We start from the raw sequence: 125,237 nt of genomic DNA, 5'->3' as shown, positions 1-125,237 counted from the left end.
GCTGTGTGTGGGTCAGGATCTTCCCACACCAGCACCTTCACTAGGACACACTGTGGGTTGCAGCAGGGAAACAGAAAGCCTCCAACCCTGCTAAGAAGCATGGCTACGAGGAAGAGCATTTTGGTTTTCAGCATTTCCTTTCCTGCTCTGACACCAGCCTTTTCATTTCCAAATATCCAGGCACCCATTTTTTCATTTGCAACCTGGATTGCCAAAAAATCAGCCCCTGGCCTTGGCACTCAGTGGCGGGATGTCAGGCTGTAGGGACTTGCTTTGCAGATGAGCTCCATCCTAGGAGATGTGTTATTAGTATCCCTATTTGTGGTCAGCCAAGTGGCCCCAGTCCGATGGTGAGCATAGGTGGTGCCCAGCTCCTCACCCAGGCACCCAGGTGCGATTTAATCGGGGTACAGAAAACTGCCAGCACAGAGCAACGCACAGAGGTCAGTGAAATCTTGTATTTCGTCTTTTAGGTTTCCCATCTATGTTGGAGACAATTCATGATTCTGCTAAGGCCACCACTGAAAGTCTTCTCCATCATCACAGGTCCAAAGCATGGTCTATAGGATAGCCAAAACTGGCCTTGGGGTCTGGCTGCCAACAGGTTTGGGCTTTAGGAGGTCAGGGAAGAAGTGATTACCAGCACTGGGCACTTCCACCACCTCTGTCCCCTGCATGCCCACAGGACGTCCATAAAACATCTCCCCAGCCCCTGGGTGCAGGTGCACCAGTCCAAAGCACCAGCGTTTCTCCAGACATTTTGAACCCAGCCAGCTCTCAGACACTTCGCAGCACTCCCTCTTTCCTGATGACATTCATTCCATTGGTGGGTTATTTATGGAGAAGAATCCAGCGTTACTATCAAATATTTCCCTTGTTCAAACAAAGAAGGGAAAGGGCTCATGGCCAGAAAAAAACTCTTGAGGAGAGTTTTAAAGAAGATGTATTTCTTCATGTCCCAATCAGGCTGTTTTTTTGACTTTTCCAAAGCACAGATAAACCTCATGGGCTACCCAACACCTATCCTCATTTTGAAGAGGAAGGGCAGAAGGGGAGGAATGTTGCTATTTTAATTTCCTCTATGATATTAATCTGATTTATTTCAAACTTTTAAATTAAAGTTTTCAATTCAACCCACGGATTTTGCAAGGAGTCAGCCGGGAAGTTTTGTAGGCAATGTTTTCATGGCCTGTGAGTGCCTCTGCTCCTGTACATCCCTCAGTAGTCAATAATTAATTAATAAAGCTGACTCTCCCCAGCACTGGCTACAGGGTCTACTGCCAGGCCCTTGGCTGCCACCTGCTATTGCCACCTGTTGTCCCCAGTCCCGAGGTGTGACACGGGACCAGGATTTGCAGCAGGGTCACACGCCTTTCTGTGAGGCAGGTAGATGTTTACAGCCAAGAGCCGTGTCTCTCTGTAGAGATGCTGTCACCGCCCGAGTCTCACTTGGCCAGACCTGGAGTGGGGGCTGCATCCAGCCCTCGGTTATGAAGCCATCGTTACAGTGACCTTCCGCTTCCCCGATTGCTCCCTAAATTTAAACAAGAGATCGGAATGACTTCAAGGTGCCCCAGGAGAACAGCACTTGTCAGTGTTGTGGGTGCCTGCTCTGGTAGGGCTGGCTCGTGAGCGGCCCTGAGGGCTCTTTGCTGGGTCTGGGGGAAGCACCGTGGCTGCTCCGGGTGAGCCTCGTGCTGCCTGACGCTGCCGTGGGCACGGCAGGCAGCGGGGAGGGTGCAGCGCCTTTGCAATCTGTCGTTTGATGCTCTTTTTTTTTTTTTTTTTTTTGCATGCTAGAAATAACTAAGCTAGAAATGGTGTTGAGGTTCCCTCTTGGCTGCCTTTGTCTTGTCCAGCCGTACCACTTATCTCAGCTCCATTTCTGCTGCCGTTATTGACAGTTTCATCCTCCAAGTACCTCTAAAGCTTCCACTTCATTTCCTTCTAATCCCCTCCTTACAAGCTACCTGTGTGGTGCCTCCCGACCTCCTCCCGCATTCATTAAGCAAACCTGAGTTACAACAATCCTTTTACAATAAGCACGTGTTTATTTCCCCCCAGTCTCCTACTTGCCCTCCCTGCTCTCCATCTTTGCCATTTTAAGTTTTCTGTCTCGGAGGCTGCAAGCTGGCCCAAGCTCTTCTTGGCTCTTACTAGTTCTGTGCCGTTTGTGCTTGGCCTTTCACAGTAGTTGCTATGCAGAACTGATATAAAAATAATAAAGAATTTTTTTCTTGCCCACCCTTAAGGGAAAGCACACATATGGTCTAAAATTGCGTTGTGCCAGCAGAAAAAAGCACATCCCTTGTGGGCGGATTCACTGCTGAATATTCCCCATGGGTCTGGGTGGCTCCGTAAGTGGCAGGTGGGAGGATGGACGTGGTGGATGGCCTGAGAGCGTGCCCCTGGTGAAACGGGACAAGGGGAGGATCTAGTTCTCCGGCTGCTGAACTGAAAACTTTACACCACTCCTAGGAATACACTGATTGATCCTTGAGTCTAGGCCGGTGGGTAAAGAGGTCATTTGACATTGCTCCAGGCAGGAAGAACATGTAATATTCGCAGTGTGCAATTTTGCATGCTCTGGCTCTGGGTTTTTACGTTAAACTCGATACCTGTGACATCCAACACATCGCTGGGATTTGCACTTTCTGAGCTGGGGCCGAGGGGCCATTAGGACAAACCCTGCAGGATGCACTGGCAGCACAGAAAGAGGGACCCACACTTCCCAGTGGATGGTAGTTTGAGCCTCTTCTCACTTCCAAATACTTTGCGTCCCTCCCCCCAGCTGGCCCGTTAACTGATTTTGTAGCAAATAACCTCCCGATCCCCCTGGATTTTGAAGCGTTAGTTCAGGACCAGCTTCCCAAGGCACTCACAGCTATGAAACTGTGTGTCCTTGGGACTCTGCATAAATGTTTGCTGTTCAGGTGCCTCATTTTCCTCTTTCAGCCCGCCAGGTCTTGTGCCTCGGTGAGCTGGCTGCAGAAAATAAAGCCTAGAGGAAGAGAAAGGCAGTGGCTTTATGAGGAGAAATGTCCTGGGAGGTTTCCAGCCATTGTCCCACAAGATGACGGAGCACACGGAAATGATGCCCAGGGGTTCGGAGGGACAGGGGCTCAGTTTCACCCTCCCCAGGGCTGTCCCTTCAGCAATACCTTATTTTGGTTTGCCAAAGCTTTCCGAGCTTGGACTCGTCACACAGTCTGTACAAAGAGGAGATCCCAGCGTACGTGCAGACAAGTTAGTTCCCTTGGATTTTGTGGCTAAATCGAGCTTTGCAATAGCTGGGGCTGGTGTTAAGGTGGGGAAATCCATCAGGACACTGCCGATACTTTACTCCAGTGATGGTAGCAGCAAAATAATAGTGAAAAATTACCCACTGTCCTTCAAAGAGGCTCACCAGTTGTTCTAAATAAAAGCCTGGATGAAAGTTTAATTTTAAAAATGAATTAAATCTTAGAAAAAGTGTTGTGTGCTAAAGGAGTCATGCCCAGACCTGGTGTTACTGCTCCCCTGTAGCCAGGAGAAGGGGTCAGTGCCCAGAGGAAGGTTGCAGGAGGCTGCTGGGGGGGGCTGGGGGGCACAAGGACGCTGCTCTTGGCCCTACTGCCATGCTGCAGTGGGCAGGGGCAAGCAGGTCCTGGCCGCAGTGCCAGCAATGGTGGGGACCGGCTGGGGAAGGGACCACGTGGCTCAGAGGTGACGGCGCTTCACCGGAGGAGCTCCACTTTGGGAGGAACCTTGGGAGCAGCTGGTGCCACCAGCCACTGGCTCTGCCAGGTTAGTGTGGGAGCAACGCATCGAGAGACAAGTCATGAGTCTCACAGTGTAATTATGGTTGCCTAATGGTTTCCTTAATTTCTCACCAGCAGCTGCCTGCAACACCTCCACACCCTGCGGCAGGGCTTGCTGTACCTCTGCGGGCCACTGGCAGGCAGGTTTTGACCCCCGGGGCTGCTGCAGGAGAGTTTCCTGGCACATCCCAAGAACACGAAAAGCACAGCAGTGCTTGGATGCAGTTTAGCTCACCTTTACTTGCTTGACATCCTAATATTCAAACACAAATAGACCGGCCTTGCTGCTACTCAGAGCACCTGATGTTGTAAGGGGAGGGCAAAACCAGAGGGGATCTGCTGGGTCATTTAGTCCAACTATTCTGAGCAGCTGCATCACATAATCTCTTTCACAAATTTCCCAGCCTCCCGGCAGCCCCCATCAGTTAATACCCATTTGTTCATGTGCCAACGTTATCTGTGGTTTAAAAGCTATTCTCTCTCACCAGTATTTCTCTACAGCTTCCTCCTCGCCTTCCTCTGCCCCCTCTCACTGTAACTAAGGAGGAGGATCGTGCATCCTCCCAGGTTGATCCCACCTGGCATCCTCCGCCTCCGCCCCAGCTGTGGCTGATCATTGCAGCGGCACCGTGGGCAAGTCACAGCACCCTGGCTCCTGGTCTGCTGCCCGCAGCCATGCCGCCTGGGCGGCTTCTGATTTCTTCCCAATAGACTGAGATCCTCGTGTCTTATGCCAATCGTGTCACAGCAAAACTCACTGCTGTCGGTTCTGACCCTCCTTTTGTGTGGGTCCTGGCTCTGCCGAGGGCAGGGTGATGTCTCTAGCCCCTCAATTCCCCTTAGCCCACACATTACCCACTTTGCAGCTCATTTACTAATCCTCACCTGTTCTGGCTCCACAAACGTTTTGCATGGTGCTGTCAGATATGCGTTTGAAGAAGAGATTTGATCTGTTGCATTGCCTGGTCTAGAAAAGTCTCTGGTTGTAAAGGAAAAAATCAGGCACTTTTAACCCTTTCCCCTTTCTCTCCAAGCCTTTGTTGTTTTCTCCAGGACCCCAGATGCCATAGGATCCCCCCAAAAGCAAATTGTTTGCAGAGTAAAACCAAATAAAATGCCCTCAAACCAATGTGCAGGGCAGGAGAGAGTGACTGTGGGTCCCTGGAAGTGTTGGCCAGGCAGCACGTGCCGTGCTTAAATCAGCAGCTGACCGTGGGTAACATCTTCAGCAGGAACACGTTTGCTCCATGCTGTTGACTTGCTGCCCTGCGTTGGGTATTTCCCTTCCCGGGTGCTCCTATGGCCCCCTTCGTCCAGGGATCACAAAACACTCTACAGACCTGTGAGTGCTGACCCTCAGCAAGCTGGACTCAGAGAAGAATGCAAATTGTTTGCTCTACATTTCAGACTGCCGAACTCGGTGGCTGATAACTTGGTCCACACCAGCCAGTTTAAATGCTTGGCTGCGATGAGACACTGACGTGATTTTCTCATCACCTGCCCCAGCTGCCAGACCGCTTTGCCATGAGCATCACTTTGACGATGCTTAAAGATGCTGTTTGCAAAGGCACCCCTCTAAATCTGTCCAGAAATGCTCTCAGCACCTGCAGGAAGGCAATCCAGAGATCCTGCTTCAAGCCCACCCCTGTTTATTTGTATTACATTGAGAAAACACTCCAGCCTGCAGTGGGATGGCCCCATCCCTCCGAGTGCTCACAGCCTCCAGGGAATGGAGAAAAAAAAGATTTTTTGGGGTGCTCAGGATTAATAGGATTCATTGTCTTCAAAACACTTGGGGTGATTCAGCGTTGGAGGCTGAGGGATGTAGACAAGGAGGCGCTGTGGGTTGAAGGGGGTGAAGCAGGATGGGGACAGCAAACCCCTCCTGGGGATGGTGCGGGAGGCTGGCGGTGGGACGGGACTGCACAGGCTTGCTGCCAGGAGCTCAGGCACGTGGCCACTGAAGAAGACACCACAGAAAACCAGGGTTGATTTGATGGTCAACCAAACCGAAGCAGTAAATCACACGGTAGCTTACAGGACACGGTCACCTGGCACTGCTGCCAGTAGGAACAGTCCGCAGGGGCTGCAACGGCTGGAAAGCTGCTGGAGAAAGGCAGAGACAGGGGCTGTGGGGTGGAGGCAGAGTCCCGTGGCCACTGGTGGGCTGACCCAGCACCACACAGGACGGGTGTCACGGGCCACTTAGGCTGAAGCCAGACCAGCGAAAACTCACTGGATCCAGGCGTCACCCCTGCCCACTCCCTGCCAAACCCTGCCCTGCGTGGGTTTCACCCGGCCGGGCAGCCAGACACGGCGGAGGTTAGAGCGAAGACATAAATAAAAAGGTTAATATTTTCCACCCGTCTCTCCCAGTTGCCATGCAGATTGCAGCTGTTTCTCCCCAGTCACGTTGGCCGCAATACTCGTTGGGTTGGTATTTAATTGCCTCTCCCTAACGACGCATTAGGCAGGGTGTAATTTGCCGGAGCTGGTCAAACAATACAGATAAACCCGGTTCGCACACAAAGGCAGCGGAGCGGGGAAACTTCGCCATCTGATTCTGCTCCCCTTTGGAGCTGGTGGCTCCAGACATGGGTGGGATGCGAAGCGACGGACGTCTTGGACGTCTTGGCCTTCGGGAGGAGGAAGGAAAATGTCAAATTACAGGAGGCACCTACTCGCGCTGTGGTGAGCAGGGGTGAAGCCATACGTGTCCCCAGCGGCACCGGGGCTGGGCTGCCGTGTACCAGCTCAGGGGCTGGCCACGTGTTGTTACAGCTCAGTACACCCCTTTTCTTGGGCTTTCTTTCCTTTTTCCTGAATTTCAGTTGTAAAGATATTTTAAGACTTCTCTCTGCGATTTTTTTTTAAGCTTAGCAGTGTCAGCACGTATGTGGGAGATGGCAACTTCACTCTTGCTTGGGAATCACCCAGCTGGTGATCAAAACCCAACAGGTCTTTTAACTTCAGAGGCAGAGGGCTGCCATAACACCAATGTGGGCCCTCACTGCTTCTTAGGACCTTGGCTTCAGCAGAAGTAGGTAAAAAAGAAACAAAAAGGGGAACGCTTCACCCCACAGCCACAGCTTCTCACCCTGGCTCTGCAGCACCGGGATGCTCAGAGCCTCTCTGCCCTCCCCGGCTCCCCTTGCATGCCAGGCTCTGGCTGGGGGAGGGAGATTTCACCCAGATGCTGTGAATAAATGAGACAGAGAGAGTTAAAAATTAGCCTGCTCTTGCAATGCAAGCGCAGAAAAAGCAAAACACGCCCTCCCCTGTACTGGCCCTGGCACAGACCTGCATTTATGACCGTGTCTAATACAGCCATGTTTTATCAGAAAAGATAGAAACGGGCGATCCCCAATACTGATAGACGGAGAAGGGCAGTTACACAGATCACGGGTGGATTTTAGTGTTCCTTAAATATTTACACAAACTACGCTGTTAGTCACTTTTAAAGGACTGCAGATTTCCAGCATGCAGTGAGCTTTAAAATGCTCAGAAATGAAGTATTGCCATTAAAATTAATTGGGGAATCACCCGGTTTTGGACACCCCAAGTATTTTTAGGAAGGCAAGTGTGCGATCCTGCCTGTGCAGCAGTGACTCCTGTGGGTCCGCCACTTTGTGCGTGGGTCTGCAGGAGCCCAGCTGCTCTGCGTCTCCCTGCAGAGGGAAGACTTGTTTGGGATGGCACCAGGCTCCCGCATCCCATTCCTGGACCACTCAGCATCCTCCTCCCGTTGCTAAAAAGCCACATGCACACAATGAAACCGGCTGCTTTGTCACCACGTTGCACATTAATGCCCACACACACAACGCAGGGTCATTTATGGGTAACTGTGAGATAACCCTGTCCTGGCGCCCGGCATCCTGGCACCTGGTACCCGGTGTGTGCCCAGGCGTGGGGGCTGCCTCCGACGCCTGTTCAGGCACAAGCTGGGAGGAAGCAAACAAGCGACACATAAAAAAAGGGCTGTTTGTTTGAAGGTTGCTGGAACAGGAGGAAATCAAGGGTGCGTCAAAATGGAAAAGCACAAAGCCAGCAGGGAAATGGTTTATTTATAAACTTTTAGAAGACAGCCGTGAACAATGGGGTGGGTGTTTGTTTTTTATCCCACACAGAAATGGAAAAGGGGTCTGGGTTCGTCTGCTGCCAGTGCAGTGGGGCAGGCTTGCTGGGGGTCCGTGGGGTCTCCAGGATGCGGCTCCACCACCTGTCCAGAGCCATATCCTTGGCAGGGGGGTACCAGATTCTTGCTGCCTTCTGCCAAAGCTCTCCCACAACAAAAGCTCTGCGTTGTTGGTGGTAAAGAGCTGCACAGCACCCGCGGTGCACGTTCCCTCCCTGGGGCGGAAGGGAGCACCCACTGGCAGGCAGGCATTAGGGTAGGTCCCTGTCCCTGTGCAGCAGCAGCCCTGAGCATGTTTCAGAGCAGGTGATGCAACAGCAAACCTTGCTCCTGCTCATAGGGTGTCCGAGAGCTGTTTGTAACTTACTACATGTCCTCATTTCTAAAGATGTTTTTCTTGTATAGAGGGAGTGTACAGGTGAGCCATGGCCGGTGGCAAGTCGCACCCCGGTGTTGTTTCCCGAGCGTGGGAGTGGAGGCAGGAGCGGGCAGAGTTCGGCAGCGCTGCCGGAGCAGCTCTCGTTCACTCCTCCCAGATAAGGGGCCCTTTGCCTCTCCGTACATCCTCTGCCATGTTTTGAAATGAGCCCAGGAGACGTGGCCAGCCAGCCTGCATGGCAGCAGGCTCTCCCATGCAAAGTTTAAGCCATGGCGTATGGCAAATTAAAGAACACCCACCAAGCTCCAGTGAATGAATTTGATGAGCATCTCAGTCCTGTCTCACCTTTCCTCCCTAGTCAGAAGAAACATCAATATCTTTTCCAATCAAAATGTTTTTTTGGAAAAACGGCTTCCCCAGCTATTTAAGCTGGGGATGTCCCTCCCCACCCCCCTTGCTGCTGCTCAGCCCTGGGACAGGAGCCAAAGCGGGCACCAAAGCTGTGCCCTCTGCCCTGGCCCCGTGGGGACATGGGCTGGTGGCGCTGGGCCTGGACCTGGTGAAGGGTTCAAGTGCTCCGCTGCCTTGTCTATAGGGACAAAAGGAGCATGGCTGGGACCCAGCAGATCAGTCAACCAGGTGTCTAAGGCCACGTGGGTAAAGCTGGGTGTATGGGTAAGAGCCCTGCAGAATGAGGCCCAAGCAAAGAAAGTTTGTGATGGCAACTCCCTGCTGCCCAGGGCAATTGTATACACATATGAAAAATAAAACTATGTAACAGGGAAATCCTTCCACAGACTCTTCCTGCCCTAGAAATGTTCTTTTTTTAAAAAAAAAAATGACATTTGCACAAACATTTTTTTTCCCCAGGAGAGATAGCTGAGGAATACAGCAGTCCCGGAAAAGATGACATGAAAATGGAAATGACAAAAATGTTTTTGCTGAGAACTTTGGAATCTCCAGTGCATGCATACAGGTATATACGTATATACCCACCCAGCCCCACAAACTCACACTCTCATTTTCCCTATCCGTGTTTAATGGTCCCCCTGACAACTGCAGCTGCACAAACCTGGGTAACGCAGAACGTTAACGGGACCAGCAAGGTAACTCACAGGCTCAGACACTGCACCAACGGGGGAGCACTGGGACAAAAGGAGCCATCAGGAACGTGACATTTTCCCTGCTGCCTGGCAAGCGCAGCACTGAGCATCACCATACCCTGGCTCTCTGATGAGGCTACCAGCCGATGGAGAGGAGCATCCTTCCCGGCTGCTGGAGCTGGAGCGCAGGAATGGCCATCCCAGCCCCTGCCTACAGCCCTGGCAGCACTTCAGTTACACAGGGGCTAAGCAGGGCTGTTGTTCCTTTAGGGCTGGGGGAGTTACAACCTCTAATCCTAAAATCAGTCCACAATCACATCTATCAAATTAGAGGCAGCTGCTAAAAATGGCACACAGGGACACGCACCCGTGTTCCTTGAAGAGCCCGGCTAGCTTCACGCAGCAAAAGCTGTTTAATCTGTGTGCTGGGCACAGGCTGACATGGGGGAATGCTCCCTGCATGCCACTTTCTCCTTATGGGAATATGCTCCTTTTAATCTCAGTTTTCCAGATATTAAGCCATTTGTGGGTTACAGAAACTTGGGCACTATGGCAGGCAGAGCAGCCTCTGTGTTTCACCTGGCAGAGAAAGAGTTTGCTGCTGACCCATGGATCTGAAGAACTTACCCTTGCAAAACCTAGCTATAAACAGGTTAGATCTGGCTGCCTCCGCCTGCCTGTGCCCCAAAGCAGCTGAGAAAGGAGGGATCCTCCCACAGCACCTCAGTTCTGGCTTCAGAGACCATGTCAGCCAAGAGACGACGGTGATGGCAGCACAGCAGCTCCTGCTCTAATACTTCTCCAGCTGTCCTGCTGCAGCCTGGGGTGTCCAGGGCTGCACCATGCACACCGGCAGGTCCACGTGCTGGCAGCTTAGCGTGATGCCCAGCTGGCAGCTGCACGGTGTACAAGGCTCAGCCATCCCCGACAGCCCTATTGCAGGTCTCAGACTTCTGTTCAAAGTTAACCAGTCCCACTAAGAACCACTTTTTCTCTCTCAAAAAGTGCCAGAGCTGTGATCATTATGCAGGGATAATTTGCAGCCTCTCCTTCAAGCACCTGCTTGGGCAGGGAGAGGCTCCCGGTGAGGAGCACCAGCTCCCTGCCCAGCCGAGCGGAAGGAGGGCTCGGAGCCACCTCCCACAGCATCCCCTCACTTCATTAGGGACGAAAGTCAGAGCACTAAAGATGCTCAAGAGCACAAATTTGTATTAAAACATAAAAGTGTTTCGTGATCTTGCTGCTGCAAAGAGCCGCCTAATGTGTTGACTCATAGCGATGGGACTGCGTGAGCCCGTGTCCCGGCGCAGGCCTGGCGTGCCTTTGCGTCACGTACGTGTCACAGGTTTCCCCAGCACCCTCCACCTGGGGAGCAGGGCGCTGGCGAGGCAGGTGCTGTGGTGTGTGCGGCACGGGTGGCATTGGCACGGGTGGCATTGACACGGGTGGCATTGGCACGGGTGCCGCGGGAGCACGGCACTGAGCACCCCTGCCCCCAGGTGCCGCTTTGGTTCTTTCTTGTACTACTGATCTTTCAAAGTAAATTTTTTTTTTCCTGAGTGTCCAGGAAATCAGTGGTGTTGGCAGCCTCGACTAGATCTAAACGAGAACAGGGACCATGTTTTGGGGTGGCAGTGGTGCTCTGTTTTGGGGGCAGCAGCTGGGGCGTGCCAGGACTGAGTCCTCATCTTGCAGGGGGTTAATGCAGTGTGTGTGGCTTGCCAATTCCCCCCCATTCCCCAAAGGCTCACACTGAGCCCCAGCGAGCCCTGCCATGCCGATGTGGGGTTCAGGGGGCTGGAGGTACCATCTGGGAGCCTGGCCCCGCCAGGGGAGCCCCTGACCTACTCACGTGAACCCTCTGCAGGCTGAAGGCTCAGATGAGATTATTTTCACATAGACAGAGGTGCTGGTCCCCTGTGTATAACATCTCTCCAGCCAAACTGGATGCTTCTCACTACCCTGTGCAGCATGCAACAGTGCGCAGGGCGCAGTGTTGACAGCAGCACCCACGTACGTTACATTGGAGGAAAAGGCTGAAACGAAAAGAGAGCTTTTGCGTCCGCACATCGCTTTCAAGCCAAAAATGCCCCATGTAAGAAAATCATCAAGAATATTTCCCCTTGACACCCCTTGTTCACACAAAGCTCGTTTTAAATGAAGGGATGTGACACGGTTATTTCTCAAAGTGTTCCCAAAAGGCTCAGCAGCCCCCAGCAAGCAGCTGGCACCACAGGCATCCTCGCTAGACTGCAGGCAGGAGGGTGCTGGAGGGATGGTCCAGGTAACACCAACACAGCGCCTTCATCCTCACCCTGAGGAGGCAGCTGGGTCACCTCTAGTACCACCAAGCAACTGGGAGGCAGACATCAAGCCAAATGATTTGGAAGTCAGCCCAAAATAGCTGGTTATAAGAAAATCACTCCAATACCCAGATATTCTCCTATCACACAGACCCTGGCAGAGAGAAGCCTGCCCGATGTGCCTCTTCCAGGTCATTTGTGAAGCTGGACCCATTAAATAAATCTAGGAAGGACCAGCTGCGCCAGCTGGAGGTGAATGATCGGATGGAGGTGACGTACCAGCCAGGAGATCAATGCTTAAATGGATGCAGTTACTTATTAGATGTAAACACTGATGAATAAATCTAAATAAACTCTAATTATTTATACAGCATATTCCTAATGCTGGTTGAATGTTGACTCTTGCCAACTTTAAAATAAAACTGAAGACAGGGTAAATGATTTAATGCCTCTGTAGATATAATTAGCATATGTAATATGTATATACAAATATACATAATATATATAATTATAGGTGTTGGTGTTTAAGAGAGTAGTCTAGCCAGACTGAAAGAGTAAGTACTGAAAATTTTGCTACTGCCTGCTAGAGAGGGAAGGATGCTTAAACGCACTGGAATAAGAAATTGGTAGTTGGTGTTTGGGGAGGGGAGTTATTGCCCCATGTTCCCCGTCTGCTCAGCAGATTCGACAGCCAACTTCTCCACCTCGTCCATCTATCTAAAGAACTGGGGCTGGAAGTGTCCAACATCCAGGGGCAAATACACAGCTGTGTATAAGCTGCAGCTGTTGCAGTGTATTCGCACCACCTTCCGCAGGTCATTTTTGGCACCCAGTGGAGATGTAACTCCAGAAACCATGAGGCTTTGGTCCTCCGGAGCACCCGCCTGGGCCCATGCCTGCACTCCCACAACACCCAGGTGATAGAGTCCAGGCTGTGTTTGTCCTCCCCACTCTGCCGGGCTCCTGCCTGGCCCACAGGTCCCTCGGCATGGGTTGCTTGTGCTGCAGACCCCAGAGGCACCCTCAGATGAGCAAGCTGTGCTGAGAAAGGTGTACTGCCTCTTCTGCCTTCCCTTCTCCATCCCAAACACCTCGCAGGTGGCGCACAAGAAACAGCAAGGTAAACATCTTCCATTCATGACCCATCTAGGCTTTGGGCAAGGCAAGAGTTAGTCCTTGTGCCTGCTTGTGTTGACAGGGAGATGCCATGCGATTGCTTGTGCGGCTGACGGATGTGCAACCGCACATATTACGTGCGTTGATTCTCCAGTTTTCTCAAGGCACTGGCTGCAATTTCTCTTCGCTCAAGTTTGATGTTTGGACTTTGGTGTCCAAGGGAGGGGGTTTCATGCCCAGGGAGCCTGCAGGCGGCACCTCAGCACACAGAGGGGCACAGTGGTGGCCCGCAGCATGCAGGCAATGGTGAGCAGCAAGGCAAGTCCGTCCTGCTGCCTCAGGTTAGAGCTAGGTTTCTTTACAAAAAAGCAAGCTACCTTCACAGGCAGGCACAGCTTGGGACTGCATTTATACAAGTTTAATGAAGTTTTGAAAGTTTGCAGAAACTCCATTGTTCAGCTGTTAGGACAGAGGGAAGAGGAATGAGGTGATGTCCCACCAGCTGCTTTACTGCACCACGTGGCTATCGGTGCAGGGACTCAAAGCGTCCCCAAGCCTTAGTGTGTTGTGCCAAGCACGGGCTTGTGAGACCTGCTGGGGCAGGTCCCTGCATTGCCACGAACATTTGGAAACCTTTAACATGAAGGCATGTTCATTAAGGGTCAGCTAGCTGCTCTCAACACCTTGGATACAGAAAATCAGCCATCCACAGCAACCTCCCTTTTCCCATCCCCACGGGGGCATGGAGGAGAGGGAAGAGACTTGATTGCCGGGATGTTCACGGGGAAACTCAATCCCTACAAGGTCCTTAGGCACAACCACTGGTTGCCACGCTGCTGGGTTTTGGGGGCTGCTTTTCCCTCTGCAGCTCAGGGGGTATTTGGCTTTTGATGCATGAAGCCAAGGGCTGAACAAGCAACTTGCTCTTCTGCAGCTCTCTCTGGCATCAGCAAATGTGCTCAGCCCTTCGAGAAAAATCGGGCCATTAATTCAAGCACCTCATTTTAGGTGATGTTTGAACTTCCTGTACCTCTGGGAAGAGAGGGATGAGTGTTGCGCCTGGCAAGGAGGTCAGAGAGCAGCCAGCAGCTGATGTGCCTAAGGTCAAAACCAGCACCAGCTGCTGGGGCTGGGAGCAGAAGGCTCCCATTCTGAGCTCTGCCAAGACAATGCCGCCACTCCAGAGCATTTCAGTTATTCCTTACAGAACTTAACTACTCACTGTCCTGATAACCCAGAGCACAAGTTTTGTTTTTGCAAACACCATCTGCAAATGAAGAAATTGCAAAAGCTGCCACAGCATCTAGAGACACGCAGCCATACCAAGCTGCTGCTGCAAATGCAAAAGGAAAAGCGCCTGGACACTGTGACACTGAAGTAGGTGAGACAGAAAGGTACAGGATCCTTCGCACCGGTGGATACTGGTTATCTCCCCTGGAGAGAGAGGGAGCCCTGGGAAGGGCCTTCAGCTGCCCCTCACCCCTATGAGGGCTGGGCAAGGAGAACAGCTGGCCAGGATGAAACCTCTCGAATCAGTCGCTCCTCGCATCCCTCCGGCATCCCACCTGGGACTGGCACCAAACACTCCCTCCAAACACAGGGAGGGAAGGACACAAAGCCAGGAGGTGTCCCCTTCCCCGCATGGCGATGGCAGCCCTGTGCCAGTTAGAGCAAGTATTTCCAGGTGAGGTGCCCAGCCCCAGCACCGGCAGCCGAAGCTGGCACGTTCGCTTTCCCCAGTCCCAAAGCCCTCCAAAACAAAAGCTCCCCCCTGAGTTCAGGAAAACATCACTCAGCAAAGACTCTGGCCATTTCTGAGGTCAAATTGAAGTGCAAGAGTAGGTTTGAGCTCCTAAAAATGAGACTGAAGGAAAAGCTTCACTGCCTGGAGAGGCCAGGGCTGAGCCCAGCTCTCCACTCTGTGGTGCAAACACCCCGGCTCCGGTGTGCTGGCAGAGGATGCTCAGGATCCGGCCCTGAGCACGCTGGTATTTGAATCACAAAACCCCCCACAGAAACTCCGGCAGCATCTTAATGATGAAAAAATGAAGCGGAGTCAGTCTGAAGAGACACTTGTGGGGGAAGCACCAGCCCCACGCAACTGCGGTGGGAAGCTTTTGTGTACACGCCAGCCGCCAGATCAGCCCTAATTGATTTTTCTCCCCCTTTTGCCTTGTTGATTTGCAGCCATTCTCACACAGCTGTAAAGGACAAGGTGTTTTTCACTTAACTTCTTCGGTTGGAGAAGACAGGAGGGAAAAAACCGGAGAGATCAAACAGCAGAGAGCAGCCCCACAGCATCGGTGCTGGGGGGCCCCTGCAGGCAGGCGGGTGCCCTGCCGGCTCCGGCAGCAGGATTTGGCCCAAGTTTCCATCGCTCTGAACTGTGGGGATGCCGTCAGAGCTGACACGCGTCTCCTGGAGCCCAGGCAGCTGCGCACAGCTGGCAGAGCGGGCTGGGCAGCAGGGCAGGCAATGAACCTCAGCCCCACATTTGCTGGCTGCTGGACTTTATTCTCTTCCTCTTCATTCAATAAATCTAACCTTAAAGTGAAAGAACAGTCAGGGGCTGCTGGCAGCAAAGGGACATGCGTGGGGAGGAGTGGAGCTGGCTTCAGACTGAGCTGAGCTGCAGCTGCCGAGGCCGCTTTGGGCACACGCGGGAATCAGCCGCCCTCCAGGGTGGCCAGACAGATGCCATGCCAAGAGAGGTGCAGCCTCTGCTCCCCTGGGCTGGACCCCCAGCGCAGGGCTCCCCTGGGCTGGCCAGAGCTTCAGTGGGGGAGAGAGGAGGAGAGCTGCGCGTGGGGGCAAAAGGCACCTGCGCCCACTGACGCTGGCGAGCGGGCACCACCTCTGGGCCACGCGTCTTTGCAGGCTGTGGCAGTGACCCTGCACACTTACCCCGTGGCAGGGTTGGACCCTGCACGAAAATCACCCTGGGACTCTGCCAGGATAACGCCACGTGTTTTCCCTTTGGCCTCAGCACTAGGCCTGCTGCATGGCACAGCTTGGTTTAAAGGTTAAAGCTGAGGACCAACATGGGATGGATGCACTAATGTCACACTTAAGCATAAGATCTTAGAAGGGAAAACATCTGCATCTGTTTCATGTGAGCTCAAGCCTTTGGTTTTCTCTCTACAAGTTTGTTCCAGTGCAAATGCTGACCAGGAATAGGAAAGAGAAACTGGATAAGTCAGGCAAGACAGACAGAGGAGGAAGTTCTGCTAAACACATGCTCCAGATGCTTCCAGCCATCATTTTTCCCTTATGTGCTTCATTTACAGGCAGATCTCAAGTAAGACACACTGGCACCACCTTCTACTCTTCTGAAGTCAAATGTGTCTTTTTTTCCCTTAGAGACAGTTCAGAGCATCTGTCCCTTTGACCACCATATATAAGGGATGCCTTATAATAGTATATAACGTCTGTATCTATAAAACATAATATATGCCTATGTCTATCCTCCCTCCTCATTTTCTTCCCCTTTCTCTTGATTTTCCATGCACAACAGTTAACAGCACAAACAGCAAAGTGTTTCCCTTTTCAAGTTTGAGTAATGCAGAAAAGTAAGTTTAACAAACCAAAACGAAGGTCCAACTTGCCCAATATCCTGTTTCCCACAAAGAGAGAGGGAAGACGCGTGGAGAAAAGCACAAAACCAGGGTGAGCATGCAGCGATGCTTCCTGAGACCTTGCCCTCAACCTCCAACAACCTGCAGGTCAGAGACAGAGTGAGACCAAGATGCCAAGCACGCCCTTGGCAAAAAAAAAAAAAAATAATAAAATGAAGAGCAAGGAGACACAAGCAGGCTAGCAGTAGCAAAGCACGCTGTTCCCTTTTAAAGAGTTAAAAAAATTTAGAATTACCCTCCAAAACCGGTGTGGTTTAACTTCCGAAGCAGCAGGTTTCTCTAATATTTTAAAATAACTTTTCTCACTGCAGGTCTTCCTAGAGGCACAGCTGCCATGACTTCGGGTTCTCCATTCAGGCACCCCCAGCTTACCCGAGGGGGGCATCAGCAGGGCTGTGCCCCAGCCCCGAGACACCTGAAGCTCTGCTGCTTCTCAGCCCCGTCCCGCCCTGCCCCACGCACCTTCTTCCAGGGTCTCCTGTCACTTCTGTCCCCGCCACCCAGAAATGCCAAGAGCCCTCTGGCCCGTGGGAAGGGTTGCTAGAGAAAATATTGAATGTAAGGATGTTCTTCTGCTCAGTGGAGGGAGTTCACGAGTGCAAAAAAACCCAAATGTTCTCAGCTTGCTGCAAAATCATGAGGGCACTGAGGGGAGCGGAGGAGTCTTGCCTCCTGGACAGCGCCCGCTCCATTGCTGGATTTTGAAATGAATCAATATAGAAAACAAGTCCGACAGCCAGATGTCTGCTTTCATCTGGCTGCACTGGAACTGGAATAAAGCCCACAAAATCCCCACCAAAACACTTTCTTTGAAAGCTCTTTGTTAATGGCTTTCTAGCTGCAGGGAACGCAGGCAGCAAGAGTGGAAGCCTGATGATGCCATCTAAAGGCCGCTTGAATTTTCACCTTTCTAAGGCTGTGTTTGACTCAGACTCTCAACCACAATTTCAGAGTGTGAGCTTGTCTTTGCCCTCCATTTCTCATCAGGTTTTGTTTTGTTTGCTTATATGAGCTGATCAAACTTGACCGAAGCTTTCCATGCTGTGCACTGGTCCAAGTAAAAACTGCTGGGGTGTGTTTGCCCGTACTGCCAGCACCTGTGAGATGTAAAGCTCACGTAACCAAATACTTCCAAAGGACAAGGCTGTAGGAAAAGACAAGTTTCTCCCCGTGACATTCTGGCAATCTTTCCTCTCAGAAACCTAAACCGCTGCTGGCTTCGCAACTGAGATTAGAAATTGTGGCAAAGGGCTGAGCAATCTTTGCATCAGGGGTGGGCTTTCCACTGTGCCTCTAAGAGCCTGTGCAAGTTTGGCCAGTCTGCAAGTCTCTAAACACGGGAGTTTATACAGGCTCTGTAAAAGCATATATACAGCTAAAATGTCAGAAGCACCCACCTCCAGCCAGCGCCCTCCCAGCCTTCCTCGCTGGGCTGCTCGCGCTGTTTGGGCCATACGCACGGCAATGCCCAGAGACAGGCTGCGCTCCAGGCGCCTGCATGCACACTGCCAGGCAGCTTCTAATTAGTGCTTTTCAATGAGTCCTTCACCTCATTTAACATGCTGGATCCCTGAAAGAATAAACACCAACCCACGCAGCAACCCTGTGGGTGCGGGGATGCATTTCCCCACCAGTTTGCGGGAAGGGAGAGGAGGAACATCAGCGCTCACTTCAGAAGTTTCCATCAGACCCACGTGCCCAGCCTGGGACACAGTGGCCCTTTCTCCCTGTCCTTGGCTACTCAACAGTACATGTGAGAAGTTTCCACAGGGTAAAACTGAAAACAGTTTTGCAAAGTGGACATCTGGAAAATAGAAAACCCTCATCTACTGAGCAGCAGAGAAAACAGCAATGTGTGCGATGTGCTCAACAGCGTACAATAGCTCAATTGGCGAGGCAGGAAAATACTGGTCAAAATGGCCTATTACAGCCTCCAGCACAACATTCTGTCTCCTTGTAGCATCTCAAGTCTGATCTAAATAAAGTATACCTCTCTCTGCAATTTCTGCAAATCAAGTAACATCTGGTTTGCTGTGTAACACTCACCTACAGAACAGGCGAGAGTCTGTAAAAGCAGTGGAGACGTGACCACTCGGACCACAACACAGATTTCAGTATGGCCATACATAGACAAAAGCAGGGTAGAAAGATGCACAACTTCATAAATCCTTTGGTTTGCTTTATAAGGGTCTTGGGCGGTAGCTTGTGTGTAATTCCTCATAGCATACACCGCTGCTGCTTATCTGTATTACCCCTTCTTGGGTTAAGCATCCTAATGGTAATAATTACTTCCTATCAGGTCAACGATCCGTTCTGAAGCTTGTCCTTCCAAGTCCTCCTACTTCCCAAGACTTAAGCCTTAACATACGTTACGCCTGTTGTGAAAATCTACTTTATTTCCGTGCTTTGGCTTGCAGAATCTCAGATCCTTCTTGTAACACTGTAAGTGAAAGAGTAAGACGTAAGTGGAAATGAAGGGTCTGTTGCAGTTCGTAGACTCTTGGGAATAAAGAGAATTTGAAGAAGAAAACTACAGACGCACTTAGCTTCAGAGTGTAAGCTCCTCCGTGTTGATACAGTATCTACTTTCACGTTAGTGCAGCACTAAGCAGACTGTAGATGCTCTGGGAGACAAACAATCGTAGAGAGAGTTTTTTGAAACTTGGTGAAGATTTATTTAAAATGTTAAATCAAAATTATCCTCCCACATGGGGACCGAGTTCATGAAACTGTCACCAGACCTAGAGGGCTGGATTTTGACGTTCTTATAAACAGAAACAAAGCGCTGATTTGCGGAAGGACAATGAAAACAAACATTTGTCAAAGTCCTTAAGGACATTTCACGGAGTTGATACAGCTATGAAAACATAACACTACAACTTCTGCTGCCTTAGAGACTCTGAGGTATACCATATGCTGGCAGGGCATGACACTGATGTTTTCAAATAACTTTGCATTAAAAGCCTGCCCTACAAAAAATCCCTTTGTTTTCATTAATAAACCAACGACCAACAAAAAAAATGGTAATTTCCACAAGTTATTTCCCTGCTCTGTACTTACACAGCACTTAAACCACCCGAGTCCTCTGTCTCAGGCCGTCATACACAACCCCATGCTGCAGAGCAGAAGATACAGACCGGGAAGATGGGAAAGCATGCCTCGGGAGAGGAAAGCTGCAGCACGAACTCAACGAGGGCTCAAAAAAACTGCCTGACAATGCTGGTTTTTACCATGGGCCTGTCCTTTCTCATCTCTAGGATCTACGACAAAGAAAACAACTGTTCTCTAATAAGATCAGACTTTTCTTGCACAGCTTTCAGAACAAGCACAGGCAAGAAGCCATCTTCAGAATAAATTCTTGAGAAGCAATGTGCGTAATCAAAGCATCTTTTCTAAAAGTGAGAGATGTAAGAGCACTGTATACAAACAAAAGGCCGCTATACAAAATCCATCTATTTAAAATACTGTTTATTTGTGATTTAACATTAATTAGCATTACATCTATGAGCAATTGCAGATAACATTTATATATTTTCCACAGGACACAAGAGTTGGCTGGCTCATTCTTTATGCCAAAGCAAGTAAATAGAGGCATTAGCAAAAGGTGCAAATAGTTCACGGTTGCATTTTAAAAAATATTTATGCACATTGCATTCATTTAGATATATTTTTAAAAAAGTTATGAAAAGCGTAGTTCACAGGTTACTGTTTCTACATATGTTGTAATACAACACAAACAATGTAGAACACAAAAAACAAAGTAAGCAACTGAAAGTTTCCACTATGATTAAAAACACTGATTCCAGTATTTAGTGATAGCTAGAAAATTGTTTCCAGGATCCATTCCAACATTGCATTATCACACTTACACAGTCAAAGCTAACCAGCCCCCAAACATGCTATAATCAACATTTTTGCATGCCAAACCACTCTCCAGCCATATTTAACAATTATATATTGATAATATTTCAACCGGCAATTTGGGAATCACATGGATCTTTAAAATGTACTTCCTATCGCGATGACTGATTTACAGACAATTTGACACAGCGAAGAAAACCCTATGTTAATTTCTATGTTTAGTTTGTATTTACAATACAGTAAAAGTACTAAAATGACAATATCAGTAAAAATGAGTAAGTGACAGTACCAACCTTACCCATGGCACTAGGCTCTGATTTGCTCTGGGTTCATCCAAAGGACAACACAGATTCACGAGACCCTTTTACAATTCAAATGAAAGTGAAGAAAAACCCAAAGTGTTGCACTCTGTATGAATCCATACAAATTATTTAAAACGTCTAATATGGAAATGTCACTTTGCTGATTTAATAAAAATATCCCACAATCCATATCATATATGTAAAAAAAATAATCACCAAACTTTTACTTTCTTTGTCTCCTCCTGTTTTCTTACTATTTCACTTTCCCTTTTAACAGTTTTGTTTCCTTCATTTGGTTATGTTAAGAGATTATTTTTCTTCATTCATTAGCAATACCATGAGAGAAAAAAACACAACCCACAAGTAATTTTTAAACATGAATCCAGTTCAATTTTATATGCTTTTATCCTTTGATTTCTAAGTCCCTGGATTCCTGAATTATATTTAAGTATACTCTAAACCAAGCATTCTTAAATACACTCTACTATTAAATGCTTGGTTCACATGCTTATAATACCTTTATACTGAATGGTATACAAACATTTGAACATATAAAATCATCTTTTTGTTTTGCCAGTTAAACTAAATTATCAATGTTAAGTGTATAAAATCCCCCTTCTCGAAAAATAAGGGTTTTCCCTCCCCAACTGATAGAATAAAAAAGAAGTCTTCAAAAATTATATTTCACTAAAATGAAATATTTGGCAAAAAAGTTATTGAAGAATGGAATTCTTTAAACATTTTGTATAATTCCAAATAAACTTTCTCTTACACAGTTTTCCCCCTAATATTATGTGCCAGTGTATAATATTTCTATATGATCTAATCTTAAAAAAGATTTAAAGGTGTGCTGTTAATATATACCCACTCAAACAGGGGTGTGGAAACATAAAATATATGGTCGAAATCGCAATACAAAAATGTATGATCTGGTTACCGAATGAGACAGCAGTTTTAAAAAGTCATATGATTATTCAACAGTAACTTTAATAAAGACTTTAACTGTACTGAAAATTTTAAGGTCTGCAAAATACTGCAAGCAGAACTTGCTGCTGCATACTGTGATGGTATTTGATCTTGCTTGCTATGATGGCAATTGAGCACCTGCCAGTGTAGTTCTACAAGAAACTAATGAATGTTTCCAACCCTCACAGCAATTTTGGACACAGTTAAGTGAGAGGTGAATTAATTTTCAATTAAACATGAAAGCTTTTTTTTTTTTTTTTTGTTCGTTTGGTTGGGTTTTTTTAAAGCAAAACCTCTTCCAGTTCCTTTTTGTTTAGGCTAAAAGTCCAGTTACCGCACACCCCTAACACTACGCTGTTAATGGTCAACTTAAACATTTAAAATGTGCAATGTCTCCTCATAACAGAACTGCACTTATGCTTCTACTTTCTCCTTCTTTTTGCTCTTTTTCAGGAAAGATGGGGTGCGGAATTTCTTCTTCTTCTTTGATGGGGATTTGGAAGGTGACCCTTCAGGAGACAGGGTCTCTTCTATCTTTTCAGAGCTTTTAATTGTAATCTCTACGCTCTCCACAGTACTAGTGGTTAACTGACTGACCCTCTTGGTGAGATCTTCTTCCACGTCATGTGCATCTTCCTTGCCATTCACCACCACAACTGGCAACTCCACAGATATTAGGTTGGCATTCTGGGTGTAGAGATCTTCATGATTTTCTGAAAGAACAGACCACTTTGAAATTATTTATATATGCTATCATGCAAAGAAAAAAGCACCGAAACAGTCTGCGGGTTTGGACTGTGAACCAAAGAATGAATCCTGAAGTGCTTAGATGTGTTTTTTTCCCCCCTCTTCATCTACACTCTTACTTTTGCAAGCAGACAATACTGTGCAAATGTTATTAAAGGAAAACGGGCTGAAGAAGCTCTTCCAGGTACATATACAGCTCAAGCTGTACACAGTATATACAAACACAGTCTACAGAGCATACACATGTACAGTCTCAAGCACATTCAGAATTACGCTTTACTGCAAGAGACTAATTTGTGAAAATGCAGCTATTCCATACAGAAGTCTTTGGAGAACTAGCCTTTCAAAATGCCTTCTCAGACTTTGCTAGAAAAGTCTTAAACACTTTCAGTAAAATAAAAATACACTATCTATTTCCTCCACCTTATTAATATCTAAATTTCAGTATGCCCTGTGTTGTTCTTTGTGAGAATCAGGTGTTAGAAAAAAATGGGAAACCAGTGTTCTGGACAGATTCCCACCCAGACCTGGTAAAAGAGGGCTCTTTTTGGCTCAGATGACTTCATGCAAGTGTAAGAATGCAGCAGAAGACTGGATGACTCAGATTATCAGAGTCATTGTACAGAAATTGCATGGAATACCTTCTAATTTTTCTGGGACATTTTGCGGGGATTGAGTTTGTGACTGAATTTGTGACACAGATGAACCGTCATCTGAGAATAATTCCTGTTCAGCATCTGCAGGACAAGATTTGAATTAGTAGCCATGCACAAGTAAAAAATCAAGCAAGAATGTCAGTGCTAGTGCTACAAGATTTACAGCTCTGCTAGCATTGCGTTGCTCATGCTGACATCAGGAAATTACAATACACAGTAAACTCTATAGAATTAGGTATTTACACATTTTATCTGCTAACAGTCATTATATATTAGTTCTTTAATAGCAAGCATTAAAAAGGGTGGCAGGGTTGCATTCCAAGTAGCATGCCCCATGGTGGTATCTAGCCATGGATCACACAGTTTGCTGTTATGGTAAGCTATTATGCTACGCCCTGGATGTGATATATAGCAAAATTGTTCTATTACACATTAGTGAGGAAGAATGTACAGTAAGTGTTATTGGTGAAAAAAATACTAAAAAATCAACCCTGAATTAGTAATTCCCTGTGGAACAGCAGTATTGGAAGAAGATGTAAAAATACATGAGTCTTGCACATTGGGAGTATAGAAGAAAATTAAAGAGGCCAACAACAAACACCTCTGTAAACTTTTGCTCAGCTGGGCACAGACCTGAGCAAACTTTGATATCAGCTTTGAAGAGGAGGTTGGACTAAGATGACCTTCATGGGCTCTTTCAACACAAGTTATTCTAGGATACTATAATGACTTTTTGTCAGAAAAGTGAGTTTTTGTCAACCCCGTTTCTGTGCAAACCTTCCATTGCTTTAATTTTAGCACAAACCAGGGTAAAAAAACCCTCCAACAAACAAACAAAAACAAACTAAATATTCTACTCTCTCAAAGAATGATTAGTTCTAAAGTAGTTGCCAACAGTACATGCTAATAATTAACATATATACGTTTTTAACAGTACATGTTTTCAAACTAAAAGTGAGAACATTATTAAAGTGTAACCCCCAACATTTAAAAATGCAACACTGACCTTCCAACCCTTGCTGCTTGCGCTCAATTGTTCTCTTGTACTCTTCCAGTTCCTTTTCTGTGAGATGGCTGAACGGGTTGGGTGGTGCCGGTGGCGCGTGCTCATCATCTTCAAATTGCATTGGCTGGAAAAGAGAAAACCACAACATTTAAGAGTTAAAAAAAAAAAAAAAGAAAAAGCAGCAAGCAAGACATACATGTTTAATGTCCAAAGTTTGGTGACACCAGGTTGGCAGGGAACACAGAAAACCACAGATGCATTCAGAGGAGAATTACCCCATTTAGAGGCATTCACATAGTGATGAATACTGACTACTGAGCTGTAAATCACCATCCTTTTGCAGCAGCACAATCATTATTTGAGAGGGTTTTTTTGTATCAAGGGGCAGCTTCAGAATACAGACCTGTCTCAAGAGCTTACACTTCAGGGACTAATACACTTCTCAGAGAAGTGAAAGTCCTTTAACAACAGGATTCAAAAATAAGGTTTCCTACGTTTTCTGCAAATGCCCCAAGTTCTAGGAATTTCTTTTTGTAGGAAAGTAACTGTGCTCACGCTCCAGTTTAGGAATCTAACTGGAAGAGCCATAGGAGGGATGGATCTTACAACAACAAAATTAAAATAACTCTCATGTTGAAAGAAAACGTGTTTGGAAAATACCCTTTTTGCCTGAAATAAATTAGCAAATTCAGTGTTATCTCAAAAGAATACTGGAAACCAAAATGAGGAAATACGTGTACTATCCCATGGATGGCTGGAAACTCTTAGAACTACAGAATTCCAATTACAATTCATCACAGTTTGTTAGATAAAGTTATTAGGAATATCTGTATTGTTTGGAAGTAAGTATATTCTATTCAAGAAAAGATTAGCGTGGACAGGTAAGAAACAGGAAACCTCCCTCCCTCTCTCCCAAGAAGAATCTTGTTTCTAATGAAAGTTGCCTTCTACATGGTCACATCCCACCTCTTAAATTCAGTTATTTCTGGGCCTCAATGGTTTCCTTTAGTAGTGGCTCCACACATTGATGAAAAGATTATTTTTGGCACCATGCACTGCAAAGTTCATCCTCTCTAGCTTCAGTGATCTTAGACAGGGGTCCTACTCCATTAATACGAATGGCAGGCAAACTTACCACGCATATCTCCATTTAAAACTAACATTTTAAACCTCTGAAATCAAACATGAATAAAATGTATCACATGTCCAAAATCTGGCATTAACATAATCAGTTCTAACAAAGCATTTAAAAAGAAAATGGCCCAAACTGATGTTTGAAATACAGACAGCCAAATAACCCAAATATGTACATCAATTAATTATGTCCTACTCACCGGGCTCGGCTTTTTATCCACAACAATCCCAGCGAGCAGCTGAGACTGTGGTCCTGCTGTCTTTAGGTCATATCGGTTTTGCTCCCTTATCTATATAGAGAAAATAAACCAGATTAGAATCAGGTATTTATCTTTAACAGATCCTGTGCCCATCGGCTTTGCAAAGCCGGTAGCACAGGCAGTAGTGAATGGCTGGAGGATCAAGCTGTATGCTGCCGCACTTGAAAATTAAGAACTCTCTTTCTACCTCTGAGTACGCTGCATATGCTGTTCAGCCCTCTGAGTACTCCCAAATATCCACCCTCGTCCCAGCCCCTGACCTTCATGCAAGCCACTATTTAGAAATAAGCTTCAAGGAACAGTATGTCTCTGAACCGGTCCTCTCCAGCCCATAAATCATAGAATCATTTAGGCTGGAAAAGACCTTTGAGATCATCTAATTCAACTGTGAACCCAGGACTCCCAAGTCCATCACTAAACCATGCCTCTGAGCACCACGTCTACGCATGTTTTGGACACCTCCAGGGATGGTGATTCCACCAACCCCCTGGACAGCCTGTTCCAATGCTTGACCACCCTTTCTGTGAAGAAATTTCACCCAATATCCAATGACACGTGTTAAGCTAGTGGAGAGATCTCTGTGGTCACAAAGGTTGGTAAAGTTTTTCTTTCCGTGAATAGCTCACTATTTTCCACAAACCAACAGTCCTAGCTTCACATTGTCAGTGAGTAAGAGATTGACTGATCAGATATAAATACAAATAAAGATCATATAAAAAATGTATACAGCAGAAAAATAAGAATAAACTGTCTAATAAGACAGCAACATGCATGGATCATTGTCTGGGACTTGTATTACTAATCTTTAAATGATTAGAAGGAGCCTTTCCAGTTCTAAGGAAGGGAGTTGCTCCTTTCTAACTCCAGTTCAGTCCCCACGGATGCTGATACAATGCTTTCCAAGAAAGAAAAAGAAAAAAAGTAATCAAACGGAAAGTGTCCTGAATATCTGTTAATACAGTTATACCTCGGGTGGAGTATTTGGTCAGTCTGATAGTCAGCGTCTTATGTGCTGGAAGGGAAAAGCAGTGAGATATTTGTGTTTACAGAGAGGTCCAACAATAATCTCTCTCTTTTTTTTTTACTGCCACTAGGAAGTGGATTGGACCATAGAAACTCCAGCTTAATAAGGGCTAGGCAAATTAATACGAAACAGAGTGAGATTACAGCCCGAGATCGACTCATGCTGTAGATGACACACAGCAATTCAGTTCATCTTGACACCTAATTATCCACTAAAAATAATGCTAAATTGCAGAAACTACCACTTCTAATCTATCATTTCCACAGTTAATACTCATCCTTCATCAAACTACTGCATTCAAAATGTATATATATAGTGTACGTATCTACAGATTTCACATGTATCATACATTTAAATACATGGGGTTTAGTGAAAAATCACATACAATGTAAAAAACTTCTCAGCAAAATCAGAACATTTGAAAATGTTATGTTACTGCTGTATTGAATCATTACTTGAACATATAATTTTATTTGGAAATGTTACCATTTTAATTTCATTACACTTCTTTTACCTTATTTCTCTTTTCCAATACTTCATTTGGGTTTGTATTTAGAGGAACAAATTGGTTTGGATCTTCAATTTTGATTGGCGTTCCTCCACTAGTCTTGGAGGAGTCATCAGCTTTCATCCACTTAAAGGGAAAAAAACCAAAAAACAAAAAGCTAAAAATTCCAGCATGATGGAGAGGAACAATTCTCAGCGTTGCCCTACTGTTAAAGAAGAGATATAAGGAAAGGACTTTCTGACTTTATTGTCAATTCCACATGACACCCACAAAATAATCTGACTTCTTACAGGTTTGAGTGTTTGCCCAAGAGGATTTAAGTTGCCTTGAACATGTATCATCGAGACTACTTTTTTGTAAACACTGAAATACATTCCTGAGGAATGCAGTACCGTGTACTAATGAAGTTATATTTAGAAAGGATCACCCGTCCTAGTAACTCGCAGATACATCCACCAGCTCCAGATACTTTGTTCACCAACCAAAGCAACCAACTTTCACCGCTGCTAACCACACATTTTGTCTATAGGTTTTTTTTCTTTAAATCAGTTACTGAGGGTGTTTCTCCCAAATTAAGTTTCAAAACTCGCTAGCCTGCCAGCAGGAGGAGCTGATGCTTTTACAGTTGTACTATGCAACTGGGAGTAGCCTGATGGCAAATAACATGCTTCTCTGCTCCTTAATCCCGCAAGAGCCACACTCCTCAGACTGGAAACACAGTGGAAGCTTCTTGGTGAGCTGAAGGAGGAGAAATCTCGGTCATCATTGTAACTAGTAGTATGAACAGACCCTTCAAAGTCTGTTTTCAGTAGGCTCACAAACAGTAAAGGGGCAGTTAGAGATGAATTAGAGATTGTGCCTCCCCCATCTAGAGAAGAGAACAACCACTGGGTGATTTAAAACCTCACTATGGTGGATAATTAATAGCACAAAAAGATGTAATAGAAAAACTTTTCCACTTCAGGAATCAGAAGAGCTAGTAACAAAAGGGAAATCATTGTTCAATTTTGTCACAAACACTTACTCTTCCAAACAGTTAACCCCCACTCCCCTTTCCCAGAGGCGGCCCTTAGGACTAAGGGCATTTGGTCTCCCCAGAGTCTCTTTGTCTGCTTTTATTTGGTTGATAAACTTACTTGCTATTCTTGTTAAAGATTTCTTCATACAAACTGTGCGTAATTTACTTTCAAGTAGTGCAAAAACTAAGTAACTGCCTAAAATATCTACCTACCGTAATCTTAGTCCTGGGACTGGTTTCCCCGTTCCAGGACTCCTCAGGCACATTAACTTTCAAGTATGTGTTTGGCGAGTTCAGCCATCTTGTCTTTTCCCTCTGTTGCCTCTGCGCCAGGAATTTCAGGGGGGAAAGCGGGACTGTATCATCTTCAAAGGAAAAGGCAGTCACAGTGGCTGGGATCTCAACGTCACTCTTATGTCTGGGTTTTTCTCTGACTAATGGTTGCCTATAGGCATAGCCAGTTCTGTATCCCTATGGAGGAGGGGAAAAAAAAAATTTTTTAAAATAAAAGTAATAGATAAAATCAGGAAAAGGTATCCAAAGAAGTCATGGGAGTTTTGTGCTGCCCTATACGCATTGAACAGGTCCACTGAGCTCTTCAGAGAATGGGCTAGTGTTGCTGTCCATCATTCATTCATACTGTTAACCGTCAAGAGACCCATTTAAAATACAGGACGGTAGCAGCTGGACAGGACCTCGCTCACCCTTCACCCTCCTGCCACCTTCCTTCAGTGTGTGAACACCAAATGACTCCCTGCCCAGGCTATGACCTAGGTAGGGTTCATGATGACGTTTATCTGTCTTGGGCAACGGCACAGCCTAGTTCACAACAATCCCCCACTCCTCACTCTATTTGTACTGAAGGCTGTTGCATAATTCATTATGCAGAGAAACAGGCATTTCAAACAAATAATAAACTATAATCTTACCTCCTAATATTAGAGTTAATAACAAAATACAGAGGGAATCTGCCATGTCTATTTACTAGGTGGCAATTCAAATATGTTTTTACTGTTAAGTTACTATAAAGAGCAAATATGCTTGTGAGATGGGTCAGACAAAATTTAAGTTCAAGACATAAATTCTTACCAAGACAGAATACTACTGTCAGATACAGTGACTTAATAAAAACCAAACCAAGCAGAAGCAACTTCATATACAATAAAAATTATTCCACCTTAATTTGCAAACTCACAAAGAAACCACAAAAAATAATTTGCTTTGCAGAAGCTAATCCTACACTCAAAAGTTTACAGAGACTACGTGGTCAACACCATCAACATGCTCTCACCAGGTTGTCCAGCATCCGCATGAGCGCTTCAAATTCTTGCTCCCCAACTTTCCATTTTTGTTGTGAAGCCATATTAACTCCACCTCCTCCAGTTGCTGCCACAGCGTGTGTGGAAGGCTTGAACTTCTGCAGGTCCAGTAGTAGGAGATTGTCTATCCCACCTGCTCCAGCTAATGCATGAACCTAGAGACATCAATGAGCGTATTTCGTTTGTGGAAAAGCTTTTGGATCGTTTCCTTTTCTGAATTCACAGGAGAAACATACTTAAACACCAGCTGCAGCTATTTCTCAGGCTAGTTTTCTACTGTGCAAAAATGTATTAAAATATATAGCAAGTGATTCTTATGGAAAGGATGACAGTATCTGCTAACAATTGCACTTCACAAGTAGACTCAAATACTAACTTTCAGAGTACCTTAGAAAGGTCTTTCTGCATCACAAGACTAAAAGTTTTCATTTTTATATCCATTTCAAAACAAACTCAAACAGCAGGGCAACGGAGGAAAGGAGTGGGAGACTGCCATTTGCACCTCCAAATGCCTGCTTGGGAGGAAAGGATCACTGGAGAACAAGAAAGAGCAAAGTGAAGTTTCTGGGGATGGGCTTAAAGAGTTATGGAAGGTGAGGACACTTTCAGTGGTCTCTCTTCACAGGTTATAGATAACATCTAGATACCGAACTAGGTAGGCAGACAAAATGGAAACAACTGATTTTGGGTCTCAAGTTATTTTTAAATACAATACCCTCTACCATTGCTCCAAAGACCTTGTGTTTATTTGGTTTTCCAAAGCCTTGTTATCACAGGGAGAAGCTTCTTTTCTTGTCAAAACATTCAGCTTTGATAATGAGCTGGATGTTGAGAGATCTTAAGTCACACTTTCATACGCAGTGAGTACCACCGAATCTATTACCCACCAGATTCTCTGCATGAAGCTCACCTGCCCACAGCATGGAACAAAACCTGTATCCTTCAGAGTGTAACACCACCAATACTTATTCTAGGAAGAGTGATACAGTATTTGTGCTGTTCCTTCTATATTTTCCTGGTTATTCCAATTTCTCTGACTTTGACCTGGCATACGATTACTGGATTTCACAACCCCGGACGTTTTGTACTATGAGAGATCTTCCCATCTGGGATGTAATCTATAACTCTGCAGCATAAATGTTTGAAATGAAATAGAGATAAATTCTCTCTCACCTGTGTTTCACAAGCCAGTTGCACATTGAAAATATAGTGGAATGCTTCTTCCAGTGTCTCTCCTAATGCTACCACACCATGGTTTCTCAAGACTAATACCTAGTAAATGAAGACACTAATGTTAAATGGTAGAAACTGGCGCAGTACATGAAAATTGTTTATGAAGGGCGTGAATGAGGTTGAATACCTTGCAACTGGGTCCAAGAACTTTCTGAAGCTGAATTCTCTCTTCCTGTTCATCAAGAGATCCCTGGTAGTTGTAATAAGCAACATCTCCAAGAATCAGAGCTTCCTGTGATATGGGAAGGATGCCACACTTCATAGATGAAACCTGTTTCAAGAAAATGAAGTACTGATAACTAGGAAAAAAGTGAAACTCTTAAAACCCACATCTCAACCACCCAAACCTTAGTAGGATATAATTTGTATCTTTGTTAGAAGAGACACAAACTCTCCATAGTGGAAGCTTAGAAACAATACCTTTCTTTAATTCTTCCCTAGTGTAATTTGCAAGGGGGTGACAGAGCTGCTGCTATCCAACCTAGGGACAGATTCATTACAGGAAAAGACAAATTATCCCAACTAAGTTAATTTTATCCATGTTTAATGCTCAGCATAAGCCTTCTTAATGGTTTTTCCTTCTTTCCCACATTTATAACTTCAAAAAGCTAGTATAAAAGAAGTTATTTTTTTTTTGTCTGTAGTCAAGGAATGCATATATATGCATTTATATATAAAATAATATAAATGTATCTATTTATCTCATACTATGTTTTTCAAGTCTCCTTATATTTTGATCATTGTTATACAGACAATTTTAAACTTACATGTTAGCCGTGACTTTTTAATAGCGAGGAAAATCCAAATTGAACGTAACTACTAATTAAGCCATTAAAATGGAGTTGCATAATGCAAATTATGATGTATACAGCATGTTAGATGGTCTAAGATGCTTTACATGAAGCCCGTGTAAACTATGTAATTTACAGTCTCCCCAGCCTGAGTAATATTGTACCTGAGCATCAGTTTATTCCTATCCATTTCACTGTGGTGGCCCAGTTCTCTTTCTCTGGGTATTTGATAACCTCTCACCTTTCTTTACCAGCGTAGAGTCAATTTTAAAAACAAAATTAAAACTGCCACAAGCAGTAATTCAGATTCAGAAGTGTGCTCTATGTTCATAAGGTAAATCTGTTTTGCTTTACTCTTCATGCTAGAAAGAAGACTTACAGCTGCTGTTGCAGGGGTATGTATGTGTATTACACATCTGACATCAGGGCGTGTGGAGTAGATGGCCACATGTGGACTGAATCCTGCATTGTCAATACTTAGAGTTGTACTTCCCTGGTCAACTACATCTCCTAGGATGTTTACTTTGACCTGGAAAAGTCAAACAAAGGGACAATATTAAAAAAGTTTGCGACAACTGCCATTACCTGCAAACTACCTTCCCTTTCATACTCGGTACCAAATTTCCCCACCAGATATTTAGGGCTCAGAGCATGACAAAAAGGAGAGCAGCCGTGAATCTGTGCATCAATAAACCATTGTGCTGTCCAAGCCCTTGATAGCTGTTGGAAGTCCAGCCATGGAAGAAGTGAAGATAAGACACGGACACAACATATATTCCTTTTTGGTCTAGCTGACTTTTTCTTCTTTCTAACTTTCACAGATTAATTTTGTTAACATGTCCTACATTTTAAATATGAAGAAAATTCAGCCTCTGAGAAATTTCCAATAAGAAAATTAAATGCATACGGAATTTTCAATTTCATGGGAACATTAAAATAATAATTTCAGGATCAACAAAAAACAACAGCAGGGTCATATCAGGTCTTGTTCTCAGGTTTCTATTTTGGTTCTGTGATTGCTGGTGTAATGCTATCAGTCTCAGTCTGCTACCCCTTTTCAACTGGAGGTAGTTTCTTTACAGATACATACTGACACGAAGAACATATGGCAGGTTCTGCATCAAAAGATGCATGATTTAGCAGCCACCATTGCCTAAATGCCAATCTGTAACTTCACCCAGCTCCTTTGTTGGGCCTGGGGAAGATTATTCAACTTTATTTCCCCACTTACAAAGGTAAGAGCTGATTCTACTAACACTACTCCTACAGAGTCATTTCGTATGTATTACCATATTGTCAGGTTATAAAAGGTTGCTGTTACACTGAGGCTATTTGATGAGCTTCATCAGACAGGAAAACAAAACGTTGCTGCTCCACATTGAAGCTGAAGACAAAGCAACAGAAAGCAAAGCTAAACCCCAAAAGAACTGCTGAAGACAAAGGATTCTAGTATCTAAATAGTTAATCAGCTTTTCATTTGGTGGGTAAACATTAAAACAGAAACAGCAGCATGATTATAGTTTAGAAGTCCATTTTAGCAGCCACAAAAGTCTTTTAGAAAACAGGTTGAGCCTTGCTGGTTATTACAGCAGGTGAATCACATACCAAATTAGAAGCTGAAGCTTCAGAAAAGGACAGACCTCTTGGAATGATTAGAATATGGTCATGTTCTTTGCTTACTCTTACCTGCAAAGGAGGAAGAAAATGGATTACTGATCTATTTTTAAATTTATATTATTCGGGGGGAAATTAATTTGAACGAACAGGCAAGGTTCCAAATAAAAATATTTCTTCTCTAAAATACTTACTGTGATATAGGCATTTGGCAAATGTGCCCACCCGAACAAGTCAGCCAATCTGTATAAACTGGCCAACTTGCAACGAGTAAGTTTTTCTCCTTTAACAAATGAGGAAGTATCTATCCCAGGTAGATCGTTGATGGGTGTAATCATTCCATGGCCTGAAAAACATGGACAGAAAAAGATGATGGCCAGTCAGACAATTAGATAACTTCTAGCTGTGCCATAATCTTGAAGCAGCGTATTTAAATTGTTAGCATAGCAGTACCTGCAATTATTAGGCTGGGACTAATTATTAGGCTGCACTGCTGGGATTTTAAAGGTCTGAAACCTCTGTTACTTTAAGACAGTAGGAACCATACCCCAAATTTAGGTCTTCATCTCTTTTTCAAACATGAGAGAGGTGAAATAAAGGTTTCCTTTGAAGTACCACTCAGATTTTGAGCTCTCTCTTGACTCACGATCCTATACAGGACTCTGCTTTAAGACATTGGCCACTAATGAAGGATTTTCACACATTACTTTGAAAATTACAGAAGAACACATTCCTGCTAGACTTCTGACATCGGTATAACTAATTTGAAGAGATGTCTCAGTCTTAGCACTTGAATTTAGTCTTAATGAAGAAACTGGGATTAGTGCAAGAGTTCTCAAATCCTTAGAAGATATCATCTCTTAACAGAGAAATCACAAAGATCAATTTTTCTTTGATTTGTGATGACACAAATATTCCCATCTCCCCTTCACAAATGCATGACATCCCTTTGAAAGCCTTTGCTTACAGGGAAAGTCACAACCAGAAGAGGTAATAGTTATTTTGGTTTTCAACAAAAAAAAAGTATGTACTTTGAGATCAGTCGCCCTGTTCTCATTCCTGGGCAAACGTAGCACAGACAACAGCCGGACCCACAGTCTCACTAACCAACCAGAGACACAGAGATGAGATTATTTGAGCTTTCTGTTGTTCTCTTCCACATCTTTTGTTAAATGAACTCTGAAGCACCATTTTGGGACCAATTCTCAAAAGACGCTGAATGCTGACAGCTGCCACTGTACTTCAGGCTTGTAAGCTCCCATATGATGTCCACCCACAGAACTTAAATCGACTTTAACGTTTCAGTGCTTCATGACTTGGAAAGAAGAACTTGGGCGTTAACTGAAAGATCCTAGCAACATCTTTATAACTAGAGTGCATACTACAAGCTGTTTTTAACTGTGGGAGCTGTTTGTGTAATGACTCAGTTTGTCAGGCTATTCTGTCCCCTTTTTTCTTTTCTTTTTTTTTTTTTTTTTTTTAAATAACACTTTATATGCAAGAGTAGAAAAATAAACAATCTAAATGGTTATGTATTTCACATCTCAGTTTATGCTCATGTTAAACTGTTAATAACAACAGGGCCCAGCATTTTGTTCCCCATCTCAGTTAAACTTTTATTAACAAATTCTAGAATAACTGAGTGTGAAGACTCCAAACAATTTGGGTATCATTATACAAATCAGAGAATCTGAAAGAAGCCTAAAAAAGAAAGTTAAGGCTACCATCTGTACCACTTCACAGCTGAAGCAAGCTCCGACAGAACTTTTATTCAAAGTGAGAGGAGATCCTAGCATTGCTAAGCCCTGGTGATAATAAAAAAGGAAGAGAAAAAGTGCAATTATATGTTTAATTCACTTACTGAGTGAAGATGAGGAAAAACCTGCAAAAGAGCTTGCTGTAATGTATTCAGCAATCTGCTGTAACGCAAGCAGTCCAGTGGGGTTATTGCCCTTCTTCATTTGTTCTTGAATAAGGCATTCCAGATCTTCTCTAAAAGCCTGTAGAAACATTTGAAAATCATCAAGGAAACCTGGCTTTGATATAAATAAAATTATTATAGGTGGGGCTGTAGCTTTGCCTGTTATTAATGTTACATGAAACTTCCCCTTAGACCTTGTTTTTAGCTGCTTATAACTTTGCCAAACTTTAACCATCTGATCTAAACTTTGTATGCTAAGTGTTAGCAATTTGGGAGGTGGAAGGAAGGAATTTGATCACAGAGGGTTAACTATTTCCCAGAACAAGGGAAGATAAAATGTATTTTTGTAAATGATAACAAAAACCATTTTTATCAATAATTAAAGAGTTCTCCATATTTTGGAAGAGGTACTTGAAATTTGATCAGGATGTGTTGCTTTTAGTGCTGGATATTATTTAGTTCTGTAATCCCCCTGAAAGTCCATTCAAATTTGATAAAACTATAAACAACTGGAAAACTGGAGCTCATCCATGCTCAAATAGTATCACAGACATGCAAAAACTAGAAGGAATGCCAGGATGTCATCTCCTCTCTATTTCTTTCCTTCTCCCAAAGGGAAAAAACCTTCCCTTTTCTCCTGTATAAAATGACTGCATGCCCAAGAGGTAAACTCTTGCAGAATATATAATGAAAAAGGTTTTCACATATCAAATTTAATATACTATGCACTGTGGACAAAGCCTGTTTCTTCCAGATGACAGACAGATGAACCACTGCCCACAACAAATGCCTATCCTAGGACTACTTCAGTCCTGACATTTCTAGTAAATTCTGTTCCTTCACACTTTGCTTGTAGGTTATTTTTTCTAATTCTCTCATTATTTCTTGGCAGCATCTTCCAGCTTTTTTCTGAACCAGCAGTACGCAAAGCTGCACACAACATGAGCTGAGGTGTATTGCAAATGCTCTTGCTGGTTCATTCTGGAAAGACATTTGGTGTCTTTACCATGCAGCTGACACCTATTATAACTCCAGGCTATTCGCTGTATGTAATTGCTCCTTTCAGCTTGCCTTCCTTAGCAGAGCACTCGCTCTCAATTAAAAAAGAAAATGGTTCTGTATGGCAAATGTAATTTCTTCACTGAATTTTAATTCAGTCCTCCAAAACACCCACTTAATTGGGTAAAACCCACCAGTCTCATTACATAGTCTGTTCATCAACAGGGTTTGACTCTAAAAGAGAGAGTGCTGCCAGACTCCCCAAGAACATTCTCAAGACTCTACTTGACATGGCTTCTTAGTTGGACAGCCAAGCATCCATAACTACTCTTTAATTTCCAAGTTTTCAGACACCCATGCTCTTCCTTAGTGTAATTTTGTCAGAGTCGTGTATACCCGAGACATCCCAGAGTTCCACAAGTAAAGCCTCTAAAAACTCATGTGGGATGACTACACGGCAGTCTATTCCACTGATCTCTCTGCTTAGACCATCCCATGCGCGCAGCATCCGCCAAACAGCTGAACAGCCTCTTGCTAGCCTGAAGATACACAGGCAAAATCAGATTTTTCTGTTTAGTGGCTGCTGTAGGTAAAGATCTATGCAGCAGGGGAAAGGAGCGAATGGGGAATAGGAAAGAAGAAACAGGGAACCGAGTGAGGAAAGGAACCTAACTAGGACTGGGAGAAAAGGAGTGGGGGTATGGGAGGTGCATCAGCACTGGGAGCCTGTATGGGAAACTGATGGGAGGTAACTGCCAGAAAGGCAAACAAGGATTTGTGGAAAACAGCAAGTGGTTGGAGAAAACATCCGGACTTTCATCTTTTGTCTATCATTTTGACTGTGAAACCCACTCCCTTCAACCTGATTCTGCTCCAAGGATGGCCATCATCACCGTGACTCCATGTGTCCCAATGGCAATGGGGGTGCCAGCCTTAGTGACAAAATAACGAGCGCTGTCCCCAGCCTGGAACCCCAGTGTGGCCGCAGGCCCAGATTGCTGGAAGTCAGTCATGCAGAAGACATTTCTTTGCCCACCTTGTGCACAGACAATAATCTTTAAGCATACCACAGTCATCTTGTCCCCATGCCTCATTTGGCACACACTGGCCTCTAGTTCTCACTAGAAAATAAATTTAGTATTTTTCCCTCTTCTCATGGCTCAGCAGGTGGCCCTGTGTCTTTTGTGCACGCTACTCATACTCTCTTGAGATGACAATTATGATTTATCTGACAAGATTTTCTCTGGGCAGATAATTACTGTAAATCCAAGTGCTTCACAAGCATTAAGTTACTAATCCCTGAAACCTGCCTTTAAGGTGCAGCAGGGAGGTCAAGCTCAGATACTTCCACCAATTCAGGACATTCATTCAGAGATGCCCAGAGCCCCAGTTGCGGAGCACTGCACAGTAAGCAGCTTCTTACACACTCAGAGCACAACTCTCGGTGAAAATTCAAGTGCAGCACTGAGTGTTTACGGTGCTGCGGTACCGCTGGGCAACAAGGGGGATACACAGAAAATTGCAATCTGAAAAAACAGGGAACAGATGATTCAGCATCACCCATCAGCCCGGTTTGAATCCTTGAGGCTGGTCAGTACCTAAATCTGAGCATTTCTCACTACAACCAAAGTGGTTCTGAATGAAATTCAGATGTGCATGATTTATACAATTCCCTATAGAAGACATAAGTGTTTTTCACATAAAAAGCATTTTGGTGATCAAACAGCTCACAGTGCATAAAGAAAGGAGCCAAGGTCCAGCCCTTATGTTCTACCAACCTGCTTCCAAGTTCATCAACAAATACTAACAGTTATTTTCAAATTCTGTCATTCCAAGTTATTTGATAACTTCTCAAATATTCCTGAAAGAGGCTCCCTGCAAGAAAGCTCTGGTATTACACACTCTGCAAGGCTGAAATGCTCTTTCACTCTTGTTTACAATATGTATATAAGGAAACTGCATATTTGTAGTCTCCCGGGGGCTATGTGGAAGACAGAATTCACAAAATTCATGGAAGTATTTGCTTGGGAGGAGACTGAGAAGAACAGTTATCTGTATTATATTAAATCACTCTTTCTTTAATTCAACAAGGACTATAAAAAGGATCTGCAAAAACGTTCACAGTAAACTCTTATTAGTCATATTCAGACCTTTTTTTTTTTTTTAAACCTGTATGAGTAATGTTACTTTTCTAGCAGAAAAAAAGGTAGTGCGATGTATTTCAGGCAATTTTTTGACAAAGATTTTTTTGTTTCTTACCATATTTTTAATTCTGCTTTCTGATCATGCTATTTTCATTCTTCTGAGCTTAGTTTTGCTCTCTGATGTTAACAGTAGTATATTATACACTGCTGAGGCCACTACAAATGAGGATTTACTGTTGTATCAACAATTCTGTCAAACCAAACAAGCAGCTTTACTTAAAAATAATTTTAGAAAAAGCAGAAAATAGGCAAAAGCTGGGGCAAGTAGGACATATAGAGGTTTGGCACGAGCTGTAAAGCAGAGGTGAGGATAGGGATGAAGAGCATAAAATAAAGTACGCAATTTATCCACGTGTCAGTACACAACAATGTTTTCTAGCAGACTGCAGCCTTCAGTGTCATGCACATGACTCACGCACATTCCTCCATGGATATTTATGAATATTTCAAAACCTTTTGTTCACTGCTACAGACCTTTAAAACATGGATCTCTATGTCCTTGGATAACCATCCCACATGTGCCAACACAACCTTCCTCCATTTATGATAATTCCCGATGAGCCCATATGAAGGGCATCACCTTCTTCTGGACAACAATTTACCTTAAATATTAGCCATTAAATGAATAATATTTATTGAAGCTTTCACTGTAAAGCACTGATTTCTGTAAAACCACTACTGTGCAGGGCCCAGATTTTGGGTCCAACTCATTCAGCAGCAGGAATCTGCTCCTGAAAACCTAACCGGTTTTGTTTTGCTTTAATTCACCAGCCTGTAATAGATATATGGCATTACACTGCAACTGCCTGCAAACGACCAAGTAAAAGTCATGCTTGAGACATGTTTTCAAAAAGATGACCAACACTCAGCTCTGGCACAAAGCAGATACTTTTCAAGCAGAAAGATCACCGGTAATTTCAGATGTAGTATTTGACAAGAAAGTGCTGACAAAGAAAAAACTACTGTCAGATGAATGAAAAATGATGTTAATCAGCTGTATGCTCAGCATTGCTCCATAGAGAAATTTTCAGCTCTAGGATTTAAACAGCTTTTTGGGCACACATGGGTTTTGTTTGTTTTAAAACAGCAAAACTTCAGACGTAAGATGAGACAGTAACAGCAGTGACTTTTTACAGTGGTGTACTAAGTCCCAAAGCAAGAAACTCAGCATCTCAAGGCTGCTCAAGCTGCCTGTCAACAGTCACCCTGTCAACAGAGCTGCACCACTTCTGGACTTGGCCAACCTGCCTGTGCCTGCACAGCCAGCAAGGCTGCTGCCTGGATAACCCACCCAGCCGTAGGTGAGGATTGTTTCCTGTTTGCACAAACATCCTTCTGCCTTCAGTGAGCTCACCTCCCCAGCCAAGCACCAGTGTTCCACCTTGTTTGTGCTGGAACAGCACTTCAAGCATCCTGCAGAAAGTTTGCATAGAAAATAGCACCTAAGCTACCTCAGTGAATAGCCTGACCTCAGTACGCAGCAGGCTGCAAACTCCCCTTCCACCGCTGCCAGCTGAGGTTGTTCTCTTCGAAACTGCAGTGAGCTGAACTGCACTAAGTAAAGCAGGGGAAAACATGGTTTTGAATTTACACCATGAACCAAAGCACCCCCTGCACAGCCAAGCCTGGCAGCTGCTGACTTGATTGCCCTGAGCTGGCAGTGCTCAGCTGCCCTGCTTCCATCTCACCCACCTTCTGAATGCCACTCCACTACCTTGCACTGATACGAATTTCCCCACAACTCACCAGTAAAAATATGCAGGGCAGCTCAGCTTGATCCTAAAACAAGTGTTTCTAACACTCCAGACAGCTCTTTTACACAGCCTCACACAGTACTGCAGCTTGCAGAACAGAAACCGATTTTCTTGATAGAGTCATTAGTTACATGATTAGGTCAAGGTTTTTCTAACACCATAAAATTACTTCTCCAGAAATACTTGCAATCATCTTCCAAATACACATCAAACTCAAGCAGTTTAGATGCAAACATCTTTCAGCTTAGACCTGCAAGGGTTCTCTGAAACTCAAGCGTGAAGTTACAAGCCTCAGTTCTGACTCATTCACTTCATTTTCTTTCAGCAGGACAGCCTAAGTGTGAGCTGACAGCATAAACTGGGGCTTTTAAGAATCAAATCAACATTTGCATGTACCAGTTGACAACTGGTATTTTTCCGTCAACATAAGCAGAAAAAATAGAATAACCGACTTGCTAGAGTAACCTATTTTACATGTATACACATCTATATATGGCACAGAACAAAAACGTTGTTAGAAAATTTTAGTATTAATCTCTTCATCTTGGTAGGCAGCTCTCTGAGGAGGTTAAAAAGTATGCAGGCTCATAGGTATTTTGCCTATCTTTCTATGCTGTTTCTTGTTTATTGTCCATTGATTTCTCCATGTAGTCCTTATCCACTCAAAAGAAGTAGAAATAAGAATAGTAAGAAAAAAATTTCCCTGTAAATAGAGAAAACAATGGTATACAGGTTATCTACCAATATTCCATGCCATTGCAAACCTTCAAGAGGAGAAAGCATGTGCTTGCATCAGGATTAACTACAGTAAGGTCCAAACAGTTTGGTATGTCAGCCTGCAGGAAAGCTGGTAGAAAAGGTATGTGGGGTCCCTACATGTAAGGCAGCAACAGCACTGCTGTTTGACTAAAAGCAGCAGAATAATACAAGAAAACCCTTCACACATTTTCACTTTTTCCCATTTTTGATCACAGTTTATGTATCTTAAATGCATTTTTAAAAACACATCTACACATAAACGTGCCCACACAGAGTCTCTAAGCCAAATCACCACTGCTGAAGAAAACTTTTAAAACTTAACTGGTATTTTGTTCTGGAGAGCGAAGAGATGTCAGTTTTAACTCCTGTGCTGTAAACGTAGCTGTGGCTGCTGGCGGAGAGCAAGACCTTCACCAAAACAGCCGATACTGGTTCGTAACAGACTGTTTCAAGACTGGAGTTCAGATACAAACAACCGGTGCACTAAGTGGAAAAGGGTGGAGTCGGCCACAAAAAAAACCGCCAGCGAGTAAAGGCTGGTGGGGAGAAGATAAAACACAAAAAGCGTTTGTTAACACCACGGGGGAAAAAAACAACCCAGGGTGTGTGTAGGGGGAAGCTTTTGTGTTAAGATAGAAAGAAATGGGCTTAGTAATACATAGGGGGAATTAGGTAAAGTTATAATAATCTCTTCAGTTGCAGTGAAGCGCGTGGCTATCTGGGCTGGATGCAGCGACTCAATCAGCAGCAAGCAGGTCCCCACACTGAGCTCAGCCTGCGCTGGTTTTTCCGGCTCCTCTAACCTGGTACACACTAGCTTCCCTCCGTGAGCTGGTGTGTTTACTCCTGCGATAAACAGCCTAGAGATACCCTATGATTAAAGCAAAACCTGAAGCACTGAACTCCTTTGCAAAGCCTATCTTCAGCACACCCAGCTCCCCAAGTCCCAGTGCCAGCTGTCGTCCCACCCTCACAAAACTGCTGCCATGAATGGAGGGTCTGTGTCCCTCCCTCATGTTCTTGTGGAATAAAGTCATACTATGCATCTTTGCTAGATGTAATATAACTGCTGAAATTTAATCAAATTACGGTTTGTCAGGGGTCTAACAGATTTCCAAGCATAATTAACTTTTTCAGTAAGGGCAGGAGTAGGGAGGGTGGAAGCACATTTGGCGGTGATGCACCAGGACAGATGACAGGCAGAGGTCTTGCAGGGCGTTCTGGATGTATGTGCCTCTGCAGCCAGGGATGAAAGTTATCAGTCGTGACCTTCCAGGATTTTCCAGGCACTGTTAAAAGAGCGTACTAAACCAAAGGATTATTGAACAGCCAAACCCAACCAACCAAAAGCCTTAAAAAAAAAAAAGCCTTAAAAATGAATACAGCTAAATCACAGATTCACAGAACGATCAGGGTTGGAAGGGACCTCTGGAGATCATCTAGTCCACCCCCCTGCTAAAGCAGGTTCTCCCAGAGCAGGTTGCACAGGGTTGCATCCAGGCAGGTGTTGAATGTCTCCAGAGGAGACCCCACAGCCTCTCTGGGCAGCCTGGGCCAGTGCTCTGTCACCCTCAACGTAAAGAAGTTCTTCCCCATGTTCAGCTGGAGCTGCCTGTGCTGCAGTTTGTGCCCGTTGCCCCTTGTCCTGTCGCTGGGCACCATTGAAAAGAGCCTGGCCCCGTCCTCTGACACTCGCCCGTAAGATATTTGTAGGCATGGGTAAGAGTTTCTCTCCACCCAGCCCTCCAGCCTGTCCAGATCTTGCTGAATGGCAGCACAGCTGCCTTCTCCCCGTTTTGTATCATCAGCAAACTTGCCAAAAGTATGCCTAGTCTGTTCATCCAGGACATTGATAACTGAGTTCACCAGGACTGGACCCAGTGCTGACCCCTGGGGAACACCACTGGCTACAGATCGCCAGCTGGACTCTGCACCGCTGGTCACAGCTCTGAGCTCTGCCATTCAGCCAGTTCTCAATCCACCTCACGGGCCTCATCTAGTCCACACTTCCTGAGTTTACACATGATGTTGTGGGAGACCATGTCAAAAACCTTGCTGATGTCAAGGTAGACAACGTCCACCAGTCTCCCCTTGTCTACCCAGCCAGTCGTTCATTCCATCACAGAAGGCTATCAGGTTGGTCAGGCATGATCTCCCCTTGGTATATCCATGCTGACTACTCCTGATAACCTTCTTTTCCTCCATGTGCTTTGAGATGACCTACAGCATGAGCTGTTCCATCACCTATCCAGGGATGGAGGGAAGGCTGACCAGCCTGTAGTTTCCTGGGTCCTCCTTCTTGCCTTTTGAAGACTGGAGTGACACTGGCTTTCTTTCAGTCCTCAGGCACCTCTCCTGTCCTCCATGACCTTCCAAAGATGATGGAGAGTGGCTTTGCAATAACATCTGCCATCTCCCTCAGCACTCGGGGGTGCATCCCATCGGAGCCCATGGATTTGTGGGTATTAGGTTTGCTTAAGTGATCTCTAACATGAACCTCCTTGACCAAGGGAAAGTCTTCCTTTCTCTAGACTTCTTCTCTTGCCTCCATGGCCTAGTAAACTGGAGGGCCAGCCTTGGCAGTGAAAACTGAAGCAAAGGTGGCATCCAAGTAACTCTGCCTTTTCTGTGTCCTTCGTCACCAGGGCACTCACCTCATTCAAGCAGCAGGCCTGCATTTTCCCTAGTCATCCTTTTCCTGCTAATGTACTTGAAGAAGCTATTCTTGTTGTTCTTGACCTCCCTTGCCAGATTTCATTCCAATCGGACCTTAGCCTTCCTTGTCACCTCCCTGCATGTTCTGATCCCATCCTTATATTCCTCTGAAGTGACCTGTCTCTTTTTCCACAACCTGTAATTTTCCTTTTTCTGTTTGAAATTTGCCAGAAGCTCCTTACTCGTCCATGCAGGTCTCCTGCCCCCTTGATTTCCTGCTCATGGGGATGCACCTGTCTTGAGCTTGTCCTTTCAGTCATTATTCATTATCTGTACTGCTCTCACCAGACAGATTTGATGCCTTCATTGGACAGAATTTACAAGACTAGTGAATGAAAGAAAAATGGTGGATTTTGTTACAATGCGTTGTATTTTAGATCACCTTATCACTTACCTAGGGAATTAATCCAGATCAGAGTGTTATTCACAATTAATAACTTCAAATACATATAGAATCATAGGAAAGTCATCAGGCAAAGAGGATGGATCTGAATGTTTAATGATCCGAGTAATCTAAAGGACACAGTACCAAAAGTACAACAGAATTTGTAGACACCTGCCAAGACAACAAAACCCCAAACCCAAGCAGTTAACAACCAGCAGAAAGATTAGAAATATGGATGAGACAGGGGGGCAAGGATTCATTTGAAAATTGTTGGCATTTATATCATGATTTTAACTAAATGGAAAGCACCAATATGGAAATGAGAGGAGTGCAAAGTAACTAATTTTTAATGTAACAAAGTGGGGAAAAACTCACAATTGCTCTTGTGGTGCAGATGGATATGAATTGACCGCACACTGTCACAGCTATAGAAATGGAAGTTAGGCAATAGGATTTCTTGGTTCCCTCTCAGAAATCTAGTGGATGGCCTTGATTTAAGACACCATTACCCTGAGCATAATTTCCTCCTCACTTAAAATGCTGAACTTGCCCAGGCCACCTGGTCTGCTCCAGGCTCAGCAGGGTATTGTCACGGCTCACAGGGGATCTTTAAGGGACGTTTTGTGGCATGTCTTAAATGACATGCCAAGTTGAGCTTATCTCCCCTGGTGAACGAAATGCTGCACAGTTTGTATGATGAAAGCATGCAATTAAATAAGCTATTGTGACGAGAGGAGAGTCAGGACTCCCCAGCAGGAAGATGGCAGAGAAGATCAAAGAAGGAGCTGCAGTGCGAGAGGCCTGCCCAGCAAGGAGGTCCCAGGGGATGTACAAAGTTGTGAGCCCTTTAAGACCAAAGGGTGATGCTCTTGAAAGATCCAAAAGGCTTTTGAACTTGTGGGGAAAGAGCAGCAGAAGCTGAAACATGGGAGGAACTGAAAAGACTTTGATATTTTAGAGAAAATAAATTGCCCCAAAAGTGAGCGGTGTTGCAAAGATACTGGATGTTCACTTGATACAAAATGAAGCAAGCTAGACAACTGCAGAAATTGGGGGAAAAAATAAATCAAACCATCCTTCATCCCTGTCCTGATGGTTTGAAAATAACACAGCCATGAAAAAAAAAATCATCATCAAGTGTGGGTGGGTTTGCTTGTTATTGAGGAGAAAATCCTGCCTGCTAAGGCAGACCTCTGAATAGACAAGTTGCTAAGCTGGACTGTTATCTCCCCACTTTTTTGGGCAAGACCAGCTAGCATGGGTAGGCAGGGGTGTGTGTACATGTACAAGGAAGGAAGGGAGGCACAGGAGAGAGGTACATTTTTAACCTCAGCATAAAAAGAACTGATTTTGCAATCTGGATGGCTAAACCTGAACCAATGCCCTCATGTTACAGTAGTGCCAAGCTAGAATTGCCCTGAACACCCTGCAGAACCATGAAGGATTGGTAGATGCTCTCTATATACAACATGAAATTAAAGCAGAGCATGATGAGATCCTGCCAGCAAAGTGCTCAACTTAAAACCAAACAAGCTCCAAGTAACCGTGTTTCATATGTAAAAACAGCAAGTGCACATTCAATGGGTCTCGACAAGCCACACAAAACTTTCACTGGTAAATTCAAAACATAAACTGGGCATTTAAACTCCAATAACCAAGGATTTTTATGTTTATATATTTCAACTGTTCAACTTATAATTAATACACAAATTTGAGTACTCCAACTTTTTCTTACATCAATAAAAATAATTAAATATATCTCATATAACAGTATATCTTATGTATAAGAACGCGTCCTCTCCCATTTCCACCCTGACCTGTGGCTCTTCTTCAAATACAGTGATGTAAAGTGGATGTAAGGTACTCCTCAATGCAGTTTAAGGAGTGATCCTAACTTCCTGTTGGGTTACACACACTGTCCTGTTAGCTAAAGACTGTAGTTAGTTTTCCTGCTGGTTAGACAATTCTTTCACATGGTCTCACTTCACTGGAAGCAGCATGCCACTGCTGCCTGCCCACAGAAACACCTGACGCCTTCCGTGGCCTCTCTGGGAGGGCTGCAGGGCATTTCTCCCTTCAGTAAGTTCACAGAGCTCCTCAATGCTGAACTGAGACTGTTCAGTCTTCACACAGCATAACTATGCAACCATTGCTTCCAGCCCCCCCAGTGTTTTTGAAGCTTCCAGTTGCCATGGTAAAAGCACCAGAGAAATGCCAGAAGGAAATGAAGGCCAGGAGTACTTGTATACCATAACTGAAATAAGGGGTTTGATGATGCAGCAAACAAATGTTTACTCTTTGAAAGAGGTACTTACCCTGTGTTAGCAAACAATATATGACTGTTTAGCATATAAAAAGAAAAAACTTTTTAATTTCAAAGTTGGAAAATCTAAAAAAAAAACCCCATCTTTTCAAATTTCGGATATATTATAGGTCAATTATCTCAGACCCGATGTAAAGCAATAAAATTAGTCCACTTCACAGATGTAGTATTTTTTCTTTAAAAATAACAACACAGCACCCAAACCTTCTGAACTTGCAGAAAGTACTGTAATAAACTCAAATGGCTTTATCTCAAAGATTGGCCAGCAGTACCTCTGGATGCTATCGGTCTGTTCAGACCCAGCTGACATTAATTTCTTTCCACCTTTCTAACAGACATAGAACAACAAACACGTGGGTTCTCTCAGATTCTCCAGGCCATCAGATGCTCATGGGTTACATGCAGGATTCAGCAAACATAGAATTCACAGATAATGCCAGGACATTCTTTGTGGGCAGCAGTCATAAAATGCCTGTAATTTGTTTAAGATTTATTATGAACAGACTCTTAAGACATTAGCAAACGTCAGAGGTAATGGGAATAGCTTTTCGGTAGCTTTTAAATTATTTAATTTAGGAAAGGGAAATTGCACATCAGAGACAAGTAGTCAGACTGCACATCAATATGTGCATCAAACAGTACATCAGAGAGATTCAGCAGTTTGATGTCTGGAGATGTCTGGTCAGGGCTGTAGCCCTTACAGTAACATGCACTGTGCAAAATACACCACTGATCCTGAAATGTATTCTCTAATTTATTTTCTTGCTAAAGGACTTAGATTTTCCTACTTGAAAGAAAGAAAAAAGCTTGTTAATAAAACAGATGGAATCAGTATCTATGTTTCCTAGTATATGACAGTGATTAACCCTTTAGTTTTACACCATAACCTTTTGCTTGGAGAAAGTGCATGTTCAAACCAGCTCACCTCAAGTCCATACATGCTATTGCATTTTTAAGAAAGGTATTATCCTTCCTACATTCACCTCACATTTAATAATACTTGCTAGAAGATGAGTCAATAGCTGTTTCTCTGTTCTGAATGTATATATCAAGACTGGGTAAAGATATGAATGCATGTACCTAAGACTGGGTGAAGATTTACCAGCAAGCAAGCTCTTCTTTAAAATGTGTCTGATAACCTCTCTTCCTCTTCTTCTAAACACCTTCAAACTATTTCTTCCTTGTCGACTGGAATAAACCAGAGAAGCAACAAAGCTCTATGCAAACTTCTAATATGTAATTCTGCAGCTATAGAACAAAAACATTACACACAATTCTCGTTAATTCAATCCTGAACCTTTGTTACGCAGACTGGTAACAGGAAAAATGCTTTCCAGCCCTTTTGCGACAAATATTATATTCAGGAGGAGACAAGGTAATTGTTTTCAGTCCTGACTCTCAAAACATTATGGCACATCGCAGCTGGAACCTGGAAGAAATAATGCAGTTTCTATCCCCAAATCAGTTATGAAATTTGCTTGATGGACATTCAGTTACAGATACTGTATTAAAACTGCTTTTATTTCCTCACTTGAGAAATCATAACAGGGTTCCTGTGAATTTTTTACATCAAGAGACAATAAAAAGAGATACTTGAGGGGAAATAGTAGCTCAGACAACTCCCCTTTGTGCCTGATCGCACACTTGGCTCCCATGTTGTCGTTTCTCCCTGGCAGATGCTGAGAGCTGAGCAGGCGGCAGGTCCTGGCTTATTTGGACAACTGTTCCCTTACACAACAAAAACTTGCAACTTATTGGCAGCTCCAAACAGTCACTTCCCAAAAAGTGCTGGGCTCAGCTTCTCTTGTGGCAGGACACTAACAACAGCCCGGCAGCGCTTTGTCCCCCAACCTTCTGTTAAAGCAGTTACCCAAACTCAGGGGTTGCCCCTCTTCATCCCTCTTCCTAACATCTGCACTGCAGTGATACTGCATTTATTAAAAAAACCACAGAGGCTGTAGCAAAGGGAAATTCATTACATTTTGCAGACTTGGCAAAAGGTCCCCCAAAACGTTAAGGAAATAGTTACACTCATCAGATTCAATACCGCCATTGAAAGGACCAAGAAAATAACACATGTACAAGCCCAAACAAGAGCTCTCCAATTTATTTTTCTCTGTTAGGCTAAAGATCTGGTCTGTGCTGTGAGTCCTGGCTATTCATAACGTGAATATTTTAACAGGAAGAAGCAGATTCTGATCACATTTTATAATTGAGTGTTTAACATAAAATTATCGTGATTAAAGCATTATGCAATACCTCCCTTAAGAGTATTTTCTTTATAAAAGAGCTTGGCTGCAAAACCAAACTTGCACAAATTGACTTGAAAGTAATAAATTCCTTAGTCAACAGGTTCACATTATACTCAGAGCAACACACAGATCCAAGAGGCACTCCACGATAACACTTTAGCAAACAATCCTGTTATTCATGGATGACTATAACAGGGTGATTACTAGCAGCTGTTTGCAATCTCATTACATATGGAAAAGCTTCAAAAAAAATTACAGAAGCACCCCAACTTACAGAGGAACTGGAGAGAGAAGGATCTGTAAAGCTGCTTAACCCCTTCCCAGTCCCGTTATCCTTATTACATTATATTCCAACATCCTTAAAGGATCACCCTCCACCATCCTTACTCACTCCCCATGGCTTCAAAATACTCAAGACAACAGTATAACTTTCCAATGTATTAATCAGGTTAAACCAAAAGAATGCATATATTAAAATGTAACTTAAAACTAATGTCAGTGTGGTTCAATAGATTTAACAGTTTTATATGTAGCCTACACAAGTAGTGAACTTATACAATGAGTAGATGAGTGCTAATATGGCCAAGTACGGGTATGACTGCTTCCAAGGACATGAAAAGAACATAGCCTAGCTTTTAAACAAACTTAAGCCAATTATAAATGTTAATTAAAGCATTCCTGATGCAAATGATAGGTTAATATTCAAACTCAGAAAGCAGAACTCTGAGTAATGCCCTAATTTGTTCTTACTTGACCACTGACTCCTTCACTCTCTTCCCTACCCCTTATGTTTTAACTAAGTACCCTGCAGCCAGCCAGATCTTCTTGCAATACTGCAGTGAAGCCTAAGAATATAAAAGCATCAGGAGAAAAAACTAACAAAATAAAGGCTGCTTGTTTACAGACAAAACACCATGCAAACGAAATGTTGGATAATCTGTTTAGTGATTCTTCTCAGAAGATGGTCCAGAGATATTCTAACTAGGTGTAGTATGTATTTCTAAGTCTCAAAAAGTTAATCAGGAATCTCAGAAAATAATATTCTTTCATTCTCATCCCCCCCCTTAACCCCACTCACAGGGCTCTGCAGTATCTGAGTGACCCTCTTCCTTTGCTCCATCATATTGAAGTCCTGTCTCAGGTCAGGAGACATGTTTCTCTCCCGGATATACTCTGGGTCATTCTCATTGATGCGATCAAAGTACCGCTCTTTGTGAGGCATCGTGGCTGGGGGAGGAGTAGTGATCACCACCTGACTGGCATCAGTACTCATGCTTCAACACCGCGGATGGTAGGCTTCACCTGAAACAAGAAGAGGGAAGAATGATTAACAATTAAAAGGAGGGTGTTGAATATAACTTCCAAGTCTGGACACAAATAATGTTCTTTTTCATCCCTGCCGAACAACATCTAAAATGAAAAGAGAACAAGTGAATAATTATCATAATCAGAGGACTAAGGAAAAATTCTAGAAAAGTGTTTAAAAAACAGTAATGAATTCTCTAATCACGCATAACCATTTCTATTCAAGTTCAAATAAAACCCCAACAGCATACAATTAAGAAATATGACATCAGAAATGACTTACAACATTTTGTGACAAGCTTTCTTGTACCATTTCTCATTGCACGCATCACCCCCCCCCCCAAGGTTTTTATAGCCCTCCTTCCTGACATGTTAAAGCAAACACACCCCAGAAGATGGGGCCTCTGTTTAACATCTGTTCAGACCTCATCTCCCAACTTGAACGATGACATTCCTCAATTATAGCATTTCCAAAGCATCTTATAACCCCAGCTTAAAGACAAGACACCAAGCCGCTCAAAGATTGCCAAGGGATCTCTGCAGAGAGCTGTCTGGTGTCTGCACTTTCAGGAGACACTCAGAGAAACCAAGGGGACTACAGAAAAGGTTGTATGTTGGGCTGCATCCATGGCAAACAGCTGAGTTTTAGCTTTTCTCCTCTTGTGTGCAGTTGTATGCAAAGATTCTCACTGAAGCTCATTATACTAGGAGGGAAAAAAAACAAACCACCACCCTAAAAACCTCTTTCATGTCTTGGTCCAAAGCTACGCTTAAAATCTCATTAAAAAACCTGATAAGCATTTGTAAACACAAACAGAACTGGATCAAAAGCAAAGAAGCAGGCACCTGAATTTTCATGTAAAGAATCAGGCTCAGAAGCACACTCAAACACCATTCCTCAAGTGGGTACTGAAGAAGGATGTTTTCTCAGGTTTGAGGAACAAAGCGAAGCAAGATTTTTAGGAAGAGATAGTGTTATGCAAATATGTTTTAACATGCAAATATCTACATTCAATAATATATTTAATAGAAAAATATTTGCATGCAAATGTATTTGGCATGTAAATAATTCACATCTTCGGAGGAAAAAAAGCCAAACATGAAGGAACGAGAACTGTCGAGCATTATTAAAACAGCCTGGTTTGACATTATGGTATCAGTGGTATGTGCTCTGTGGCACAGTTCACCCATCCCTCATTTGGGTCAGTGCAGCTACTGTTTGGGGCATTCTGTGAACAGTGATGAGGAGCATCTGAACTCCTCCAACTATATCCTCACGTATTTGCCGGATGAAACATCTGGAAGCCCTGTTAAAACCAGCTGCAGCAGCCCAAGCAGCCAAAACCCTCATCCTGCCTGTGACAAGTCCTTCTGGTCCTTGTGCTGCACCTCTACTGCGCAGCCACACCACGAACAAGGCTAGCAGGAGGATGCAAATTGGTTTTCTGCCAATTTCCCACGCTGACACCCAAACAGCTTTGCTGGCACACTGTGAGGGAGGGCACAAGGATGAAATCCTGGGGCACTGCATCCCTGCCACCAAATATGAAACCCCAGGCAGAAAACAAGACAGACACCACTTACGGAGCTGGGAAAGCATTAGCAGGTAAGGTACAAGAAAACCATGTCTATGATTTTCTTGTATGTTACAGATTATGAGAAGATTTGGGACTGAGATGAAATACAGCTAACACCCTTCTAAAAGACAATCACTACAGGTTGTAATTCTTTTTGTCCTTTACACTTTTTTTTTTTTTTTTTTTTTTTTGAGGGATGAAACACCATCCAGGAGGGAACATTACCCAGGAGCACATACAGAGCTTCCAGGAGGTACCTGGTGAGCTGGACAAACACACCACATTCTGGCATGTTTAATTTGCATCCTGGAGATAAGCTCCATGAACTCTGATGGTATGGAGGCTGTGGAAGTGTACCAGTGAGTTTTGCATTTGCTGCTTGGGTGCAGTAGGCATTCATTCAGCATTAGCAAATGACTGACCACCGGGGGAAGCCTACTACGTGTGAACAATTTGGGGATGCTGAGGGGAAGACAAGGGGCTTGCTTCAAGGAAGTGAGGGTTTGGGAAAAATCTAGTAGGAGTATAACAGGAGCTTTAGTTTATCTAAAGAATGAACTATTGTCTTTTCCAGCTGGGAGCACTGAAGCAGAAGAATAAACTTCTTGGGGCAGTGTTTGGAGATATGATCACAGCTCAGCTTTCCTCTGGTCAGGTTAGAAGAGATACCCTTATAATTGTAACCATGTATTATGTCCGTTCCCCCCACCCCAAAAAATGCAGGGTTTAAGAAACAAAAGAAAAAAGCATCATGAGAAGACACAAGACCATGAGCTCACTCTTTCACTCTCCAAATGCCACAAGGTATGAAGAGCCTGAGACCACATCTCTAAACCTACACCGTTCTCCATCTGTATCATGGTAAATACTTCCATCTGAGTCAGAACAGACACTTCCAGCACCTGCTGGTAACTGAAAGCAGTCTAGAAATGCAGATGGCAAGAACCTTGCTTGAATTGGCAACCAGCTGTGACTCCTCTCTTCAGTTGCTTCTTCCCAGGAGTTGCCTTATCCAACTGTTTTTCCTAAAATGCTCCTGAATCCTGTTAACCCCAAGTGGCACACTGCACTGCTGATCCACTTGGTTGGTTCAGCTGACTACATGCATGTCTGAACTTCAAAAACCTTTTATTGTTATTATTATAGGTTTACAGGACACAATTAGTTCAAGTCTGTTACTTTAGAATTAATTCTTACAGTGACAGAAAAACCCATTCATCTGTAAAGAGAAACAAATGTGGCTGGCAATACCCAAAATCCACAAAAGAGATTTTTCTAATTGCTTTGGACTTCATTTTTTCCTTTTTCCTTTCAGAGTGGTTTGTTACCTCTAGCCATTAAGATTACAACATTGAAGTCCTTATACTATAAAAATCCTCTCCGTTACTGAACATAATATGGGTATTGGGTCTAGTTGTTCCTATTAGGTCTGGTTCAATGCCTGCTCTGTTGGGCCCAGGCTGACTCTCATATAACCCCTACTGTTTGGCTGGAAAATTTTCAAACAAATCAGCCATTCTTTTATAATTTATCTGCATCTTGCACTGTTTTTTGGTGTGGTGGTGTTTGTTTTTTTTTTGTTTTGTGTGGTTTGTCGTCCCCCCCCCCCCCCGAGAACATTTGTTAAAAATGTGCTCAGCTTTTGGGGATCTAAAAATCTGTACCACCTCCTCAGCACAGGACTGGTAATGACATAGATGTAAGCGTTTACAGAAAATCCAGATCTCAAAATCTACGAATTGTGATAAAGGACTCTCTCCCTCCCTCCCCTTTTTTTGGTGAGATTCTTTTGCCTAGAAGAAAAATCAGCTTTGCTGCAAGGCAACTTTTGGCTTCCACCCCTTCCAATGATGTTCAAGAATTATACAAAGTGAGCTACCATCTTCCTGAGTGGTACTAGCTAATGCTTCTTAGGCACGCTATACTGCATAAGTGATTTCAGAGACTGAAATACAGGTGGAAGTGAGAGACTGTAAGCCCCTATAGCAACTAGACACTATATCTAGACTGGTCAGAAAGGATAAATATACACAGAGAAATCAAATCTAAACTAGGATCTGATTTTGTCCTGATAAGAGCCATCACTCTTGCTCAGCTGAGACACATGTTTTAGCTCACATTTTGGCCTAGCATGCATATGCTGTTAGACCAAAAAGAGATTCAAAGTATGCAGAAGAGCAGTTATCCCACCTATGGTTCAACTACTCCGATGTGGGGCAAAAGAAACTAAGAAGAGCAAGTCAGCACATAGAAGCTTTTCTTGTACAGAATCGCTATCTCTGCTGAAAATACTTTTAGGGACCTGTGAAACAAAGAGACTTTGTTACAGGGTAATTGCTTCCCCCTGTCTAGTTATGCCCTCCTGGTTCATGACGAACTGAACTCAAACTGCTACATAAGAAAACAGGTTGTGTCCTTCCATGCTTTGGTATCTTATAGAGCTGATGGGCTTGGCCTCCCTATTCTGTTCTGTACTTTATACCCTTAAGTGGGCTACAGCAGTTAAGTGGAACATTCCGCCTCTGTCAGGAGTCTGTGCAACTCTCTACTTAAAAATAAGCTTTATTTAACAAAAGCTTCCAATTTATTCCAGGAACTTGGAACTGTTAATTTTAGGCTGCAACTTTAAGTCCTGAGCATCCCCATTTGACATTTTGTAAAGTCTAAGTACCACGCTGTGCTGCTTTTGTTGGAATAACTGTTTTCAATGTCAAATCACAAAAGCAGCTCAAAAATAATAATGAGGTCAGAGAAACAAGGAGTACTGAAGGAAAAAAAAAGCACAAGAGACCAAATGCAAGAAAAATTTATCTTGCCAAAGAACACACTAGAAGGCACTGACTTGATATATCTTTTGTAACGTACAGACTGTATATAAAATAAATATCACCGTAAGAGAAAGACAGAGCAACAGAAAAGGGGTCAAATCATTAGATCACCTATCAACAAAGCATTAACCTACCTCTTATGCTGATTTTTTTTATGGCTGGTTTCAGACATCCCCTTTTTCTCTATGCAGTACAATCCATCTGTTTGAGAGTTTCCAGCACTGCAAATCAGCAGTGTGTGCGCCGCATCATTAACCAGTATGCCTGATTGCAGGTCTGAGCGCTCGAGCTAGACTATACCACATCTGAGCATTTCTTTTTTAAGGAACACATTGTGTTATTCTGCTTTTGCTATTTCTCGCCTGGTTGTTTTTAAGGAACAGTCTGCTCTTTCTTCCCCCCTCCAGTATCTTGTCTGCCAGGAGACTTGTTGGAAGCAAACTGGGTGTCTCTTGATCTCTGTTCCAGCCTCCCTATGAAACAGGCAGGTTCCTGTCTGAATCAAAGACTTGGCTTTAGCCAACATGTCAGCTACATAAGTTAGCTGGCAGAAAGAAACACGCTTAAGGAATATGAGGAAATGGTTAAGAGGGACAGAAAAATACGTAGCAGAATATAGACTGAGACACGGTCACCATTGCTATCTTCTGGCATTAGAAAGTCAACTGTTCACCCTCTCTCCTATACACTTTAGAGATGCCATGCAACTGAGCAATTGCATCTGTTCTAGGGAAAAAAATATATTTGGGTAAACACCTCAAAATTAAATTAATTTTTAAATTCTCCTGATCAGGACATCAAATACTATAAATATCTGACAACATGTTGACAGATTTTTATTTTTTTTAAAAACATTACAACAGGTTTGGGTTTCATTTATCTGTCTCACACACTGATAAGATGAGCAAGATGCATGTTCAGACATTAGCATTTTCTAAATGCAATTTGTGGAACTGAAAATACTTCTGCTACACTAGATAGGTAGCATTTCTTCAATGTTACATTGACCGATTTTACAAATACACAGTGATTCTGTACACTAGCACTCATGTTAGCCTGTTAAACCAGGACCTTACATTGACACAAGGCAGTATTTGCATTAAAAAATAAAGTAGTTGCACCTTCTCCCAGCCTTCCCAGCTTTCTCCTGGTATTACCTCTTCAGATTCACACCAGCAGATGTTTGTAAGGTGAGATGGTGGAATGGGTAGGATAAACTACTCTTTGTCTGGTTTTAAGTTCTTTTTTGGTTTTGGTTTATTTTGTTTGGGGTTTTTTTTGTTTTGTTGTGGTTTTGTTTTTAACTTTGGGGTTTTTTTTAAATGAATTTATTTTCAGCTGTGTCAGTTCCCCCAGCCAGTTAACTGCGTATCAACACAAATGTTTGTTCTGAAACAAAGACGATGATACGGGGGTGTCTAATACAGCTTCTTCCAGTAGCAGTGCGCCCATAAACAATTTGTCATATTACAGCCCAAACTGGTTACAAATCAAATATTCTAATCCAGCATGGCATATTTAATTTAAGTCCTTCTGCTTTTAAATAGAGTAAGCTAATAAAATAATCATCATATCCTTTCAGACACCACATGAAAGAGACTATGTGGCAGTAGAGTATTTTCTCCCAAGAAATAAAAACTTGAGTATATCTGAATCTTAGTTTTGTGTTTCTGTGTTAAATCTAAAGAATTATTTTTGCGCAATTATAGTCAACATAAATATTCAAGCTGCGCAACTCACACTTTACTCAGTGTAAAATGGAACTGAGCCAGCTACTCTTTACTATCAGAAAGCGAGGTAACATAGGAGGTTGCAGATAGCCACCCAGAATAGGAGGGCTATACCTTTAACTGAAGATGTAACATTTTTTTCCTCTGTTAAGGCAGGCTCCTTATAATGCGCCCAGCCTGTAGCAGGTGTAGTCTGCACCTCCACATTTGCAGGCCAGCCTGCCAACATTTTGCAGCACAAGCAGTGGGGGGAAAAAAACCTCAAGCCTAGAACGATGGTTTGATGCATCCAATATGCTCTACCACATGGCCATAAGTGCTATTTGCATGTGTTAAGTCTCATAAATGAGCTGGTATGCTTAACCCTCTAGACCCAAACCTACCTTAATCATTCACATTTTGGTATTCCTCACTGCAGCGTGACAGTTTTTAAATGATTGAGAGAACCCTTGATGAGCAAGTTATCCAGTTACCCTTTTCTGAGTGACAGTGTGATAAAAGACAAAACCAGACGCAAAAGGACAACCTCTAGAGTTCAGAGACAAGGCCCATCTTGCCCAGTATTGAACCCCCTGTGCTGAGGAGAGGCTGTACATAACTGGGCTCTTTCCATTGCTGTCCTTTGAGCAGTCAGCTGCATAGGGGCTTCCTTGCTTCACTCCATAAAATGATATTTTCTTGTTTTACAAGCAAATTGTTACAGTTGTGCAGAGAATAAGAACATTTTGAGATTATGCTGTTACTTACACAAAACATTCAGGTCAGAACAAACCCAGTCAACACAAACTGGTTACAGAGAAGTAACAGAGGAGGAATTCAGAGTTTGATGGTGAAATGATGCACCCAAGTACTCCTCCAGCACACCAGGAAGGGGTTGGCTGCACCACGAGAAAGCACTGAAATCTCAAAGTGGTGAAGGAAGATTCGTATCATGTGTATTATTCACTATGAATCCTCTTTTACTGCTGGACACAGTTTGCCACACCAATTATTTGTAACAGTATGACACAAGCAAATAAGAACTATTAATTTGCAACTTTAAAGAGACACAATAGACTGTGCCACTTAAACCTCGCTTTAAGAGAGGGAGGTCAGTCACCCACATATATCATGCAGGTTTCTTTTTTCCCTTTCCCTAACCTTGTTCCTTTAAAAAAAAAAAATCTCTCTTTTCCTCCTTTTATTTATTCATTATTTTTAATAACTACTTGGTTTACAGCTTCTTACCAGAACAGTTTTTACCAGAAACTCCATATAAAACTGAGTTATATTTTGCTCATAGATAAGTTTTATTTACATATGGAAGCATATGCGTATATTTTGAAAGAACATGAAATTGCACTTTGGACTGCTGATAGTTGGCATGTCTGCTTGGGTACACAGGGTAACTGGTCCTATGAAACAGTGTGGAATCCATTGAAAGAGACTATTTCTAAGGCAATTTTAAAAAATCACCTCCTTAAATAGAGTGAAAACAGCTAATACACTAAATTATTTGTTAAAATGTAAATAGTTTCTGTACTCACTAGACTTGAAAAGCTGTCAGTCTTACCTCACACCTGCTTCTCCTCTGGGTTTTTTTTCATCTTCTATGTTATACTGAAGTTCACAAAAAAGCAGAGTAAAAATGGGTTCTATGATGAGAATGTAAGATTCTCTTGGTTTAAGGTGTTTTTCTATAGCAGCATTAAATTAAAATTTTATGCACAGGATATGAGATCACTTGAAAATACTAAGGTTAAATAACCTACTTCTGTTCAAAGGCAAGACTGCTGACCGGGAGGGATATCCTCGCTGTAGCAGAAAGCCAAGGAGACATCCAGAGAAAAGAAAACCTCTCCCTATGGCATACACAGAAAGCTCCTCTCACAGAAAGCACAGGTGTGGTGAATGACAACAATGGAAATGAAGTTACTTCTCCCCCTGTAACATTTTTCTGCTCATTCCCACTTTGCTCCATGGTAAAAATTACCTGCCACTCACAGAAGACTCCCTCCTACCTCTACTGCTCCAGAGGATTTGGTAAAGGACCAGAGCAACATTAATTACTACAGATTTTCAAGTTGCAAGCTTTCTGAAGCTGTATTCCCTTGAAGCATTTAGGACTTCTGCAAAAAAGGCTCTGAAAGCAGAAGACCTCTGGCAGAGGAGGCAGCCAGCACAGCAATGGCAGCAGAACTGCCGCTTTGGTGCGGCATTTGCTCGTGACCACCCTCAGCCAGCTCACGGGCAGCAGGAGTGCTCGACCTGCAAGAATTCAATCAACTCTCTGGAACTGGTTTCTTTTGGCAAATCCAAATGAAAAGAAAAGCATTGGCTCTTTCCCAATGCCACCTGGAAGTTTAGACATTACAAAGAATAAACTATACATCCAAATTTAACCAGTTTTAAAACTATATTAAGAACATATGTACTGCAATCATCTCTAAACAGTAGTTCTAGCTGATGAAAGCACATGAACATGTGTGTAACTCCAGCATGCCACAAGCCATGGGGACACGGGAAGATCCAGGCGCTCCTGAGCAGCTCCCAGCAGCGCAGCCCATGTCAGAGAACAGGCCCACGGGCCAGCACAGCCCTGATGGGCTCTGCCAGACTGGCAGGGCATCTCAGCTCTTGCTGATCCTGTTTTGTTACCCCTTTTTTACAGATGACATTTACCCACCCATGTCAAACCCGTTTGGATGCCTAGAACAAAAGTAATAACTATTATCAAATATTTACATATTTCAAGGAATCCATCAGTGATCTCGGCACTCACCGGGAGTTATTGTCCTGTATTTATCCGTTCCCGACACTAACCGACACCCTGTAGAGTTAGTATCAATAAGGGATACAAGTAAACTATAGTTGCAGAGCAAAAACCAGATCATTTGCCTTTGACTTTACTTGACTCAACAAACCCCTCAAAATAATACCAGGGAGCTTTAACCCCAAATGCGTATTTCAGTTTTATTATAAAACCAGAAACGAAGACATAAGACATACGGATCAGTTTTCAATAGGAATAACTGCTTTTTGCTTTTGGTTTTAAGGATTCTGATCAAGCGCAAACGCTGCAGCACCAAAGGAGCTTCAACTTTTGGTTCTCACCCTGCTCACATTCATGTTACAAAGGGACAGAGTAGATTACTAGTCGGGGGGGAGAGGGGGAGGACAGTATTTTGAATTCATCTAGTTTCAGAGATATCTGGGAACTTGGTAATGGAAAAGTAAGGTAGTTATTTTCCAAAATATTGCAACTTTAAGACAATGAAAATATATTTTATTTTTTTTTTAGGTTTATCTCTGCTTAGCCACAACTGATTTTGTAGATAAGTTACCTAAAAATATTTCACAAGGCAGTAGACAAGAGAGCGCTAAATTAATAGATTACATTCTGTTAGTACTTATCCATATTAAACTGTGCAAGTATGCAAACACAGAACCCTCACTCATAGACAAGCAAAGGCTGAAAAATTTCCCTAAATCCTTTGAAAAAGATGAAACCTAGGATCCTCCAAAATAACAACTGAGAACTTATCTGTAAAAAACTGCACATAACTGAAAAACCTGATTGCAGTCAAAACCTTTCACATTTTGCAGCACTTTTCCTCTCTCCCCCCTGCAATGCAAAGCCTCCAACTTCCTCTGATGACTTTCTTCTTGGGCTGCCTCTGAACTGCACCCATGCTGGGGGAAAATTTCACTCTTTACACAGATCTACAGAGTTATGGAGCAGAAGAACCAAGTTTGCTATGTAAATAATTTAAAAAAAAAATCCACTAATTCACACCAACCTGGAAAGCACCATTTGGAGTAATGAGGGCTACTCCCAGCAATCTGCAAGAGCCGTCCTCAGTCACTGGTATAATGGGTGACACTAGATAGCAGGGAAAGCTCTTATTGATCCCAGGGCACATCAAAAGCCTTCTTGATTTATGGCAGTTTGATTATCTTGAGAAATGTCATGGCCAAAGCAGCTGCCTCCTGCATTTTTCTGGAGGGTCAGAGGCTGTGACGGTGGGCAACCCAGATGATCGACACAAGGCAACTGCTAGATTTTAGGAATGTTTTACATGAACAACCAAACTCGTGTATGGCAGCACGCAGCCAAACCTTTTTATAGCCCAAACTCCTGGAGTTCCCCCTCTTCACATCAGATCCTGACCTTTACCACCACCGACAGCTCTGTGTAGACCCCATTTAAGACCACTGCCATGCATTGACCATCCTGAATTGCAGCTCAATGCCCTCCGTAACTCATAAGTGGGGAACTGGAAACCCAGCCAACAGCTAATCTCAGTAGGGACATTTGTAACTGGAGATTTGAAGAAAAGATGAAATTGTGCCAGGCCTTCGATCATAAAGTCTTCAGGACAAACTATCTTTATTTATATGACGCACCACACCCTGCACGGTTCCCCCCAGTTCATCTTGGGATCTCTGAATCACTCCACCATAAATTTTAAATAAGCAATAACACAAGTCACATTAATACACCAGTAGCAGCCTGATCATGTCAAAATAAATTGGCTAGCTTCTCAAAAAAGGAATTTTAACATTTTACTGAATTCTACATACATTCTCACATTAAACAGAAAACAACAGCATTTCAAAAAGTTGATTTATGGTGGTTATAGTAAAAAACTAAGAATGTTTTAGATAAAACCACAATTGCATATACTGATTTCACATATGAAGAACAGGCATAGTAGGAGCTTTATGGTTGTCTTAAGGTTTTTAACCGTAATTTAAAAATAGTAATTGCTGAGATCAATGAAAGCGTGAAACAAATTATGCCAGCCCAGCCCAGGCCTGACTGCAGCAGACACAGTGCCACTGATTGGCAGGGAGAAGCATGGAAAAAATACCTGGGCATCTCCAGAAAAAAGCTACACTTTTACTCTAGTAAATGCTCTAAAAAAGCAAGCTACAAATGGGGGTGTAGAGGGAAGGCTCTGTTAGTAAGACTTTAACAGCTTATATCAGCCATGGGATGGAAGAGGGGACAAAATCTGTAAATCACTAGTCCCAAATTATGCTGAGAGTGCCTTTTCTCACCTCATTGGGTCTCCATTACTGGAATTAGTTTTGTTTGAACATAGAGGAAAATCTTTCTCCTCCCTGGTCCATTTGCAAACATAAATGTTGACGTATATTAAAAAGTAACATGACAGAAGTTAACATAAGCAGAATTTGATTTGGGTTATGGTTGCATGCCTAATATGTACAAAATTTTCACCTTTAGAGGACTTAAGCACACTTTATGCTACAGTTTTTCATGTTTTCCTGGCTGGCTTGAGGTGATCCTGCCCGTCCCAACTCACGCGTTTCAGCTCCCCACCTTTCAAAACGCCATCCCCTAGCTGTGCTAGCACACCTCTCCACAAAGCTAGGCTCTGACCTGGATACACAAAGGGACCAGGGTTACACACAGTCTGGGGGAAAAGGGAAGGGGAAAGTATGGAGCAGAGAAGGGCCACATGGACATTCGGGGGCAGCCAGGCCCTCTTCGAAAGCTCAAAAAGCAGCTACTTAATTAGCTATGTTAAAAGCATGTTGATTTGATTATCGCTCCTAGTGAAATCCCTAGAATTTACAGTGGTGCAGCAACATTTTTCCTGTTTCTCCACATTGCTAATATTGGCTTCAGCTTACTTGAAAATAATTAAAAAAAAAAACCCAACCAACTACCTAACTGGTAAATATACAGTTTCATATGCAGTCAAAGTTTTACCTATATAAATATGTATATCAATCTCAACAGACTTGGCCTGCATTTGACCTTTGCTCACCTCAGTCACCTTTTCCTCGTGGTACTGGAAAGATAAATTAAATTTGGAGAGCTAAAGGTCTTCTACACCTTCAGGAATGGAAAATTACTCCACTGAATTTCAAGCAAGCCAGCAAGTCAGAGGGTCATTTTGGACTTAACCACAGCCCTGAACAGAGAAGCAGATGTGCCCAGAGCAGTAGCCAGCAAACCCCTGAACAAGTGGTGAAGATTTACTAACAAAAGCTTCGGTAGGACACACAGTGAGGGGTATGGTGAGTCAACAATAAGCACAGTAGAAAGACTAGTTTTTTAAAATTCAAAAGGAGAATATATAAATATTTCATAATTAGGTTATTATTATTTTCCAGTGCAAGCAAGCAATTATCTACTTTTATCCTGTATTTCTCCTTCTCCGTCATCACTCATAAGCACTGAAAGTCTGGATGAAATAGAAGACATACAACAAACTACTTCAGTATCACAGAGCATGGATACATCTTGGCATGCTACATGAAATCCTGGGGACTTGCAAACATCTGTGTTGTTTCTAAAATGCAAAATGAGCCTGACATTCAACACTTCTTGAGATTTAAATCATCCTCCCTTTTGTCCCAAGCAGTTGCATGAAGTGTGAATATTTTCATGTCTAAAGAGGAGCTAGTCCAATGTACTAGGGACAGAACTTCCTAGAAGCCAAGGTGGCACAAACACCATCCACCACAGACAGTTTCAGAAGACACTTACTTTCTACTAAAGCAGACAAAAGAAGAAAATCTTCTTCGTGGTTTCTCTTAGAGGAGAAACAAACTAGGCACCTGAATGAGTTGCAGTACCAGTGGACTCAAAGTCTAGCTGTAAAGACCTCAGTTATAATTCTGAGGACACATGTTGCCTTTGATCAGTAACACATACAGCATGGAAGACTCTCCCTCAAGTCCTTCCCCAAACAATTCTTCCAGTTGTGACTTAGATTTTTTATTTATAATTCCAGTAATATTCTGAAGCCAACAAATACATTAACTTATCTGTCTCTTAGATAAAACTATCTCAATATAATGTATTATGACAGAAATTCATAAAATAACATAAAAGTTGTTTTAATTGAATTTCCAAAGCTCGTTTGTTAACCTGGCCTGAAAAACGTATTTGGCTGTTTGCAATTAAACCTACTTATGTCTATGTTAAATGCAAGTATCAGACATGCTACCCATGGGCCAGAGTTCAGACTCAGAGCGCAGAGAGATGTTGGGGCAAATTTTAATCTCCATTATATCCTTATGAATTAAAAGCAACCAAATTAAAAATCAGTTAACAATTGCTGTAAAAATTACATTGTGTTCTGAGCTTTGGTGATGCTTATTTTTGAATATTTAAATAACTCATGGAAATCATCTCGATAAGCATGGTATTTCAGTTTATACCATAGGAAAATTACTGATGACAAAAAAAAAAAATAATGTCTGAGGCTATACAGATTACATCTGTTTGAGGAGTGAAAGTAAATCACATCTTTTCTATGTCTTTCAGTTATCTTGTTCACTTATGTGTTGGACGTTTATTTTAAAAACATTTATAAAAATTTAACGCTGTTCAAGGAATTAAAGATCTCTGTATTAATGTAAGAACATGCCAAAAGATACCACAAAACTTCATTAATCAAGTGCTGAATAATAGGCAACTAGACGCCTGCCAAAGGCTGATTCATGACAGCTTCCACAGACAGGCTGTAATGCTGCGGAGGACACCACCAACCCAGGGCGGACACAGCTCTACGTTAGCCACAGTGGGGATGTGGATGAACTGCATCTTTTTTGGAAATAATTTCCTAATCCAAAAAAGAAAACAGGAGTCTACAGGACAAATCTGTTTTCTGGAGTCTGGTCTAAAAGGTTGCTGGAGGAGTAGTGGTGGATGCTGCTTTTAGAGTTGGGCAGTAAGTCGATAATTTATTTTTTTTTCCATTAAGATGTATTGTTCTAACTTGCTAATTTATTCCATTATTTTGGGCAGGGGGATAGCTAGATTTCTGGTTTGTTTGTTTGTGGTTGTTTTTTGGTTTTGGTTTTGTTTTGGTTTTTTTTTTTTTTTTTAATCTTGAGTGATGCTTCCAGTATGCACTGGAACAAGCACTTAAGATGCCATTCATGGGCTGCTGTGGTTTTTTTTTGTTGTTGTTGTTCTTTTTAATTCTCTGGCAAATTGCTATGGGATTTTGATTTCTGCCTGCATCATCAGTATTATGTTCCCTCTCTGTGACAAATTATCAAAACTGGTCAGAGTTTGTACTGCAAAGCAGTCAGGGAGAAGTGATGAAAAGCATACAAAGTTTTGTGCTATATGAACAGACCTTTTCTTGAGACTTCTGCCTTCAACTTCAGAAAGCTGGAACTCATAATGAAAAACACTCCTACCTGCTGCACATCTCCTGTCCCTCACAGAGTGCAATTACACAATTATGCTATATGAACCTGAAGATAGGTTTTTGTTATGTCTACCCTGTGTTCACTTTCATTTTATATTCAAAGTGTTGTTTGTAATCGGATGATACTGGACTAGAAGACTAAGATGGACGGAGCTATTCCAACTGATCTGTTTTTTTTTTTTTTTTTTTAAGTTATTTTTAACATTAATGAGGCACTGGATACAAAGCTTTTAATAATTGTACATCTGATATCTAATAACAGAACATGAGCTAGAGAAAGATAAATATTTAAACAAACCCATCCCTTCCTGGCCCACCCTGGCATGGTGCAGCAGGTTATGGGCATGCCTAGCTGCCCAAAAGTGAGTCAACAGCTACCCTGAGCTAGTGGTACATTTCACCTTTTCATTCTGTATCAGAAACTATTTCCCCCAACAACAAGTACCCCAAGTCAGCTGTTCCATCCTTGTATGGGACATTCAAAAAGAGTAATTACTAAGTGCTTCTTCAGGACAACTGTGAATGCTTTCAAAACTATGTTGTTTGGAAACACAATGCCTCTAGGTTACTGGTCTCTATTAGACGGGAACATCTTATACACCTAAGAGATTTTATATACTGTTCGCAGCAAAGTATAAAACACTTCAAATCTGAGAATTTAATGGTTTTTGGTTCTGCAAATTTGATGACAAGTTTAGTTATGTACATTTATACTGGATTTTATTTTTTAGTTATTGTCCTATGATCAGATGGAACGATCAGCTTGTACCTCTCTTCAACCTCAGCATTAAAACCCTACACCTTTCTCTTCTAACCAGGTATCAACTTTTGTAATGCATAAGAGAGTTATTTGTAACCTTTGTACCAAGTTTGGCTTAAAGTAACCAACAGGTTCAAAAGTTAAGTGGCAGGCTTATACATGCTAATACATGCACAGCGTGATCAAGTAAGATCGCATTTCCATAGAGCAGCAGGTGAACAACAAGCAGGTACCTTGACCTCTTGCTGACATGCAGCATGCACCCAGTGCACATATGAGTGCAGAACTGAGTTCAGTCATTTTAAAAAAAAAAAACTCCCATGATAATTAAGCTGAACCTATCAACAAGCATGATTTTGCAGACATGGACAGTCAAATGGGAACTTGGATAATCATACAGAAGAGACAATACTTCTCTTTCTTTTAATAATAAGTAACACTTGTGCCCACGGTGATAGTACTTCCTGAAACAAATAAAGCAAGACATGTTTGCAAATTTAAATTTGTAGTACAAATTTAAAACCAGCATGGACTCTCAAAGCATAGTAAAGACTAGCTGGCATTGAAACTGGTATCTATAAATAGCATAGGTTCATATTCCGAGAGGTGATGAGCATTCAAAATTCCCCAGATGCCAGTGAATGATGACCTGAAAGAGCTAGTTCTACCTGGGCAATAAAAGCACTCAACAGACCTGGGAATTGTACTAGTAAGGGCAGAATAGCTTGTATTATTTTCTTTTGTCCCCTGTTCTTCCAATTGCATCGTTATCACTAACAAAAAGATAAATCAATTACCAATGATACAGATATATGGTTATGTATAAAAATATATAGCTGATATAGATCTAGATATATAGCAATATACAGACTGCTGAGATAAATCAATTCAAATCATGATATTGAAGTGATGTATGTTAAAAAAAAAGCCAAAACACAACAAACATTTTCATTGTTATTCTTGCAACTCATCTGACCTCCTCGGTACAACCATGACAAATGCTCAGTCAAAAAAAGCAGCCAAAACTAAAATCTGAACAAATTGTTACATAGGCTCAGAGTATTAGTTAAGAAATATAGCTGCTCTGAAACATTTAAAGAGAATACAAAAGGGCCTCTACAATAGTATAACCTTTGCCTCTGTCTGCTAGCATCACAGTTTACATGGTTTCCATGGAAACCCTCTGCAAACATATGAATGTGCTTGTTGCGTTAGATGTCGAACAGAAAATCCTTTGTGGCAACTCTGGAGGGCCATGGCCAGTGCCAATCTCCCAGCGGAATAATGCCCTTCACTATGCCTTGCCCAGCAGGCTCATGACATACTTGCTCACATGGCACAGCTGCTGCCATCGCTTGTTTTCCCTCAACTGATTAAAAAAACAAGTGTATATCAAAATTATTAAATATTCTTTCCACATGGAGAGCCCATTTTGCCCCCATTAAAATAATGGCAAAGTCTCCAGTACTGGACCCTCAGCTGTAACCCAAGAGCTGCAGAGTGCGGGCACTGACTAGGAGGCTTCCAGCAGGCTTCCAGTTAGGCATTAGGGAATACATTTACATAATGAGTAGACAACTACCCAGAATGGGAATGCCACAATTCTTCATTATTACATATTTTGAGAAACACACCTTAAAAACCCCCACAAAATTCTCAGCATGCAACAGGTACCTCAGTCCAGAAAAGAAAACTAGTTTTCACCACCTTGTTTCTTACCATGGAAAGATCAACTGATTTACACGTAACTCAGGTACTGGATAAGCTCCTCCTCCAGCCACAGAGGCAGGAAAATTCTACCCAAGACAGTCTGAAATGTCATCAGGAGCGCTGGTTTCTTTTTTTGTTGTTAAGGGTATGTGTACAAGTGAAAGCTGAGGGACTAAAACACCTAGTTTCTGTTTTACAGTGGAGGAGTTACTGGCAAGCGCAACACTTGAAAGCTGTGTCCCATCTGACTTTCCTCAAAATGCATATCCACTCTGCACCTCTATGTATTTAACATCACTGAAATAAGAGTGCTTCTAATAAAAGTGCACCTTTAAGACTGATGGTACGCATAGCTGGAACATACCTTGTGTGTAGATTAAAGCATTCCCCTATATCATTATTCCTCTCAAACAATAAATTCTTAGTACAACAAGTTTCTCTAATTTCTGAGATATCAACAGCCTAATTTATCTAATTGCTTACAGATGTGCACAGTCTTGAGAAGGATAGCGGCTCCAAAGGCTGCCTTCAAGATAAAATCAGGTCTGCAGACGGCATGGGAGGTGAAAGCCTGCCTGTCCCGTTCCACGTAGAACTGGGGAAGGTGACAACCTTTTGCTTGTCTGGACACTTCACCTGTTCATTCAGCTGTTTCCAGCCACTCTTACATCATTTATTTTTGTCACTGTGAATGTAATAGTTTTGTCTTAAAAGCTGAAGAACAAAGGAAGACCAATTTTGTACCAGAAAGAAGAAAGCAAACAAACCACTTTTACTTCGCCAACACCGCCTCTATCTTTTTTTCTTTCCCTTTCATACAGGCAGCCCCAAGGTGAAGACCTCCACAGTCCCCCATGGCCACCCTCACCTCACACACACCACCAGCCCAGGCCCCCGCACACCGGCCACCAGATTAGTCCTGAGGGTGGCCAACCCCTCCTTTTAGCCTCCCTCGCCTGCACAGCGAAGTAATGAGGGGGTCAGTCACTGCCCGCCTTGTTCCAACGCTCTAATAGCCTATTGTTCTCTTGGTGCCTCGGTGAGATAAACCGAAATCCAGCGTTTTCTGAGGGGAAGTGAATTCCCACCATTGGCCAAGGGCTCGGCTTCATGGGGGGGAGGCAGCCCACCCTGCTGCTCGGCAGGGAGATGGTGGGTTTGTTTTTGTTTGCAGGCGGTTTGCAGGAACATCTGCTCAGTGAAGCAGTAGCATGGCTCTTGCCTGCCACCACCCGCGGGCCTCTCCCCGTCGTGCAAAACCACGTTTATTCCCTCTGCATGTGGTTATCGCTACAAAGATACTACATGGATAGTGCCCCAGCCAAAATCTGGCTCCTACCTGATCAATGTTTGTGTTCTGTTCCCTGCCTTAAATTGTAGAAGGATCAAATATATAACGGTTGCTACCGAGATGCAGTAAGTTTCCAAGGAAAGAGGAGCCATGGCCCAGGCTTAGGGCAGAGCAGCCCGACAGTGGGGCTGAAGCACCCCCAGCATCACATCCACCAGGTTAAAGGTAATAATGTTTAAGTACTGGGATGGGAGAAAGGGCAAAACAGAAATTAATCCAACGATACACAAAATGATAAGATCAAGAAGTCACTCATTTTGTATTTTTACCACATCCTCTTGTCCAACAGAGGTGCACTGAACATCATTAACATCCCGCTAATGAGACATCCAACTGCCCAGAACACAGCAATAATGAACGTAAGCTCTGTTTCCACCAAATCTACCAGAAAGACTAGTAAGGGTCTGCTTTCCCACTGACAAGAGCACATGACTCCCATTAGCCTTAATAAAAGAAGAGTGCATTCAGTGGGAAAGAAATTTCCCAAGGTTGCATAACTGAACTGTGGCATGCTGAAGACACAGTATAGACTGCTAAGAGAAGCTGGCCATCCCAAAACTACAGTGACAGGCCAAATTCTTTCCTAATTTTCCCATTAATTTGTTGAACTTTTGTTGTAGTTAGGAATTCCTCACTTTTAGGCCAGTGAAAATACTCAGAACTTTTATGCCAAGACTATGAAAAAGCAGATCAGATAGTTGGATACTTCACTCCTATTTTTAGGCTGAAAAAATATAACTTCAGATATGCACTTTATCATAATGCATTGTCCCTGCATACTATTCTTGACTCCACAGTACATAAATTCTTACTTCTGTAACAATGCAAATTTGTTGACAGGATGATAGGTTAAAGTTTATCTTTCAGGCTGCTTCCCTTGCACCAGTCAGAAAAATCTAGTTATGTCAATTTATGTCCCTTTCAGTGTTCAGTGAGGCGAGGAAATGGAGTGGAGTGCCAGAATGTGGAAACAATGCAAAAAACTAATGCCAGAACTGAGTATCTGACTCCTATACTAAGCTCTGTATGCACTTTGGGATTAATACTGCATATCTCAAAACTGCATTTAAGAAAAACTTTAATTCCAGACATTAAAAGCACAATTAGCCTACTACAAGTTAGAAGCTTTTTCTTCATCTTTTATCCCTAGTTCAAGTTTATGTATTTTAAAACACTTGGGAGTTTTGCTTTTCTGAGGTGGGGGTGGATATCAGAAAATTGAATTTCACAGGCCATTTAAAAATACTTGGTCATGTGTTTATCATAAGAATCTATCTGATGTAATCTAAGGCATTCAATGCTATTATAGTATACATTAATTAAAGCTGCTTCATGCATTCTGCTATAGCTTTAAATGAGAACAGACTTCTCTATTATCTCTCACTACAATGACTAATACAGGACAATATCTGCTACGCTACTACTCATACATACGATAAAAGTCTATTAGCACACATACTCACAGAAGTTGAACTACTTTGATAAAATAAACTGAGATAGGGAACTATGGTGGAACAACTGCTTTTACTGTGCCACTGGTGCTGTGCTGCATTTTAGAGCCATGTGTTAAAATATATCTTCCAAATTAAATCAAGATTACCTACCTATTTATGCTCAGCTGTTAAAAAAAAAAAAAAAGACCAAAACCCAAACAAAAATCCAAACCCAACCACAGAACAATACCAAACATATTTTATTTATTTTATTTCACAGAGTTAGAATTAAAAACTCAAAGGACAGTACAGCAAATCATGGTAAGGTACCACAGAATCAGCCCTGTGCCTGATGTGGCTGCACGCACTTTAGCTGCCAGCATATAGTCAAAACTCTGAGCCCTGTCCTACCAAAGCTTGACTTAAGTGGAATCAAAATCAGATCACATTTCCTAAAACCCCACCCCATAATATGCAGAACAACCGAGGCAAACAGAGTAACTGATTTATGGAACACACAGATACTAACTACACTGGAAAACCCCATTCAAACGCAGAAATCTTAACTCACCAGTCATGTCATGACACTGAGGATAAAAATCACGCAAGTCTCAAATAAAAGACAATCAAAATACAAGACAACTTTCTGCAGCATCCATCCCCAACCATTCTGTCAAATACACAACGTCAATAGCACAAAGCATCTTTATGACAAGAATAAAAGGCTCTTTAAATGCTCCTTTTATTTTTTATTGAATGAACCCACTCTTACACAAAGTTCATGCAACGATGTCTCGAGCTGTAGTACTGGCAAATCATGTATTTGATTAGTCAACTAAGGCTTCTAAGTCACATGCAGAACAATTTGAAATATTCATTAATTGCATGTTATTACTTCACGTAGCAAGTGAGGTGGTTAAGACACTGAACTTACTAGTATATCGAGATATCTAGTTGTCAGGAAGATTAAAATCTTTTTGGCGTGTCACCATAACTGACCACACACTTTTCTGCTCCAAGTCACTGGTAAAACCCAAAGGGAGTTAAGAACCAAAGGCACAGACTCCTCCCAGCTACAGCATTAGCATTTTATGTGGTTGACTCTTCTCACAGAATTAGTAATTTTTACTACAGTGTTCCTCTTTTCAAGGAAGCACATTGCACCACACCTCCCAATTGTTTTAGAATGACATATATACAAAGACTATAGTTGAAAAAGATAGCATCAGATGTGGCGAGTCCAGAGAAATCTTGTCCTAAATATTTTTCAAGTTTACTAATGAGAAAAGGGTGGAGAAAGAAACCACAACTAAAAGATTCACAAACATAAACTCATTTACAGGTTTGCAAAGCAAATCATGGCACCAACCTGTCACGTAACCCATAGGAAAATGCAGCTGCAGACTCTGTGGATCAAGATATTCACTGCTGGATAAAATTAAATTGTTCCAGCTACTATATGAGTTCTTAAAAACTGGTTGGGTTTTTTTGCCACTTTTAATCTCTCAGTCAGACAGGCAGTAGATTAAAGTGATTTAAGTATAACAGGAAGCCAGAGCAGAAAGCAATCGGTTTCTAACTTTAACAACTTCTTGCACTATAGGCAATTAAAAGCCCTGTTCTCGTATGCTCTTTAGTGCCTTGACATGGACACAGTCGGTTACCCGTCATAAAATCAACTGCAGCTCTATCATTTCTTAAATATTTACTAGTAAGGTATGCCAGAGTACAAAACCCAGAACTGCATTCCTGATATTCAGACCCTTCTGTCAAAACACAAATTGACAAAAAGACCTTCTGATTAAAACACTCCAGAGTGCTTTTACACTTTGGTTTTAAAGTACAGATCTGCCTTTTTTTCCCCTCCCCCAAACACCACCCACTCTACCAAACAAATAGCTAATCCAATGTTGCACAGGAATTTTAATTGTTTCCATAACTTCTGCTACCTGCCAAAAAGGTACTTTGTGCGACATATACAGAACAGGGTGCCCGTGATACGTGTGTACTTAAAATATGAACATACATACACATGTATAACATATGGCTTACGTAATAATTAACTTCTGTATTGCTATAAAAACTAGAAGCCTTTCGAAGGGGCAGCCTTTATTTTTAAGTAATAGCCACAGTTTGAGCATACTGACTGTCTGGCTCAGATTTACAATCAAGTTACTACAGCTGAACTTCCTGCACGCCATGTGAGCCAGGCTTGGTCTGGTGTCTCCTTGAGCACTGTTAGCTATGACAGATGCAAGTTTGCAGCGGAAATCCCTTGCATGACAGGCTGAAAAACTAGGATGCACTCCTTTCTATTTGCTGTGAGTACCGTCACACGGATCTCTACAGCAATCTTTGCAAACAGTCTGGCTAATGTGGGTGCTATGACTGAAAGTCTGGCTCTTTTCAAGAGCTGTGTAACTTTTTATTTTGGGGGAGTTTTGTTTTTGGGGTTTTTTTTTTAGTGTGTTTGTTTTGTTGTTTTTTTTTTTAAATAAAAAAAATAAAGAAAAGATCTTGGTCTGTCAACCCTTCTTCACTCTACACAGTATTTCTTACCACAAATAATAGCCCTGGTTTCAGTGGGACCTTTGAAATACTCTTCTTGTGGTACAAGTATTTGCACAACATAAACTAGTAGGGACATTTTCAGCATATTTGTACAACTTCATTGATCTAGTTCTTATGACCAGGTCTTGAAACAACAAAAACTTTCTCTAATATTTGTTTAAATAAACAATACATTCTACATATCGGGTGTTTATAAACATGCAGTATGCAGTTACTATGTATCAGTAAAATCCCTAGGAGAGCTGTTGTTATTTTGGCAAAAAAAAGCTCATAGGTGTTCCACTGGGTAAATTGCATGGCAGTATAAACCTGCTAGTAGCATGCTAGTAGGGGAGGCCTAACAAGTCCATAAAACAAAAGTGCATTCAGAACAGTTTAATAAACAAGGGGAAAAATATCTGTGGGACTTACAGGGTGGAAGCTAACAAAAACTTATCTTCAACAACAGGTACTCCACATTTTTCCACTGATTTTACGACTAAACCCAGCATGATGTAGTTTCTGACGCCATTAGCACGCAGAATCTACTTTTGACAGCATTTTTTAATTTGTGATGAGTGGTTTGTTTTTGCATTGTTACGGGCTGGGTGAAGCCTCGAGGCAGACATGCAGTTCTGTTGATAACATGCGTATTTTCCAGCCTCGTGATAAATTTCCCATAACTGCCAGCCTGGAACACTACTTTCAGCAACTTGACTGTTTCACATTTGGCTAGAGCAGCATCAGTGCATTTGATATAACAACTCCAAGACTAATAGATGGAAGACTACCATATTCAGAACAGGTTACTTTCAATGCTTAACTTCAGACTCCTGTTTTCGACAATACTGACTGTTGCTTTCAGAAAGCCAAATCTCCCTCAACAGGTTTTTTCAAGCTGGAAATCCAAAGCCAGAAATTACTTTTGGAAGGTGCCGTTGGAATTTGAATACCAATGTCAACAGGTCTGGTTGTTACAGCTTCGGAGTGGTTTTACTTTTTATGCAAATCCTAACACGCATACATGTTGCAGTACTTTTACACCCCAACTACTGAGGTCTGTGCCATTTTCAAAACCTAAAAAACTTGCCTTTCACAGCTGCAAAGGAAATGACAAGAGAAGAAAAACACAGCCAGTGTATATCAGCAATTAATTCCATCTACAACTGCCCAGCTGTTTGTGCATGGAGGAACCAGCCTGTTTCCCCTCCGAGCTTTTGCCACTGAAAGCTGATACCGCGCTTTCAGGGACGTGGGCTGTTGGTAACGCGTTAGGAATGTGCGTGAGATCGCACGAAGCTGAAGCAGAAGAAATGAAATCCAGACCAGTACTGCATATCTGTGTTATGAGGATAAAGTTATCTGGGGCAGAGGGCGGCAGGAGGGGGGCCAGGGATGAGGACCTGCCAACAAAGCCAGGCTCAGCATGCAGGACAGACATGATTGTCGCTTACTGGCAGAGGCAAGGTGGGACAGTGTCAGAAACCCATGGGTCTCTATCAGCTCTGCCACGATGTTTTTACGTTGGCTGGTGCCAAACAGGTACATTTGGGAGCACTTCACAAATTCTGTTTCTTTTACTCGGGATCAGCGCTTTTACAGTGAAGTTGCTAGACTTGGCTCCATCTGAACTAGCATAAGACTTCTAAGTAATTACTACTTATTGGTAAGTAACCTTACCAGTGTTTGCAGCCCTGAAGCTCCAGCGCTAATGGCAGAATTCAGCTTTTTAGTTTTCGCTATGAATAAAATCCCCACATGCCACTCTTGGGATTTCAGGAAAGACAGAGTATATGAGAGGAGGATGCTATTCAGTAACATCCACAAACCCTGCCCCACTAAGCACCTGGAAATTTCATCCCACTCTGGAATAAACTCACCAGGCTACATGCACAGCTCAACTTTTTCCTCTAACATATTTAAAAAACATGTATTTTTTTCCTCCCTTAACCCAAGCCAGCCCCCATTTTTCCAAGTTATCCATATAGATTCCTTTTTGCTGGGTAAAGCCACACACAAGAGTCTTCTAATATATGTTACCAGAATTTTTTTCTTCAGCTCCAACACATTTAAAAAAAGCTCCTTTGACCTTTAGTAAATCAAAACTGCTGTTGCTGGACCACTCAACCAGAGGCAACATCTCAAACTGCACAGGTGTTCAGAAGAGTAACACTAATAAAATATTTGCACCTGACAATTTTCAAGACCAGTACCTAAGGTAAGAAATAACTATCAAAGAGCTATTTCCTTTTACAAAAAAGCATGCTGAAGAATACCACCTTGCATATTTTGCTAAATAAATTTGGTCTGCTAAAACTGCTTGTGTCCCAGTGTGTGGAAAGAAAAACACTCTGCAGAAGTAAGACTGTAATATTGTATCCATGCAGTATTGAAACAAATGTGGGAACTGTATTCTTTCAGCAAACAAGATTAACAAAACATTTAAACAATACCTTTTTAAATATGGATCTCCAAAGTTTAGACCAATGCTTCCAAAGATTTGTATCATCTCTGAAATACCTACACAAGCACACCATGCTATCACTGGGAAAATGCAAAAACAGAGGACTTTCGGTAATTTACAGAGGACTTTTGGTAATTTACAGTTTCCCAAGGAAAGTAATTCTAAATTCTATGGTTGACTAGAAAGTATGAATTTGTATGAATGGCTTAAAACACTTTCTCTTTTTACTCCCTCAGAACCAACAACTCAATAATGGGTAAACAAAAGCAGATTAATTTTTTTTAAATCAGAAGTATAGCACACTTTAGACTGCAAGTAATCACACTATATTGTTGCCAGAGTATTTCCACTGCTGCTTAAAAGCAAGAACTGCACTCACCATTCTTCCCGTAATTTCACTTTTAGCTATTCAACACTGGGCAAATCCACTGAGGGATTTGTATTTGTCCTTGTATTGCTTGCTGTCTGCCGCAGCAAAACCTGACTTCCTCACATATTAGAAACATACACAGAAAGTTTCTGTATGTGATCAACCCAGCTTTACATGGGGGAAGAAGGTACAAGGGGAAGGAGGTGGAAATAAGTGCACACAGGAAGAGCTGCACTCATCAACACCAAGACCTCCATAGGCCAGCTCTCCAAGAACGTTAGTTCTTTTCACATGAAGTGCTGCAATACAAATACTATATATTACTTAATATTACTTATCATAAATACTGTGCAATACAAGGCAAAACTATACTTAAACAGCAAAACACAGAGAAGTTTTAAAACTAAAAATCCCAGAAGGATTAAAGACTTTATTAGACCTACTTCAATATATAAGATATTTCAGCAAACTGGGGGATGGTGACAGTGCCATAGCTGCCTTAAGAAATGACATAACTTATCAATAACTCCCTCCCCACCATACTTATTAGAATGGGTATTGTTTCTCAGGTTCAGTTTTCAGCAATATTTTGTTAGAAGGCTAAGAAAATACTGATAGATGTTAAACACAACAACAGAGTAAACTACACTGCATCAGTAAAACTCAGCTGAACACTACAAAGAGAAATCACTGAAATGAATCTTGCAGGTGCATGTATGCCAGCTGGCTAACTAAACACAACTGTCCACTGACTAGTCTCTTCTCTTTTTGCTTTTTCTTCTCCAAAGCAAAATTCTTTATTGTGCAGCAAACCTATCTAGGATCTTTACTTTTAAGTAAAGCATGGAAGATGTGTTCCAGAAATAAATGCCACAATTCTTCTGCTCTTAAGAGTTTACCATTTAAATTTAGGCACGATGCTTCAAGCTGGAGATAAATTTAAGTGACTACGGCTAAAATTCAGATGCAGAGAGGGCTCTGAGCCCGAGTACCACTTACATCCCAAAATAGATGTATGGGTGAGTAGTAGTGAGGTTTTAAGTGGTGCATGGCTCTCAGATTTGCTACACAGCAAAGAATTTAACATTAAAAGAATGCAAAAGGGACGTAGAAAATCCCTAGTGTTCACATTCACCTGTAACACGAGGAAGTTGCGTTTACTCATGCTGAGAAAGTGCCCGCATGAATGAACTGGCAATATGTATCATACATCGGAATAATTACTGAAGTATGGAAGGTGCTTGATAGTGCCTAGAAATACTTAAATTACATAATGATTAAGGATTAATAGCACCCTTTTGAACTTACTAGAGGAGTTCATACTTTTTGTTAAGTAATTCGAGTCACTTGGGATGATCTGTCTCTCCAGAATTTGACTCAGGAACAAAGTTGCTCAATGTCTAGAAGTTCCTGGTCTGAAAGGAAAATTCCTAGGTCCTGAAGTGATAGTTTTCATTTACCATTCATATTACATATGAACTACTTAAATTTAGTATCGTCACGTTCAACATTTGTATTCATGAATTCATTAGGTCCTAGAGTTTGATTCTTTTTTCCTAACTTTAGATATTTACATAACATTTTGATTTGTTGTCTAATTAAAATCTCTCTCTAGGATGAAGTGAGTTATTTTCTAGACTTCATTGGCAGCATTCATAGACTTACAGTGATTACAACAGAGGCACATAATTCACAAGCAGACATCCATATTGCAGACATCTCAAGTTATGCAAGATGCACGCTGCATGCAAGACCAAGGAAACACAAGACTAGATCACTTAGCTATTTTAAATACCAAGGGGGGGGAAAATGGCAAATGGTGCATTTAAGAACAAGAGCCTACTCATTAAATTCTTGCAATTCACACAGTATGACAGATAGTACATTTTTCTATGCATCTCACTAACTTCAGAGGCCATGGGGTCTTTTACATTGCTACAGTCAACAAGCCATATTACATACTAATTTTCTGCATTGCCTTACAACACAGTATAAAATGAGTATCTATCAGTACCAAGCAAAAAACAAGATCTGGTAACAGTAGCATGAGTGTAGATTAAAATATGCTGTGAGAAAATGTCACCAGGCACAAACAAGCTTTCAGAATACCAAGTGCAGGAGCCGCTAACATAACAAATGTTAATGAAAATAAATGTTTGATTCCTTAAAAACATAAATAAAAAAGTGTCAACATGCAGGGAATAGAGCAGGAGAAAAGGTGAAAGGAGGAGGCATGAGGGAAACGGTAGATTTAGATTTTATTTGGTTTGTGATCAAAATACAAATCTACTTAATTAGGAAAATGTATATCCACAGAGACTACTATAAAGTGAAACATTTTAAGAGAAAATGGTGTTTAACAAGTTCCATAAAACATTTTTAAAACAACGATAATGCTTTCCCTTCTGCTCCCAGTAAATGCTTGAAGCTAATGTACATCTCGAAGACCACCTTCTGTATTTTGTTATTGCTGTCAAGAAAGAAAAATGAGCCAAAAATTTAGCAAATGCATTACACAACTCTCACTTCTGGACTAAAATCTTTACATTTCAATGTTAGCATGACATGTAAATAAGCAAAGTACTCCTTTATACTAGAAATCCTTTAACAGTTCATGTTGAAAGTTGAGTTAAAGCAACAAACCCCTCACATCCATCAGCCTGCTACAAGCGCCTTGCTATGCTCACTGCACTACAGAGTTCATTACAGCGAAACGTATTGAATGCGTTACACTAAAATGTATTTGGTAAAAGCTTATTTAAGCTCGACAGCTAGATGATAGGGGGTTGAATTGGCATGATTCATGGCAAACATGCAACACTAAGTTAAGGTGAAAATGAAAGGATTTTTGAAAGCTTTTTTGAATCACGCAAGCTTATCAGTATCCACCTACAAACATATGCTTTCTTCCATATGATACAACATACGCAAAATAACAGCGGTGCAAACTTGGTGTTTTATGCTTTAAAAAGAATAGCATAAATTTATCTACAGTGTATCTTCCCAAAGCCTGAAGGACAGATTTGGTCAAAGAAAGAGTTTCCATGGAAGTAACCTGACCTTTTTGGTAACCCTTCCTGATTTTATGATTCCTTGGTACAAAATTGGTATATAGTTGATATATTCCTGACGCAGGAAAAGGCCTTTTGGCTGGTCTAGTAAATGTGTTTCACTTTAAAGCTATATCACCATCATTAAGGTATTAAAATCTTTACAGAGATCAGCATTAAGGGGTTATCTTCCTCAGTTACTTATCTTCTCAAACATCCACAGGTCATCAACAACTTTATAGACAATTGGTGAAATGCAAGTTCTTCCTCCTCAGAATGATAAGTAGCTGAAAAAAAATCCTCACTGGGCACAGCCTTACTGCTTTGTGCAAGTGTTTACTCCTTCAAGGGAAGTGTCATTGAAACAAGTGTATCAAACAGCTCTGTCTCTTAATCAGGTATTCTTCCCTTTTGCTGAGTAAGTGAAGTCTTAAAATGCCCACATTCTCTTTCAGTTCATGAATTCATACACTTATGATGAACTAGTAGGAAAAAAAGTGATGTTTAATTCCAATGCAAACTTTTTACAATGAAGAAACTTAAAACGTATTTGATCTACATCCAAAGTTAGACCGCACCCATCAAACCGTGCATGCACCCAACTTCCATGAAGCCACTATTAGTCCAAAGAATCTTTTATCCTGAACCCTTGTATCTGATGTCAGGATGATGCTAAACCTTACTTATTTTGTATCCTCTTACCAAGACGTGCGTGTTATCAGGAATGTAAAAAAAAGTCACACGCTTCCAGTCTGACACATGCCAATCACATATGAAGACAGGAGAAAATTCAGACTTGGCAGATTTCACAAGCCTACTTTCTGACCACGCCGCATTCACTGCAAACTAAGCTTCACCTAAATCTTGTGGTCAGAACTTGATCAAAACTGAACATTCACATCTAAATTACATCACAGATTTTGAGTTCAGACAGGTCATTTAGTGCACTTGATGCAATACAGTTAATTTAAGTCCACTGTTTCTTATGATCCAATTATTTATTGACATTCATCTAATCTAACAAAAAAGTTACACTGCTGTATAGTATACTGTTTCTCATTATTAAGTAAGTATATTTTTCACAAAAGTATATGATTACAGAACAAATATTTTTTACTTTCTTTTAATTGCATTTGACACCACTGGCAGTTTCAATTCTGCAAGCTGAAGGAGAGGAAAAAGAAAGGACCCAATTAACTGCATCTCTCACCATAAGGCTAAAGACCATCTATTTGGAATGTACGTGTATACTTTCCTCAAATCATGGGATAAATTATATATGCCCACATGTTTACCAGTCCTGTGGTCTTTGTTCCTAATAAAGCATACCAACGTGCCTGTACAGACCTGCAGGTCTGTGGTACCCTGACTATTTCTGGAATGCTTTTAATATATTGAAATTGTGTTTGCCTGTTTTCCTGCCTCTGATCCTGTGGCAGTTTAAAGTAACAGATCACAGTTGCCAGATCAGTGTTGTCACATGCAGTTACCTTAAGATTTCTTGGGCAAATGTTATCTTTTTGATGTTATTTTTTTTGAGGTTGCAAAACCCTTTCCTACCAACATTTCAATTTGAGACCAATTCTCAAAATATCACCTACAAAGCAAAGTTCCTGCATTAAAATCTCTCAGGAAAGTCAACTTGGATACAAATAATTTAGCTTTCGTTCTGTGCCTTATCTTTGCCGAGCACTTTTACAGTTCAGTCATCTATCAGCTCTCCAGTCTGTCTGGCAGGACGTCCATTTCTGAGGTACTTGAAATGATTCAATTTAAATGATTTACTGTAGACTCTCATATCTTTAGCAAATTGTTTCTCAGAATATCTTTTGGCCAGACTTATTATACTTTAAAATTTAATTTGCAAGAGGAGCTGCTTTTTTTTTTCCGTTTTATTTTCTTTGGAGAAAACCTCGACTTTTGAAAGATTTCTCCTTGTTTCTAAGAGATTCCTTAACTCCGCTATAAAATCCTACTTAGCTCTTGAAAATAAAAAGCAACAACAACAACGAAGTTGGAAGTCTTTGATAGACAGTATATATTTTATCCAACTTCCAATTCACAGTCTTTAAAGAGCTGCTTTACTACCTGCAAGCTTCAACTTCCTTACAACAACCACCCTTACAACTAGCAAAGGCAGAAGACTGGCATGGGAGCTTGGGAGCTGCAGCGTTCAGTTCTCTGGCTCAGTGAACTTTCAGTTCAGTCACATAAACATACTTATGGAGAGCCAGGTAAGAACCAGCTCTGCTATCCCAGACCCCCTATTCCAACATACCAAAAGTGACATTGATGCTTTCTGAAGACACCGCCTTCTGCAAGCTTGAGACTCGTATCAACAGGCTTCTTCCTTGAAAACACTAATGAAATTATCTCCTTCTGTACCTTCATGGTAGCAGGTTACTGCTCCAAACATCAAGAATATTTGTTCTATGCATTATAACCAGGATTGGAACTCGTGAGTTACAGTATGTTTCATATTTTATTTTATTTTTTTAAGAAACATATTCAAAGACTGCAAACAAAGGATTTCATGGTAGTGGCATTAAATGGTAACATTTGGGGGCTTGACTGCTTTAGCTTATTAGAAGAATTAACTAAAGGTACAACCTATGTCAAGTATAAAAGGTCTATTCCCATCCTTACAGTTAAAGTAATCACCACTCACTAATTTGTGTAGCTGCACTAGTGTTCATCCAGAAGCATGGATAAATTGAACTTAAAATTTAAAGAACTAATTACAGGTTGCTCCAATTCCTTGAACAGACAAGCTTCAAATGGAACCATTTGACATGAAACCCTACATATCTCTACATCAAGGTGTAGAGACTCCACAACAGCAGCCGCTGTCAACCACTGAAAACAATTCCCAAACATGGATCATAAAGAAGACAGACTCGGCACTTACACTGTTAGCAATTTTTTTTACCCCCAATCCCTGCCCTTCAACCAAGCTCTCCCCAGTATAAAGATGATAACACAAATCACGTTTCCTAGCACTCCTAGCTGATAACCAGCAGAGACTGTAGAGTTGGGAGGTCTCAGTTAACAGCAGAAACCCTTTAGAAGGAACACAATTAAGACAGCGTCAGCTGCAAATAACTTGGCTGTGTTAGGTTAATATGATGTCAAGGTACACAACTAAGCCAAATCTTAAAACTAGCTGTATATTTAACTGATTTTTTTCCTATGAAGAGTCACTGATCATTAGCAGACAGAAAAAAACCTCATATTACTACAACTGAACTGTTAAGAAGTAAATCCAGCTTCAACGGAGGGGAAACAAAAAGCTGTGTGTTTATTAAACTGAGTTCTAAAATATCAACATTGCTAAGGAGGTCATCGTTACTGAGTGAAGTTCAATGACTGAAGGAGAAAAAAAAAATTGTAAATCCACAAGCTGTTGTTGCAAGTTAGTCAGTATTGAGCAGGAGATTCAAGGCTTGTAACTACTTTGGAAAAAACACAGGTTTTAAAACATTTATTCTTCATTCACGCCACTCAGCTGATGAGTAAAGCCAAACCAGAATAGGTTGGATAAACACCCAATAATCTCCACTGTAAAGTTAAAGTGATAAGCTGATACACATCTAGGTACATTTTTATTTTTTTAATGCTTACAAAGATTCAGCACTTTTAAGCCATGAGGGACAGACTTACTCCTAAACTAAGAAGCAATTAAAAAATTTAAGTACAACGTGGTAGGGATAGGGTGACACATTTAAACCCATTTTGTTAATAGTTAGACTGCTAGCAAAATAGAATGATTTTTCCTTTTAGAAACAATATTGAATTTTAAGCTAGATCCGTTCTCTTGTAGTTATAAGCTTACTGATTTAAAATATGCCAGTCTGCAATTCTGAATCAGCATTTTCAGCTTTAATTCCAGCATCACATAAAGAGCTGAAAATCTGATCACCATGTCACAAGCTACTGATTAATTATATCAACTCTTTTTTTCAGCGCTGTTCTTCATTAATTCATAATTAACAGGATTTGGTAACACAATCTGTACTACTAACTTTTAACAGCCTGATCATGTCAACTGAAAAAGGACAAGTTTTTTAGTTGGTGAACTCCAGAGCTCCAGTGCTTCTCTCACATGCTCAGCAGCACCCACTCCCTACAGTTCCTGCTGGACATACCCACCAAGCTCCTCCAACCCCTGCTACAATCAGACACTTTACACAAATGCTGTCCTCTTCCTCCTCCTACCTCACATGACACCGCTTTATCACACAGACCAAGGAATTTGACATGATTAAGATACAGAAGCTTATCTGCTGCCAGCAAACTGTTTCCATGATAGGGGCATCGGAAAGGGAAAGGGAAAATGGCAGAAAGCAATCCAACACATTTCAACATGTTCCAGGCACTTGAGTCGAGGTGGGGGGAGGCAGCAACAGCAAGTCATTATTTTAATGTGATTAAAATAACGGCTTCAAAAGATATGCTGGCTGGAAAATTCTGAATGTCTTTTCCTTAAATCCGTAACAGACTTAACATCTACGGAAGTTCTGCACAAACCCAAGTATTAGCAGCACGCCTGAAGAAGCAGAATCGTTGCTTGAAGTGCCCTATTCAGATTTTTAAAGGCTGCATGATTTTGGATAAGCTCTCCTTACTACTATGGATCACTGAAGTAGCAGCAATTCTGAAAGTATCCTAGGGTAATGTTTTCCTGTTTTACTTTAAAAGCTTCCTCAGCTATTAAGCTCTCATCTTCCAGCTTTCCATCACAGCGAGAGAAGCAGTGCAAGTGCTCCAGCTTAATCTGCTCATGCCAAAGAAACTTTCGTTTTGGCTCTTTTGAGACAAGACAATCATCAGCCTAGTGCTGAGGATACAGAGAACCAGGTTCTACTTTGTAAGGGCAATCTACATTGAGAATTACACGTTTTTAAAATAATAATTAAGAACACAATCAGCCACGCAACACACACACATCTGTAATAAAGCAACAGGAGCAACACACAAAGCAAGTGCTTTTTCAGGAGAAAGGCAACAACTGTAGGAACGTTGAACAGGATCTCTGTTTGTCTTTTTTTTTTTTATATTCTCTTTGATTACTTTAGCTTGCACAATATGTTATCCCACATTGTATTTCATTTGTTTATGAGTATCTGGGCAGAGTTCCAGTGCTTTGATGCAACTGGTCACAGTGAACAGCTCAGTTCAGCATGAACACTACCACCAGCAGGGAAAGGTGGAGGAGATACAGCACCATTGTCACGTCCAGTACAGGACAAAGTCGAGACCAGCCAAGCAAACAGGAACTGAGTTCCATGAAGTCTCTTCACCTCAACAGGAAAGAAAAAGTCTGACAAATGGAGGACTCTAGAAAAATATAATAATTTTCATGATTAATGCAGTTATCTTTTTCTAATCTGCATGAGAAAAACGCAGAGTACAGATACAGTATGAAAAAATATTACTGTCTGCAACTACAAATATTTAGCAAGAAGATCAAAGTCAAAGACTCAGGCTTTTCTGCATTGAAACTTCTCATGCTAGGAACAAAAAAAGCTTCAAACCAATTCACAATAGAGAATAAGGTATCAGATAACATGATTTTATGAAACATGCATGAGCCCAACTGTATGTTTAATTTTGGTTTGTTATTAGACTGCAAGACCAACTTCTTTTGACAAGTATTTACTGGAAACAGGCATTTAAGGCAGAAATACACTTGTATCACATATTCTGCTTCATCATTCATGTAGGATTGTCTAGAATCAATGACATTTGAAGAGTCCCACCAGTGTGACTGAAGTGGCACCAAATAAAAGAACAAACTGACCAAAATAAGAAGAAAGTTTTCATAAGACAGACCATGGGGCTCAGAGAGGACAATAAAGTTACATATAACAGGAGGATTGCAGGCCTCTAGGATGCTGAAGTATGGTTCCACCAGGGCTGGTAACTGACAGATGACAGAGAATATAATCTATGTTTACATGAAATGCCATATATCCATGAGTAAACACTTATTAAACAGTTCCTCTTATCAAGCCTTGGAAGGGGTGTGCCTAAACAGATTTCAAGCCCATGTTTACCTCTCTTCCTCCATTTTCAAGCCAATGTTTACCCCAGTTCCTCCTTGCTGGATGGGAAAGGTGAGGGATGGTAGGAAAATGGAGACAAATATGTTGAAAGATACACTGGGGAGAAGGGGGGGGAAAAAAGAAAAAAAAAAAAAAAAGAGGAAAAAAAGGCACTCAAGAGCATGCTTAAAAGTCCCACAAACAACATCTAGCCTCTCTCTAGGCTTAGAAAATCCAGGGGCTGAAAAGCAACAAAACTACAGCAGCTTGTTTAGAAAAATGACCCTCAACAGGGCTACTACAGTCATCCTGCAAAATAGATATGCCCCCATAACACATGTGTGTGTTGGGACAGTAAGGACTGACACTAAGTAAGGTAGTTTGGGTCAACTTTGGTCAATTCTACATTGGTAATATGCAAAAATACTTCAGTAACCGTCCTACTCTGCCCTACCTTGACCTCTTTGTCAGTACTACATGCAAGGGGATTTTAAAAGTCTAATTTCTAGCAAAAAGAGTAAAGCTATCTGGGACATGGAATGTTTCATATCAGAGAAAGGCATTAAAAAAGCATTTAAAAAAAATCAACTTTACAAACTTGCTGAATCTTAAAGTAGAGTTTTATGAGATAGTTTCAGAAAATGGCCCCAACAGGTCCCTTGAATGTTTTAACAGTTCAAAGTCTGAGCCCCCCCTCACACAAACCATGTGGGACAACAGAAGCTGAAGGGAACGCAGCCTGCCCAGCAGCAAAGAGTCAACACACGAATTCATTTAACCTGGTGAAATGGTTGGGGGTAATGCAGCCAGCCTCTCTACATTTCAGGGAGAGCTTGGGGTTTTGTTTCTGTTTGGGGAGAAGGATGTTTGGGATTTTTTGGTGTGCTTTTTTTTTTTTTTAAGAAAAATCAATTCAGGTAATATATTTAAACACAGATTTAGATTAATCTTCAACCTTACTGTATTTTTGTACCATTTGCTTTTAGACTATTGCTTAGACAGAGGAGGAAATAAAAATGCAGTCATTTTACCATATTCTCCCGTTATAATGCATGCACCAGATTGGAGTTATTGAATAAGCTCATAAACCCCCAGGTTACATTCTTTTTCATCTGCAGCCTTGCCTTTCAAGTGAGCACTACTCTTATTAAAAGGACCAGAGACTGTCCTCAGGCATACCCTGTCTTTGAAGATGAAGCCCCAGCTACATTTTATGGAAAAGACCACTCAGGTCTTACCTTCACTAAACTGCACAGCGGGTTTAAACAATTACGCAAGACAGTGGACTTTGATTCCAGGCTCCTCTTACTCAGTCTCAAGTTTTAAAAATAATATTTTCTTTCTGCTAGGGCAGTCCTGAAATAAATGTTCCAAACAGTGATGATCCAAAGGCATTAAAGAAAAAGTTACAGCTTAAACAGCGTGACACAGATTATGAATAAAGAAACCCTTCCCATATGGAAAAGTTTTAGAAATTTGACATTTCTTTTCAATATGTGTTAATCAGAAAGACAGTAGTGAATTCTGACTGCTTCAGAAGAGAATCAAAATCTTGGGATATATTACACAAAAGAGCAATTGCAAAGAAGGAAGAACAATCTTATAGTTTCTTTTAAAACTTAACTATTAACAGTATTTTCTTAAATGGCTGGGAAAGTCTGCAGTTTGGAGCCAGCCACATGTTACTTATCAATGCTTCAAATGCAGGGTGAGTAAGAAAGGCCATGTCTGGTTCCTTTTGCAATAGGGGAAAATCTCTTTTGAAGTCTTTGAGGGACTGATGGGGGAGAAAGTGTCAGGAAAAGGGTATGACAGGTTTTGCACAGTGAGGGGCAAAAAAAGCCTGAAGTAAAATCTCTTGTCTAAACTGGGCAAAGAGATAGAAACCTCTCCTTCAGCACTGGAGTCGTCAGATAAAAAGTCTGAGACTCTTGTATCTTTTTTCCAGCGACACATGAATTCCTTTTTCTGCTTTTTGCCAGCTTCTCATCTTACCAAAAGCCTGCAGGAGAGGCCAGTCCAGCACCGAAGGGGACACAGCCATGCTGGGGCTCCATGTACAGTAGTCAGTTTCCCAAGATCCCAGGAAAACAACTTGTATTTTAAACACCCCAAGCATCACAAAAGACTTCAATTTAAAGGTGGAAGTTATCATCTGAATGATCTTAAAGCAAAATTTAAAGGATCAAGAAATTATTCTGTTTCTTGAAACAAAAGGCATTCGATGAACATCACTGCCAATATCACTGTTTTGCTCTGGGACAGGATTTCTCTCCTGTATTTACTATTCTGCGCAAGTAACTAACCTAAAAAATTCCACATTGCCTGCAGCATAATCATAATTATCCATCGGCAGGTTAAGAAGTAGACACATTTCGTTTTTACCAGCACTGTAAGTTGCTCTGCCCTTCTAAATTCCCATACTGTTGAAAACGCCAATCAAAACCAAAACTCGTTATTTTTCTCATCAATCACAAAAATAAATGTTTGATATAACTAGTCTCCAAAAGCTGCATTAAAAGTAAAAATTTGAGAGGTTAATTCCATACCAACTGTATTCATAGCTGTAGCAAACTGCTTTTGCATGTATTGCATGAACAACCTACACAGCAGAAGACATGCAAACTCAGCGTTAACTCAACAGGGCAGAAAGCTCCAGTTCACTACCCTCATTGCCCACAAGTAACAGTTTCATGCACTCTTTGTGGAAGAAAGAAGCTCAGCGCTGTTCAATTTGAAGTGCACAGAAGTATGCAGTAAACTTTTATTAATAAAAGCCACCGTTTTTATATTTTGATAATGTGATAATGAATACTATCCCCTAGGATACATAATAATAAATACTATCCCCTGTGATACAGAAGTCTCTGAAAGAAAATTTCCTTTAGCATGTCTGACCAGGAGGTCTGGTACCTACAAACAGTAATCCTGTTGCAGTTTCTGAACTCTAATGGTGAAAATAAATATTTTTTGTACAACCCTCAACCCTGTTTTGTTACCAAAACAGGGCTCTGAATTGGTTAGTGTCAGGCTACAAATAGGAAACAAACTGAACATAAATAACGTGCTGAGGTCTGCTAATTACTGTGATGATTGTCAAAGCTGCTAGTACCAAATTCACTCATCTTTGATGGTACTTATCAGCTGGTCATTGTACCCAGTTGTACAAATAGGTAATATCCACCTCACTGTGGCTGGAACTTTCAGGACGACTCTATATCCACACACATAAGAAATTTCATTACATATTTAGAGTAAATATTATGCACTATTACTCAGACTTACACACACACACACCAAAGCTATGTTACAGTTTCATCCCATGAAAGTATTTTGCACAACATTAATGAGATCAAAGTAATTGTGGATTTTTTTTGTCTGTGCTTTTTAGTAAAACCACTTTAAAGTGGCAGTTTGCTGATTCAGTTCCCCTCCTCCTCTTTAAAATCATTACACTAAACGACGAGCAACAGCACAGCCAAGAATTCAGACAGTAAAGTATTTTAACTACCTTGAGTTTTTCCACAATTCTCCTTGCTCTAGTAATGTAGTTGACCTGTAAAACAGAAGAAAGAGATTACTGATTCCTGGTAGGCTTTTCAATATTACTAGAATATACTGTACACTTAAAACTTACAAAAGCATTAACACAACATTCAGTTTCTTGAAATCTTTTTCAGAATATTTAATGGAATTACATTTTACTTTGTTAATATAACACTTTTTTCATATACAAAAAAATCTCAAAGGGAAGTCTCACTTAAGAGCGCCTAGTTGGGAACCTCATCATTTTGCCTCATGCACACTGGGGTACAAATCATACGTAAAATCCAGTCTACCTACTGAATTTTTAAAATAGAGCATAACAGCCACAACCCACAGTTCCTCTTCTAGCCCAGCAGAAGCTGAACTCTAGAGCAGCTGCTATGCTGCTGAGCAGGCAGGCTCTGGTCCAGTGGGGAGCCAGGGAAAGGAACACAATACCTCTCTTTGAAGGTTGACAACTGCTGGTGAGCAAAGTTCATAAGGAAACAACCGCCTTGCTCTGACCCTTTCCCACCACTGAGCAGCTATGGGTTTTCCTCTTGCCTTCATCTTCTAACATGAAAGTAAAATGAATAAATAAAGTAGCAATTGTTCTATCGTCTTTTGTCTTCTCAGTCTCTGAGCACAAGTTGTCTTCTATCAAACTTGACAAATCTATTTCTATCATCTTCCCTTTTCCCTCAACCACTCCTCCAAGGAAAAGCAGTTATTCCCTGGGGGCCAGGGGCCAGACTCTTTGATTTCATACATGCATACAAAACATATGTTACATTTTCTTTTCTAAGATCTATACATTGCAAATTAGACATTTTATGCATTGTGAAAACACTAAGCTCAGCCTACCATCAGGCACAGGCAGTACTTCTCACCAACTTGTTAACCCATTTTTACTTATCACATTGTAACAGCCCCTTTCAACCATCACCAGCTTTTTCCCTTTTAATCTTTCATGACTACAATACAGTATCCTCAAGCATTACTGTTTAGGTCTTCTTGGTATGTACAAATATTTCACCAGTTTCAACAATTCAGCAAGCTGGCTATCCCATTCCCTATCACCGCTAAAAGCTGGATTATTCAATGTTCTGTATGAATTTCAGCAGTGAAGAATTGATTTCCAAAGAACTAATGTGCACAAAAAGCAGGCAAGTAGAAATACACAAAATTGCTGTAAGACATTATTCTCACAAGATACTCTGAAGCAAAAAACAAAACTTCCAAGAGAACCATGGTTAAAATAAGATGTTGCATGTGTGCACAAATTGCCTATTTCCCTGAATTACTTTGTTACAGAAGCTCAGTTCCTTGCTCACTTGAAATATATATGTTGCCATAAACATGGCATTATTTTCAGCAAGTTTGTATTTAGGAATGAACAATGTACTAATACAGGTAAACAGCCATAGAACTATTTCATCTACTTTCAGATCTGACAAGAATACAGATTTAGGAGACAGAACTGGCTCTAGCCAGGTGCTCTGCATGGGGCTTGGGCATATTTGCTTATTTTGCTGTCCTGCCAACTGCTCCCTGGCAGAGCATACAAAGTGATGGCAGTGACTGGGGAAAGAGGAGGAAATGTATTGGCATCAAAAAGTCGTGTTAGATCAGGAGCCCTCCACAAAGTCAGGAATTTAAACACTTTAACGTGACTGTTTATTCTTGGCATGAGTACGATTTATTTTTCATCTACTTCACACTGTTAGAGATAAGGGAACGCTATTTCTATGCAAGTTCCCGATACATTATTTTAAGCCTAGCCAGCACCCGCAAGAAATCCCATCTTGCAGGCTAGCAGCTATTGTTTCTAGAAGGTATTGGTAGACCACTCTTAGACATGAAAATTCAATATTCTTTCCAATCTTGACAGCTCTGGGTACAATAGCACTGGTTGGCAGAATGTAGAGGCACCCACTTATTATGGCGTTTAACACTACTTTATTTCCCCCGGAGCTGTACAGCACCGCTAGCTCCCATAGGGACCAGGGTACCCCCAGGCAAGCTACGGCTACCTTGCTTGGCTGTGTCCCCATCTCTGGGCACTGGAGACCCTACAGCTCTCAGCAAAAGAAGGGAGTGGGGGAAAGACCTGAAGCCAAGAACTGTAACACTCCAAACATCATACAATTCTGAGAAGATTTTTTCCTGCCCTTTGTCACAAATGCTTTGCTACAACCCCTTTCTTCTTTACATCCCTTCTCACTAGTATCGCTCAACGCATTTTCACAAGCTCTTGCTCCCTCCCCAATTCAAAAATCTCATTGTCAAAGAAATCCCAACAAAAAAAACCTTGACAATTGTGAAACTGCTATGTTTGGTGCCATGACCTAATTCACTCTGCTTAATTCATTGGGGTCTTTTCATCCCATTCTATCCACCCCTTGAGTGTAAGCATGAAACTCTGACCTAGGCAGTGGCCAGCAGTTGTCTTCACTACACTTAACATTGTTTAGGCCATACTTTTAGCTCTTATTTAGTAATTAAATGCATCTATGGCCAAAATAAAAATCATACATCCAGTAACAAAGGATGCAGATCATACCAATTCTGGGGAAAAAAATCTGAGAAGAAATAACAGTCGTGCAGTGAAGAACCAACTCAAAGGCAGATTAAGGAAAATATTAACTGGAAGACATTCTTGGATAAACAAATTAGGAAGAGAGATTGATTTTAACTGAAGACATGACAGCCGTAAGACAAATATTGAATATGAGCAGCTTCAAAAAAAGGAATACATCTGAATAAATGTATGTCAGAAATCAGACATAGTATACAAATCCTAACATGATATTGAAAATGCAAGTACAAATTAAATGTTAAATGAGGGTTTCAGCCTGTAAGACAAAAGGATTTGTATTTCAGAGATAACATTTCTCTTCTTGAGTATTAAAGTGCCACTTGGTTATTTGAGAGCTAGCTCTCCCCCACTCAGAGAAGCAACATTTTAGAGCTGCATCCAGAAACTATGAGTAATCACGATGACAGACCGTCAAGGAACTGATGGGATATCCCAAAGAAACATGTCCTGGAATGAAAATATGATCATCTTCAACTACTCATACTATAATGACTGATCAAGCATGTATAAGGAAAATACACTTCTGGTTTGAATCCAGATCTTAAGCATAAAAAGTAAAGCCCTAGTAAATATTTAAGAGAATTTTAAGTTCCAAACTGAAGAGCTGGCAGCTAATATGTTGTTTTTTTTTTTTAAACAAACAAAACCATCAAAAGATTGTGCAACTCTAAGAGTCCTTAAGGAAACAATTGGGAATTTTTCATAACGTGGTATTTCCTTATACCACTGACCACAGAAATGCAAACAGTTCCACCAAACAGAGATTTCTTCATTGGAAACAGCTGACAATCTAACCATGTTTCCATCTTTTCCACTCTCAGTGCTCAGCATACAAAATAGATGATATAATGGGATACAGAAGTGCCATACCAGGGCCACAGGATATCTTTACTACAACTCAGCACCTGAAAGGCTTTACAAGAATATATTTCCTGAGGGAGAGAGAGCAAACTTATGTTTAATTAATCGAGCATCTTTGTCTAATATATTTTTCTGCTGAGATTTCTACTACTTTGTTGATTTCCCCAAAATGCTGTCAGGTTCCTTATCAACTAGAAACAGACCCCTAGCCTCAACCATAACTCGTATCAGTCACAAGACTCAGTTCTGCAACATTCCCTTCCTGACAGTAAGGCAGGTGATGCTAGTGAGGAGCACTGGCACAAAACCATGGGTTGTTACTCAACTTGTCAGGTGGAAAAAAAAAGGTAGTACTACTGGTAGTATAGCCTTCGTACCTTATACAATATACCCCATGTTAGTCTAAAGAATAGATCTCCTCATCAGTTTCTCCATTTGGGATTATTATTTGAGCAATGCCAACCAACACTGACTACCTCCAAAGCAAGCTGGAAATGTTGGTGTAATGTGATGGGCAATAGCACTCTTGGCACTCTCAGACTACCTTCACACCCTGCACGAGGAGACCAAGAATCAGAGATATCCCAAGGAAAAGGCAAGACAGGCCTTATAAAAGGGACTTCATTCTCTTGACAGCTAATTACCAAGTAACTATGATGGAGAAAGCAATTTACAATCTGTGCTGAGCTTCATGCTGTGAATACAAAAAAAAAAAAGAAATGAACATAAGCCATGGTAAAACCAGAGAGTATTGTCAGAATTCAGGAAGGCACCAGGAATGCTATAAGGTGCTAATCATAGGCACCCTGACAAACATCTGTCATTACAAATTTGCAACTCAATTAAGCCAAGATTTTAATCAGGGCTACAACTTTACTTAATTCTCTCCATTGCAGCTGAAGGAAAGCAAGGGGAATAAGTCATAAAAATAGAGCAAAACTGAAATGTGCTACAGAGAGACCAAATTGTTTTCAGAAGGAAAAAAACAAAACAAACAAAACCCATGAAAGACAAAGCTTTATGGAGTTAGTGTGCCAAACAAGTAAAGAATTTTGCATGGTAGAAAAGACAAATGTCTTAACTTCAGATAGAGACATTAAAAGACTTTGCCTGTGTGGAAGACTGTTTACAGTCTTATTACCCTGGTAGTCAAGGAAACCACTCTTAGAAGATTTCAAATTTTGGAGTTCCCCTTTTAGGACAGAACATGGAAAAATTCTCCACATTTGTCAAAAAAAGATAATGGGATACTGATCTGGTGTCCCACATGAGGATAAACAGGGCCACAAGGCTTTGACAGCACACTTGTCTCAATGGCACTGCAAAGGAAGAGGTCACCCCCATGACCAAAACGTGCCTATACTGTGCTTTTAATCTTCTGAGGTAATAAATGATAAATCAGCCATTGCAAGTCTCCCATAATATTTTCACATACAAGACCATTTACCAGGAGTTAAATGGTTTTCAACTAAAGCCCTAATAGAATTAAATCTGGCCAGGGTCATCAAGGACAACAAGAAAAGCTTCTATAGGTGTGTTGGTGTAGATGCAGACCCTTTCTGGAAGGAAACAGGAGACCTGGTTACCCAGGACTTGGGGAAAGCGGAGGTAGTCAACAATTTTTTTTACCTCTGTCTTCACTGGCAAGTGCTCCAGCCACACCACCCACATCGCAGAAGGCAAAGGCAGGGACAGGGAGAATGAAGAGCTGCCCACTGTAGGAGGAGGTCAGGTTCAAGACCATCTAAGGAACCTAAAAGTGCACAAGTCCATGGGACCTGATGAGATGCATCTGCAGGTCCTGAGGGGAGTGGTGGATGAAGTGGCTGACCCACTATCCATCATATTTGACAAGTCACGGAAGTCCAGTGAAGCTCCCACTGACTGGAAACAGGGAAACACAACTTCATTTTTACCAAGGGAAAAAAGGAAAACACAGAGAACTACAGGCCAGTCAGTTTCACCTCTGTGCCTGATGAGTTCATGGAGCAGATTCTCCTGGAAACTATGCTAAGGCACATGGAAAATAAGGAGGTCATTCGTGACAGCCAGCGTGGTTTAACTAACAGCAAATCATGCCTGACAAATTTGGTGGCCTTTTGTGACAGGGCTACAGCACTGGTGGATGAGGGAAGGGCAACTGACATCATCTACCTGGACTTGTGCAAACCATTTGACACTGTCCCACGCGACATCGTTGTCTCTAAACTGGAGACACACGGATTTGACAGATGGAGCACTCAGTGGATAAGGAATTGGGTAGATGACCACACTCAAAATGTTGCAGTCAACAGTTCAATGTTCAAGTACAGACCAGTGACAAGCAGCTTTCCTCAGGTATGGGTACCAGCACTGTTTAACATCTTTGTCAGTGACAGGGACACTAGGAATGAGTGCACCCTCAGCAAGCTCACCAACGACACCAAGCTGAGTAGTACAGTCAACATGCTGGAGGGAAGCAATGCCATCCAGAGGGACCTTGATAGGCTTGAGATGGGCCCATGCAAACCTCATGAAGTTCAACAAGGCCAAGCACAAGGTCCTGCACCTGGGTCAGGGCAATCAAAGCACAAATACAGGCTGGGCAGAAAATGGATTGAAAGCAACCCTGAGAAAGACTTGGGGCTGTTGGTGGACAAGAAGCTCAACACGACCTGGCAGCGTGCATTTGCAGCCCAGAAAGCCAACGGTATCCTGGGCTGCATCAAAAGAAGGGCGACCAGCAGGTCAAGGGAGGTGATTCTCCTCTTCTATTCAGCTCTCCTGAGACCCCACCTGGGGTACTGCATTCAGCTCTGGGGCCCTCAGCATCAGAAGGACATGGATGTGTTGGAGCAAGTCCAGAGGAGGTCACAAAGATGACCAGAGGGCTAGAGCTCCTCTCCTAGGAAGACAGGCTGAGAGAGTTGGGGTTGTTCAGCCTGGAGAAGCGAAAGCTCTGGGGAGACCTTATAGCAGCCTTCCAGCACCTTAAGGGGACCTACATGAAAGCTGGAGAGGGACTTTTTACAAGGGCCTGTAGAGACAGGACAAGGAGTAATGCCTTTAAACTGAAAGGGGGTAGATTTCGATTGGGTATTTAGGAAGAAATTCTTTACTGTGAGAGTGGTGAGGCAGTAGAATAGAACAGGTTGCCCAGAGCAGCTGTGGATGCCCCATCCCTGGCAGTGTTCAAGGCCAGGCTGGATGGGGTTTTGGGCAACCTGATCTAGTGGAAGGTGTCCCTGCCCATGGCAGGGGGGTTGGAACTAGACTATCTTTAAAGTCCCTTCTAACCCAAACCGTTCTATGATTCTGTGAGTTACTGAACAGGAAGCTAAACATTTCAAGATAGGCTTTATTTGAACTACTGCATCTTTATCTTTTCTTTCTAAGAGATGTACACAAAACTCTCAAAGCACTGACCTTCCAAAGCACACTCTTGGTCTTGGAGAAATCTGCTTTTCTAAAGTTACAAACATATGAAGCCTCCCCTCCTTTTCAGAGGATACTGAAGATCTAAACATAAATTATACAAAGCAGCAGCTTGGTTTAATTACAAATAGTAAAGCAAAAATTTTCCCAATTATCTTAAGTAGATAAGAAAAAAACACATCAGCTGATATGCCAGTCTGTGCTGAGATTTAGAAGACTGCTCAAAACCTATCAGCATCCTAGAGAAAAACATACACCAAAATATTTTCAATTTAATCTTAGTGAGGATACTATAGAGAACTACCCAGACTCTGCAGGCTGTAAGGCAAGGCAGTAGTTAGAGCACACCACATATTTCCACAATTAGAACATAGTAATATCAAGCTATGCAAGAAATGATTTGCTAGTTTTCATTAACATGTACGGTTCATTTTTATTTTTTCCTACAGTTGTTGCACCAAGATGCATGTTCAGAATGGCAAGAAACTACTAAGCAGAGTCTATGTAACATTTATATTCAAGTTGAACTGGCACCACAATCAGTGGAAGCTTTTTTTTTTTTTTTTAAGGAAGCAAAGATTAATTTTAGAGAAATGTTACAAATCAAAGCTATTGAAGAATATTTGAAAAGCTTTAATTACAGCTTCTGTCTGAACTAAATACATACGAAAATGAACATGCTCATTCACTATTACCATAGGGTTTACAGTTTATAACAACACCTGTTATTCCATTTTACTTTTGTCATCGGATAAATCCCACTACTGAAGGCTCAATGCTCAACAATCCAGTGTTGTGAAGAATATAGCTGCTGTCTGGTATCTACTCTAATTACTGTTTCTCAGCAAGTTTATAAGAGTAGTTTCAAGTGGGGTATTTTAAGTACTGCATTATTAATTTTTCATATAAATACAGTCCAAGCAGTGGGAAATGGCAGTTTCAGAATTCATCTGAATGGCCTTAAGGATCCAGATGCGTTCTGTACAGTTCTGCAACAGGCGTCCCAACTGGCATCAGGAAAATAATTTCAGCATCACATACTTCTACTCCCTTTGCCTACTTAAAATGAAATCCCTACTGAGATCAGCATTAGTCAAGCTGTATTCATTCATATTTGTTAATATATTGCATCTCTTTCAGTGACAGGTACTTCAAGCCACACAAAATACAAACACTAACCATGGCTTCAAAAAGCCTGTCAAGGGGAGGTGAACAGTGGTCCTTTAACTTTCATCATGAAAAATGAAAAAGCGTATGTTAGAGCTATACACAATACATTTAAGCAAAATGATTTTCAAGCTATGTCCAAGGTTTGGGTAATTGTAAAGAAAAAATCCCACTTAGCATCTTCCTATTGCTGTTTAATGCCCCTGAACTTGCATCCTAATCTTTTTCCCTCTCTAGGTTTTTTGGGGTTTTTTTTTTTTTTGGTTTGGGTTGTTGTTTTTTTTTTTTTCACACTCCACATATATTCCAGTATTCAGACTCTTCAGATTTTAAATCTCTCCTGGAAGAAAATTATAAAAAGAATAATGTATCTTGCATTTCTTTTTTAAAAAGAGAAGGAAATGTAAAAGCCCGACATTACTCCTTTCTCACCTTTTGTTAGCACAGGTTTCCTGCTTTCTTCTTGTCCCCAAGATAAAATCTCCTTCTCATTTTCTACCAGTCTTTCAGGGTCAGCTCCAACTCATTAGCTTATTCTACAATCTCATTACTGTCATCAGATTTCACCTACTCAAATGACATACTCACTCCACTTCTTAAAAGTTGCTCTCAGTTTCTCACCAGAAACCATCCATGCCAACCAATCCTACCTAGCAGTTTGCAGGATCCCACCCTCAGCAACGCATACTCACCTAGAAATGCCAATACTGTTAACTGTTGTAAGAAATAAGAAATCCCACCCTCCACTCATTGCAGCTCCCTCCTTTAATACTTTGCTCCTACTTCTACATTCAATTTTCAGCACCATCCCCTGAACTTACAGCACTTCATCTTTGGCCTGCTCCCCCTTTTCCATTGCCATGTGATATGAGAGCTACCCATAAGCACTGCTTTGTCTAACCTCCTATAAATCATAAATATACCAGTTTACCACTAGGAAATGGCCCTGCATCTATCTAGCCTTTTAAATTCTCAATCTGACATCCACAAGAGAACATTTTTACATTTTTAATCACCTCATCCGCAATCAGAAGCAACTTCTTGGTGTTGTATGCAGACCATCCACCTCTTGCTCTGCCCAAGACACTCGCTACAGCATCAAAGCTTCAAGAACAGAATGGGCACTTCGGGGAGCAAGAGCTCTGCTCCCTTGGGCTCCATCACGCAGGTATGTGATACACCATTTTCATTAGACTTGCATGTGAAAAACACACTTAAACATTTGCAGTTATAGTGCTGTTACAGAGACAGTTGTCTGCCTAAGGATAAAAAGCAAGGCAAGTTTCACAGGGAATCTTTCCATCTTTTTCCACATGAGAATGTGCTAGATTTTATTGTTACTATACTACATTTCATTTCAAGGCATGTTTTTTTTGCAAACTGCCTTTGCCATTTCACTCCTAAAAAATGTCCATTCAGGATGTTTTTACTAAGAAGTGATGCTTGATAACTCGATGCTTCAACCACCTCTGCTGCCACCGATTACTTTCTAATCTCATCTTTTCCTTTACTACTATGTTGGGTTTATTTCTAAGCCATCAAATCTACATCACCTCTACACCTGCACTAGCACAGTTTTCTCTTTCAGCTATGAAGCCGAAGCATTACTCCCATTCTACTTCAGCAACATTACTTCTGAAGGTTTCCAGCAAGGTTACCATCATTCTTTCCGAGACTGCCCAAACTTGCTTCATACTGTGCCCAAAAACAAGAAGAGACGAATGGAAATAAAAATGAAGCCCTGCAGCTGAAGTTTTGAGGGGCTGGAGAGGATTTTCCCCACACTCCCAATTGTTATTGAGGCAATCAGCCCAGTCACATCGATGCACAGCACAACCTCTCATGAGCAATCTCTGTGCCCGATGACAAATAATCAATGTGTCACAACATAAACTTCAATTGTATGGTATTATTTTCTTCCAGTATCAATTTATGGATAAAGCCATAGCTAGATTCATGATGCCAGTCTTGCTGCAAAACTAATAATGGACAATAAACATACAGAACTTTAAATATTTTTCCTCATCTACGAAGTACCGAAACACTTATTTATTGAAACAAGCTGTATTTGGAAGATTGTGATTTGTTTACAAACTGACCAACTCCATTGGTTGAACTCCATTCAACAGATTATCAGTATTCTTCCTACTTTATTCTGATATTATAAACAGAAACATTGCCTCTTTGTATTCTTTATTGACTCTCATTAAATGCTCAGTGAAGACCCCAAACCTGAGAAAGAATAAAAACCAACTTTTTTTTTTAAAAAAAACCCCTCTGTACCTCACTTATTCACTTTTTACTTCTAACAAAGCTTAATTCATCCAACCTCCACCCTAACCCCTGGGAGCATCTTGTACTTTCCAGCATCTGGACTGTATTTACTTTACTAAGAAGAAAGTTAAATTTGCTCATGAACAAAGAAAATCCCCTTACTATCTTCCCGTCTTGTCTGCATAGTTATTTTTTAAATTCTTATTTTCTTAAAAACATTATTGTGCCCTCTGGGGAGCTCGCACAATCTTCCTTGTGAGTTCTATGGAGGTCACGCAACTTCTTCATTTACCATCTTCTAACATTGTCTTTTTATTATCCAAAAAAAAAAAAAAGGGGGGGGGGGGGGAAGAGAAATTACTATTTTTCCCCTCTGTTTTAACCTTCTCTTCACAAAAGGCCTTACGGACAGCACAGAAGTTCACGTATGATGGATTAGGATAGTAGCCATTGTGCTGAGGTGTTTGTTTAGACAGTAAAAGTAACAGTTTTGCAAATGAAAAATGATTGCAGAACTAAGATCAGAAACAAATTTTATGAGGAACATAGACACGTGTTTACTTTTGAAGCTGTACCCGTTTTGATTGTATCCCTCCCCCTGGTAGCTCATGCTAGTGCAGGACTGCTGCATCTCTGTCCCTCCACTTTTCATCAAAATATCTGTGTTGTGACCCCATTACCAACACTATGGATACAAACGTGCCAAGGAACACTTCCCAAAAAGGTGCAGACTGCAGAAGACAAGCAGCTACCTCAAACTGCTTTTTACTGTCGACCACATGTTCTTAAACCCCACCTACTTTTATTTGGTTTTATCTGAGCTGCTGTATAATGCTTCCCCTTTAGTGCATTTTATAACCCTATTTTTCAAGGCACACTATCGTTTTTGATCAAAAGTAGTGAACTATAGCTTATGACTAAACGCTATTTTTCAGCTTTGCTCTGCTCCACTTGACATGCACCAGAAATCTTCATCAAGTTTAAATGAAAGCCAGATTGGCCCCTTTGTTACAAAGAAAATTAATGAAAGCAATGAGCAACGCATGACATGCTAACTTTTTAATTAGGAATTGAAGGTTCCTGATGCTTTGTGATGCTTGACCCAAATGCCTGACTAATTTAAAATATTAATTTAGTTTAATGAGCTAATTTACTACCTGTGATAAGGGAAAAATGCCAGTGTAGAACTATACAGCAACATAAATTAGAAAACACATGCTAGAAGAAAAACACCTTTCTACAGGGATGATTGCCTGAAGAAAACTGCCTGCTGTTGTTTATTTTCAAGTTGAACCTCTGAATTTAATTCAAAGAAGTGACCCTTCAGAGGCATAATGATTTTTAATGTTTATGTCAAGTATCTTCTGGTCTCTTCAGCAACTCTTCTCGAATATCAAGGAGTAGAAGTTCAACTACAGATGTGCGGGAGGCTGCATACCACCACCACAGTAAATTCATTAGAGCAGGAAATACACAGTCGAAAGGTAACAATGAATTAAAAACATAATTGAACATGCCCATGTGAGAAGTCACTACTGAAGTGACTCACCCAAATACTACCATGTATAAAATAATGAAAAATAGATAGTTAAAATTTTGCATAAAGCTCTGTGGCCACAAAAATGCTTGGACCAGCATAATTAAAGGGATAAAGCTGGGGCAGAAACACTTCCCTTGCCAACATTTACCTCTTCCATATCCGTGAAATGAGGGCTTAATGCAATATTAACAAAACCAAACATTCTGCTTCCCTGCATTTGTAGTTGCCAGTTTCTACACTGACTCAATACAATCCCTTCCCAGTTTTTCCCTCCTCACCTCCAAAATCCACAAAGGACCATCAGTATGAATGAACACAGTTTTCCATTAAAATTAGCTGAAGCATAGTGAAGATGCCACACTTCTCTGTTTTAGGGAAGTATTGCCAAGTTATTTATCAGAACAAAACCCTAGGAGATTTGTTACCAGTTGAGCAACACCTCCCACTAACAAGGACATTTTGCCCTCTTTATGTGCTTTGAAGCTGTTCAAATTTGCCCCAGACTATGTAATACTTTTTTCTTTTGCAAGTGAAGACATGGACAAAACACAGTTAGGCAAATAAACTTCCTTTTCTTGAGACACAAGCTGAATGTTTCACGCAAGCTACTTTTACTTTCAGCAGTGACAACTCCTTGCAACTTAATCAAAGGAATAGCAATCACAGCCTAGCAGGCTATGTTTTCTAGAGCACCCATGCTGGAAAATGATCAGTAAGAAAAGGTTCACTGCTGAGGAAAGAAGAATCTGCAGAGAAGGACCAATGTATTTGCACTTAGTGTGCATCAATTTGATTTTACGTGTTTCTAACAGAAAGAACATGAAGTGACTTGATTCTCAGTCTGCCTCTATGGTATCAGACTAGTTTCTAAGGAAACAAGGAGAATCCGAGGCAACAAGATTTCTGCATTTGTGCTGCTTCTGTAGCAAACACAGCATCGGCTGCAGAAGGTGCATGAAGCAAAATCCCTCCAAGCCAATTAAGGAATTGAATCTTGAGCATCCTGAACTAGCAATTTAACCAGCAACCTCACTGGTGAAGCACACCCATCTATTCAAGGAGGGAGAGCACAGAGGTGTGAGGAGGATGCACACCCACTCATCACCAGTACCAGTCTTCCTCTCTCAACAACAGTGCAGGAAGAAACACTAAAAATAAACTGTAATACAGTTGGCACTTAATATAATCTGCTTGTTCATGCATGCCGCAGTTCCTCTGTGACTTTTAAAAAGAAAATCTGACTGCCCGCATCTTGTGGTATCTCTTTCAGAGGGAAAGCAAATTTTTAACTAGTGAGGCAGCAAGAATCTTCTTTCCAAGAACTCAAAGCAGACCAGGTAAAGGGTGCTGATTTTCAGGAGCTTCCACACGATGAACTCCAACTAGGTTTCCTTGCCACCATGAGCACTGGACTTTGGAGAGGCTCACCCCAAGCCTCCCTGCCAGTCAGGCTGGTGGCACAGGGCTGCTTTAGATGATGTCCTCGTCTGGTGCTGCACCCTATGTGCAAAGATTGCATTCAGGATGCAGACAGACCCAAGGACAGCTACATCAGGTAACTCCACACAGTTAGGTCCTCCAGGCCAAAATAATCAGAATTCTTTGGAGAATTTAAAACTTCAGAGGTACACGGTGCACTTCTGAAACTCTGAAATGAAACATTCCTTCTAGCAACCAGTCACATAACCCACTGCTTAGCAATGGAGGTTGCACGTGTGTATGTGTCTGCAAGCAAAACAAGTTGCATTATCCATCATCCTCACGACACAGCAAGACAGTTTCTCTCTGGGTATATATGCAATTTTAAAGAAAAAAGTTATCTTAAATTCACATTTCAAAATAAATCCAGTTTTCCTTTATGTTCAATAAAAACTGGACTGTGAATTGAAAATAAAGTTTTCCTAAAGCAGTTTCAATATGGGTGTTCAAGTGAGGCTAATTTAACTCTAAAGAGAACACTCCCCAGTTTGCATAGTCCTGTGTTGGTTTGGGCAGGGACAATTCTTTTTGCACTGCTGTCTACTTTTCAGAAGGAAAATGCCAATGCACCTCAAAAAAATCAGTGTTAAAAACCTACTTCCCAAAGTCTTTGCCTGAAGGGCAGCAGTCCAGAGATACAGCCCAGGGCTGAACCCCCCAATACATTACCACCAGGCCAGGATACTATTTCACTGCAGAAAGCACATCAATACCCATCTCTATCTATAAATCAGCGGAATCTATTTTAGGCACGAAAGCTTCAAAATAAATCCTTCTGACCAACCTCCCAAATTAATTATGCAAATGCTGTATGAAAGTGCACAGATCATTATTACTTCAATTATTAAACCCCTGCACAGATACTCTGAAAGGGAAAAAATAAACGTCTAGTTATACACATTGAATAATCCAGATAACAGCCTGTCACATGCATCACTCAATGCAAATCAGAATGATGGTTTTAGCTGTAAACACAGTGTGGAAACATCAAATAACTATTTCATGTTTGGCAAGAACACACTTGTGTTTAAGATACCATTCTGTATTCAGTGGGTTATATATATTTTTAACTTTTCTTCCTGACAAGTTTCAAAGCCTTTCCTTACAAAACATACCCTGTAACATATTCCAACATAGGTGAATAATCATATTGCCCCTGACAGAAGAACACTGCTGCTTCCAGACTTGCTAAAAACACTAGAAGCAACAATACTTTGTTTACTCCATTATTGTCATTCAAGCAAAGCATGATTGCTTATATATTCAAAATGACCATATAGAAAGGCTGTACTCAAAAATTCCTGTGCTGAGGGGCACTCACCACTTCCAAGAAAGGAAGAAAGGCATACTTGCTGTGGGTAACTAACACCGGTCATGAAAATAAGTCCCCAAGACTCACTCCAGACATGTTTAGCAGGTAGGATTTTCTTCATTTCAAACTATGTCTTTCCAACACAGCAAGCAAACCATGCAGGCATTGAGAGACATGAAAGGAAGGGACAAAACTGAACAGGTAGAAGTAGATGAGAAGGCCCAGGTTAGACATGCTAGGGAAGCAGCAGGAACGATTGCCATCCTCTTCATGCCTGGTACTAGAGAAATTCCTTATACCCACTGTCCGTGCCATAAAGCCAAATTCCAGTATGTGTTAAAACACATTTCAAGACAATGTTATTAAGGGGAGATTAGGTTTTTAATGAAACAGTCCTACAACTCAAGAACTTTAGGCTATCAGTTGGAAAAGCACAAATTAAGAATTTCAGCTACTGTCATTGTGTAGCCACTACATCAGATATAAATGCAACAAGAATGTCTATCTGCTGTATGGCACAGCAGTTTTCGCTTCCCCCCCAGGCTTTGCTTTCTAAGACCTTTTGCTACTTACATGTAAAACACAAGATACTAAATTTCACGTTGAGATTATACTAGTTTTAAGGTATGAAGAAATTCTATAAAAATATCAATAAAGGAAAATAAATGCACAACTTCTTAAAGACACAGCTGGAATAGATTTAGGGGTCAGTCCAATGAAAGTACTGCTGCTGCACATTTTCGCCTGGTTGGATCACCACATTGAGACAAAGACAGATCCTGTCAGATATTGCTGCAATAGCTATAACAAAGTTTACTGATGAAATCCTTATTTGTCATTCACGATAGGGATTCCAGTTTTCCAAAGGGGAAAAGAAAAAAACCACCCAGGACCATTAAAACTATACACAAGTGTTACAGTCAGTTTACAGAAGATGCAAACAAGAACAAAACTCAAATTTACTTACATTCAGAAGACAAATACCTATATTGATTAATGCCTGGACCACGCAAAGCTTCAGAAGATTGCTCAATTATTTTAACTTATTTTGCCACCGAAAGAAAAAGCAAAATTCTTACATTCCGACTCTGGAAGAGAACTTCATTTCGCAATACCAAGGTCAAGATTTCTCAAAAATAGAAGTTATCAGTGTATAAGATTAACCTTTCTTTCCCCCCCAGAAATCAAGGCTTGTTTTCTTTTTTCTCAGTTGATATGGAACATTATTTGCAACTTCATCAAACTGACTCACTTCCGCAGGCTCCTCCAGCACACTTCTATCAAAGCCCTTTTGGGAGGAGATTATTTTTCCTCTTTCAAAACTGTAAGTTGAACGATACTCAAGTGTACAGTTAGAATAGTACTAGTGTGTATTATTGCTATGCAAAAAGGATGCTATTTAGTTTTATATGTTCCTCCCTCAAGAATGGAAGGAGGAGACGTCATTTGGTCTCAATTCCCCCTTCCCAGGTCTTGCAAAGCTAAATCAAACCATGCCATCTTCCTCCTCACCTCTCAGTAGTTGCCTTTCAAACATCCTCAGCTTTGGCTAAGGACATTTATTGTACACACTTCAATGCCTTCAAAAAAATTTCTTTAAAAAATGAGAAGAAACATATACTGATCAGAGTGCTACAAAAAGTGGTGATTCAAGACTGCATAAGATATATATCAAAGATCAGCAGAATTAATACAAGTCCCGGTTTAAAATAAAATAGTACTGCAGAAGCATAAGATTTTCTGAGCATGTGCACTTCAGTAGATTTACACAAGCCCCTACTATCTTTGCAACTCATTTGCTTCCACTGCTAAAACTGCTAAACTCAAGAAAAAATAGTCACTTTTATATGCTGTTTCTACAACACTTCCACATTAAGAACTTGTGCATCAAATGCAGTTAGAAAGAGAGCAAAGCTAGGATAGAATTTGTATCTTCAATTTGAGTACAACTGTTGAATGTTTTAATGATTCAAGTCTAATATCGAGGTTTTACCTAAGGTTCTTTTATTTACTTTTTTATAGTAACATTTGCCTATTCAGATTGGGTTTGGAAATCAAGACATCACTTAACACACCATTCATATTCACCTCTCACTGTATACACAGCTATCCGCTCCTTCCTCATTTGCTGTTACATTCAACAAGCTTTTGTTGCTTGCTCTATTTCTGTTCAGCAAAATACACGTCTTTGTATCAAAACAACTGTAACTGCTTGATGAACACCTTAAAATTGCAAGTTGTAATACATAACATCTCATGAAGCTTCTCCTGAGATTGCATCAACCTACAGGCTTACTAGCAAAGTGCAGTTATGTTTCTCTTTTCCTGTTTTACCATCCCCCCTCCTCCTTTTTCAAGCAAGATTATTCTCATCCTTAGAAAGAGGAAGTCATTAAGTTCAAAATGTTTATGCTAAATGAAAACATACATATTGCCATCGCTGCTATTCACTGACTATTGGGTGGTCTCAATCTGAATCCACCTTCTGATCAGGCAAATGCTTTCCTTGAAGAAATTATCAAAACACACCCTCAGAGACCAAGGATTGGAAAGGTATGAACCATCAGCTATTATAATTACAGTTCAGGATTTTTATTTTTGTTTTTAAAAGACTAACATACTGAAAACAGATGTTTGGGATGTTTTTGTGGGTAAGTACTTAAATATTTTCCCCAAATTGTTTCAGAAATTGACTAGTGCTGTACATTTCTTGGGATGAGGTCAGCAATATGCATTAGTGCAGCACCTTTGTTGCAGTAATTAGCACGGGTTTTGTGCCAGAGTGTTTGAAAAGCGAAATTAATAGCCCACTGGCATCCTACACTGCTAACCTTCAGAGCACTGTCTGCAACTGCCTGTGATCAGTGTCTCCAACATGCCAACTTCTGGTCATACTGTTCTTATTCATAAACTCCTGAACCATTTCAAATTTCCTCTTAAATTTGATAAGCATTTAAAAAACCCCAGCCATCTTCAGCTTAGTACTTTGATAATAATACATTAATGGGTGGTCCACAAGACCTTCCCATACACAGAACATCTGACTATAATGTTCCTTAGAATAAAAAATAAAATTAAAAAAAAAATCCATCACTTCTGCTTTAAATTTATTGTCATACTAATCCCAATTTACTATGGCTTGCTTTTTGCAGATATAAATTAGATTCCAGGAGAAATTAAATTCCAGTCCATCAGCACAGATTTTCAATTGCTTTTTTTCAACACTGTCTGTCCTTAGTACAGGAAAATGTACTTCCTCCCAACCTCAAAGTTTTAATCATTGAATAATATTTGAAAGAAGTGAAGAACTCTCTCTGAGAAGAGAGCTGCAAAACAGTTCCTCAGTAATCATGAGCACTTTCAGGAAACCTGAATGCTCCTCCAGCACGCCCACTTGCTTCCCGTGAACAACCAGCGTTCAGAATCATCTAGTGAGGTCTTCCAAAGTGCTGAGAACATGGTTTCTGTGCATTTTGATGTTCTATGAATCACCAAGAACAGAACATGAAGCCAAGAAACAGTAAAACATGTGTATGTACGAACAACAAGTAAGAGCTGCTAAGAGTAATATTAGACCTACCAAAATATATCCTGAACATATCAGGAAGACACCGACAGGAACTTGCACATTATGCCACTTCCACATGAGATTCTTTACTTTTGTTTGGACCCACAGATCAATATGAATGTCAGGAATTAATAAAGCTAGCAGTACAGATCACCCCTCCAGAGACCAGCCACATCTGTTCAGCAATGCCAAGCTGCCAGCTGGATAGAGTCCCAAAAGCCTTTAAAGGGTCATCATGCACAGCGAAAACTTGTACTGAGCTAAAAACCTTTTAGCCTAGCAACTAAAAAGGTAATAGGTATTCTGCTAATTACATTAATCACTTAAGTCATGTTTAGCTTTATTAATTAGGATGCCTAATTTTAAAAGGTGAAACAGCCACAGTATTTAAATTCCTGTTTTGCTCTGGTATTGCAACAAAGATCTATTATAAATCACTGCCATTCTCAGGACTAAATAAAAAAAAAGTTATGCTGCTAACAGATGAGCTAATGAGTTAACATTTGACAAGTCAAAGAAAGTATTACTTGTTGAATACTGCCTATTCTAAGCAACTTCAATGTATTAATAATCAATTAAAAAAAATTAAAGATGAAAGACACCCTGGATCTCAGAAGAGACCATTTAACCACACAAGGATATTTAAATCCAAGTACAAATTGTCAAAAAGTCCTTTCCTTGTGAACATTTGATCAGAGCCTGTTAAGGAAAGAAATAAACCCTAGACGTAAATGACATTTGCCTCCCTCCCCAGTATGTCGGTCACTAACGCACAAGGCCTTGCAGGGCATAAAATTGCCCATCGAGATTTTGACACAAGAAGCAATTTCTGAAATAACTGTCTGCTGGCCTACATGGAAACCGATCATTCCAAATATCTCAGAATGGAGGAGTACAGTTTCAACTGTACTGTTTCATCTAGAGGGTGTTTTCCACAGCTGCAGGTGGCCCAACTTTCATGTGGGAAAGACACGGCTGACACCTTTAAATAGGGCAGGCACATGCTGAAGAGATATGTTGTTCAGGATTACAACAGCTGAAACCCCACTGTGTAGCTCCCCCTGCTCTGAGGGAATCACAGCCTGATACTCTCTTTATTACAGGAAATCATGCCTCTGATGTTCACAAGGTATTTCCAATTCTTATCTTTCAGCTGTTTCCCAAGTTGAACCCAAAAGACTAATCCAGGCTGGACTTCTTCACAAGCCCCACAGACAGCTTGTTTTGTAAGCAAAAGCAGTCACTTGCAAGAGCATAACTACGATCAACCTGCTGAAATTGGTCTGAACAATTCACGTGAACAACTGGTGTGCAGCTTATTTTATTAAAAGCAAATAATTACTCTCAAATTTTACTCATAGCAGTGAGCTATGACCTATAGTACCAGGGGTTTGCTACCAGTCTTAAAAAGCACCATGTCCGTGAAGGTTTGTCGCTGTGCAGTACTGCTCTTTCTAACCCCATGCAACGCTTCAGTACTACCAGCGTTGCAGGGCCATTACAAGATGTGGGACACTACCAATGAAGGCCGCCTGGAATTATTAGCCACCATTCAATTAGCAATTCAGCTATTCATTTTATATCCCTTTAAGCAGGGCTTATTAACCACACTACACAGTAACGCGGACTGGCCATCTGGAAACACAGATGTCATCTGCTCACCTTTGTAATCTGTTGGAAGGTTTTTCAGATGAAGTCGTATTTCATCTTGTGGTGCTATATAAATAAACAAAGTATTATAAACAATAATTTTTATCTGACTGGGGTTATGTCATATGATTTGCTTTCTTTATGAAAGAAAACACATACATAAAGTGTAACCAGATGCTGTTGGCAGAGAATCGATTTAATACGGACTCATTTCTAAAAACATGATTACAGATGTGGCCTACATCTTGAACCCAATGTTTAGGGAAAAATTCTCTATGTCTAATCATTTCACTCGTCTTCTATATTTTCTCTAAGCCTCTTAACTCACAAAAAATGTTTCCTAGAACTAAAAAAGTTTACACCCTCCCCTTTCACACATCCACCATGAAAGTAATTCAAGCATACCCTTATCAAAGAAAAGCTGAACATGTATGTTACTGAGGAAACGCTGCTTTGTAGCGGCTCATTGCTATACCAGCTGTGAAAAGGCAACATTGCAGGTTAGAACTAAGTCTAGACTGAGCTTCTTTACTACAAACAATGCTTACCTGGGCCTGTACCTGACCTTGGAATTTGATTTTCAGAGAACAAAACCAGTTACTACAACTCTGCTCACAGGACTCGGGAAACTGAAGATTAGACAAGTTCATAGTTATATGAATAGAGAATCCAATGTTTAAGAAAAATTATCTCTATATATGCAATCATTTTACTATCACTCTCCATTCATGCTCATATGAAATAAAACTAAACCCCAAAATGGTTCATGGTTACCAAGGTTATTGCCTTGTTAATGTTTTTATCAAAGGAACCAAAATCTTGAAACTAGGTTAGGTAACTAACAGTGACATCACTTAAAATCAACAGTTGAAAGAAAACAATCCCCTTCCCCAAATTCTCCTTTGATGAAACCTTTGAAAAATAAAACTAAATAACTCTGAAAGAGTACATCACCACTTATGAGCACCTACATTTATTGGTAAAGCTCGGGTATTTGATTAATCTAGATTATCTTTTCCAAGCAAGGTGTTAAAAAGGTCATACGAAATGATGGAAAAGTTGAAGAATAAAAATCAAAACAGGGAAAAGTCCTATTTCACCTAGTGTCAGGTGATGTGAAGAGAGTTTCAATTTTAAAATCCTCTCACAACTAGCCAATTTCTAATCAGACACATAACTGTATTTGCTTCTGAAGTCAGGAAGATCAGACTATTAGATTTTTTCACTGTTTAAAATGTTCCAAGCAACCTTTAACAGGAACTTTAAACACCTGTCACATCTGAATTAAGCATAATTTTCAACAGGATTAAATATATATATACAAATATAGTTGTATAAACACTGTCTTTAGTGGTGGAATCAGATTGATTTGAGGTGCAGTTAGACTTAACTGCTTGCTCAGAAAGGAAACTTTGGTGAGGATGGACAAACAAGGCAATCTGTGCCTTGGCAAGCAAAGCACTTGTTTCTGCTCCATGAGGGAAAGGTTATTTCAGCAAGAGAGGCTGCTGGAGCATCCGAGTGTCGAGGCTCAGCTATGCTCTCACCCAAGTGTTTCCAGGTGTTTCAGTCAGGGTGGGCGATGCAGGTGGGCAGCTCTGCCCACATACAGTCTAGCTACACAGTACCTAAAAATTACTTCTAAAATTCAATTGCTATAGCCTCAATTAAAAAGAATAGGCCTGCTGGGTAGGTGCACTTACCTACTATTTGTAACAAAAGCCTTGCTAGCAAAGCTTTTTCTTCAAATATCAAAATATTCTCAAATAGGGGTTTCTTTTATTCGACTCATTCTGAAGCCTACCTATGTATGGGAGATAGGAGAAACAAACGAGGTTGTGTGTGCATTTGTTTGTTTTCTTAATAAGGAAGACAAATTGAACTGCTTGAGAACCCAAAACATACAGGTGGTTTCCAGACACATTAATAAATCTATGGCAAAACTTTCATTCATTTGGTAGGTGCCAACTATTTCACATAAAGGGTTTCACTGTCCCCAGAAAGGGTGAACATCAGCAGCTGTCACATCAGTATGGGATAAAATACATTTCAAGGAGAAAGATAACATACTGCAACATTTACACAGCTTGTATTAAAAGGTAATAATAATAATAATAATCATCATCATCATCATCTTGCAGCCCGAGTCCTTCCTGAAGTTAAGCCGATAGGCAGACGTGATATTTCACTATGACAGCAATCAAATAATGAGCTGAGAACCACAGAATTTTTATCTGGATGTTATTGGCATGGAGTTGAGAGGACCCACAGATCCAGGCCCCACCACACAAAGAATTTGTATGCAGGCATAACCACCTAAGTGTACTATTCCCTACTCGACTGGGGCACCTTAATTAGCCAGTCAAGCCTGAGCTGAGTTTGCCTTGTTTTAAGGGTTCCGGCATCCACAGAGATTTCTCCAAAAAGCAATTCAAAGCAGGAATGTGATTAAAGGGAAAGCCTCAGCTGGCTGAGCTGAGCGGTGTGAATACCTCCTGCCTTTCCACTTCCTTATGGACCAAGCCAAAGAAAGATGTTGTGGCTCAAAAGAAAGTCTCAGTAGCTGTGGAACCGAGTCCATAACAAATCCCCCCACCGCCACCCCAGGAGATGCTACAAGGAAATCACTGTATCTCACAACCAAGTTAGTTCTACTTTTCTGCTTTTATAACCCACCTGATCTATACTAAAATACACTAAAGAGAGCACTCTAGAAGTGGCACAGTTGCACAATTTTGGTCGAGTCTATGCCAATTCAGTTTACCACAAAGAGCAAACAACTAGAAGATCAGATCCTCTTACATTAAATACAGTCACTCAGACCTCTCAAGAAACTTAATTTCACACAGCTGCAAGATAAATAAATAATTTGAAGATGTCGACTGTAATCTTTCATGTTTTTCACACCGAGTTACACAACCTTGCAACCCTCAAAATCCACAGGCTCCTGTAGATGACTATGATTTTACAACTCAGCCATACTCACCTCGCCTCTGGTCAGAAATGGACATTGCAATAAGTTTCTGGACAGACAAATCCTACTTTTACAAATGCCTTAATAATTTAGGTACTTCAGGGCAAACTTTTTTCTTTCTTATGTAATACCCATTGCTGTAATCCACAGAAATATTTCCAAAAGTTTATCCTTGGGGCAATATGTAGTTTTACCCGTTCTGTCAGCTTTCTTTTCTCATCAAGCAGAATCCACATGCATATTATAGTTAAAAAAAAAAAAAAAGACTACTAAAAATGCCATGTTAATTTGACTGTAATGAACAGTGCCAATACACTGCAAGTGCTAATCTCAAACTTTTTGCTCCATGAGGCAACCAGTTTTCATCTTCTGAATTGCCAGATTATTAGTAACTGTAAGGGCTTTCATTTTTACCAGAGAGAGGCTTCTAACATGGGTAGGAAGGACATAAGAATAGGAAAGGAGTTAAAGACATGCAGCTGAACCTGAATAAGAGAAAGAGCATTAGGAAAGTTTCTCCCAGTTTTCTATGGATAAAGAAGTGGATAAGGTATGTTGAAGAGCATGTGCAGAAATAGATGGGGAGAGGAAAGCATTTTGTGTATTGGATATGATTCAGTTGTTGCACCCAGTTTCACCAACGTGCACTGACACAGAAGTTATTGAGAACAACAAGGGGTGAAAAATACCTCCAAAACATTCTAAAGGAATTAGAAGGCCATTAAAATGATGGCTACAGTTTTTACTTCAGCAGCTTTACTGTGGTATCTATTAGTTTGTAAATGTCAAAGCTAATACCATCTTTTTTCCTCCTCTGTCCTTGAGAGGTATCTGCAGAAAACTGCAGTACTGCACACTCTCTACCCTGAGAGACCAACATTCTGGCATAACAGAGGCAGTGAGAAACAGATTCAGCATCATTCCTCTTCTGGCAGCACTCAACATCAGAAAGAGAAAACCACGAGCACACTCTATGTTCATACTTCACACTGTATTTCTGGCTGAGAGGCACAATCATTTATTTATAGAACCTCTCAGCAAATTTGTTTGCATCCTGAAGCACATTTTAATAATTCTATCCCTATTTTAGCATATTATAATCACTAATATTTTATAGATGTGGCAGAAGACGAAAGATACCATTATCAGCTAGCAGACAGTTGCAGCAAGTCTGAGGCAACAGCAACGAAGGTCAGGTACTCACCGTGCCAGAAAGCTGCACTGCTTCTCACTAAGCACAAGCTGAACACTTGGAACAAGGCTTCAGGAACCTCAGGCACAGCCAGGTCTATTATACTGGCTTCAGTTACAGTCCTTTCAGTGACTCTGGATGTCTCCTGTTGAATTTACTGCTGTAATGGCATTTGTGTCAAGGAGACTTCCTGAGTGAGCCAGAATTCAGGATAAATGCACGAAGATAGGATACAGAGATTAAAAGTACTGCCCAAGTTGTCTGCTATTGGTCTTTTCTTACTTCAGGCACTCAAGCTGCCTCAGTTTTAAACTCTGCTCAAAGCAAATGAACAAATGCCAGTAAAAAGTTTGATGGAAAACCCAACATCAGCCAAATCTGGCATTGTTTGTTTCACTTATATAGAACCATTATGTCCGGCCCTTGGATCCTCTTTATTATACCCTCATTTCCCCTGACTGAAGAAACCTCTGTAACAGAAAACCCTCAGGAGCCATAATTTAACAAAGACAGCATCCAAACTTTATACAATAGCCATATGAATGAAGCCAGTAATCTGGGTATGGTTAGAGTTTAAAAAAAAATATCCAATGGACAAAATTAAAAACTACATTTAATAATAAATCTTTTTATGAGTAAGCTTAATACTCTTCCTCTTGGCACAAGAATGTAATACTGTGTTCCTTGCCAAGGAACAAAAAGCAACAGAAAGCCCACACAGAACAAGAACCTTAAGAAATGGAGTAAACATCAGATACAGATAGTATTTTCAAAAAGTTTTACTTTTTTTTTTTTTTCATATGGCCTACATCTCATTAACCAAAACTTTTTAAGAATACCAGTGCTCAAAATGAGTCTTCAAAAAGACAGCAGAAGTCAGAGCCAAACCAGGGCTGGGTAAGACAAGACAATTGCATTGCAATTACTAACAAGCTCCTCCACATGCTTTACTATTAGGAGAAAGCAACAGCCTACACATGTGCAAGCATGGCACTCACACACAGAAAGACCCTGGGCTGATAGAGTATACATACAACTTTTTTCCTACAGAAATCAAATGGCTGAGAACCCAAAACTACCGAGCTTAGGTGGGGATGGTGTTTTCACGCAACCCAAGGCACCACTGTCTTGACGATGTGAACAAGAGCAGAAGTGCTGCTACTCCTGTTGGTGCATTTAAAAGGTGCCCAATAAACAAGCTGTCTCTGAAGCCATTGTGGCTAATGACATTTAAAATTGAGGGGCTCTGGTTTGGTTCATCTAACACTGAAATGCTACCAACAGAAAACAAGTTCACACTGGGGGCAATATGTGTAACTCTCAAAGTAATTTTCAAAAGCTCTTTCTGTTGAAGTCAGTATCAGGTCGTCCAACACGCTGACACAGCCAGAGCTGTTATTTTTAAACACAGCCATAGTCTATTTAACTAAAGCATCTTTACTCTGACTCAGCCAGTATTACTTTGATAAGACTCCTTAAGCATCTACGCTGAAGCCTGCATATCACATCAAACAATGAAAATATGAACTTTTGAAGAGGATGCTTCATCATAGCTAGGAAAAAAGGAAAAGAAAGAGGTCCAGGAAAAAGCTAGGAGGACCCAGCACTGAAGACCATGAAGACATGAAGTGCAGAACAGCTATACACACTGTGAATCTGTATCATTCACCACCTGCACAGACACTAACTGGAACAATTTCAGTCAACCTAAACAGCAAACAGCTTTCTGCTGTCGGAAACTCAGCATTACACTTCTAAAACAATTCTTCTGCAAAATCTGTGTATAGCAACACACGTCATTTAACTGATGAAAAACATGGATAGACAGAGAAGACAGGCAATACCATTTTCAAAGACATGTAAAAAGACTGCAAGTTAAACAACATTCTGGGAGGCAGGCTGAGCTGTACTAGACAACTCATTTGTATATGGTTTTCCTTAATGTAATCCTTACTTATATATATAAAGTTGTCTTGTAAACATATGTATAAGTTCATTACTAGAACCAAGTGCAACCACATCCTTTCCTCTCACCAAAGAAATAATTTGTTCTATACGTTCATGAACATACAGACACTGTGGTCTATCTAACGCAATGAAGTTCTCTTATGGCAATATTTAGCTGCCATTTCTTATGCATAACTATGAAATCAAACCAAAAAATAAGAAAAGGAGTGGTACATACACATTGTTCAGTAGTGAAAATCTTTTTATTTTAGAATACAAAATTTATATATGTGCATTTTGTATATATGTGTTATATATGTGCAGGTATACTGCAGGCTCTGGAGACAAGGGAAGGCTGTTAGAGAAAGCAACCCCAAGCACCCAACACCTTCATACCACCCAGGACTGTCACCCACTGGCAGCCTCATGGAGCTGGGATATGGGTGTGTGACGTGGGAGCCAAAGAGCAGCTCAGCCCAGCATGCTGAGACTCTTTTAATAAAAATAGTTTCAAAGTTTACACAGTTTCTCCAAAACATTGTGTTTATCCCAAAGAGTCTTGCTTTAAACAACTGTTCCCCCTCAGATTTTGAGGATACTGGGACAGTAGGGGGAACCTTGTAACCCAGTGGCTGCCACATTGTATCTCAAACCGTAGAGAAACAGCTTTCTCATTCTTACTTTCCTACAAACAAGTCCCCTTGCAGAAGGCTCAAGTAACAAACACCTTCCACTTGCATTTCTGAACTCCTGGTACTGCAGGTGGGATGCTGCAGAGCTGTCACCACTGAAGGATAAGGGACAGGAGGCAACCTGAAGCTCGACACTGACAGTCCCCCATCTCCCTATCCCCCTCTTTCCCCACAGGTTCTCACCAGTGCCTTCAACACCTCACACCCTCCCTAGTGCTCAGCCAAACCTGTCTTGAGCTAAGCCAAATTATTTAAGAGACTTAATGCAGAAAGGGTGGGGAGAGGAGGTATTCTGCTGCAATTCACAGTGACTTGCATAAGATCAGCAATCACCAGAGCTTAGACAAGAGAGTATGAGGCAGGGCCACATGGCCAGGAGGAAAGAGCAGGATATCCCCTTTAGCTTGGTTGCAACATACAACCCAAATATTTCAATCAGATGGAAATCAGAGTCCTAGAGAAGAGTGACTAAAGAGATTATTATATTTATTGGAACAGTGACATGCAGACTTCTTATTTGACTGGGTTCTTAAATAGGAATACAGGGCTTTAATTTGTTTCTTTTTGGGTTACTCTCTCCAGAACTAATTAAAACAGTTTAGGGAGGGTGGAATAACCTTGGAGGGAGTATACTACACTAAGCCATATGAGCCATAATAGCTTCCCCAGCACAAATATATGCTAGTACACATTCTTCAAGTTAACTAATAAACAGAAAAGTAATAAAAAAGAATTACTTACACTGTGCATTTGCACATTGTAACCAGTAATTCTGTAGCTTTAATTTCATCTTTGAACTAGCAGTTATTGACAAGAAATGGTGGCAGCAGTGTATATTACAGAAGGCGTAAACAAATGACCTTTATCTAACTTTAATAAAGTAATAAAGGACAGACTTCTTTAACTTTCTTCAAAGAGATTTTTATAGCTAACTACCAGCAGGGTGTGGACTGAAGCTAAAAACTTTGAAATAGGTCCCTGTGAAATCTGAAACCAAAATACAGCAAAGGTCACCTCTCTGTGAAGAACCGTCTTGTCTGTATGTATACTATAAGCAAAGCTCTGTTAGCTCAGCCTCAGTAATAATGTAATTCAATTTACCCCCTGGGAATAGCAACAACATCAAGTTTCTACTACAAAGATAAATTTACTGCACACAATACCTGTTACTATACATTTGCAGCATGTTTGATAGTAGCCAGACACCAGCATTACACGGTATACCTCAAGCTATTTTTTCTTGTTAAAGGCTATCCCAGGTTATAAATGTGACATTGTTATTCTCACTCCCACTATTAACTAATTCTTTTTAGTCAACGCTGCACATAGAGTCTTATGCAACATACTAGCCAATATTAATAGGAAAGGAAGAAATACATCGAATTTGGAAAATTTACTATTCCCCCTCCCCAAGGAGAAGTTTTCAACCCTTTTCACCAAGAAAACATAATTTTTCCAGTGGAGAGACAGGATCTCCTAACACAAGTATTGGGACAGTAAGACTACTATACTTTGTCCATCTTATGGGCTCCTGCGAAACAGTTCACAGACCCAAGCTTAGAGACAAGAGCCATATAGCAACTCAGGTTCTTGAAATAGTTGCCCATATGAACATTACTCTGCAGATACACAGGGACGAGCAGTCTACTCTTCCAGCTATAGGAAAAGGCCAGGCAGCTGAAGCTGCTGGCACTGGAACCACTGGGTGAGCCTGGGCTCCTGCTTGCCTTGCCTACAGAGCAGAGCGCTCCTACCTCCTGCATCTCAGAGCTCCCTTTTTCTCCGAGTTATGTCATGTGTATTTGCCAACTGAGGAGAACTTTGGCAATCTTCACGTCTAAGCAAGTATTTCACAAGGAGTAGGACTGAGATGTTGACTGCCCTTGCTGGAGGATGCTTCTTGGGTGTAGAAGACATCCCCATCTCCATTGGTCTCTTTGGGTTTATTGTGGAAGAGATGGTATCTTGATCCAGGCAACTGGAGACTTTCAGACAAGATATTTTAAAGGATACAGGATCCCACCTGGCAATAATTAAAAGTCACTCGATTTGATTAGAAGCACTGATATGCTATAAACCACTGGCATTAGGAATGGCAAGAAAAAGAACATTTTCTGCTGACCAGACAGCAAAAGTTTCCATTTTGAATGTTGCAGAGCTTGAAGCAGTCTGAAATCTAGCCCTTAACAAGGAGCTGTCTCAGGGCATGTAAAATTAGGGACACTACTGTTTAAATGCATCTAAGCTTGAGCAAATGCACACAAAGAAGAGCATAACATGTACACAGCAACCATTAAAAGAGGAAGTAGCATTTCAGTTTTCTCCCCAAGTGCTTGGCTCACAGGAAAACCTCTGATGTAAAAAGGGAACCCACACTGCCCCTCTGCCACCTAAGGGCAAATTATGCAGGCAGCTATAAAAAAAAACCTCCTGATGTTTTACAGCTTAAACGCTTTATATAGTTAAACTGAGTTGTCTTGAGTTCACATGCTTTATGTTATTTGATATGTTTTAACTAAGACGCTACCTGGATTCATTCCAAGATATTTATTTTTTTTTAAACTAACCTGTTTTTGAGTACAGACTCACTCATGCTAGCACTACACAGATGTATTCAATCTCTTTGCATGCTGCAAAACTATTTAAACAAAGTTCAAAACAGAGTAAAAAAAGGAAGGGGTACCTGACTGCCAGACCACTGGGTCTGGTTTGGGGATTTTTTAAAATTTATTTTAGAAACCCACAAATTTCAATGCATTTGCAAGTTGTTCTGCGCATTTCTTACTTTTTGCCCAATACCAGACCCATGATTTTGATTGGATTGATAAAGAACAAGCCAAACATATGAAGAGAGCTTTGCTAGTTACAGGCATACTTTGCTTTACAAAACATTGTACTAGCTATTAGAAAAATGAATTTGTGATACACACTTTAATTTCTCAGCTGCTCAGGATTAAATCTTTGCAATAAAAATATTTATGAAAATTTGACCGAGTGATCTACTTTGGACACTTTGTCTTGGAGGATGGAGTTTTTTGTTCCAAATCATGCAAACGCATGCTCTCAACTGTGTCACTCCAGTCCTTAAGCCATTTAACATAGAACATGCACGTGTCCCTTGAATGCCAAGTCAGCTACACGTCAAATAGCTCTGGATAGTCAACCCATAACAATCAGAACGTCAGTAAGAAACCTAATTTGTATTCAGTGTTATGCCCATTGATGGGAATAGGAAAAGAAAAAAAAAATCAACACATACCCACAATTCTTTCACAACCTCAATTGAGAAAATCATACAACCCTTGGCCTGAAAATACAAAGTTTGCCCTAAGAGGCAACAGCTTCCATTTAGTAAATGAACTAAAGACCATGAATGTCTTTGCTTTCTGCTTTCTACCCTGACAGCTGGGTCAGAAAAAAATTTGAGTCACCAGAAAAGTTTTGCCTTTGCATACACTTTCAGAGAAATAGACATTTAAAGAAAGACAGCTGCTATTGAAAGCTAGAAATTGTACAGATTAACTGTGAAAACTACAATTACTCCTTAACTGGGTATTTAGTGCAATGCTTCATGTGCAATTAAGAACTGAAACAAGATGATGGGCTTGTTGTGGGCACTATCACAATTTAATCACCATAACAGAAATATCTATTTGACTAGTCATTTATTATGACAGTAATACTACCTCAGAAGGGCTAATGCTGTAGTCCATTAACACAGGGGTACCAGGCATTAATTTTATACACAGCCTCTTGCACCCTAAGTTTCAGCACCACCACAGAAATTCCAGATAATACAGCTGAAAACAATCATAAGAGAATACTTGATCTTACCCTCCACAGGCTACTATACCATGAAACTCCAAATAAAGTTTGTATGTTCTGAAGTTTTTTTTTGTTTGGTTTTGGTGGTTTTGGACACACAGCAAATACAGAAGGTTGTCTGGTGTGTAACAACAATTGGTATATTAAGAGAGCTGGTTCAAATTGTGTTTTACTCCTGCTTTAGCAGTGACCAGGAGCCTGGAGAAGTTGTTATGCAACACATTAGCACTCCTAAAAACAGCTGCATATCCAAGTCAGGAAAACAAAGGTACTTGTGAGGTCACTACTTCTGTGTCATTGTATTCTAGACAGAGCTGGATGCACTGCCTAGTATTGTCTGCTGTTTCCGTCCCAAAATCCTATTTTCAATTTCACCTAATTTTGAATGTGTTAGGCTGAAGGTTGCCTCTGCTAAGCGTCTGCTAGATCAGAAACATCTGCGACAAAACACTTCTACTCTTCTTGACACAAGGGCTCATAAGTATGTTTTCCAATGCCATAGTTTAATTTTCATTTTTATATCAAAGATATTTTCTTTGGAAAGCACTACCCAGCTTTCAAATACTCGACTTTATGGCCTTACTGATGCTCTTTATAAATACAGGTTTTTTGTATATAAATCCATAAAGACTAAAATGTTATATGGGTTGCTAAGGAAGTTCTGGAATACTGGATTATATGAAAAAAACAACTTATGTTAATATAAGTTGGCTGGGTTCAGAGAGATTGCTGATAATTTTCATTGATTTAGCAATCTGAATCAGACAACTTCAGTACCAAATAATTTCCCCAGCATTCTGTCAGGACTTCTACAGCTGCCAAAATAAGCATTTCTTCAACAAAAGCCAGTCCATGGTGGCGGGCGGGCGGGGCAGAGGGGAATATTTCCATTTTTTTTCCCCTTTCTTGTTTTTACTGTATTAGAAAAAGTAAAACAAGCTTTATCCAATAAGTAAGCTTTCTATTTTGCACTCTGCCATTAGAAGGACATGCACACAAACACTTGGTTAAGCAGTAAGCATCCTGCTTTCAGAACTGACATTTATTGTGCATCTGCAAACACAAGATGCAGATCCAACTGGCCTCTAAATTATGTTGCATTTAATGTAATAGCTATAGATGACATGCATAGGAATGCTTGTTTTCAACAAAAAAAAAAGGCCACATCATGAAATAATTAAATACATGCAACAACAAAAAAAAGTTTGAGACCAATTGTTACAGGTATAGATAATGACAACAAGCACAGACTTTCAAAGCAATTCAATAGAATCCTCTTACTTTGACCAACACAGCAGATAGTTCAGCTCTTGGCTGAAGTGCCAGCTACCGTTAACACAAACACTGTGCTAGGTACTCATTCAGGGCAGTGCAGCAACAGTAAGAGCAGCAGTAAGCTGCCAACAACTCTACGGTATTCAGAATTGCCACATACTTTAGCTGAAGAAATAACTTCAGGAGGTTCCGACTGCACAAGGGAAAAAGGGATTTACCAGCTGCTAGGTGCTGCGGGTCAAGAAAACAGAATATGAAAAGCTACAAAGCAAGCTGGAGCTCTCACACCAGTTTGCCATTTACTGATCTTCACCTCAGCCTGCTAACTGGCATGAAAACTAGCTACCGCATTGATGTCACTAGGATTTTAACACATTAAACAATACAAGGCAAGGAAAGAGTTTCTTCCTAGTCAAGACCAGAACAGTTTAAGAGACTGCAACAATGAATGAAGGCTGTTAAAATATTTCCTTAATTAGCACTTTGTAATAGCTGAGTGCATTCTTATTAAGCAGAACTGATATTACTATCATAAGACACATACTACATTTAACATGCTCCCAAAGTTGTAACTAAATAGATACCTACACCACATTTACCAAACTCTGAAGATCCAGGGAGGGGAAAACCAACCAGGAGCTATCCTGTTTACACTGATGTTTGAAGCTATCAAGCCTTCTTTCACTAACTTTTCAATTAATCCGAAGAAAATTCTCAACTTTTTAGTAGTAAACCTTTTCCAGTTTACTGATGATTTTTACGTGACAATGCCCCATAGCCTAGATTAAGAACACGCCATAACTAAAGACACTTTCCTACCTAAACAAATGTATTATAATTGGTTTGTTTGTTTTAACTATAATCCAGACCACAAATTATCCACAAAACAGCCATGTATTTGCAAGGGTATCTTTAAAAGAAATGTCTCAAAATCTCATTTGTGATGATGCACAATGACTTGTGTTATCTTGAATATGGAAAAGAAACAAAAGTGTTTCCCCATATGCCAAGTGACTCAAAGTTAATATAGAAAGCAGAGCAGACTGTGGCAAACAGATCTAACATTAACACACAATGAGTAAGTTACTGCTTGTTCCCTAAGGGAAGTTTTATTCATCTTCATCTGCCAAAAAAATGCTACACAAAAGACAACTACCCTCCATGAACCCTACCAGAAGCCACACCACCATCTACTACCATCTCTCATATTGCAACCGGCATTTCAAAACATAACTTGCAGAAGAGACCATGATGTAACAGGAAGTAATGTTATTAAATACTATAGATTGCATTCTTTCAAGTCAATACCAAAACAATGACCAACCCAGTTTCTGAAACAGCAGCACTGCAAAAATTGATTTACAAGGGAAATAATAGCCAAAGGTTGCTATGGCTGCTAAAGTTACAGGACATTTTTTAAAGAAACAAAATTTTAATACAGTTTAAAAACAAAAGCTAGCAAAGGCAATTTTATGCACCAGCTCAAAGTCACACAAGTTATTTTCCTAAATTAATTTTTTTAAAAAAAAAACATCATCATCCCAACACCACCCAAAGCATGGCAAGGATGTTTGTTGCAGTTTTAACCAGCAGCAATGATTTTAACAACAGAAAAACTAGCAGCCTTCTGCCTTCTTTCACTTCAATTTTTGATCTGTAAAACACTCCACTTACAAAAGGAAACAAACTAACATTAGCCTGTCTTAAAATATTTTTCATCTCTTACAGGTTAATAATATCTGCTGATTTTCATGGCAATAATGTCTTACGCCAAGTCACCTGGCCTGTAACAAGTTGAGCCTGAACAAAAGCATGCAGCCCCTTATGCAATGTCACCTCTAACATCACATGCAACAGGGACAGTTCCAGCACAGTTACACTGAACCCAGCTCGGTTCATCTAGCCCTGTCAAACAACTGATGCATAACCAGCAAATGGTCAACAGCACAGAGCTGCAGTACATCTTGCTGACTGACAATGAAGCATTCCCATTCACCCAGACTGCTCAAGTCCACCCACAGTCTACTCCACAAGCAACGCAAAGTCTCTGGCAGGAGAAGCACCACCTGTACCTCCAAACAGAGGGCTAAATGGTCATGGTGGACATGACAGCCTCATTGCACCACCCTAAAATCACCACTTCCTTAAATAAAAATGTCAGCTGCCTCAATCCTCAGGCAAAAGTCAAGGATAATGACTGATTTAACCAAGAGACCATTAAATCCCCAGATATCCTAAAGCGTAGCAGCACTCCATCTATTGGTCAAGAATTAAGGACGTGCTTAATCATCATCATGCACTAACCTCAATCATTAAACACTCAGCCTCTAAACAGCCAACCCCTTCCTCCCTGCTTATGACTTCACATTCTGCCAGCGAAAACTAAATGCAAGTAATAATGTATCACTGAAAGTGTTAACATGAAAATTTCTATAAACTAAAACCGGTATACACTATTAATCACACAATTATCATGTTGTTTCATTAATGAGCACATGCACTCTTTACTCAAAGTAGCATTGAGAAGCTTGTCTGATAACGGCTGAAGAGCCCACAGCATTCCCAGGGTTCACACCTTCTTTCCCTGTAAGTACTGGATGCCACCAAGGAAGCTCGAATGAGGACTTCACATGCCATTTCCAGCCAGGCCACTTATGTGGCAGGGTGTGCAGACCAAAGAACTCCATGGTGTAAGCGACATGCCAGCAAACCCTGGCAAGGAGGCGAAAGGGAGCCTTTCACAGCAGATCTGCTGCCAAAGCAGCCACATGCAGAACTGCCCCAGCTCACGCTGCTCCCCTGCAAAGTCACCTCTTCCCAGCAGATCACACACAGATGCATGTCTGCCGCACCTGTGCTTTATTCCAGTCACCAGCAACTGGACCAGGAGGCAGGTGAGACAGCCTTGAAGCTGCTCCAGGCATGCCAAAGCCCTTTTTTAAAGGCTGAGGTCACAATCATCAGATCCATTCCTCCAGTACCAAAGCTGATTTAAGCAGCAACTTCTCCCACACAATTAGTAATTCAGCAACTTCATACATTCATACTTTTATAACCCTTGGCCAAGTATTTTTTTCCCAGATATTCATTGCCATTGAGTTTATCTATTTGTTTTAAAACTTAATTCCTCCACACAGTGGCACCATACAAGATGAGGCACAATCCTACATGTTTTTCCTCTGCCTGGTACCACACCACTTCCCTCCAGACATGAGTTGAGGACCCATGGATGAAAACAAGCAGATTCAGCCTCAACCTGCCCGTAACATAATGATGCTGAGAAGACAGAAACAGAAGCAACCCACCTCCGTGACCAGCTGCAGCAGTTGCTGCTTTTGAGGTGTGCTCTACCCTCCTTACAGAGCCAGTCCGAGGCTTCCTGTGAAAATCACATCGCTCGGCCGCGCAGACCCTGCCTGCTTGCCCTGAAGTCCAGGATGAACGCCGACTGATAAAGCCACTCCGAACTCCTAAATAAGCTTTTTAATACAAGATGAAAATCATCATGGGGCAAGACCAAAACCGAGGCACAAACTCCCGAAAGGCCCATCACAACCCTCGTTTCTTGCAGTCTAAAGTTCACGGCTGCGATTGTAAATTTCATCCTGGCTTAACAGAAACGCACAACGAAAATCATCCCGGGGCACTAACAAAAGACGGGGCGGCGGGACCGGCGGGACACCCCGAGGCAGCGGCGGTGGGTGCGCGGTGCCGGGACCGGAATGCGTGTCCCTGCGGGAAACCGCATTCCTGGGCTCCCCGCACCACTGCCGAGGTGGATCAAGGTGGAGCCCCGCGCGATGAAACACACAAAAAAGCCTAAAGAATATAATTTTTTTCCAGAACTTTTCGGAGACTCACAGGGAGTCCGGAGCCTTGCGGAGGACCGAGGGCAATCCATAATTACAGTAATGACTTCCAAGGTTTTATTTGATTAGCAGAGTTTCCGAGAAGACGCGCATTATTTAAAGCCCTGTCCTTTGCAGCTCAGCGCCGAGGCAGAAAGACGGCACTGCAGCATCTCCCCCGGCCGGCGGGCTGGCGTATGCCCACGCACAAGTTCCCCCTTCGCCCTACGGCGGCCGCCGCACCCCTCCGCCGCCCCAGCCCGCTGCCAGCCGCGGCCCCGCGCTACCCCGCAGCCCCGAGGCGGCCGAGGGAACCGGGGGGAGCGCGCCAGGCCTCCCGCCGCCGCCCGCCCCCCCGCCCCCAGCGGTGGCAACGGTTCGGCCGCAGCCTCGCAGCGGCCGCTGCCGCCCGCGTTCAGGCGGGAAACGGACAGATCCGCCGCTCCTCTCCGCCGCACCGCGGGAGCGTTACCTCAGCGGGCCCGCGCCTTTGTGCTTCAGTCCATCCCTCTCCGCCGGGCGGCGGGAGCCCCAGCACCACCGCGGCGAGCGGGCGGGGAAAGGGGCGGCACACTATGTGGCAGGAAGGGACACCTGGGCTCCTCCCCCCGCGCCCGCCCGCCAGCCGCGGCTCACTATCTGGCAACGAGCGGGGGGCTCGCCCGCCGCCTCTCCCCGCCGCCCCTCGGCCAAGCTTGAGGCCGGGGGAGGGTGAGGAGGGCCGGCGGGCCGCCCTCCTCCACTCTCCCCCCAAACTTGGCCGAGGGGTGGCGGCACCACCGGCGTCCTCCGCCCTGGCCGCCCTCCATTGTTGTCCCCGGCCCAACTCTCCGCGCCTCGGCTGCGGCCGTACCTGCAGTGCGGGGCGGGCAACGTCGCCCGCCGCCGGCGGGGCATCCTCCGGGGGGCGGTTATCCCTGAGGGGCCATGGCGGGCGGGCTCTGGCCTGAGGAGACGGACCGCGTAACGCCCGGCGCACAGCTGAGCTGGTGGTGGGGGGGAATGAAATGAGGTGTATGTGGGAACAATGAAGAAAAAAACCCACCCCAAACCAAAAAAGGACCTGTTTTGGAATGAAATTCTGAGAGATTTACACGGTCCTTGGGCCCGAAAGGCAGCAGAAGGCTTCTCCAGATGGCTTGTGCTGCTGAGGAGAAGGCTCTTGCGCCATCCGTGGGGAGAAAGCCGCCCCGGGCTTAAAAAAGCTGCATGAAATGCAAAACTCATTTTGGCAATAGCTGTCCGGGGTTTTTTTTTTCTTTTTTTTTTTCTTTTTTTTTTTTTTTTGGCTTTCTGTAATTGTTCTGCTTTGCAGCTGAAATCATCTCTGTCTTGGTTCCCCACCCAAAGTTACTGGTTTTTTGGTTTCAGGGCTGGTTTGCTTACATCTGGGTGGCTCTGACCAGCCGTTTGAAGTTACAGAAGCAGTGGGTGATAGTCGTCCTTTGCATGCAACGAAGCCTGTATTTTAGTCATATTTTTAATTATTTCTAAAACTCGGAAGTTGTCTAAAATATCCTTGTAAAGGGCTAAAAGTTCCCTTTGAACTCAGCAATATTGCTTAGAGGTGTAAAATTATTCACACGTTTAACTTCATTTAGGTTCGGGGACAAAACCTTTTAATTCTGTGTACTGCTTGCTTTTAAAGAGCCCCTTGGGGACTGTGATCACAGGGATATGAGCAGGACACAGGCAAGGGCAGGGTGAAGACACCATGTGCCTGGGACCCCCTTCTGATGGAGTCACTGAAGAGGCTTCAGCCCTGCTGCCACCACATCAGTATAGGAGCCACAAATCTGACAGAAAGGCAAGCAAGGCCAAGAGAGGTCCTTGCAGAAAAAAGTACTTAAGGCACCAAACCCTCCAGCCACAGGATATTTGATTTGGATAGAGAGAGGATGCAGAGCACGTTTTAGCTTTGCAAATGTATACCCAGTGCTGACATGGCTCCACCTGACCAGACCAGCTCTATGGGAATCTGTAGTTACTGGCCACTAATAATGGGATGAGGTGGTACAGCATCTGCTGTCTAATACAAGACCTCTAACTATCTGGTGGGTGTAGGAAATTGAAACTTACCTTGGGCACAGGAAGAATATATACCTACATGCAGAGTGCGCTGTGAAGGTTGAAGCAATTGGCTTTCTCCAATTTGCATATTTATTCACTATAACACTCATGAAATTAGTAAGGCTGTTCCTTGCATGTTCATCCCCTCTTTTTCATTTCCTTTTGGAAAAAGTTAAAGCTGTATCATGTTTTAATAAATCTTTCAACCTGAAAAACCCAAGAAATAGCAAACTTTAGTTTGTGGTTTTGAACGCAAGGGTGATACTGCAATGGAATTGGTGGTTCAGGACTTGCCTCAACTTCTGCACTCTGGCCTAGACAACTGTTTAGCTAGAGATGGTGCTGGCACACAAGCAATTGGGTATGAACTCGCCACACACAAACTTCAGCTGGAAATTAGAGGAGAGTTGTTAACCATTAAAGCAATTAAATTCTACCTTTTTCAGGGAGG

The 125,237-nt window shown here is 41.6% G+C and overlaps 1 protein-coding gene across 6 annotated transcripts; it reads right to left on the bottom strand.

The window, feature by feature from the left end:
* Positions 1 to 19,922: 19,922 nt before the first annotated feature.
* Positions 19,923 to 123,592, bottom strand: ADD3 (adducin 3). 6 transcript variants are annotated; one of them, XM_037399334.1, is made up of 16 exons: positions 123,189 to 123,298; positions 87,086 to 87,130; positions 49,301 to 49,524; positions 34,772 to 34,910; positions 33,105 to 33,256; positions 32,902 to 32,982; positions 31,676 to 31,825; positions 30,633 to 30,776; positions 30,446 to 30,544; positions 29,245 to 29,427; positions 28,167 to 28,424; positions 26,942 to 27,061; positions 25,344 to 25,433; positions 24,010 to 24,133; positions 22,989 to 23,084; positions 19,923 to 22,313 (listed from the first exon to the last, which is right to left on the bottom strand). In XM_037399334.1, the coding sequence occupies exons 3-16, from the start codon at positions 49,493 to 49,495 to the stop codon at positions 22,015 to 22,017; spliced, it is 2,130 nt and encodes a 709-aa protein (XP_037255231.1). In that variant the 5' UTR covers positions 49,496 to 49,524; positions 87,086 to 87,130; positions 123,189 to 123,298; the 3' UTR covers positions 19,923 to 22,014. The 6 variants fall into 6 exon arrangements, with proteins under 6 accessions (XP_037255231.1, XP_037255235.1, XP_037255232.1 ...); XM_037399335.1 differs by lacking the exon at positions 123,189 to 123,298 and adding an exon at positions 123,570 to 123,592 and having other exon boundaries at positions 21,845 to 22,313; XM_037399338.1 differs by lacking the exon at positions 22,989 to 23,084.
* Between the last annotated feature and the right edge of the window lie 1,645 nt (positions 123,593 to 125,237).

This window comes from Falco rusticolus, chromosome 9, assembly GCF_015220075.1.
Source record: "Falco rusticolus isolate bFalRus1 chromosome 9, bFalRus1.pri, whole genome shotgun sequence".
Classification (NCBI taxonomy): domain Eukaryota; kingdom Metazoa; phylum Chordata; class Aves; order Falconiformes; family Falconidae; genus Falco; species Falco rusticolus.
This window is presented reverse-complemented; position numbering and strand designations above follow the sequence as displayed.

Excerpts from the sequence above, each read along its gene's own strand:
- ADD3 (XM_037399335.1), bottom strand. The coding sequence starts at position 49,495 with ATGAGTACTGATGCCAGTCAGGTGGTGATCACTACTCCTCCCCCAGCC. Across the intron at positions 34,911-49,300 it reads CTCAGATACTGCAGAGCCCT|GCTTTTAGAGAAGATCTGGA; the intron begins GTGAGTGGGGTT and ends ATGTTTCTACAG. Across the intron at positions 32,983-33,104 it reads TGCCAAATGCCTATATCACA|GTAAGAGTAAGCAAAGAACA; the intron begins GTAAGTATTTTA and ends CCTCCTTTGCAG.